Below are 144,179 nucleotides of genomic sequence, written 5' to 3'. Positions count from 1 at the left end.
GTGTCCCTTCAGTCTGAGACCATGCCCTGTGGTCCCAGACTCTCCCATGAGAGGAAACATCTTTTCAGCATTTACCTTGTCAAGCCCCTTAAGAATCCAAGATGTTTCAATGAGATCACCTCTCATTTGTCTAAACTCCAGTGAGTAGAGTCCCAAGCTGTTTAGCCTTTGCCCATAATATAATCCCTTCATACCACGGATCATCCAATGAACTGAATAAAGATCTGGAGTAGCCAAACAAGATAACCTTCTGTTCTTCTTCAAGATAGTCACATGGGGTCTTTCCCCAGTTATTTCAAAAGGAATAGGGGACCTCATCAGAAAAGCAGTCCCTCTAACAATGTAGCACTCCCACAGTACTATGCTGGAGAGTCAGATGTGAGTTCTGTGCTCAATTCTTGAATTCAGTCTTGAATCTGAAATTCTGTGACTGGTGGTAAAGTGCTACCAACTGAGCAGAATGATACCAAGGTGGTTTAGCACAAGTCACATGGGTTACTTCAAGGGACAGGAGAGAACATCCCTACCCAATTGATTTCCTATAGATTCAGAGATGTGACACTTTCACTAACTAATATTAACTTGCCAATTCCCTAATGTTCTCAGTTTTGTGGTTCTGGAGCAGCAAAATTCATGGGAAGTGCAAGGCAATAGCGAATTTAATCAAATGGAAATGACAATTTTGTAGAGCTTGAAAAGGCAAGATTGCTGCAGGGATTTGAACATTCCTGGCAAGTGGAAGGAAATGAAATTTGTTTTCATGAGATTTAGAACAGAGGAGTCAAAAACTGCACAAATACAAGCATTCATAAACCGAAATACAAATACAAGTTTTCAATAACCCAATAAGCCTAATAATATCCAGGAAGGTGACAGACACATCCAATAGCAGGCAACCATGGAGGATTATCCAGGCATAGGCCAAGGCAAATAAAGGGAAGACTGGCAAGTTTCCAGTGCTAATGGAACTCAGTCCCCTGGTATACAAACCACCCAATTTCTGCACGGTATCAAGGACAGTAGTCCATCCACAATGCCAATTGAGTCATTTTACACCATGGGACAAGGAATAGGTAAAAACAGAATGGCTTTCATTTGTGTAGCATCTTTCACAGCTTCAGGCTGTCTCAAAAGCAATTTAAAGGTAAATACAGTGCTTTTGCAGTGTAGTCACTGATGTAATGTAGGAAGTGTGGCAACTAATTTATGTACAGCAAACTTCCACAAATGGCAAATCAAATGTAATCAGGTAATCTGTTTGTCTTTTAGCAATGTTGACTGGAGCACAAATGCTGGGAAGGCAAACCTCTCCAGTTCTTCAAAATAAGGCCATTTGATCATCCTGTACTATCAGCTCGTTGCTGCACATCATAAACTGACTGTTGAAATGGGGGTAACATCTGCCAGGTTTGGTGATTTGTGCAGCCTTGGGTAAATGAGCAGGCTTATCCTGGAGGCACAGGCCTTTGAGTAGGGGGAAGAAGTGATGCCTGGGGATGGGAGATTCACAAGACGGCGTTCTGGTTTCTCTCCATTCTTCTCCACAGCTGACATAATGTGATCAGTTTCCCCACAATGTTACAGCTTAATGAGCCACCCCATGAATGGGCCAGCTCAACTGATGTCAATTTGCCCCATTTTTGTTGAGGCCTTCAATGTATCCTTAAAACACTTTCTCTTTCTGCCTTGAGTGTGGGTGCCATCCTTAAGTTGTGATAAAAGGGTCTTCTTCAGAGTCTAATGGGACAATAAAACACATATTTGCTTTTGGAGGAGCCCTTTATTAGTACCTCTAGGTCTTCCCACCAGAAGCAGTCTAGTCCAGACTCAGAAATCTACTCAACCAACAATGGAGTGGATCAGCACTAAAACCATGCCCCTACTATTCAACGTTATAGACACAGTGCAACATCTCAAAGGGCCTGAGAGCTCTTGTAACACAGTGGTAGTGTCTCCAGCTCTGGGCCAGAACAGCCATCAGCTCCAGAGGTGTGACATAACATTCCTCAGCAGGTTGATTAAAACAAATACTTCAATGGACCACTCTATAAATTTTAGGATTGAGTAAAAAATTTGGTTAAAAAAATTGGCTGCTGAGAGAAGGGGAAGTGTTTACAGTAGGTGGTGCTCTGTTTTTGTTTTGTACTGGTTACCATGCTCACCTTTCACACGACAGCTTCCTGGGTCAAAACTAAGCATTGCACAAATCTCCAGTTCAGCGTTCCCATATGAAGACCAGATGTGCAAGGTAAGTTGGAGTAAGGTGGCAGGTGGATGAGTAAGTTGGGTGTCAGATGGGCGAGGAAATATTGGTGGGTGGAAGGGTTGAAGCTAAGAGGATGCTTCCTAAGATCAACCAGTGATTTGTGAATGTTGCTGTGGGTTTTACTGGCGAGTCTATCTAGTGCAGGAGGGAACCTGTCTGTGATCTGAAGAGCTGTCTGAGTGAGGCCTGTGGCAGAGTTACAGCAGTGAATAAGGCCATGAGAGACTACCAGAAGTAAACTGAGAGTTGGGCCATGATATTGACAGAGGTTAATGTTCGTCAGGATGCTAAGTCATCCCATTAATTTTTGTTTAATTTCACTTTTTCCATAAGAAATCACCTTTTACCAAATTGCATTTAAGTCTGTCTGAAAAAAAAGACTTGGCCACTTTCATTTCAATGTGAAATCTTTGCTGGTGGAAACTTTTGGAGCTCAAAGCCTAATGCATTATTTTCTTGAAGTTAAAAAGAGCAGAGTAAGACTCTCATAGTGAGGGGGTAAGAGAGAGGAGTAATAGAGAGGGACAGGATGAGGAAGAGAGAGAGGAGTGATAGAGAAAGAGGGCAAGTGATCAGAGTGGGGAAAAGGGAAGCAGGCTGAAAGGAAGAAACCCCAAGCTGAAACTCAATTCACTTTCAAGGTAAAAAATAAGTTTTATTATTAATCTTTGCTACTTGAAACTTTTTAGTGACCAGTTTTGTTAATTATTCATTTAAGTTATCAATTCATTGCTTTTTTTTAAATGAAGCTCCTGTTTACAGCTGTGGCAACCTTTATCGCTGTGGAATCTGCTAGAAAAATTAAAACGTTGTCCCTTATGAGAATAGGTTCACTGACCCTGCTCTAATTATTTCTGGCTTTGAAAGAAAGTAAGTTTGAACCCTGTGAAGTTTCTGACTCTAACTTGAGATTTGGAATCTTTCAGAGGATTCCAGGCTCCAGATAACTGCCTATCAACAGTTTCAATTCTCCTGACAATTTCCATGAAGTAAGTGCCTTTTGGCATACATCTTCCAGGGTACAACCTGTCTCTGACCACCTGAAGACCAGAGAATGTGGGCCAATCTACCAACTGCTTCAGGTGCTGAGGTTTAGTCAACAGTGGAGGCAATGGCTTAGTGGTATTATTGCTGGACTGTTAATCCAGAGATCCAGGAATGTTCCAGTGATCTGGATTCAAATCCAGCTATGGCAGATAGTGGAATTTGAATTCAATAGCTAACAAAATCTGGAATTAAGAGCCAAATGAATCGCTTGTCGATTGTTTGGAAATACCCATTCTGTTTACTAATGCCCTCTAGGGAAGGAAACTGCCATTCTTACCTGGTCTGGCCTACATGAGACTCCAAACCCACTGCAATGTAGTTGACTCTTAAATACCCTCTGGTCAATTAGGGATGGGCAATGAAGGCCAGCGATGCCCTCATCCCATGAATAAATTCATTTTTTAAATAAAGGTATCATTTTAACAGGCCGATAACTTCACAAAAATAGCAAACAATGAAATGTCATCGAAAGTGCAAAGTACTCATATTATCAACATTAGTTTTTCGACCTGGACGGTCCAATGAGATACCAACTTAGTTCACAATCTATTTTTTACCACTTCTGAGATAATGGAGGAGTAACACCCAATACAGACACACAGCACCCATGGAGAGAACCCTAAAGATTATCCTAATTTCACTCTCTGGTTCAAGTGGAAGAAATCTATTGAGTTAGGACCAGTTTTAACTTTGAGCCAGTTGACTGATAAGTCTGGGGAGAAGGAGCAAGTGAGGCAAGTAGATGGGAAGTTTTAGCTCCAGCATTGTCTCTACAGAGGCAGACAGTGGCAACTCATTAACTAATAACGCAAATAAAGTCCAAGACCTAGATTCAAGTGATGTTCATCTTCTCATTGTCTAATTTCCACCCTCATGTATTTGTTCCTGGATGTCAAATATGTTACAGGTTGAAAAAAATCCACTTCATGCTGTTTACAATCCGTTGATTGACATGTTTGGTTGAAACTTCGCTGCAATAATTGTCAAAAGTTACTGCAGGAATCTCACTCTTATGAGTTAACTGATGCATTAATAATAGCAGACACAGGGTGTCTCAGCTCAGCTGGGGAATTCAAGTTCCATCGGAAAATGATGGTGACACTTAGTGGGATTTCTCCTTGACAATTCGGACAGGATACTGTCAGCATGCTTCTATCTTGCACAGCTTTAGGTTGACATTAACAATTACGAGGAACGAAGCCAAGTCAATTCCCTGATGAATGAATGTCTGTTGTATTTGGGCAGCTGACTGCTCCAGACAGCTGATGTAATTATACTCTCCTGTATCTTCTAAAGACCGTTCCTGTCATTTAGTTACTTAGCTGCGAATCTGAGTTGCTTGTGATGCTAAAATATCTTGGAGTGGTAACAATATACATTTATGTGGTGCCATCTTAGGTCCCACCTCTGGCAAGAGCAGATGAAAGCTGGGTTTAAGGCCACTCCAACTCAAGACTCTCTCATTTTGCTTCCAGTCCCACATCCAAACTGTATTCTGCAGGATCAGGAAAATTAGCCAACAAATTCAAATTCCATCTTGACAAAGTGGCTGAACAACAGGAAATAGGGTCTGGAGAATGGGTCTGACTTTAACCCTGTGCAAGAGGTTGAATTTTGAACGAATTAAAATCTCACCAGTACTAAGGCTGGTAATTTCATAGGCAGGATGATGTCCTGCAACAAGCTGTGTTGGAGGGCCAACTATTTACTACATTCATTAATGTCTTAGATGATGGAATGGAAATCCACTCATCCAAGTTTACTGATGTCACAAAGATAGGCCGCAATGTATTAATGTAGATGGAAGCATAAGACATATAGGCAGAAGTGTGACAAATGGATTTAAAAGGAGTGAAGCAGCACTTCCCAGAATCTAGTCTACTGCATTTGCTGCTCACAATGTGGTCTCCTCTACACTTTGGAAACAAAGCATAGACTGGGTGACTGTTTCACAGAACATCTACATTCTGCTCACAAAAAAGAATTAACAAGCTTCCAGTTGCCTGTCACTTTAATATACTACCCTGTTCCCTGGCTAACATCCCTGTCTCTGGCTTGCTGCAGTGCTCCAGTGAAGCTCAGCACAAGCTGGAAGAACAACACCTCATTTTCTACTTGGGGACCATGCAGCCTGTAGACTCAATATTGAGTTCAAGAATATTAGGGCCTAAACTCTCCCATGTCCTAGCCGCCTACCCCACACTCTAGGCCTTGTTGTCACATAGCCTGCCATTACACACCACCTGTTGTTAGTCACTAACAGACCCCATTAACAGTTATTCACACTCCCAGCCTGATCATTATCATCATTTGTCTCTCGCTCTGTCTCTGGGCTCTATTCTTTGTTCTATCATTTATTCCCTACCCTATCCTCCTCCCTATTTTGGGCATATTAACCAACATTTTCCTAGCTAGCATCAGTTCTGAGGAAGGGTCACCAGGCCCAAAACCGTTAACTCTGATTTGTTTCTTCACAGATGCTGCCAGACCTGTTGAATTTTTCCAGCAACTTCTGTTTTTGTTCCTGATTTACAGCATCCACAGATCTTTCCATTTTGTTTGGATTTAAATGGATGTGGGCAAAGTGTGAGATCATAGAGTCACAGAGTCATACTGCACAGAAACAGACCCTTGGTTCTAACATGTCCATGCTGGCTGGGTTTTCCAAACTAAACTGGTCCTGAAACTGAAGAGAATGGAACAGAATATTTTCTAAATGGTGAAAGGTAAGAAACAGTGGAGGTTTTCCATGGGTCAGGCGGTCAGATCATTAAAATATTATGAACAGCTACAGATAATAATCACAAGCTTATGTAATACTGGTCCTTATATTGAGAAAACTAGATAATAAGGTGTTTGAGGTAATGCTACTGCCAATCAAAGTCCCATTGAGAGGGACTGCATTATAAAAATCCTAATGCTCAAGTGATGCTAACATATTGTACACCTTTATCACAAAATGACGTGATTAGAGTTTGCAAGTAGTAGGAACACGAGTGGTAAACTCTACTCAAAATACTGCTGTCAGACCAAACAATGTGCTGTGTCCCACACAATGGCTTATGTACTATGAGACCTCTAGTGCTAATGTGAAACCATATGTCATTGAATCTTAGAATCATACCATACAGAAGAGGTCCTTCGGCCCATTGTGTCTGTACTGTTAAAAATATGCTACTATGTACACAACTGCCACTTACCTGCAGTAGGCCCATAACCTTGAATATTGCAACACATCTAAGTACTGTTTAAAGGTTGTGAGGTTACCTGTCTCAATTGCCCTACAGGGCAATGCATTCCAGATCCCCATTGCCCGCTTGGTAAAAAATCCTTCTTCAAGTCCCTTTTAAACTTTCTGTCTTTCACTCTAAAAGTGTTCCGCCTTGTTCTTGACCCTACCAGTAAGGGGAATAGAACATAGAACAATACAGCGCAGAACAGGCCCTTCGGCCCTCGATGTTGCGCCGACCTGTGAACTAATCTAAGTCCCTCCCCCTACACTATCCCGTCATCATCCATATGCTTATCCAAGGACTGTTTAAATGCCCCTAATGTGGCTGAGTTCACTACATTGGCAGGCAGGGCGTTCCACACCCTTACCACTCTCTGAGTAAAGAACCTGTCTCTGACATCCGTCTTAAATCTATCACCCCTCAATTTGTAGCTATGCCCCCTCGTACAAGCTGAAGTCATCATCCTCGGAAAAAGACTCTCACTGTCCACCCTATCATCTTGTATGTCTCTATTAGATCCCGTCTTAGCCTCCTTCTCTCCGATGAGAACAGGCCCAAGTCCCTCAGCCTTTCTTCATAGGGACTGCGCTCCAGACCAGGCAACATCCTGGTAAATCTCCTCTGCACCTTTTCCAATGCTTCCACATCCTTCCTGTAATGGGGCGAGCAGAACTGCACGCAATATTCCAAATGAGGCCGCACTAGCATTTTGTACAGTTGCAGCATGACATCACGGCTCCGGAACTCAATCCCTCTACCAATAAAACCTAACACACCGTAAGCCTTCTTAACAGCACTATCAACCTGGGTGACAACTTTCAGGGATCTATGTACATGGACACCAAGATCCCTCTGCACATCCAAACTACCAAGAATCTTTCCACTGACCCAATGTTCTGCCTTCCTACTATTCCTCCCAAAGTGAATCCCCTCACATTTATCCGCATTGAACTCCATTTGCCACCTTTCAGCCCAATTCTGCAGTTTATCCAAGTCTCCCTGCAACCTGCAACATTCTTCCACACTGTCAACCACTCCACCAACTTTAGTGTCATCTGCAAACTTACTAACCCATCCACCTATGCCTGCGTCCAAGTCATTTATAAAAATGACAAACAGCAGTGGTCCCAAAACAGATCCTTGAGGCACACCACTAGTGACCTAACTCCAGGCTGAATATTTTCCATCGACCATCACTCGTTGCCTTCTTACAGAAAGCCAGTTTGTAATCGAAACTGCTAAATCTCCCTCAATCCCGTGCCTATGTATTTTCTCCAATATCATCCCATGAGGAACCTTATCAAGGCTTTACTGAAGTCCATGTGCACCACGTCAACTGCCCTACCCTCATCCACATGCTTGGTCACCTTCTCAAAAAACTCAATGAGGTTTGTGAGACACGACCTGCCCTTGACGAATCTATGCTTCTCCAATCAAATTGTTGCTTGGTAGATGATTATAAATCCTATCTCTTATAATCCTTTCCAAAACTTTTCCTACAACAGACGTAAGGCTCACAGGTCTATAATTACCTGGGTCATCCCTACTACCCTTCTTGAACAAGGGCACAACATTTGCAATCCTCCAGTCCTCTGGTACTAAACCTGTAAAGAATGAGGACTCAAAGATCAAGGCTAAAGGCTCCGCCACCACCTCCCTAGCTTCCCAGACAATCCTCGGAAAAATCCCATCCGGCCCAGGGGATTTGTCTACGTTCACACCTTCGAGAATTGATAACACCTCATCCTTACCAACATTAATCCTTTCAATTCTAGTAGCCCGTAACTCAGTCTTCACCTCTACAATATTCTCCTGTTCCTCAGTGAAAACAGATGAGAAATAATCATTTAGCACCTCTCCAATCTCCACAGAGTCCACACACAACTTCCCACTTCTGTCTTTGACTGGCCCTACTCCTACCCTAGTCATCCTCTTATTCTTCACATACCTATAGAAAGCTTTAGGGTTCTCCTTTATTCTACCTGCTAATGTCTGCTCATGTCCCCTCCTTGCTCTTCTTAACTGTCTCTTTAAATCCTTCCTAGCTAATCTGTAACTCTCCATCGTCTCATTTGAACCATCTCGTCTCATCATCACATAAGCCTCCCTCTTCCGCTTAACAAGAGATACAACTTCTTTAGTAAACCACGGTTCTCTTACCTTATTGCTTGCTCTCTGCCTGACAGGGACATACCCATCAAGGACACACACTATCTGTTCCTTAAACCAGCTCCACATTTCGATTGTCCCCTTCCCCTGCATTTTGCTAACCCACTCTATGCTTCCTAAGTCTTGCCTAATCGCATTATATTGCCCTTCTCCCATCTATAACTCGTGCCCTGTGGCGTGTTCTTATCCCTTTCCATCACTAAACTAAACACAACCGAATTATGGTCACCCTCTCCAAAGTGCTCACCTGCCACTAAATCAAACACCTGGCCTGGTTCATTACCAAGTACCAGATCCAGTGTGGCCTCCCCTCTTGTCGGCCCTTCGACATACTGTGTCAGGAAATTGTTCTGCACACATTGGATAAAAACTGATCCATCCGACGTACTAGAGTTGTAGTATTTCCAGTCAATGTTAGGGAAGTTAAAGTCTCCCATCATGACCACCCTGTTCCTTTCACTCCTGCCCAGAATAGTTTTGCCAATCCTCTCCTCCACATCCCTGGAACTTTGCGGAGGCCTATAAAAAAATCTCCCAGCAATGTTACTTCTCCTCTCCTGTTTCTGACCTCAGCCCATACTACCTCAGCAGACGAGTCCTCATGAAAAGTTCTTTCAGCCACCGTTATACTGTCCTTGACTAACAAAGCCACACCTCCCCCTCTTTTACCACCTTCCCTGACCTTAATGAAAGATCTAAACCCTGGAACCTGCAACATCCATTCCTGACCCTGCTCTATCCATGTCTCCGAAATGGCCACAACATCAAAGTCCTAGGTACCTATCCAAGCTGCAAGCTCACCTACCTTATTCCGGATACTCCTGGCGTTGAAGTAGACACACTTCAATTCAGCTTGCTGTCGGCCGGCACACTCCTGTGACATGAGGTCCTGACCATGTCCTCCCTACTCTGACCCTTCAGTGTGCAAGAACTACACCTCAGTTTCCCATCCCCCTTCTGAGCTAGTTTAAATCCACCCGAATAGCACTAGCAAATTTCTCACCCAGGATATTAGAACCCCTCTGGTTCAAGTGGAGTCCATCCTGTTTGTAGAGGTCCCACCTTCTCCAGAATGAGCCCCAATTGTCCATGTACCTGAAGCCCTCCCTCCTGCACCATCCCTGCAGCCACGTATTCAGCTGAAATCTCCCCCTGTTCTTTGCCTCGCTATCACGTGGCATGGGTAACAAACCAGAGATAACCACTCTGTTTGTTCTAGCTCTCAGCTTCCACCCTAGCTCTCTGAAATCCTGCCTGACATCCCTATTCCTCTTTCTACCTATGTCGTTGGTGCCTATGTGGACCACAACTTGGGGCTGGTCACCCTCTCCCTTCAGGACCCCAAAGACACAATCGGAGACATCATGGACCCTGGCAACTGGGAGGCAGCACACCAACCATGAGTCTCTTTCGTTCCCGGCAAAGCTTCTATCAGTCCCGCTAACTATTGAGTCCCCAATGACTAACGCTCTCTTCCTATCCCCCCTTCCCTTCTGTGCAAGAGGGACAAACTCTGTGCCAGAGACCTGCACCCCAGTGCATCCTCCTGGTAAGTCGTCCCCCTCAACAGTATCCAAAACGGTATACTTGTTTTTCAGGGGACCGACCACAGGGGATCCCTGCACTGAATACTTTTTCCCCCTTCTAGCAGCCACCCAGCTTTCTTCATGCTTAGCAGTAACTACTTCCCTGTAACTCTTGTCTATCACTGACTCTGCCTCCCAAATGATCCGAAGTTCATCCAGCTCCCGCTCCAGTTCCTTAACGCAATCTTGGAGGAGCAAGAGTTGGGTGTATTTCCTGCAGTTGTATTTGGATGGGAGACAAATGGCATCCTTCACCTCATACATCATGCAGGAGGAGCATTCCTCTACGTGCACTGCCATCCCTGCTAATCCCCTTAACAGAAAGTTAAAAAGAAGAGAAGCTTACCTGATTTGTCCCTGGCGTATAAGGTTAGAGGAGGTGGATGGGTGGGAGGCCCTACAAGGGTAGGGTCTCCGGGTTTAGCCAACGATCACTTATATAGCTGAGGGATGGAAAAAAAGGTCTGCTTTCTCTCTGCTTGTCCATGTCCCTCATGATCATATATACTGATATCAGGTTCCCCCCTATTTCAATCTTCTCTGCTCCAGAGAAAGCAATCTCAGCTTATACAAACTCTCTTCAAAGCTGAAACACTGTAGCCCAGAGAACATCCTGGTGAATCTCAACTGCACCTCCTCCAGTGCTGTCATATTTTTCCATAGAATAGAATGCCTACAGTGTGGAAACAGGCTATTTGGCCCATCAATTCCACATCATCCCTCCAAAGGGCATCCAATCAAACCCATCCCCCTACCCTATCCAGTAACCCTATTTTTCCCATAACTAACCCACCTAGCCTGCACATCCCTGGACACAATGGGCAATTTAGCATGACCAATCCATCTAACCTGCACATCTTTGCACTGTGGAGGGAAACCATAGCACCCAGAGGAAACCCATGCAGACACGAGGAGAATGTCCAAACTCCACACAAAACGTCACCTGGGGCTGCAATCAAACCTGGGTCCCTGGCACTGTGAGACAACAAGGCTAACCACTAAGCCACCTGTGCCATTCATACAGTGTGATGACCAGAACTGCACATAGTACTCCAGCTGTGGCCTAAGCAGGGTTCTGTACTACTTCAACATAACTTGCCTGCTCTTATACAGCCAGCCTCGACTGATAAAGACATGCATCCCACATGCCTTCTTAACTATCTTATCAACCTGTCAAGCTATTTTCAGAAATATGTGGACAAGTATCCCAACATCCTGCAGTTCCACCAAGTTTCCTAGCATCCTAGAAGATGAGCATGGCTTGATCAAATGCAGTCAACACAGCTTTGTGAGGGGCAGGTCATGCCTCACAAACCTTATCAAGTTCTTTGAGGATGTGACTAGAAAAGTTGATGAGGGTTGAGCTGTGGATGTGGTGTATATGGACTTCAGTAAGGCATTTGATAAGGTTCCCCATGGTAGGCTCATTCAGAAGGTCAGTAAAAATGGGATACAGGGGAACTTAGCTGTCTGGATACAGAATTGGCTGGCCAACAGAAGGCAGCGAATGGTAGTAGAAGGAAAATATTCAGCCTGGAAGTCAGTGGTGAGTGGTGTTCCACAGGGCTCTGACCTTGGGCCTCTACTGTTTGTAATTTTTATTAATGACTTGGATGAGGGGATTGAAGGATGGGTCAGCAAGTTTGCAGATGACACAAAGGTTGGAGGTGTCATTGACAGTACAGAGGGCTGTTGTAGGCTGCAGCGGGACATTGACAGGATGCAGAGATGGGCTGAGAGGTGGCAGATGGAGTTCAACCTGGATAAATGCGAGGTGATGCATTTTGGAAGGTCGAATTTGAAAGCTGTGTACAGGATTAAGGATAGGATTCTTGGCAGTGTGGAGGAACAGAAGGATCTTGGTGTGCAGATACATAGATCCCTTAAAATGGCCACCCAAGTGGACAGGGTTGTTAAGAAAGCTTATGGTGTTTTGGCTTTCATTAGCAGGGGGATTGAGTTTAAGAGTCGTGAGATCTTGTTGCAGCTCTATAAAACTTTGGTTAGACCGCACTTGGAATACTGCGTCCAGTTCTGGTCGCCCTATTATAGGAAAGATGTGGATGCTTTGGAGAGGGTTCAGAGGAGGTTTACCAGGATGCTGCCTGGACTGGAGGGCTTATCTTATGAAGAGAGGTTGACTGAGCTCGGACTTTTTTCATTGGAAAAAAGGAGGAGGAGAGGGGACCTAATTGAGGTATACAAGATAATGAGAGGCATAGATAGAGTTGATAGCCACAGACTATTTCCCAGGGCAGAAATGGCTAACACGAGGGGTCATAATTTTAAGCTGGTTGGAGGAAAGTATAGAGGGGATGTCAGAGGCAGGTTCTTTACACAGAGTGTTGTGAGAGCATGGAATCGTTGCCAGCAGCAGTTGTGGAAGCAAGGTCATTGGGGTCATTTAAGAGACTGCTGGATATGCATATGGTCACAGAAATTTGAGGGTGCATACATGAGGATCAATGGTCGGCACAACATCGTGGGCTGAAGGGCCTGTTCTGTGCTGTACTGTTCTATGTTCTATGTTCTATCCTACCATTCATTGACTACTCCCCTGTCTTGTTCCAACTCATAAAGTGCTTTACCTCACTTTTCAGGGTTACATTCCATCTGCCACTGATCTGCCCAGCTAATCAACCCATTTATATCTTCCTGTAATAATGTAAAACCCTGCTCTTCACTTTGACCATCCAGCCAATCTTTGTATCATCTGCAAACGTATTTAGCATTCCCCCAACATTCTCATCTACGTCATTTAAAAACAGCACAAATAATAAGGGACCCAGCACTGATCCTTTGTCCAGTTATGCTTCTGCTTTACAGGATATTGGTGGCACTACATCTGGGGTACTGTACACCTTATTGACCTGCTTATTTATGGAAGAATATACGTGTTGGAGGCAATTAAAAAAATATTTACCAGATGAACACCTGGAATAGGTGGGTTGTCTTATGAGGAAAGGTTGGACCAACCAAGCCTATATCTGCTGGAGTTTAGAAGGGTAAAGCATATGGAATCTTGTAGGATCCTGGCAGAGTAGATGTGGAGACGATGTTGCCACTGATGGGACAATCCCAGGTAGATATCACAGTTTAAAAATCATGGGTTGTTCTTCTAAAACAGATTATGCAAAGTTAATTCTTGCCATATGACTTTGGAACTCTCTCCCTTAAAAGGCAGTGGAAGCAGAGTTCTTGAATATTTATAAGGCTGAGACAGATAGGTTCTTGTTAATGAAAGGGTGAACAGTTATCAGGAGTAGGTAAAAATTTGGATTTTACAAAAATCGGTAACTTCAGAAGGGCTTATACCAATGAAAAAGCCTGATGCCATAAAACTGGAGCTGGTGACAAGGTTCATGAAAATTGTGCGGCATGACAAAAGAATAGTCAGTAAAAATGATGTGCCCCCAGATATCACTTATATATGTGCCTTTAAAACAGCTCATTAACTTTAATAGCAATGTGGAGAATAAGGCAATCACCTTGTGCACACAGACGTGACCAAGAATGACCTGTATCTGCACATGAAGAATATGATTACTTGCTGTTGCTAATGCAAGGTAGCTGAAGTTAATAACTCCCAGTTCCCACAGCTCATTAATAGGCAGGCATATTAAAATTAAAGGAAAAATGGAAAGCTCTCTCTCGCACACAGCAAGTTGCTGTGATGATTGAACAAAGAAGTACAAGAAATCAATGGATTGAGAATCCATGGTCAGCTGAATTGATTAGTAGCCGAGAAAGTTGTCAATTGGCTACTTGCAAACGTCAACTCTTGCAAAATGGAAATGTCATTCCCGAATTAATTTACATGGGGAAGGAGCCAATTTGGCCTGGTGGCATTTATATTCATGTGGCGAATACAATTTAAATTATATGCAGTCATATAATCAATTCAAACTGCCATTACCATGCATAAATGATTGCCAACACATAATATACGTTTTTTTGAAATTATCATTAAAACTAAGCACTGATTAAATCATATAATTTCAGCTGCTGTTTCTAGCTCCAGGCCATTTCCTGGCAGCCTTAAATTTCTTAGGCCACTGCCTGCGAAATTGATGGAACTTCATTACAAGGATCTTATATTCAGAAACTGAATGAAGTTCAAATGTTTGAACATTGGGAAATGCTTTCTGAGTTATTAGCTGTTATATCTCTGAACAAGTGAAAAATACAAATTCCTGTCTGGCCCTATATCTGCCTTCTTCAAATAGAAGTTTAAAGTTTAATCCTTAGCATGACTTCAGTTAATGGCCAACTGTTCACACTCTGAAGCCAATTGCACCATCCAATACACAGGAAAGGTCATAACACAATTGACACTGTATTTAAGTACATGATCCAGCTGACACTCTGGTGATATACTGTGGGAGGGCTGCACTGTCAGGGTGCAATTTTTCAGTTGAGACATTTCCTATAAGCCCTCTCAGATGACATAATCGTTCCCATAGCTCTACTTTGAAAAGAATTAAAGTTCTGTCCAGAGTCAACCAATGCCTTTAAATAAAAACCGTCATGCTGATTATGGGAACTTGTTATGCTTGATCTGGCAAACATGTTTTCTGCATCACTTCAAAAGTACTCCATTGCCTCTGAAGCCTTTTGGGATGAGTCGAGGATGAAAAGGGTACTATGGAAATCTGAGTACTTCTTTTCATTGTGAAATGCCAAACCATTCTCCTAAGAATTCACTAGAAAGGTTTTCTGGCTTAGCAACACTTGTAATAAACTGATTTGTTAGCTTTGAATTGATATAATTATGTACCAGGTTGTTCAGGAAAATATTCCACCTGTCATATTTATTGTTTGCTTTCAGAATTAATGACGTGAATTGTCACTGTGATGCACCAGTTTTTGTTCCTCAATGAGAAGTCAGTGAATTCTTTTTAAAGTTTTGGCAAAGGCCTGTAGCATTCACTATCTGTGGATGTACTACAACAACTCACTCAGTCTTCTTCCATGTACCCCCCAGCCAAGTGACTTCTGCCACTTGAAAGGACAAGGGTACTAGATGCCTAGGGATACCATCACCTCCAGGATCTCCTCCAAGTCTCACGTCTTCCTGGTGTGGACAGCATGGACTGTATTGCATGACGGAGTTTAACTATCAGTGTCCACAGAACTCAGCTTCAGGATGTGAGCATATTCTGAGGACTGTTGAGACCCTGAAGTTATGATCTGTCATTAATGTTCCAAACCCTACTCCCACCCCATGTCCCAAACCCCTACTCTAGAACCAGCAATCATTGAAATCAGCAAGAATTTCAGTTCTCCCACATCACTACCAGAAATCCAATACAAATGGACATTTTGTTCAATCATATGGAATCTTTTTCTCAGCTGCGATGCAACTATTAAAATTTTTTTTTAATGACAGATGGGACATTAAAAACATAATTTTATAATTTTGAAGAATTGTCAATAGTAGTTTTTTTTAAAAAAGGCATTTTTAAAAGATAATTGTTTTTAAAGTAGTTTAACTTCTACCTTTGATCCAAGTTTAGATCCCAGACTTTAATTTGATCTGTATAAATATTTTATTAAGTTATTTTATTTTGGTACTTCCTGTTTGCATATCTGTGATAATCCTTGTATATGATTGGCTGCCTGATAACATTGCTTTAGCTCTGCATGCTGGGAAGTCCTCAGTGAAAAACAGTCCAATCAGTTGCACAGCAGTAGAGCTGAAAATCTCATCAAAACTAATCACTAGATCCCGTACTGAGACTTAGAATGATTGACAGTTGTTTCACCGTTGTCAGTGAAAATGGCCCCCATCGCCATTCCTCACTGTTCCTGTATCAAAATCATGGAATGTCTAATCTAATAATCTAATAGCACCAGGAGAACACTTCCACTACATGGACTATATCTGTCCAAGGAATCTGTTACTTTCTCAATAATGGTCAATAAATACTGACTCTGCCAGGATTCGACCATGCTGTTCTTCGAGCCTGCTTCACCATTCAGTGAGACAATGGCTGGTCTGATTGTGGCCTCAATTCCACTTTCCCACCTATTCCCGAAACCTGCTGACTCCCTTATTAGCCAATAATGTCAATAGGCCACCCAGTTAGGGTACAGCAATGTGTATTCTGTAGTCAGGAACTATGAGTAAAGATGGCAGAGGCTCCAATTTCTTTCCATCATACAGCTAACCCACTGCACTACAAGGCCTTTTTGGCATTTATTGCCCATCCCTAGATGACTGTGAGAAGGTGGTGATAAACTGAGCTGCTCCAGGTGGTGAGATGTAGACACACCACCTGTTCTTTTAATTCCTGGACATTGACTCCACACCTATGATAGAGTGGCAAATTAGTTCCAATCAGGATAGTGTATGTCTTGGAGGGAAATTTGTAGAGTTCCCATGCTGTTGCTGTCCTTGCCCTTCTGACATAAATTGCAGCCTTGGAAGATGCTATCAAAACAACCATGGAGTGCATTTTATAGATGATAGATACTGTTGCCACTGAGGATATTTGGTGGAGAGAGTGAGTATTTAAGACGGTAGATGAGACAATGGTTAATGTCATTAAACAGTTAATAATCAGATTGCCTTATAAACATCCAGTTTTGAGCTGTAAGGAATGTTCTGAACTCATCCCATTTAACAAGGTGGTAGAGTCACAGCACATGATGTAGCACTCCATCAAGTTTGTTTACTGAAAAATAATCTCTCACTGAGTAAAATTGTCTTCTATTTTTTAATTGTGCATGAATTTAACATGAACAGTGACAGATCATTCCCATTAACTTACATTCATCAAACATGAGATGACCGACGAGAACAATTATCGGCTATTAGGTCTGACATGACTTCAGGTTTTACTTCCTGCTCCTGGCTCTTTATTTTCATGGAAGTACATCTGGCAATGCTTCTTTAGGTGTTATGCCCTTTGATTAAATTTGGATGTACTCATCCTCTACACCTTCCTCTAATTATTACCAAGATATTTATATCACTGTTTTCTAGGCTAATATTATTTGTAATTCTCCGCAAATGCCAATGATGCACTCGTCCCTTCCTCCACAAGCGCTACCAGCTGCCACATCCTACTCTTCCAAAGGCTTCTGCACACATCACATCCACTTGTGCTGATTTCCATCATACTACACTCACCCTTTCCACAGGATGCCTTGTTGTGCCTGACAAGGCCTCAGGTATCAATGGCCCTCTCTACATCTCACTCCAGAATGCGTGGAAGTGAACACAAAGGCCCCTGCCATCCAGGACCTTGTTGTGCATTACTACATCAACAGCATGATCTATGGGTAATGTATTAAGATTAGGTCACACTCTTGTGTGTAGACATTAGCAAACTTTATTAAACGTAACTATCTACAAGTCATTACAAGAGAGGGCATCTTCTGGAACTCTACGGGCTCAGATTGTGGTTCCAGTGTAATCTGGCATCACTATGACATTCTTCCCATTGCACAAACTCTGTAGCTATTTTACAGTAAGAGCATAGTGACTCAATGGTTAGCAGTGCTGCATCAGTGTCATTTCATCCTTGGGCAACAGCCTGTGCTGTATTTGAATGCCCTCCCTATTACATGTTAATTTGCCCATTGTTTCCAGAGATTTGCGGGCTAGGTGGATTAGCCATGGGAAATGCAAGGATCCAGTGGGTTTTGGGTGGGATGCTCTTCAGAGAGTCAGTGTGGATTTGACTGCCTGCTTCCACAATGAAGGGATTCTTAATTAACCTTTCACTCTACATCTCCCCCAGATTATTTTACTAAACGCTTTTAACCATTATTTATGAGCATTTAATTCTTAACTCTCACTTCACCTAACGCTTCAACTCAACAACTTGTTTTGAATTATTAATCACCAAATGCATTTCAGCTCTCTTGGAGGATAAGTAATTCATTGAATCCCTACAGTATTGAAGCAGGCCATTTGGCTCATCAAGTCCTCACCGACCCTCCAAAGAGCATCCCATCCAGATCCATCCTCATAACTCACCTAATCTACATATGCCTGAACACTATGGGTAATTTTAGCACGGCCAATCCACCTAGCCTGCACACCTTTGGACTGTGGGAGGAAACTGGAGCAGGGGAGAATGTGCAAAGTCCACACAGTCACCTTGGGGTAGAATCGAACCAGGATCCCTGGCACTGTGAGGCAGCAGTGCTAACTACTAAGCCACCATGCCACTCAAAGTGTTGCTTAAAATGTGCTTCTTTTTAATTCTTTCACAGGACCTAGGAATCAACTGGCTGGCCATCATTTATTACCCATTCTTAATTGCCCTTGAGAAGTAGATGGTGAGCATGGCGTGATTCAGTACCTGAGGAATCATGAAAGATACAAAGCAATATGCAATTATTAGTGCATACCCTCACTTGTGACTTTGAAATGGTTAGGTCTAGAAACATCACCTGCAGTGGCATCATGGGACTTGAGATGATTGGTCTCTAAAAACCACAATCACTTCCCTTTGTGCTAGGAGTTCTATCCTGTTCGCCATGAACTTCGATTTTGCAAAGACTCCTTGATGTCACATTTGGTTAAATGTCGTTTTGATGTCAAGGGCACTCACTCTCACATCACTTCATAATAGAACTTTCTTTGCCCAAGTTTGGGCCAAAACTACAACAATATCAAAGGCAGAACACAAACCGAACATCAGTGAGGAGGTCATTGTTTGAAAGCACCGTAAATGACAGTTTCCATCACATTGTTGAAGATTGAGAGAGACAGATGGATCAGTAATGGTTGGTTTGGGCTCATCTTGTGAATTTTACAGAAGTGACAAACGAGATGATGGTGTATATTGTCAGGTGGATGCCAGCCTTGTAGCAGTTCTGTAGGTTTGGATATGGGCACAGTTGTTCTGGAATGTAAACCTTTGGTACAACAGCAGCAATGTTATCAGGGCCCATAGCCTATGCTGTATCCAGTGCCTGTAGTCATTTCTTCTTATCAGATCAGATGAATTGAATTGGCTGAAAACTGGAATCTCTCGTGCTGTTGAGTTCAGGAGGAGGCCAAGACAGATCATCCATTTAGCACTTTTGGCTTAAGTTAGTTGCCTCAGACTGATCTTTTGTACTGTTGTGCTACGTAAAGATAAGTATGTACCTGTCGGACAGGGAGGAAGCTGTACAGCGCGGGAGCCGTGGTTTACGAAGGAAGTAGAATCTCTGGTCAAGAGGAAGAAGGAGGCTTATGTTAGGATGAGATGTGAAGGCTCAGTTAGGGCACTTGAGGGCTATGAGGTAGCCAGGAAAGACCTAAAGAGAGAGCTCAGAAGAGCCAGGAGGAGACATGAGAAGTTGTTGGCGGATAGGATCAGGGTAAACCCTAATGCGCTTTATCGGTATTTAAGGAATAAAAGAATGACAAAAGTAAGATTAGAGCCAATCAAGGATAGCAGTGGGAAGTTGTGTGTGAAGTCAGAGGAGATAGGGGAAGCACTAAATGAATATTTTTCGACAGTATTCACTCTAGAAAACGACAATGTTGTCGAGGAGAATACTGAGATACAGGCTACTAGACTAGGTGGGATTAAGGTTCACAAGGAAGAGGTATTAGAAATCCTATAGAGTGTAAAGTTAGATAAGTCCCCTGGGCCGGATGGGATTTATCCTAGGATCCTCTGGGAAGCCAGGGAGGAGATTGCCGAGCCTTTGGCATTGATCTTTAACTCATCATTGTCTACAGGAATAGTGCCAGATGACTGGAAGATAGCAAATGTGGTTCCCCTGTTCAAGAAGGGGAGTAGAGACAACCCTGGTAATTATAGACCAGTGAGCCTTACCTCAGTTGTTGGTAAATTGTTGGAAAAAGTTATAAGAGATAGGATTTATAATCATCTAGAAAAGAATAAATTGATCAGGGATAGTCAGCATGGTTTTGTGAAGGGAAGGTCATGGCTGACAAACCTTATTGAGTTCTTTGACAAGATGACCAAACAGGTAGATGAGAGTAAACCGGTTGATGTGGTGTAAATGGATTTCAGCAAGGCGTTTGATAAAGTTTCCCACAGTAGGCTATTGTACAAAATGCGGAGGAATGGGATTGTGGGAGATATAGCAGTTTGGATCAGAAATTGGCTTGTTGAAAGAAGACAGGGGGTGGTAGTTGATGGGAAATGTTCATCCTGGAGACCAGTTACTAGCGGTGTACCGCAAGGATCGGTGTTGGGTCCACTGCTGTTTGTCATTTTTATAAATAACCTGGATGAGGGCGTAGAAGGATGGGTTAGTAAATTTGCAGACGACACTAAGGTCGGTGGAGTTTGGATAGTGACGAAGGATGCTGTAGGTTGCAGTGAGACATAGATAAGTGCAGAGCTGGGCTGAGAGGTGGCAAATGGAGTTTAATGCGGACATGTGTGATGTGATGCACTTAGGTAGGAGTAACCAGAAGGCAAAGTACTGGAATAATGGTAAGATTCTTGGTAGTGTAGATAAGCAGAGAGATCTCGGTATCCATGTACACAGATCCTTGAAAGTTGCCACCCAGGTTGACAGGGCTGTTAAGAAGGCATACAGTGTTTTAGCTTTTATTAATAGAGGGATCGAGTTTCGGAACCATGAGGTTATGCTGCAGCTGTACAAAACTCTGGTGCGGCTGCACTTGGAGTATTGCATACAGTTCTGGTCACCGCATTATAAGAAGGATGTGGAAGCTTTGGAAAGGGTGCAGAGGAGATTTACTAAGATGTTGCCTGGTATGGAGGGAAGGTCTTACGAGGAAAGGCTGAGGGACTTGAGGCTGTTTTCATTAGAGAGAAGAAGGTTGAGAGGTGACTTAATTGAGACATATAAAATAATCAGAGGGTTAGATAGAGTGGATAGGGAGAGCCTTTTTCCTAGGATGGTGATAGCGAGCACGAGGGGGCATAGCTTTAAATTGAGGGGTGACAGATATAGGACAGATGTCAGAGGTAGTTTCTTTACTCAGAGAGTAGTAAGGGAATGGAACAATTTGCCTGCAACGGAAGTAGATTCGCCAACTTTAAGTGCATTTAAGTCATCATTGGACAAGCATATGGACGTACATGGAATAGTGTAGGTTAGATGGGCTTCAGCTCGGTACGACAGGTCAGCACAACATCGAGGGCCGAAGGGCCTGTACTGTGCTGTAATGTTCTATGTTCTATGTAAAGTTCTCAAGACAGAAAATACCATAGGTACCCAAAACTTGCAAGGCTTCATTTTATTAAACATTTGTCTCACAAATTCCTCCTGCTGGTTAAAAATACATATGGTAGCCTCAAATAGGCAAAATGTGCAGTCTAATTTTCAATGCACAACATCCTGGGCTACACTATTGTTGGGCGTAGAGATGTTTGCTCAGCTTCTTCACTGAGTTAATTATTTAAATGTTCATCACTACTCATGAGTTATGGGTAGGACTGCAGATCATTGACCTGATTAGCTGGGGACATTCAGCTTCTTTACCACATGCCACTTCTGCTGTTTAATATTTACATACTTTAAAGGGTGTGGATTTACAAGGATGGTGCTGGGTCTGGAGGGTTCGAGCTATATGGAAACGCTGAATAGGTTAGAGCTTTTTGCCCCGGAGCGTCAGAGACTGGCAGGTGACCTTACAGAGGTGTGTAAAATCATGAGGGACATGGATAGTTTGAATTGCCAAGGTGTTTTTTCCTAGTTTTCCAAAACTAGGTAGCATGGGTTCACGGTGAGAGGAGAAAGGTTTGAAAAGGACCTGAGGGGTAACTTTCTCACATAGAGGCTGCTGCACATGTGAAAGGAGCTGGCTATGAGTTGGACCGAAGGGTCTATTTCGATGTTTTATGATTTAGTTCCATGTTGTAATTTCACCAGGTTGACAACTCATTTTTAAGTACACCTAGTTCTACTCAGGCATGTTGTCTTGCATTCCTCATAGAACTTCAGTTAATTCCTTATCGTGATGATAATAGTACAGAGGCTATTGTGTAGGGTTATATGCTGCATGAGGATTATGAGATTATAGATAATATTTGAATAAATTGCTGCTGCTTTGGTGACCCATCGCCCCTTATGAATCATATTTTGTGGCACTGGGTCTGTCCTGAATCTCTTCCGTTTACCATTCTGGTAGTGCTACACAACTCAATGAACGGAACTCTCTACCTCAAGTTCATTCTGTGTCCTTGTCACCTTTACTTCTTCTTCCAAATTATGTTCAACATGGAGGAGTACAGAGGTAGGTAATTGGTACTCAGCAGGAAGTTTCCTTGCCCATAATTGGCCTGATGCCATGAGGCACCATGGGATTAGAGTAAATTCTGTGCATTACCAGGAATTTCTGCTTCTAATACGGCCAGTATGGTGGCTCAGTGGTTAGCCTTGCTGCCTCACGTCAGGGTGACAGGTTCAATTCCGCCCTCACTCAACTGTCTGTGTGAAGTCTGCACATTCTCCCCATGTCTGCGTGAGTTTTATCTGGGTGCTCCAGTTTCCTCCCGCAATGTAAAGATTTGCAAATTAGGTGGATTAGCCATGGTAAAGGTGCAATTACTCGGATAGGGTGAGGTCTAGATCTGTGTGGGATGCTCTTCAAAGGGTCAGTGCGGAACCAATGGACTTAATGGCCTCTTTTCACACTGTAAGGATTTTATGCCACTGTGCTGCCATTTGTTGTGGGTCTGTCCCACTGGTGGGACAGGACATGTCCAGGAATGGTGATGGTGGTGTTGGGACATTGTCTGTATGCCATGATTATGGTATGGCTGTTGCTTGACTCGTCTGTGAGACAGCTCTCGCAATTTTGGCACTAGTCATTAGTAAGGGGGACTTTGTATCGTTGGCTGGACAGGTTGCACCTTTGATGCATCTGACTCCATGTCATTGCCAGGTAGTCCATTTGGTTTCATTCTTATTTTGACATCTCTGTTGTTGCTTGATACTGCAGTACAGTTTGCTACGCCATTTTGGAGGGCAGTTAAGAGTCAGTCTCATTGCTGTGGGTCTGGGCTCACATGTAGGATAGACTAGGTCTCCACCTTTAAGCTCCCCTTCAAAACTAATGTTTGGTGAAGCTTTTGGGAACTTTTTCTCTTAACTCCTTTAGTATAATGTTGTGATGTGTCTGGAGACATTTTACTACAATAAAGATATCAGAGCCCAGACAGCTCAGGGAAATTCTTTCCCTTTGTGCTCATATTTTGTTCTGTTTACACATTGTAGATCTATGTGATTGGCAACAATTGTTCATAGTTTTATTGCCTAATTGGTAGATATGGCCTGAATTAGAACATCAGGATTTCTAACGATCTCTGCACCCTCAGGTATAAAAAAATTAATGAGGATGCTCGTTTCGTCCTTGTACATGACCACAAGACTCCAAGGCATCCATTTGATGACTATGAGAAAAAAGCTTGTACATCAATGAGGCTTTCAGATGTTCAGGACATCCCAAAACACCTTAATGTCCTAATATAATAAACAAAGCAGCTAATTTGTGAATGACAAGATCCCACAAACAACAATATGTTAATGACAAGATTATCTCTTTTAGTGATGCTATTTAAGGATAAATTTTGATGAGGTTATATATTGACCTAGTACAGGTTTCCTGATCTTCTGCAAACTAGTGTTGTTGTATTTTTGATATTCATCTGAGAAGGCTAGTGGACCTTGGAAAACATGTTAATAAAGTGTGAGGCTGGATGAACACAGCAGGCCAAGCAGCATCTCAGGAGCACAAAAGCTGACATTTCGGGCCTAGACCCGTCATCCTGAGATGCTCCTTGGAAAACATGTTTCTGCTTTACCTAGTCACTTGATATTATGTCTGAGCAAACTTGTATCTTGCTGCAAAGCCACTTTGGAGAGAAAGTGTTTCAGCTACAAGTCAATAATTTCAAAAAGGCCTGATCCCTGTTTTAGTAATAAGAGATAATGGGAACTACAGATGCTGGAGAATCTGAGATAACAAAGTGTGGAGCTAGATGAACACAGCAGGCCAAGCAGCATCTTAGGAGCTTTTGCGCAGTTTTGAATCAAACATGGTTACATATAAAAGAAATCTTCAGGTCTTGATGCAAATTAGCATTCAAATAAAATCATTAAGGCATTGAGTCATGTCTGTGATGGCTATTAGATTTTTGAGGCATTGGATATTTAAATAATAATTCACTGTTGTGGTCTAATACAGTTTATGACCTAATTGTCCAGAAAGAGTCACATTTCACAAACATTGGATATTGCTTTATATTGTGTGTCCATCAATGCTGATTGAACAGAAGCACAATCTAGCAATTCATTGCAATATTAGAAGCAATGGACCTTGAGTAAGTGCATACGGTATTAAGGAGAAACTGGTCTTCCATTCAACAGCAATGCTTTACAGTTTTACAGAGTAATGAGGGTTATTTATTGCACGTGGTGAAGCTACATGACTGCAAATAATCAACTCATAGGATATGTAAGCTATGGCGGTGTTTTACATACCATTCAACATTTATGTCTTGGAAGCCAGCCCAGCACATACTACAAAATTATAAAAGATGCACATTATGTTTACAATGATTTATATTTTTAAATGATGTCTGTTGAGTATTCCAGGGCAGTATTTGACAACAAAATTTATTCATTAATTTCTGTTTGTAAAATCTGAGGCATAACCTGAGGTCTGAGAAAGTGTACTCATGTATCTCAAATATAACATAACTGGGTCTTAAGTAATTTATAGTAAACCTATTCTGTTTAGCAAGACTGAGCCTGTCTTCTACAGAGAATTCTGCGTGGGCAGCTTTCCTCATTTAATACTTAAACTTATAACAGTAAGAACAACTGGAGAAAATGAAACCACTCAAAGCAAATCAGATGGTTCAGGTGGACACCACTACATCATTTAACATGCCGGTGGTGCTAGTATCTGAAAATACAGCAATTGTGAGAATGGAAACCCATCCCTCCTTGTGTTTTTTGCCCTATCTAGTGTCTTTGACATATTTGACCATACCATTCTCCTCAAATGCCTGTCCACTGTCATCCAGCTGGGTGGGACTGTCTTGCCTGGTTCCATTCTTGTCTATTTCATTGTAGCCAGAATATAATCTGCAATGGCTTCTCTTCCTGATACTGCAATGTCACATCAAGTGTCCCCCAATGATTTATCTTTAATCCCTTGTCAACAGTGTCTGAAAACACATCAGTTTTAACCCATGTATTGGTTTCACATGGTTCTATCTCCCTTGAGTCCCTTTGTTGTCACTGAGTTGTCAGAATGCTTGGCTGGTATCCAGTCCTCTGCTGTCCAATTCGTCATCCAGACCAATTCTCATTCATCCGTCACTTGCTTGCTGAGCTGCACCAGTTCTTAGATAAACCACTCCTTCATTTTAAAATTCTCATTTTTGTATCAAGTCCCTCCATTGCCTCACCTTCTCCCACTCTTGGAACACCTCCAGCCCGATAACCCTGCAAGATCTTTGAGCTTCTACTATTCTGGCCTATTAAGCATCCCAAATTTTAATTGTTGCATCATTCATGGCTGTGCCTTAGTCTTAAATTCTGGAATTCCTTTCCTATACATCTTCACTTCTTGACCTTTCCTCCCTCCATGAAGACTTTCCGTAAAATCTATCAGTTTGACCAAGGTTTTGGTCTTCTTGCTAACATCTCCTTATGTAGTCTGAGGTCAAGTTTTGCTCAATATCCCTGTGAGGAATCTCTTTTTTACATTAACAATGCTTTGTAAGTTCAGTTTGTTGCTGTTGAGAACTAATTGGTGAACAAAGAAAGTGGCACAGATTTGTCCAACACTACAGAGTATAGACCAGCAGCAACATATATTTATGGTGAAAACTTCAGTTTTGCTTTTTATCCTCAATGCAGGTAAGTAGCTGTGTCACAACAGACAGTGATTGCCAGATTTCATCCCCAAACTGTGGCGAGTTTATATTTAATTCTCTCCTGGAATGTGGGCATCACTGGCCCTGCCAACATCTATTACCTATCCATTGCTCCCCTTGAAAAGGTGGCAGTCAGCTGCCTTTTTGAACTGCTGCTCTCCATGGGCTGATTTGTTTCTGACTATGTGGCAATGGTAGGGATGTTACAAGTGGCCTTGAGGCTTTTCAGGCAGAGAGAAACTCCTCCCAGAATCTATAGAAGGAGAAGGGAACAAATGAGCAAGGCAATGAAAAGCAGCTCCCTTTTATAAACACTGTAACGTCTCATCAGTAATTTCCATCCAAGCTTTGCTTGGTGTGTCAAATTATCAGATGTAATAGATAGAGCAAATATAAAAAAGATTTTTAAAATCTTGTTATGGCCTGAGATTTTCCTTTGTGTAATCAGCAAAGAGAGCAAGCACTTGTGACCAGAATTCTGACTGAACAACTGGGACAGAATCAGTGTTTGCAGCCTTCAAAATCAAATGAGCCACAGCAAAAGAATAGGGGAAAATGCTGTAAACCATTCCTTCTGAATCCATGTCGCTCCTTCATTTTAACTCCTTCTGTCCTTGTTAAGGATGTTTATAGATCTATCTAACAGGTTCATTAATATCAATAAATCCTGACCATAGGCACTGAGACATGGATGATGCATCACTCATCTCTCTGCAATGAAGTACTAATGGAAATTAATGTAACCTTCCGGAGTTTAGAGTCTTTAGACAATACAGAATCAACAAAAAAGGAGTTAGTGCAGCATTAAATGTCAAGGACACATGGGAGATAAACAAAGTTGATCCAATGGGAAGTAGATAGCTTCAAAATTAACCGCTCTGTTCAGAAATCTCTAAAACCAGTACATCCAAAACTAAAGAGTATGTAATAGATCATCGCCCAAAATAAGATGAAGGAAATGATCTAGGGAAGGTACCAAACTTATCATGCACTGTTAGATTCCTGACTTCTGATTCAGGTTCAAGTCCTACTTTCCCCAATGGTGTGCCTGAACAGGTTGGTTAGAAATAATGTGAATATGCCTATCTAATGCAGAGTAGCAATTAACAAAATCAGTACAATACTGGACTATATAGTGTTAACTGCAGAAGTAGACTACAAATTATAAGAACCTGTGAGTTTCTGCATGGCATTCTTGTCAGTTCTTGAATGACGTGTCTAATTCTGCTTTGCGAGAAAAGAAAGAAAACATTCAACACTGCTGTCGAGTGGAGAGACGTGGGACTTTACAGTCCAGAAACTAGTTGTAATTTCATAAAGAGATGTGAAATTGTCAAGGTTTCAAGGTAAGTTAACTCAATGCATTAAACAAGTTCAAACTAGTTCAATGTAACTTTACCACAATAGCAATTTGTATTGTATAAAACCCACAACACAGAAAAAATGTAAGGGTGAAAAATTACACTTTTTGTAATCAATGTTGTAATTTGGGATCCACCAACACCAGGTCCATTGACACAACCAGCACCAAAACTTAGTGTTACATCTCATTTCCATCTTTATTGCACTCAATCAAGAGTGGTCCACATGGTAAACAAGCTGAATGTTCAACGGGGACACACCAGCTTGCAAGGCTGGCACAGTTTCCAGTCAGTTTGCATGTCTTAAAGGCAACCTGACCCACTTAAATGTGAATGGAAGCAAGCTGCTGCTGACTGCCTCAGCAGGAGATGCTGGGAATCATAGAATCATAGAGTACAGAAGGTACCCTTCGGCCCATCATATCTGTATCTCCAAAAAGCTACATTAAATCTACAGTAGCTCCACATTCCAAAACTTGGCCCATAGCTCTGAAGGTTTTGACATTTCAAGTGTTCAACCAAGTATGTTTTATAGGTTGTGAGGTTACTTGTCTCAACTACTCTCCCAGGTAGTGCATTCCAGACCCCACCATCCAATGGGTGAGAACCTTTACCTCAAATACCTTCTAAACCTTCTGCCTTTCACTTTAAAATTATGTTCTCTTGTTATTGACCCTCTGACTTGGGGGAACAGGTGCTTTCTATTCACTTGGTCCATGCCCCTCATAATCTAACACACCTCTTAAGCTGTTTTATGTCTACAATGTGGAAACAGGCCATTTAGCTCATCAAGTCCACTCCAACACTCCAAAGAGCATCCCAGCCAGACAGAGCCCCCTAACCCTGTCCTTGTCACATTACATTTTCCTATGGCCAATTCACCTAACCTGCACATCTTTGGACTGTGGGAGGAAACCGGAGCACCTGGAGGGAACCCACACAGACAAGGGGAAACCAAGCAAACTCCACATAGTCGCCCGAGGCTGGAATTGATCCCAGGTTCCTGGCACTGCGAAACAGCAGCGCTAACCACCGAGCCACTGAGCTGCCCAGAAAGTAAAAAGCTAGACCTTAGAGAATTATGAGCAGGTTGGATAAGGCAATCATAGAAAAATGCCTCCACTTGTAGGAGTCCTAACATGGGGTGTAAATGAAAAAGAGTTGCAAATAAAATCTGATAGAGAATTCTGGAGAAACATCTTTAGACCTTGGAACTTGCTACCACAGGGAGTAGCTGAGGTGAGTAGAGTTGATGCATTCAAAGGGAAACTGGATAATTAATGAGGAAGAACAGAACAGATAGATTGGCAGATAGGGCAAGACGAAGAAGGGTATAAACATTGGCATTGAGTGGAATAGCCTATTACCATGTATCAATTTCTATGTAATTCTATTTCAACTGTTTTACCACTTTATAACCTGAACCTTGCATGTTAGACGTTTAGTAATTGATTGTTTTTTGATTTTCTTTCTTGGTAGGTATTTTCTCCATTTGGTTTTGCCTCCTGAAGGTCAAGAGCAGGTGCCTGCTTTGAAGAGAAAAAGAGAAGGTGCTTCGTGCATTAGGACAGACACCTCAGACCATCACAATCAGCATCCATCATTCCACTTGGAGTGAACGCAAGTGTTTGCAATGAGCTCTTCAGGCTGTGATGAAGACATGCCAGAGCTTTGCAAGCAGAAAGGCATTGATCGTCATGACATTGGAGGTGCAACATCAACAACAACAGCAACTTGCATTTATATAGTACCTTAGATGTAATTAAACATCCCATGGGAGCATGATATCAAGCTACACTTGGCACTAGGAGGCCGAGTCAACAACAGCTTGGTCAAAGTTTTAAAGAGTATCTTAAAGGAGGCCAGTGAAGTAGATAGGTAGCAAAATTTAAGGAGGACATTTCAAAGACTAGGGTCTAAGCACTTGAAAACATGACCACCACAGTTCAAGGGAAATAAATTCCAGATAGCACAAGATGCCTGAATGAGAGAATGGAAGGAGGCTGCAGAGATGGGGGAGGTGTGAATCCATGAAGAGATGTGAATAAACATTGGGGTGAATTAGAAAGTGAGAGGCAGGTTTGGATGCTTCATTGAAGTTGTGGCAGCCTGAGTAGATGTAAGAGTTTTGCGTAAGTATCACATGAAAAAGAACACATGGTCCTTCAAGACTACCCCACATACATGATGACCATAACCAGAAACCCCCAGAGGGTCTAGGCCCGAAAAGTCAGCATTCCTGCTCCTCTGATGCTGCTTGGCCTGCTGTGTTCATCCAGCTCTATACCTTGTTATCTCAGATTCTCCAGCATCTGCAGTTCCTACTATCTCTGAAACAGCTTCAACTTCTACTTTCTTTTCAGCAATGTTTAATTTCAGTATGACCAACCATTTACTTATTCCAACTTTATGTGCGGTTAGCATATTTACCGTGTTCCTCCTTGACCTGTCAAACTGAATTCATCTATCAACGGGCATGCAATGTGGAGCTTTCAGTATTTCATGAGTCTACTAATCCTTGTTGTTAGACAAATGGTTCAAAGTCACGTCTCCGATTCTGTATAGACATAATACTTGATCGATTTGAGCCAAATGTCTACAAGGGATTTTGTTTAAAAAATCCTTCCCTTGCTTCCATATTTTGACTTCTGTCCTTTTATTTGAAATAGGAATTTGGCTAACAGTTTCTTGTAAGATATATGTGATACCCTGACATTGTGTAGAGATACAAAATATTTCTTGCCAAAATGTCTATTGTTCCCTTGATAGCTACTCATTAAACCACAGGCAAACATTGTGACCCAATCTATAGATACAATCAAACACAAGAGGATTTCTCTTAATTGCTTTTTACCCCTTTCAGATTTTAATTCAGCATGTTCTCTGTGTCTCTCAATTTTATGAATAACTCTACTTTGGCCTATGGCTATGACAAACCATTTGTGGATGAATTAATGGATCAGATAAGCAATAAAAGGGAGAAATGTTGGCAATATGTGATTACAGATTAAAGTGATGCCGTTCAAGGGTCAATGTTATATGAAACACTTGGGTAGAGAATGACAAATAAAGACAAACGCTCAAGAAATCAAGGTACTAAAGTTGTTCTTTCAACAAGTTGCAGACAATACTGCCACCTGCTGGTCATTTGTGTGATAACTTGTTACAGTGACCAGCAAAATGTTTCTTCACGGACAGCATTAGATCATGGACTTTGTAGTAGGAATAGTGAGCCTATCAGTAATCACAGATATTGACAAGTAAGCTGGATAGCAACTTCTGACACTGCACATGCGGAGTCAAGTATTAAATTCTGGAATAAAAACCGAAAGAACTGCGGATGCTGTAAATCAGGAACAAAAACAAAGTTGCTGGAAAAGCACAGCAAGTCTGGCAGCATCTGTGAAGGAAAAAACAGAATTAACATTTCGGGTCTAATGGCCCTTCCTCGGAACATGTTTTTCCTTCAAAGATGCTGCCAGATCTGCTGAGCTTTTCCAGCAACTTTGTTTCTGTTCATGTAATTCTGGATGTTACTATTCATGATGCCTTCACAAATGGATTCAGCATTAGCAGGTGAAGATGTGTTTTTTTAAATCTACTGCTTATTAAATAAACACGCCAGAAAGCATTAGATCTTATCCATTCACACGTAACTGAATATTAATCAGGTCAATAAGTCTTAATTATCACAAAAGCTGGAGGTGAGAAGTTATTTTTACGGGAGTCTCAATCCTACATATTTTAATCTCTATTGGAGTTTTAAAAAAGTATCATTCTTTCCTTGTCTTTTATCCGCGGAATTCCGATCTCATGCCTTTTTTGTATCGTGTTTTCCGTAAATGAAATTACATTGAATCGCATATCCTGTTCAGGCCCTAGCAGCCCTGTGAGGATTCTACAATCCGATTAGAGAAGTAATAACTGAGTTAGTGAAATAGACGTTTAAAAGCAACATACTGTGGATGCTGGAATTCTGAAACACACGGCATGCTGGAGAATTTCAGTAGATCTGGTAGCATCTGTGGAGAGAGAGAAATCGAGTAATGCTTTGAGTCCAGTATGACACTTTCTCAGAGCTTCTTTGTGCCAAATTCGAAACAGTAGCTCTGTTTTTCTGTCACCACAGATGCTGCCAAACCTGCTGAGTTTCTCCAGCTTTCTACGTGCATAGTCATTTGTCATGTACATATAGCTCCCAGATCCTTTCTACAGGACACCATGTTGAAGTAGATCTCTAACTCTGGAAATTTATCATTCACAAAACATGTGGCCACACATAGACTAGTGAATATTGTTTGTTTGCCACTGACTGAAAAATTTAGGCCAATGTACAGAGAATATATCCTCATATTCTTTTATTTCCAAAACTACCACATTTAATATTAACATTCAATGAGAAACTTCATGAAAGTACTCACTGAAGTAAAAGTTAAAACAATATAAAGAGAAAAATTTGGTTCCCATGTAAATACTTTTGACTTCCAATCTTTCATACCTTATAGAAATCTTATAAAGATTACTTTTACTTATTTTTAACACTATGGACTAAAAATGGGAGAGGATAATGTTTTAAACCAAGGAAACAGTCTAAGAAGATGTTTGCTGTTCTAAAAACAAGTTACTGGAGCACAATGTGAGGGTGAAGGAGTTCCAAGACCTCATTATGGTTGAAACAGAATTCTGATGAAGAAGTGGACAGGGATTCTTTATCTGCTTCAAATTTTTATGCTTCAAAAAATATACACATAAAAAAAGCGAAGAAAGAGAGATTGCCTTACATCATGAAGAAGAGGAGTTTTGCTTTTCAGACTTCATGTATGAGAGGCTTTCACGTATTTGTCAAGCTTCAATCTGGAGAATTTTTTTTATGTTTGAAATTTCATACTTCAAAAGTTACATGAAAGGAAAAAATATATGCGATGAAGGAGAGATTGTTTTGCAAACCGAGCTTGTGGCGAGGCCGTCATGCGGGCGGCTCTGGAAAGAAATTGTTTTTTTCTCTGGAGATTAAAAGCTGATGGTGGACTTGAAGAAGAGGCATTTTTTATTGTTCAGATAAGTGTTTGTTGTTTTTAAGGTTTATTTTCATTGATCTTTTGCGCATTGAGACTAAAATCTGTGGGTAAGGAAGGGTAGTTTACTTTTATATCTTAGGTGCTATTGAGAGCTTCATTTTAGGCTTAATGCCTTTGAGAGCATTCAAGAGTGAGTGAGTGTGATTACTAGTAGATTTAGAAAAGTGTTTACACAGCAGAGTTGGTCAGATAAATAGGTGACTGTCAGGAAAGGTGAAAAGTTAGATCAGAAGTCTCCTGCGGCTATTCCTCTTTCAAACTGATACTCTGTTTTGGGTACTGTTAAAGGGGACAGTCTCTCAGATGAAAACAGAAGAGGCAGTCTGATCTTGAACACTAAGAACGATAGCAATAAACAGGATTTGCCAAGATTTAATAGAATAATTGTTACAGGGGACTGTCCTGTCAGGGGCAGACTGGAGATCTGTGGCAGTGAGCGTGAATCTAGGATAGAAAGTCATTTTCCTCATGCCAGGGTTAAGGATGTCTCAAAATGTTAGACACATATTGTCAAAGGAGACAGTGAGAAGCTGGAGGTTGTTGTTCACGTTGGTAGGAATGATGTAGTCAGAGAAAGGGTTTAGGCTTTGCAGAGTGAATATGAGGTTAGGTGGAAGGTGAAAAAAACAAAACCTCAAAAGTAGTAATCTCTGGTTTACACCTGGTGCCAAGTTCTAATGAGGGAAGGATCAAAATGATAGCAGAGATAAATCATTGGCTGAAGAGCTGGTGCAATGTGCTGGGACTCAGTTCCTTGGATCCTTGGGATCTCCTCTGATACTGAAAAGACTTGTTCGAAGTGGGTGGGTTTCACTTCAACTAGAAAGCGACCAATACCCTGGCAGGGAGATTTGCTGATTCTATTTCAGGAGGCTGTAAATTATTAGAGAGGAGGGTTGGGGGCATTTCTAAGTAGCAGTGAAAATAGAAAAAAAAGTTGAAGATGGCACTGAATCAGAAAACAGCAAGTTAATTAGAAAAGATAGACAACAGCAAGTCTGAAAACAAGGTAAATCTGAAGAATTATATTGTATTTATTTCAATGCAAGGGGTCTTACAAGTAAGGCTTATGAACTCAGGACATGTATCAGAAAATGGGACTGGCATATCATAGATATTACAGAAGCCTGGGTGACAGAAGGACAGGACTGACAGCTCAGTGTTCAGGGTTTTAGATGCTACATGAAGATAGAAAGGGAGGTAAAGGTGGGGGAGGGGAATGGTGTGGCGGGGATGGCATTTTTGACTCAGGACAACATTACTGCTGTTATTGAAGAGGATATTTCTGAGGGATCATCCGGTGAAAATATACAGGTTGAAATTAGAAATAAGAAAAAAATGATTGCCTTGATCATTTGTACTGAGACCACCCAACCGTCAGAGGGGGATTGAAGGACAAATATGTAGAGAAATCTCAAATATGTGTAAGAATAATAAGGTTGTAATATTAGGGAATTTTAATATTCCAGACATTGACTAAGGCTGCTATAGTGTAAAAGGTTTAGACATGGAGAATTTGTTAAATATGTTCAAGAAAATTTTCTTTATCAATGTGCTAAATGTTCCTACTAGAGAAGAGCAAAACTTGACCTTCTCTTGGAAAATAAGGCAGGGCAAGTGACTGCAGTGTTAGTAAGGGAACCCTTTGGGATTAGTGATCGTAATACTATTAGTTTTAAAATTGTTATGGAAAAAGATAACCCTTTCATGAAAGTTAAAGTTCTTAACTGGAGTTCGGCAAATTTTATTGGAATGAGACAAGAACTTTCAAAAGTTGATTGGAATAGACTGTTCACAGGTAAGTGGACAAGGTGGAGGCCTTCAAAATTGAGGTACTGAGAGTTCAGAGGCATTACGTTCCTATTAGATCAAAAGGTAAAGCTGGAAAGTTAATTTAAACAAAGATATTGAAGTTCTAGTCAAGAATTTAAAAAATCATATAGCGTGTAGGGCATTCCTAAGACAGAAACAGGAAGGCATAAAGGTGATAAGAGATAGCTTTGGCAGATAAGGTTAAACATAATCCAAAGAAATTTTGAAAGTACATTAAGAGCAAAGGAGCAACTAGAGAGAGAATAAGGCCCATTAAAGATAAACGAAGTTGTCTTTGTGTTGAACCTCAGGAGATGAGAGAGATATTAAAGGAATATTTTGCATCAGTTTTAACTGAGGAGAAAGAAATTGACACTAGAGAACTCAGAGAAATGAATATTGATGTTTTGAAAATAGTCCACATTACAGAACAGGAAGTGCTGGCGATCTTAGAAAACAGAAAGGTGGATAAATTTCCAGGACCTGATAAAATATGTTCCAGGACATTGTGGGAAGTTAAGGAGAAAATTCTGGGGTCCCAAGCAGAAATATTTGTATCATCTATAACAACGGGTGAGGTGCTAGAACACTGGAGGGTGGCTAATGTTGTGCCTTTACTACAGGAAGGCTATAAGGAGAAATCTGGAAACAACAGACCTGTGAGCCTGACACTTGCAGTGGGTAAGTTGTTGGAAGTGTTTCTGGAAGATAGGATTTACATGTGTTTGGAGAGGCAGGGACTGATTAGGGATAGTGAGCATGGCTTTGTGTACGGGAAATCAAGTCTCACAAACTTGATTGAGTTTTTTGAAGAACTACCCAAAAAGATTTTTGAGGGCAGAGTGATAGATTTTGTTTACTTGGACTTTAGTAAAACCTTTGATGAGGTTCCGTATGGTAGACTAATTAGCAAATTAGATCACATGGGATTCAGGGTGAGTTTGCCAATTGGATGCCACATTGGCTTAATAGCAGGAGACAGAGGGTGACAACGCAAGGTTGTTTTTTAGACTGGAGGCCTATGACCAGCAGTGTTCTACAGGGGTGGGGACGGGTCCACTTTTATTTTCATTTATATAAATGACTTCGGTGAGAAAATAGGAGACATGTTTAATGGCTTTGCAGATAACACCAAAATTAATGGTAGGGCCCTGGGTAGAGTTGTAGAACAGAGAGACCTGGGGTTCAGGTATATAATTCTTTGAAATTTGTGTCACATAGATAGACAGGGTGGTTAAGAAGGTGTTTAGCATGTTTGCCTTCTTTTCCCAGGACTTTGAGTATAGGATTGGGATGTCATGTTGAGGTTGTACAGGATGATTGTGAGGCCTCTTCTGGAGAACTGTGTGCAGTTCTGATTGTCCTGCTATAGGAAGGAAATTACTAAACAGGAGAGAGTCCAGAATAGATTTACCGAGATGTTGCTGGGAATGGAGGGTTTGGATAGGCTGGGATTTTTACATTGGCGCATAAGAGGTTGAGGGGTGATATTACGGAGGTTTATAAAATCATGAGGAGTAAAGACAAGGTGAATAGCAAAGGTCCTTTCCCTAGGATGGAGGAGTGCAGAACTGCGGGGCATACATTTAAGGTAAGAGGGGAAAGATTTAAAAGGGACATTAGTAGGAACTTTTTTTCACTGTGGTTAGTGTGTGGAATGAACTGCCAGAGGAAGTGGATAATGCAGGCACAGTTACAATGTTTAAAAGACATTTGGATAAGTTCATGAATAGGAAAGGTTGGAGGGATAAGGGCCAAACGCAGGCAGGTGGGACTAGTTTCGTTTGGGAAAATGGTCAGACTAGTTGGACGATAAGGTCTGTTTCCATTCTGTATGACTCTATGACCATCACAGATCTGCAGATGTCAAATTGATGGTTGTTCATCAGATAGTGGTATTGCCTGGAGATTATAAGGAAATATTTCAATGACAGGGAATGTAGGCATAAGAAAATCTCAAGAATTGATAAATAGGCATTTTACCTGACCAAGGCTTCATGAGGGTGCAGTTAAATTTTGTAAAAATGCTTTTCAAGTTCCAGACAAACTTCAACATGTAATCAAACTGGCACCATTAATGTCCATTCTAGTCTTTGAAGAGCATCCAGTTGAGTGTTAATAAACTGTCTCAGGCCATTATCTCAAAAAAGACCAGGGTATCAGTCTACCCTTACAACTTTGGACATGGCAACTGATTTCTAGAAGCTGTTCCTTTGAGGATGATTAAGCTAAAGTTTCCCTGGAAAAATTAACTTAACCTTTTAACTGTTACGGACTATAAATTGAAATAAAATCAGTCAATATTGAAACTTCATGTTTAAAATTTTCAGGCTATTATCAGCAGTTTTGGTATAAAAGTGCTGAAGTCAACCACATATCACTATCACAGTGAGCTTTGGAGAGATGCCATCAGATTTTCAAAACAATGCTTAAAACATATTGTCAGAATTACCCACAGGATTGGAACAAAGGATTAGAGTTCTTAATATTTGCTACCAGAAATTCCCCAACTGAATATCTTGGTTTTAATCCATTCAAATTGCTCTGGCCATGAGATAAGGGGCCAATTGAAGCTGATTAAGATAAAGTTCTTAAGACAAGTAGATGAACTCTCAATAAAAACCAAAAGAATTGTGAACTGCTCCACCGGACCCGAAACGTTAACTCTCATTTTACTTCATAGATACTGCCAGACCTGCTGAGCTTTTCCACCAACTTCTGTTTTTGTTGGGCGCAAATCCTCAATATTTCATTAAATATCTGTGTTTGTAGGAAGACTCAGAGAAACATGTAAAGTTGCAAAGATCCATTTAAGAACTTCACGATCGAAGTTGAATGGGTAGGAAAATATTCTTCAGCTAGAACATTTCAGTATTGAGACAAATTCTTGGGCATTATCGCCTTAACAAAGTGAATGTCTGAAAGCAAAATTCAGATGTCGGTACAAGAAAGTTAGTAACATGAGTTAGCAGATAGATAAATCTATGAAAAATCAGTTGTGTAACATAAACATGTTGAAGAGATACTATCGCAGGTAAGAAGACAAGAAAGATCAAATGTGTTAAGTGGTGGGCTCAGTGGAAGATGACAAAGACAGTAAAAGTAAGTTAAAAGGAGAGGGAGACAGGTCATAAAAGTGCAGCTCCTACAACTTGACTAGCCAATACGGAAATACTGGGACAGTCAGACGCTGCGTTCTCATAATTTAGAGGAAGGACAATGGGTAAATCTAGTAAGGTTACTTTGGAAATATAAGGATACTACTGGATCTCTGATGTTAACTTGACACCATGTGGATGCAGGAGATTCAGTACGGATTAAAATACAACCCAGAGCCCAGACAAACATGTTCAGGAGCAAACAGAGATTTAATATAGTTGGAGAATCACTTGATTTAACCTAGCCAAAGCAGCTGGACTTCACCAGTGGTGTTGCTTCCTTAGGTGAATGGATCAACCAGGTTTTGTAGAGAAGTAAATGTAGTAATGAAAACAGGCAAAACTGATGTCAGAAGAGTGCCAAGCAGCCTTTGAGAAGCTGAAGGCAGTCCGAATAAATGAAATTCTAGTGACTGCTCCTGACCTCTAGGCTTTCTCAAACCTTTTGAATTGATAACTGATGCTGGAGACTTGGGAGTAGAGTGAGTCGAAGTGCACAGTAGTGAGTCAAGAATATACCATCCTTATATGTGACAATGCACAGCTGAGCAAATGTGTGATCTCCATTGTTATAGGGTGCAACATGCAGCAGGGCAAAAGGGCAGCCACCGTCCTTGTAGTCTGCAATGTTTTACAAAGACAATATGTGACACCCATTGATATAGGGGCAATATGCAACAAAGGTCATGTGTGGCCATCCTGGGCAACAATGCTACACAAAAGTGTCTTTAATAAGTCTTATATCACTGGGAAATATGGAGACCTTGGCTGAAAACTTCATCATAAGTTTTTTACCACATTCTTCAAAGAAAAGTCATATAGATCATTGCAACAGCACCCTCTTACGGCCATCTTGGTACATAGCTATACAGGCAAACTGAATATAAATCTGTTTCGGGAGCAAAAACAAAGTTGCTGGAAAAGCTCAGCAGGTCTGGCAGAATCTGTGAAAGAAGAAACAGAGTTAACATGTGGGATCCGGTGATCCTTTCTCAAAACGGACCTGAAACGTTAACTCTGTTTTTTTCTTCACAGATGCTGACAGTCCTGTTGAGCTTTTCCAGCAACTTTGTTTTTGTTCCTGATTTACAGCATCCAGAGTTCTTTTGGCTTTTATAAAACTGTTTCAGTCAGGTGCTTTCATTCTAAGCTATTTTCTCTCTCATGGGGTTCAGAGTCTGGCTACAGTCTGCCTTTAGTCAAACAAATTTGATTAGGGAAGATTCCAGCAATTCAGAGAGGAATTGGTTTTTTGCTTTGTTGAGGAATAGGCCTAAAAACATTCCGTCTCAGAGAAAATGCTGCAGATTCACTTGGATTGAGTAATCTTTGAAGATTAAGATCAGGTATTATTGGGCAAGTGGGAGAGGATGGTCACAACAGAATTTTGATGAATAAGAGGTGATCTCATTGAAACATCCAGGGTTCTTAAGTGGCTTAACAGGGTAAATGCTGAGAGGATGTTTCCCTTCATGGAAGAGTCTAGGACCAGACAGCATGGTCTCAAAATAAAGTGGCGCCAATTTAGAACTTGAGATGAGAAGGAGTTCCTTCTCTCAGAAAGTTTTGAGTCTTTGGAGCATCATCCCACAGAGCTGAGAGGACAGAATCCTTATGTACATTTAACGCTGAGAGAGATAGATTCTTGATCAGTAGGGGAACTGAGAGTGATGGGGAAATGGCAGGAAAGTGGGCGTGAGGAATATTGGATCAGCCATGATCATATTAAAAGGCACAGCAGGCTCAAGGAGCTGTATGGCCCACTCCTTATGGCCTTACAGACTTAACTGAGAGTTTCCCAGCATGTTATGTGGAGTGGCTTAAGATGACTAATAATATCCTCAAAGATAACCTAGCAGTTAATCAGTCAGTGGGATAAAGGAAAAGGGTGTTTTATGGAAACAGGCCCAGAAGTGTATACAGTGCCGAGGAACTTGCTCAACCAACTGAGTGAAATGACTCAAGACTGTCAGGTGTATTGTGTCAGCTTGAGGAACACTGCTGTTCCAAACCATGGGAGATCGCTGAGAGTTATCAGTTTGGAACAGTTGCCTGAGAGGATTTGTTGTGGCTTTGAAAAAATAGCTTCCCATTCATTGCAATTTTGGAACATTTCCAGGGACAGCTTTGCGGGACTAATTTGTGTACAGTTTGATATGTGATCATATTTGCAAAAAGTTGCTGACTGCCAAAGTGAATTTTCAACACAGCTTCCTGAACAATATTGCCCATGAACATGTTGGAATGTGACTCAAGGGAAGCCAGAGTGAAGATTCAGTCATGTGCTGAAATAAAGCTGAACACAACATCTGCAGTTAGTTGTAGCAAAGGCACAACAAAGTCCTGTTGCCAACGTTGAGGACAACATTGGGCACAGAATTGTACATTTGTGAAGACAGAATGCTGCAGATGCAAGGAAGAGAGTCATCTTGCTGAGGCATTTGAAAGAATGTGAATAGACAAAATGCCAGCTGGAAGAAAAGGTGGCTGCCATCCTTTATTCATTCATGGGATAGGGGCATCACTGGCAGCATGTATTTCCCTTCCTTAATTGCCCAGAGGCCACTTAAGAGTCAGCCGCAATGCTGTGGGTCTGGAGTCATATGTAGGCCAGACCACGTAAGGATGGCAGTTTCCTTCCATTAAGGACGTTAGTGAACCAGATGGGTTTTTCCAACAAGTGACAATGGACTCATGGTCATGTACAGTTTTAAACAGCAAATCGAGACCCTTATGATCCCAAGGTCAAAGATGTCCAGTCGATAGTTGCAGGACACCTTTCTCTAAGCGGCATTGAAGGAGCTCTGGTAAACATGGAGGTTGAGGATTTCAGTCAGTGTGATTTCACAAGTGGTATAGACAGACAATAGACAATAGATGCTAGAGTAGGCCATTCGGCCCTTTGAGCCAGCACCACCATTCATTATGATCATGGCTGATCATCCACAATCAGTATCCTGTTCCTGCCTTATCCCCATAACCCTTGATTCCACTGTCTGTAAGAACTCTATCCATTTCTTTCTTGAAAGTATCCAGAGATGTGGCCTCCACTGCCTTCTGGGGCAGAGCATTCCATATATCCACCACTCTCTGGGTGAAGAAGTTTTTCTTCAACTCTGTTCTAAATGGCCTACCCCTTATTTTTAAACTGTGTCCTCTGGTTCTAGATCACCCATCAGCGGAAACATGCTTCCTGCCTCCAGAGTGACCAATCCCTTAATAATCTTATACGCCTCAATCAGATCCCCTCTCATCCTTCTAAACTCAAGTGTATACAAGATCAGTCGCTCCAATCTTTCAACATATGATAGTCCCGCCATTCCGGGAATTAACCTTGTAAACCTACGCTGCATTCCCTCAATAGCAACAATGTCCTTCCTCAAATATGGAGACCAAAACTGCACACAATACTCCAGGTGCGGTCTCACCAGGGCCCTGTACAGCTGCAGAAGGACCTCTTTGCTCCTATACTCAATTCCTCTTGTTATGAAGGCCAGCATGCCATTAGCTTTCTTCACTGCCTGCATGCTTGCTTGCTTTCATTGACAGATGTACAAGAACACCTAGATCTCATTGTACTTCCCCTTTACCTAACTTGACTCCATTGAGATAGTAATCTGCCTCCCTGTTCTTGCCACCAAAGTGGATAACCTCACATTTATCCAGAATAAACTGCATCTGCCATGCATCCGTCCACTCACCTAGCTTGTCCAAGTCACCCTGTATTCTCATAACATCCTCCTCACATTTCACACTGCCACCCAGCAACGGTATACCAGCATGAGCTGGAGATCACTTACAAGATTAGCCCTGTGGCCTTACATCTGACCTTGGTCAGATTACAAATATCCACTTACTGTTAGATAACCTCTGCACTGGAGATTCCTGGACAGGAGTCTCCAGCACAAACCTACCCAGGAAACCTCAAATCCAGCAATGTAGAACATTCTCATCAAAAACCACATCCTTTTTAACAGCACTGTATTTTTAAGTTTAAATGTACAGCAGATGCTTTGATAGGCCAAGTATGTAGGTAGCTGAGGGGTTAGGATGCCAGATAGATAAAGTGGATAAAATGCCAGTTGGCTAGCAAGAGTAGAATGTCAGGCATTTGAGGTGGCAAGAGTGCCAGGTGGGTGAAGTCAATTAGGATGCCAAGTAGGTGGCTGAATGCTTAGGGGTGTTAGGTGGTGGGGGAGGTGTTGAATTGTTTGAGGGATTGTATTGGTTCAGATCAGCAGATAGTTAGGTCGGATGGTATCACATTATGGAAAGGGTGTCGGGGTGAATAAGATTGGGGGAGGTGTCAGCTTGATGGTGGAGTGGGGGCCGGGGAAAGGTCGGGCTGCATTGGGTCCAGGACAAGCCATTGGAATATCATATGTATATTTCTCCTTTCTCCCAATAACCAGATTTATACTTTACTCAGAGAAACCCACTATCAAATAATCATGCCAAAATTTCCTAGAGTACAATTTCCTAGGCGATGGAGTCACAGAATCCTTACAATGTAAAAGCAGGCCATTTGGCTCATTGAGTCCACACCGACTTTTCGAAGAGTGGTGTGTAGTTTTTGAGTTTTCCTAAACTCCTCAGTAAGACTGTCTATTTCACTCCTGATGTTGCATTTTTCAAACATCAGTATTGGACGTTGTACAGTCAGGTTGCTTAATTAAAATTGTTCTGGTTAACTTTGTCAAGAAAAACTTTGCTGGTGGCTGGTAAAACATTTAGCTTCTAGGTGCTGGCCTCTATGAATTAGAATCCAAGGAGGGATCCTCTAAACGTAAGTATTAAATTTTCATTAGGATTTCCAATGTTTGAAACAGACTCTGTGCAGTTTTTAACTCCTAATCTCCAATCTCTTCCATACGCATATTTTTAATTGTTCAATTCTTGGAAAAATGCTACAAGTAATGAAATGTCTGAGCTGTGCTTCATAATCAGTGAATTCATCTCATCCTGCTAAACTTGTGGATCTTTCAAAACCTTGAGTTCTTCTCCATAATCAAATTCTTCAATTGTCCTTCCCAAGCGATATAGGTGTAACAAGATGTCAGTTTGTGCAAATAGTTCATGGTTTCTGATGAGTAAAATCTCCTTTAATTGTTTTAAGAACTTTGTTATGGTTATACTGATGTTCAGCTAAGAAAGCCTAATATTCTCATTTATTCAGTTCGGAAATATCCCAGGCAGCATTTAACCAAGAGTGGTACCAAGGTACCTAATAAAATTGCAAGCAATAAGAATTTGAAAAATAAAAGATCTCCACTGATTGGAGTCATATCTAACACATAGGAAGGTGGATGTGATTGTCACAGACTGATCATCCTAGTCCTAAGACATCGCTGCAGGAGGTGCTCAGGCTAATGCCCTAAGCCTACAAATCTTCCGTGCACTTTCCTCCATCATAAGATCAGACGTAGAGGCATTCACTAATGATTGCAGTCTTCAGTTCCACGCCCAGCTCTTCAAACAATGAAGCATTCTACAGTTGCATGTAGCAAGACATGGACAATATTTGATCTTTGACAAGTAGCAAGCAACATTCACTTCACATAATTATGGGACAATGATTATCTCAAGTGAAAAAGAATCAAACCATCTCCCCTTTACATTTAATAGTATTAACTTTGCTGAAGCCCCTACCATCAACAGCCTAGGATTGTCATCGAACAGAAATTCAGCTGGACCAGCCCCAAAAACAGGTGGCTACAAAAGCAGATCAGAGATTGTCATTTCTGTCGACAAGTCACAGCCTGACACCTCAAAGCCTTTCTACAATTATTACAAGTCACAGAATCACAGAACTGTTACAGTGCAGAGGAGGCCATTCAGCCCATTGGGTCTACTCTGGTTCTATTACAAAATGCCAATTGCTAATGACACCACTGTAAGTGGGATGGATATCCAACAATGACGAGTCAAAAGAAGGGAGATAGAGGACTTGGTGACATGGTGCAACAAAAACAATCTGTCTCTCAATGTCAGCAAAATCAAACAACCGATCATCGACTCAGAAAGAAAGGAAGAGAACACGTCCCCACCTACACCACAGAACTGAGGTTGAGACAGTGAAGAGCATCAAGTCCCTCAGAGTGATGATAACTGATGAACTGCCCTGGACTTCCCACATAAATGTAACAGTCAAGAAGCCCAAACAACAGCTCTTCTTCCCCAGGCAACTCAGGAAATTTTGCATGTCTCTAAGGTCCCTCACCAACTTCTACAGATGCACCATTGAAAGCATACTTTTCTGGTGCATATCGGCCTGGTATGGCAACTGCTCTGCCCAGGACAATAAGAAACTACAGAAAGTGGTGTGCACAGCCCAGTCCATCATGGAAGCCAACCTTCCATCCATGGACACCATTTACATGGCTCAGTGCCATGGAAATTCTGCAAACATCATCAAAGCCCCATCACACCCCGGTAATGATCTCCTGCAACCTCTTCCATCAGGCAGAAGACACAGAAACCTGAACACACACACGAGCAGGTTCAGGAACATCTTCTTTCCAGCTGTTATCAGACTATTGAATGGCCTCTCACCTCAAATAATGTAATCTGCAATGTAACCTGTATGCCTCTAAATTTGTTGATCTGTACATCCTTGCTGTGCTGTGCCTGCACCACTCATAAACAAAGATTTTCACTGTATTTCGGTACACATGGCAATAAATCAATCAATGAACAAACTACATTTTTCCCATATCCATGCACATCATTCCTGGGCAAATAATCATCCAAAGGTCATTTGAATGCCTCAATTGAACCTGCCTCCACCATTTCTCCAGGCAGTACGTTCCATACTCTAACTACTCGCTGTGTAAAACCTGTCATTGACTGATGAAGGGTCTAGGCCCGAAACGTCAGCTTTTGTGCTCCTGAGATGCTGCTTGACCTGCTGTGTTATTCCAGCTCCACACTTTGTTATTCAGGTCAAATCAGGCACCTCGTCCAACAGTTTACATTTTCACTCCAACTCCTAATGGTGTGTTAAGATCCATAAGATCCCTGGCATATTCCCCTGGTTTCTCTCTTGTCTCAACTCATTCCCTCTGAAGATTCATCCGTTGTGACTAAGCCTCCTTGCCCCTATTTTCACAAAACTGACAGCTTTATGTATGCTGAATAAAGGCAAAAATACCTCAAATAATATCAATCTGAAACAAACACAGAGAATGCTGGAGAAGCCCAGAGGTCTGACAGCATCTGTGAAGGGAAAAACAGAGTTAACACTTCGAGTTTTGTAGAGTCAAACCTGAGTTAACTCTTGCTTCCCTCGCTCGACAGATGCTGCCAAGCCTGTTGAGTTTCTCCAGCATTCTCTGCGTTTGTTTCTCAGATAGACTGATATGCTAAGCTGAAATCTGAGATTCTCGGTATTGCTAACAATTCTCTTTCCCAAGTGCTATCCCTTTTGTCTTCAAACCTACCAATTCTCTCCTTGAAATTAAAACTCCTTACACTCCTCTGCCCTTTCACACTACACCAGCGTCTTTCTTACCAAGGCCCCTGAAGGTGTTTTCCATGTCCCAAATTCATGCCCATCTTTCTAAGGGCTCCATATTTGAATCCCTCCAATCTTGTTTCTGTCCCTGTCACAGGACTGCAAGTGCTGTTATTGTGGTAACACATGACATCCTGTGCGACTGTGACATGGATAAATTATGCCTTCACATTTTTCATGGCCTGTTTGCAGACTGTGATATAGTTGAAAAATCACATCCTCCGTCATCTAGTCAAGAGGCTCAGCACTTTATCTTTCTATTTTTGTCTGTCCAGTCAGAGCCACAGAATCACTTGCGGTGACTTATTTTCTAGTTCCCCAAGGACTGCAGTGGTTCAAGAAGGCAGCTCACAACCACTTGCTCCAGGGCAATTAGGGATAGGTTATTAATGCCATCCAGCCAGCAATGCCCACATCCCATGAACGAATAAAACAAATTGTTTATTCTTAAGCATAATCCATTATAAGCACATTTTTGCTTCAGGATATTTCAATTAATTGTTAATGGGGGAGCCTTAACCTGCGATACATGTGCTTTAAACAAAGGTTCAGCCACAAGAGACAGTTGTCACTATGGATGTTCATTTAAAGCTTGTCAGGCTCTTATCTCTAGAGAGAACTACGGAGAGTCATTGAAATGCATAAGACTCTTCCAATTATGTCCATTCAACTTTCGAAAAGTTGTGAAGAATCCTTGGCTTCGGAGAGAGCAGGAGACAGGAAGATACTTAAAAGGGATGACAGCACTCTTTGAAGCAATACCTCATTTGAAATACCAAAGCAACCATTTTTCTTTGGTTGTGATAAAGACAGGTTGCAAAGCCATTTCAGGAAGAATCCTGAGGAAGAACGCTGAGAGGTATCAACAGGGAGAGTTCTCAGCTAAGAGAGTATGCGGAGGAAGGCATTCAGAAATCAATTGCTGTTCTAAGAATCCAGACAAACCCCAAGCAGTGTTACCATAGAACGAGGGATGAAATAGTAACTCTATTTTTCTTTCAAAATCTGCTAACATGCTGAGTGCACCTATGTAGACAAACACTGACTACTTGACCACAGAAGTCATCACAGTGACTAATGTAATTGCAAGGATCAAACCTCGTTCCCCGCCCCTCCCCGCACTTTACAAAGAGAAATGTGAGAAGGTAACAGGCCTACAATGATCTTTAGAGCCTAATTTAACTTTCATCTTTCCAAGCATATTTGATCCTTGCCTACTTTTAATGTTTGTATCTGCATTTTTAGTTAATAACTTCGTCATTTTTACTTGAATAACTACAACTATAGTCTTCTAATGAGCTAACTTTTATATCCTGTTTGATGATGTGGCTATGCTGTTTTTAAAACGCTGGCAAACTAAGTCAGAGCCACATACAACCGTAGATAACTGTTTTGTTCATAGACCACTCTGCAGACACACATGATACATGGTTATGAGAGCCCCATTACCTTTGGAATTTTGAAAACTATGTCCTCTTCTTTTTATTTCACATGTCAGCGCAAGGCAACATCATTCAAAGATGATGAGTCCTAGACACACACTGACAACCCATTGTTTTATCTCCTGACCCTTCCATTGTCTCTAGATTGTCTGACTGCTTGTTCAAAATCCAGTATCAGCTCAGCAGTAATCTGCTCCAACTAACTAGTTAGACTCTAACTGTTTAGAATACTGAACCATTGACTTTAGCTCCACTGCACAGTTTGTTCCATAGTTATGAGCATTCCCTCTTCCTTGCAAAAGTCCAAAGTTTCATAAGACTTTGATGTGGGTCATGGTCCCATGACGTGTTTCTGTCCATTTATCTGCTTCATCACTAAGACCTCCTATATATGTCTCTGCAACATTACCTGTCTGCACCTCATCCCAGCTCACCCGCTACCAAAAATCTATACCTTTGCTCCCTCTGGACTTCACTGATCCAAAGCACTCCTGACCAACGCCCCATCTTCCTTCTTCCGGAACCTCTGCTCATCCAACATTGTGTCCAGTTCTGGTGTCCCTGCTTTAGGAAGGATATTATTAAGCTGGAGAGAGTTCAGAAAAGATTCAGCAAGATATTACCGGGAATGGAGTGTTCGAGGTATCAGGAGAGGCTGGAACATCTTCACTGGAGCGTAGGAAGTTGAGCAGTGACCTTATGCGGGTTTATAAAATAATGAGTGGTATAGATAAAGTGAGTGGCAGGTGTCTTTTCACCAGGGTGGGGGATTTCAAGGCGAGGGGGCATAATTTTAAGGTGAAAGGATAAAAATTTACAGATGAGGGGCAATTTTTTTTTTTTACACAGAATGTAGTTTGTGTACGGAATGAACTTCCAGAGGAAGTGGTGGATGCATGTACAGTTACAATGTTTAAAAGGCATTTAGATAAGTACATCAATAAGAAATGTTTGGAGGGATATGGGTCAAGTACAGGCAGATGGGACTAGTTTAGTTTTGGATTATGGTTGGCATGAGCTGGTTGGACCAAACGGTGTGTTTCCTTTATGTATGATCCTATGGCTCTGTGACTCTGTCGTGTTCATCTATCACACACCAACTCACATTGGCATCCAGTTCAGTAACACCCTAATGTCAAGATTCTTATCTTTATTTTCAAGTTCCTCCATAGCCTCGCAACTCCTTATTTCCATTAACCTCCAACAGCTCTACTGCTATTAGTGTAGAGAAGGTTAAGGAGGACCTTACAGTGAGGCATAGTCAGGATGAATTCAAAGCAGCTGCAGTCCTTAGCTGAAGGGTCAGTTATGAGGGGATATAATTTTCAAGTGAAGGGCAGGAAGTTCAGAGGGATTGAAGGGAAATTTTTTCACCCATATTGTCGTGAGGTTCTGGAATGCACTGTATAAAAAACAAAAGAACTGTGATTACTGTAAATCAGGAACCAAAACAGAAGTTTCCGGGGACGCTCAGCAGATCCGGCAGCATCTCTGAAGAAAAAATCAGAGTTAAACATTTCAGGTCCAGTGGCCCTTCCTCACTTCTGATATCTTCTCACCTCATTTTGGCTTCGTATGCACCCCCTATTTTAATTGGCACCTGTGTTGACCGTGCTTACACCTGCCATGGTTCTAACCAGTAGAATTCCTTTTCTAATTATCCCAGAAAGAATACAAAGAGGTTTTCGCCAAATTAATTCCTGGAAAGCGTGGATTTGTCCTCTGAGGAAAGATTAACTGGATTGGTCATAAATTGTTTGAAGTGTTGAAAAACGAAAGATTATGTCATTTAAACATACAACACACTGATAGGGATTGACAGGATAGATGCAGAAGGATGGTTCCTCTGGGTGGGGATATCTAGAACCAGGGCACACACTTGGAACATAAGAGCAAAGCCGTTTCAGACTGACACAACAAGGAATTTCTTCACTCATAGGGTGGTGAATCTTTCAACTCCCTACCCTAAATGATTGTGGAGGGTCTATCATTGAGTATGTCCCTGACTGAGATCAACAGAGTTCTACATATTAGAAACATCAAGGGTTCATACGGGAAAACAGCATTGAAGTGGAAAATAGCCATGATCTAATTGAATATTGGAGAATACTCAAAGGAGATTGCCTACTTCTGCTTCTATTTGTTAGATATTTCTGTCAGTCACCACTGTTTCCCCACTTCTAAGTGGTCCTTAAAACCTATCTGTGTCTGCCCTATCGTCATTTCATGTGGCTGTCAATTTTTCTTTGATGCTGCTTCTATGTTGTATTTTGCTACATAAATGCAAGTTGTAGTTGTTCATCCCATTATTTAGATGAACACCCTTGCCTTTTTAAAGACATTAATTAGCAGAGCAGTCATTTTTATTGTAGGGTTCATCTGCTAAGACTGAGAATTAATTTCTTTCAGCTTGAAAAATAAATCTAAGTGAAGGTTCAGCGTATCTAATAAATAGTCTCTAGTACCTTATACAAATAGTGTTCTATTATATTATTTATTTTCAGGATCCCTTATCCACTCTGCTGCCATGTACAGGTGAAAGCGCACATAAATCTCATTCACCTTGAGATTTCTGTACTTAAATTGATGAACAGTCATTATCGAAATGGATAGGAGCTCAGTGGACTCTGCAGAAATGTAATTAAATTAATTAAACTGATGGTCTCTGCACTTAGCTTCCAGTTTGTTCAATGGGGGAGGGGAAAATTAAAGAGATTTTATCTTGTGAAAATGTAGTTTGTCGAAAAACACTCAAAACACAGTGACATTGTGTATTCACTGTAGGTCATTTGGCAATATTTTTATCACTGAGTTGGAAGGTCACAGTTTCAAAGTGCACAGACTTAAACTTAAGCCTTGAGACCGCTGAGGGAAGTGCTTTTCTTTCAGATCAAGTGTTAACTCAAGACCTTTAATTTCCAAGTGGATATATTAAAGGTGACTAGGGGAATTCTTCAGGGTTATAAAAAATGCCGAAAGAACTGCGGAAGTCAGAAACAAAATCAGAAATTACTGGAAAACTCAGCAGGTCTGGCAGCATCTGTAGAGACAAATCAGGCTTAACATTTCAGGTCCAGTGACCCTTCTTCAGAACAGATAGTAGCTAGGAAAAGGTTGGCATATAAACAGAACATGGGGTAAAGGGTTGGGGGTAGAATAAATGATCAGTGGAGATAGAGCCCAAAGAGAGAGAAACACAGTTAGACAAACAAAAGATTGGTTAAAGGTCAGTCTGGGAGAATGAATAGCCGCTAATAAAGACTATTAGTAGCTGACAATAGGTTTTGTGTGGTAACGGCCAATGCAATAATAATATGGTCTGGTAGGGTTGGGGTAAGGATATGGGAGAAGGTGCCTCAAGCCCTAAAACTGTTGAATTCGATATTGAGTCCAGAAGGCTGCAGAATATGAGACATTTCCTTGCTGCCTGCGCTGAGCTTTGCTGGAGAACTGCAACAAACCTGAGACAAAGATAGCAAGAACCGCAGAGTCAATATAGTGTGGAGCTGGAGGAACACAGCAGGTCAGGCAGCAGCAGAGCAGGAAAGTTGACATTTTCGGTTTACACTCTTCATCAGGACTGGTTAAGTGTGTAAAGCTGAAACAACTTTCCTGAGACAGAGATGTTAGCCTGAGGACATGGTGGTGTGTTGAAGTGGCAGTATTGTATTAGCTGTTCACAATGTGATCTCCTGTACATCGGGGAAATGAGGTGCAGACTGGGTGAGTGCTTTGCAGAACACTTACATTCTGTTGCAAAAATGACCCTGAGCTCCCAGTGGCCTGCCACTTCAGCCCACCACCATGTTCTCTCTCCAATATGTCTATCTCAGGTTTGCTGCAAGGCAATTTCTGTTTTTGATTCTTCAGGGTAGTCTGGGCAATATTTGTCCCTCAACCAGCATCACTAGAACAAATTCTTTGGTCACTATCACGTTCTGATTTAAGATTTTACTGTGCACAATTTGGCCATGTTTCCCACATTACAACAGTGACTACAACGCACTTTGGGGTCTTCTGAGGTTGTGGGAGATGGTATATAAATGCAAGACTATTTTTATGTAAATAATGCTCACCAATTTTGTCAGGTCAATACAAACTTTGCGTCAAAAATGTGAAAAAAATGCACGCTCATTGTCCTAAACAAATCACATGACAACCCTTCACTCAGTGACATCCATTTAATAGCTTTCAACCAAACATATTCTTTCACTCATTTCAACTCTTTGCTGTTGAAAATACCTTAATGTTGTGAAGTGACAGCCATTGTCACTGAATGATACAAGTACCTTGTCCAAGTTACTGAATACCAGTGACTTTGAATTAAATCTGTCAGCTCTTGATGTTTAAAATGTTAATTGTTAGAATTAGTCAGAAGCCACTGCTAAAAGTCTGTCAGCCACCATGGTCTTTTAACTTTTGCACTTAAATCTTGCAAACTGCTATCCATGTTGAACCCTGTTTTTAAATATCTTAATGTCAAGTTCATGTTCCTTTGCAAATAGATGTAAAAGTCAAAAACATCACAATTACGCACCCAAAACCTACACTCCTGAAAATAAGCAAAGAGCTTTCAACTTATTAGTCAATAGCCTGCAATAGTGCCACATCTTCTGACAGGGAACGAATGGTATGAAAGCTTGCCTCTAAAGTTCACTTAGTCTTCCAGGATTGATCCCATGAAGAATATGATCACCAGTAACATGTGGGCATATACTCCTGATCTCCCAGTTGTAACTCTGTGCGACATTATAATCGGAATAAACATCTGAAAAGAAATATTTAGGTAAATCTCTGGATTACAATTGTACAGGTGTTACTAAAAAGGAACATTTTAGCGTTAGGCCATAATTTGGTCCTAACCACAGCAGAATGAAAATCAAATTTAACGTAACGCTCCCAAAATCCCAACCATGAATTAATTGTTCAGAATAATGTTGTGCATCTGTTAAAACTTTGTAGAGCAGTCGATATTGGAACCAGCTCACATAAAAACTTCTGAGGGACAGTCAAATGAAAATTTCATAATGAAGGCTGATGAGGTGGATCGTTAAGAGACCCTGGAGGACAGGAACAGAGGAAGAGGAAAGGAGTTAAAAAAGTGGGCAGCTGTGTTGTGAGGTATCCCTCATCGCTTTCTATCATTCTCTCACCATCCCACCTTTTTATTCGCTCATGATTTGTTACATTTCCATCTTTCCTCAGTTCTGATGAAATGGGGAAGGACTTGCCATTTGCATGCCCCTAACCCCACGTTTCCACTCCTCTGCTATTCTGTTGACCCTACTATGGCTACTGCTGGGGTCTGCCAGCCTAATCCAACTGAGAACTTGTCTCCATCATAAGGTCAGAAATGGGGATGTTCAACAATGATTGCACAATTTCAGCACCATTCACAATTCCATGTCCAAATGCAGTAAGACCCGGACAACATTCAGGTTTGTTCTAGTAACTAGCAAGTAACATTCACACTAGGCAGCGACCATCTCTAATCTAACCATTTCCCCTTGACATTCAATAACATTACCATTCCTGAATTCCCCACTATCAACATACCAGATATTGATTGCTAAAAAGAAATTGATTAATAACAACTGGACCAGCCACAATAGCTGATCAGAGGCTAGGAATCCTGCACTGAGTAACTTACTCATTGATTCCCCGAAGCCTGTCCATAATCTATAATGGACAAGTCAGGAGTGTGATCGAATACTCCCCACTTGCCCGGATGGTACAGCTCCAACAACACTCAAGAAACTTGACACCACCCAGGACAAAGCAGCCCACTTGATTGGCACTCCAAACATCAACTTCATCGCTCATCCCCTTCTCCATTGATGCACAATCACAACAAGAGTGTTCCAACTACAAATGGACAAGAGAATTTCAGCGAGGCTTCTTCAGCAATATATTCAAAACCCACAACCTCTTCCACCTAGAAGGACAAGTGCAGCTAATGCGTTGAAATGCTACCATCTTAAACTTCCCCTCCAGTTCACACACCATCCTGAATTGGAAATATATCACCATTTCTTCACTGTTGCTGGGTAAAAATCTTCACACTTTCTCCAAATAGCGCTGTGCATGGTAGCAACTGCAAATCAATTATAGTAATTCAAGATGATGGCTTGCTATGACCGTCTCTAGGGTAGTTAGAGATGGGCAACAAATACTGTTCTTGTCAGCAATACTCATGTCCTAAACTGCATTCAAAAAGATTCTAAACATATCTGAAAGTCTAGGCTCCATTGCATCCCATTCCCCCGGGGATTGACTAGTGGTTTTTAAATAACAGCCAACCAAGATGGTAAAGTCTGTCCCTCACATTTAAACTGGAAACAGGTCCCAGTCATCACACCAAATGGAGGATGATAACTCAGTCTGCCCCGAACACATACTGAGCATTTCCAGCACATTTCCTTTTATTTTAGATTTTCAGCATCTGCAGCATTTTGTTCTTGTACAGTTTGATGGTCTGGCTTCTGTTTCATTCCCTAAAGGAGATCATAAGCAGAATTAATTTTTTGACACAATTTTGGGATGTTGCTGACAGTAATGGCACTTATTGCCAATCTCCAGTAGACTTTGACAAGGTGATGGTGTATCTTCTTCTTGAAGCACTGCACTGGATACAATGAAAGTCTTCCCATAATGTTCTTTACTCAAGAGTTTCAGACTATTCAAGGAATGTGATAGCTGTCTATCAGAATGATGTATGTCTGAGAGGGGATCTAGGAGCCAACAATGTTCCCTTCCTCATATAAGTAAAGACAATCAGCTTCACTCCAACTTTATCCCTCATCTCTGGTCTTCAGTATGACCACTTCTGTGGGAGGACTTTTGCAATGTCACCTAAATTTTTGTACGTTACCAACTTTTCACGAGATCTTTTACAGCTTTTTTAAGGTCTACTTCTGTTTTGAGCCACTTCTCCTAACTCTTGCAATTAATCTTTGAAGTGAAACCCAAATTTGCAGAAAGTGGTGGGATCTCCTCATAAGACAGCCCTTGCTATAGGTATGATTACCGGTGAGCTGGTGCTGTTTGTGGGATTGGAAACCTTAATGGAATGACTTAGATTGATGCCACAGAAGGAAGCCATTTGGCCCACCCTACACTTGCTGGAAATGGAAAAGCTATCCAACCTCATTGAAATTTCCAGCTCTTTGTTCATATGCCTGCAAGGTACAGCACTTCAAATGCTTTTTTTTTATAATTGTAAGACTTTTTTTAATAAATGCAGCTTCCTATCTTTTATCACACTTTCAAGCAGTGAGTTCTAGATCTCCTTGACCCATTAGATGAAAAAGATCCCTCAACTCCCCGTTAATCCTTCTACCAACTAATTTTAATCTACGACACTCATTCCCGATATCTCTAATCAAACGAGATGCTTCCTATCCATTCTATATAGGCCCTTCTTAAATCTAAACTTTCTTCAGCATGGTCTTTACCAAAGAAAATCAATTCTATTCTATCTTTCCTCATAGCTAAGCTTCCCTGTTCTTGTTAATGTCCATGTAAACCTCCTCTGTACTGTCTCTAGTATGATCACATCCCTCTTGTATTGCAATAACCAAAACTATAGTGCTGTAGCTGTGGCCTAACTAGTGTTTTACAGAGTTCCAGTATAACCTTCCTGCTCTTTAACTCTGAATCTTGGCCAATGAAGAAAGGTATTCAAGGAAGGTATCTGGCATCTTGACCACCTTCAGTAATCTGGAATAAAATCAGCAACACTGGGGACACTCAGCAGGTCTGGCAACATCTGTGGAGAGAAAACAGAGTCTGGTACAACTCTATGAGAGACAGATCTGTGAACATGCATTCCAGCATCTCACTGATCCCTCTAAACTTATCAGAATCCTCTTACCTACTTGACCAGTCCATTGGGATTTTCCTGCAATTTCTTCCTCACTAACAATCAAATGTTAAATTTTTGTATCACCTGCAAACCGTTGCAATCCCTAACGGAAATCAATACATTTTTAAGGAATCCCTCTCAGTTAAACAGTAAGAAAACCAATGGACAATATTTCACTATTTAAAATTTTTACTGTAAACAATCATTAAAATTAACATAACTCAAACATTAATTAACAGATGAGAGGTATTTCAAATTAAATGGAAATATTGCTTTAAATACTATATAGAAGGAAGATACGTTTCACAGAGTTACAACACTCATATTAATTATCACAGAAACATGGGATTATGTCATATTACAGTCTTTCTGATTCTGTAGGATTTCTCACTTCCCATCCAGTCATTTCAGCTCTTGAGTTACATTCACCAGGAGCGAAGTTCTTTCCAAAATCCCTGGACAGGGTCACTGTTGCCAAGGAGGATGTCTATAAACCCTCTCCCACTCGAGTCATGGCAGTCCTTCTGCCAGAAACTCCCTTTCCGGAGCCCTTTAATTGGCCTGATGGGCTTTGACATCACTTTAACAACAGCAATCACATCACTGAATTCACAGTATTGCACTCATGTCTTCAATGTCCTGTCCTTTACAACAGTACACTTAGTAACACAAAGCTGAATCTTAAATACTTTTGGTGTCAAGATATTTTTTGGACCATTTCTCACTGTAAGGCTACGTGAGATTTCTTGCCTTACCTCACCAAACATCCGTCAATAATATCTTTCCTATTCCCATGGCATTTCTTACATCTGATTCTAGCTGTAGCTAACCAAGTACTGTCCCCAGGACAGCTCACCACTCACTGAATATCCACCAAAAGGCTATCATCCCTGCGCCATATTTGAAAGACCTCTGCGCACTCGGGTGAACACTGGCATTCTGAAGCTGCCCTGCTCAGTCAAGGGTGGAATTGGAACACGTCAGTGAAGGGAACGATGGAGACTCAATTCTCCAACAGGGACCTGGGAGATCCTGAAGAACAAGACAGAGTGATGCCCTCTTTCCAGAGGACTGGCAGAGGACAGAAGTGCCACATTCTTCTCTCTGCTACCTCACGTGCTCTCTATCTCTGCTACTGCACTCACCTCCCGCTAAGGCTCATGCTTTACCACTGTCACTATTGCCTGCAACATCTTCCCTAATCCATCCTTATCCCCCAACCCACCATTAACTCTCATGTTTTTATCAATGTCATTGTTGTCTCTCTACATCCATGTGTTTGAGTCTCTCTGTAGGCCTGAATATAACAGTGCCAGCATGATGTCTAACTTCATAATCATGGAGGATGTACATTGGATCGATGTCTGTATTGACAGCCTGTTACAACATGTGGAAGCAAGTTGAAACAAGGCATACACAGGGCAAAGGCCCTGCAGACACCATTGCCCCTTGTTCTCTTGGTGTCTTTGGATAGACCCAAAGGACTGACCATGGCCCACCCCTTAAGTGGACAGAGGGAAGTGAGCAGACTCCTAGCCAGTGGTTGTAAATTTCCCCAACTACATTAGCTCTACCCCTGGATTGGCTGCCATGGAGCCTCATGACTGACCATGACCCATTCCCAAATTGCAGCAGCAAAGTCCCTTGAGTGGGATTACTGACGGCACCCTTGACTGTGACCAAACCATTAGATTGATATCAGAGGGTGCCCATGACTAATTGTGCAAGGAGCCCCTGAGTGAGCCATTGGTCTTTGAGACATGGCTGCTTGCTTGCTGCATGAGCAGTGTGTATGCAGCGTGAGCTGCTGGCACACAGTGCCTGTGTGGGATTGGCATACGCACTGCCTCCCCCTAGCCTGAGGACTGCTGAGCAGCAAGGCAAGCTGCCTGATCGTGTGACTGCACCAAGTGGCACAGCAGGGCAAGGTCTGGAGCTGGCGAGCACGCAAGTTGGTGCCAAGTGAGCAAGCACTAAGAGAGTAAGTGAGAAGCCCTGACATACAGCCTGGTCCAGTCTGTGAGCTGGGTCCTTGTCCCTGTGGGCAAAGTGTCCTTACAACACGCTTTCATGGCTGTTGCCAGTGTACCCTGCAATGTAATCAGTGCTTCCTAAGCAGCCTGCAAGTGGATCAGAGAGTTATCACTGGTTATGAGGGATTGGTAAATGTCAGATGTCAATTCCATGGACGAAAAGTGCATGTAAATGATGTCCATAGTGCTTACTCTGAGATTCTGTTTGACTCTGTGCAACATTGAGATTGGACAACAGTGAGCTGACATCACTAACTCTGATTTCCAGGTTAAGAATTGCCAATGACCAATATGTTCAGTACAGATGCGAACTAAACATTAATGAGGCAAGGTATGGTATTAATAAGGCATTTAACAATTGCCAAATCCCCTTAATTAGCAACTGACTGCTGCCTAGTGAGATACCTGTCTGGTCACTTGGCAAAAACATAGATGAGTCGCTCCTAACATTGAGATGGGCTTAACCACAATTGTTATCTGATTCTGCGACACATCTCACCAAATACCTATGTCGCTCAGAACCCTACAAGGTTCAACCTAAGGTCTCTGCTCTGTTGTTGGAGCCTTGCTTCAAAATAAGGATCTATTCAAACACTGTTAATCTTGTTCAGTTTGTTAAGAGCCTCATTTATTTTTCTTTGCATAAATATGCAGAGTTCTGAACTGTCAAGCAGATCAAAAAAGGAAGACCACAATCCCATTACAATTAGCCTTCAATCTAACTTTTGCTTCCTAGTTGCTCATCCCTATGAGATTCCCCAAGTCACATGGACATTTCCTGGGAACCAAGGATATTACAATCAGGAAACCGATCAATCATCTTTCAAATTACTCCCCAGCCCATTGTGTTCACTCAAAAGGAAATATCAGCTTTTCCCAGCATATAGGTCATCGCACAACTATTTAGTCTCGCCACCTACGTTTAACTCTAAATCAATAATACAAATACTAATCATGATTCCTTAGGGAACAAATAATAATCCCTGGAAACAATCTTCTGGTGACAAGATCATAATAGGCCTTCGCTTCCTGACACTAGGCCACTTTTGGATTCAATTGCTAATTTCTCTTGGCTCCAGTGAGCTTTTATTTTTCTAAACTGCCTGCAATGTGGGAAGTTCTTAAACACCTTAGATAAATCCACACAGATTAGACCAAATGCTGTATCCTCGATAATCCTCCTTTGCTACCTCCTGAAACAAATTCAATCTAGTTAGTCAACTACAGCTATCCTTTACAAACGCATGCTAACCACCTTTCATTAATTCATGCCTTTCCAAATGGCTGTTAATACTATCATGGAATTGTTTCTATCTCAGATTGTTGCACTGATTAGTCCATAATTACAAAAGGTTGTTTCATTTTCCACTTTTAACCAATGGTGCAACAGTTGTAGTCATTCAATGCCTGTTGCCCAGAGAGGATTTGAACATGCTGGTCAGAGCTTCTGTTATTTCTTTGCTTGCTTCTCTTACTAGCATGGGGTTTATTTCATCTGAACCTTGTGATTTATCCACTGTCACAGAAGCTAAATACCTTAATATTACCTCCATTGTTTTGCTTTAATTATCCAATATTTCATACTTCCTTGATAAGAATGTCTGCACTATCCCCCTCCTTTATGAAAAGAATTGCAAAGTATCCATTAAGAACCATACCCATATCTTCTGCCCCAACACACGTTACTTTTTTTGTCTCTAAATACACCTATTCTTTCCATAGTAATTCTCTTGCTCCTAATATATTCATTAATTATTTCTTTTTTGTTTCCCTTAACACTAATTTTCAATATCTTTTTCATGCCTTCTTCTTACTTTCCTCATTTCATATTTAATTTCACCCTTGGACTTTCTATTCTTGTCCATGACTTTCACAGGAACTCATGTCAGCCTTCTCTTTTATTGTGGCTTCCGACTGTATACGCGGTTTGACCTCCAAGAGGGTCCAGAGTTGGCGTCCACTCCTTTTCTTTATGTGAATGCATCTGTTCTGAACACTCTTTATCTCCTTTATGAATGCTCTGTGCTGCTCTAACACTGATTTGCCTTCAAGTAGTCGTTTTCATTACAAATTGCAAAATTACATTTTACCTTAAATGCTCTCCCACTGATAACCCTTCCATATGTCCAGAATAATTCACAGAAGTTTACTTTTAAAAACAAACAGCACATAATGCTGACAATATTTATACAAGTGAACATCCATCAGAACACAAATCTTGAAGTAAACCATCTCAATCTAATTTAGATTCACTCAAGGCATCATTTCAAGTCAAAATCTGTTGCAAATTATAACTTGTGACATAAAGATGTACTCTATAAAATAGAATTTAGATGAAATACAAAATGACACCAACATAATGAAAGCTCAGTCCCATCTTGTGTTCCTGCATGTCAGCTATAAGCAAAGTATTTTTATAATTGAGAAAGACATTGTTGAGGCACGTGGCTGTATGTGGCAATGTTGAGGGGAAATCAGATGAGAAAGGAAAATTGATATTTTAATTTTTAAGCATTGATTGTTCTGTGCCAGTTACTATAGACCATAGGCTTCTATTCTGCACTAATACTGTTAAAGTATCTATTCAGGAGGTACATATAAGCCACTTGTCCCAAACGTCCTTGGCAATAAATGGCTCTTATGCTGATTAAGTGCTGAGGCTGCAGGTTGAAGCATTTAATCAAAGTGTCGGAAGTGTTTATTGCCAAGGACACCCAGGACTAATGCAGTTATCATTATTAATCCATAGAGTACAAAGAAAGAAGGGAAACAAAAGCTGCAGCAAATAACATTCATAAACATTACACTTTCTTACAGCATAAAGAACTTCCCTTTATGTTGTATCTCCCAAGTGAGTGTGTCATTACTGGTGCTTGAAAATCACTTCCTTCAAATTAAATTCCTAGCAGATTTTTTCTTTGTGTTGCCGTTATGTAAGTTTGTTTCTAAATTATTTTCAGACAGGGCTTAAAAAGTAATTTATATTTAAGCATTAAAAACATAAGGAGAGATAAATCTAACTTGTTAAGACAAATCTTTTTTAGAAAATTAATATGCAGCCAAACATACACAACGCATTATCATTTACCATAAAAACAGCTCAAATAGTTCACAGTCAAAACAATATTTTGAAATTCAGATGTTTGTAGTGGATTTGCATATCAGAATGTCTTGATGAAACTTAGAGCCAGTTACTTAATTAATTATTTTTTAACTGCAACAATATCGAAAACATGGCAGTGAATTTTAAGGGAGCTAAGACCCACAATCTGATAATGATTAGATGGGCAAATGTTAATAGGGAAATAATGTTTACATGTTTATCCCATGTTTACAATGGGATTAAGGGATAGGGCATCAATTCTGCGTTTCAAGCATTTGTTCATCAATTTATGCCACTCTGCCATTTGCTTCACACAAGCATGATCTCATTCGTACCATCCTTATTATTTTACGAACTAGATGATTTGCATATTAATTGGCCATTGAACTTGCCGCATATATGTAGGATTCAGCTTTAACTATACAAGTACATTTTAACAACATAAATTCAATAGGAGTCCATCTCTCCTGTTGATCACCACTTAACATGCACCATCTCCTGACAAATCAGCACGTCCTCGATGATGAGCAGCATTTGGAAGAAGCACTGAGTGCAAGTGCACAGAATGTATTCTGGGTGAGGAACCCCAATGCCAATCAACAAGAGTGGCTTAGTGGCACCTTTATTGACTGAGCTGGCCATTTTTGGAAAGGGATGTATTCCAAACATATGCTGAAGAAACCAGCAAAAGAGAAATAGCCTTCCAGATGTCAGCCTCATCAATGTCCACGAGAGTCTTGTGAGGAGCTACCATGGCAGTGTCCTTGTAGAGATTAAATCTTCGTACTGAGGATCAATCCATTGTTTTGTGTGGCACACCAACTCTGCTAAATGGGATTGATTCAGAACAGATACAACATGCACAAAACTGGGCTTCCATAAAGTGCTGTGCACTATTTGTAGCAGCAAAATAGTAGTCAACCACAATCTATTACCTCATAGTCTTACATATCCCTCACTCTATGATTACCATCGAGCCAAGGCATCAACCTTAATACAGTGAGGAGTTCTGGGGAGCATCTGGTACCAGGCATACCTAAAAACATGTCCTCTTGATGAACGTACAGTGTAGGATGATATGCATGATACACAGTGGCAGCAGCATGCAAGAGACAGTAGTTAAGCCAATTTGCGTTCCACAAATCAGATCTAAGTTCTGCAGTCCTGCTTACATCCTTTTGTGAATAGTGATGGACAATTAAACAACTGGCTAGAGGAGAAGACTCAACAAGTAACCCCATCCACAATGATGGACGAACCCAGCAAATCAATACAAAATACAAGGCTTAAGCATTTGCATCCATCTGCAGCCAGAAGTGCCAAGTGGATGATCCATCTCAGTCTCATCCTGAGGTCCCCAGCCTCGCAAATGCCAGTCTTAAGGCGATTCAATTCACACCATGTAAAATCAGGAAATTGCAGAGGGTACCCTGGGTAGAGCAAAGGTAATATCCTTGCAGTGGCACTGAAGACCTGTTTTCTAGAATTAACCATTTCCTTGGTCAAGCTGCTCTGGTATAGGGTACACACTAGCATCTATCCAACAATGTAGAAGATTATCAAGGTAAGTCTTGTACACAAAAAAAAGGCAAATTCAATCCAGCCAATTACCTTTTTGGCCAGGGATGAGCATAATGCATCTCTGTGAACTGTCTCTGGTGTCAGAGTAACCTTTCTTAAATACTGGGACCAAAATAGTACACAATATCCAGTTGCAAACACACCCAGAACCTGCACAGTTGGAACAAGACTTTCCTATTTTTAAAATCCAATCCCTTCACAATCAAAGCCAAAATTCTATTTTCTTTCTTAATGACTTCCTGCACCAGTGAGTGCTACTGTTTCCCTGATGTCCAGCATAATATCTTATCGTTCAATGTGAGAGCATCACATGATGGTAGCCTTCAAACAGGTGAAAGTATTAACTTCTATTGGACGACAGCAAAATTAAAGAACAAACAAACACATCCGCTTTTGCTCATGGGAACGGACAGAGATCATCTACCTTTCAATGAACAACAAATTTATAGTTAATAAATGATCACTTCTTCCTAACTTACACCTATCAGGAAGGGGGCTCAATTAAGTTCTGTCTGACTTGTTGTACATGATGTTGCTGCCATCCTTTTTTCCTGCTCAATTTTCTTACCTTCCTCTTCAGAAGACTGGTACTGCTCTCCCAGCTCTTCAATGTCCATCACATCCCCCTTTTCTCTGCTTCAATTTTGCACAGCACAACACGCAAGGATAATGCAGCACTCTCTGTTTGGAATGAACTGCAACGCCACCCTAAACCGATCCAAGCATCAGAACCTCTTCATCAGGAGGCCATATGTCACAATGGCCCTGATCGAAGAATGGGCTGCATTCAGTCTCATTCAGGGGTTCACATAACAGGGTCATCAGCCTTGGTTGCAGAGGGTAGCTCTTGCTTTCCAGTAACCATCCAAGTAAGGCATGCAGCCCTTGAAACAAAGTGGGTCTATGAGTGTTCCCGAGGATATGGGTATCATGGCAGTTTCCAGGCTACCCGGCTCAGAATGCGTAGACATGTTACTGAGGATCACTGATGACTTGTACATTGATAGGGTGGAACCCTTTTCTATCAATGAACTCAGCTGTATTATATGTTGCTCTCAATGGGAATCTGTAGCACCCTGCACCTTGGGGATACTAGCCATGTTGACAAAGCCTACTGCTCAGGCTACAGCACAAATTGCATTAGTAATACCTAATACACTTGTGAGTTGAAGACAGGGGTGATCCCACACAGGCCCCAGTGGATCAGTGGAGCCAGTCGGACGAAAGTACATCTCAGTTGCTACCTTGATAGCCACCAGGATAAAATGGCTGGCCAGCCCTTCAGCTAGCAAATCCCAGTGCAGCTGATAAGTTTTATGCCAATGTCCTAGCCCTGTGATGGCAATGAGTTCCACTTTTCTGAAAGAAATGGCATGGAGGACAAGAAACTGTGGCTCTCCTGCACCTACTCTGCATCCCGCGGTGACCTGCAGCCACAATGTTTTCCTCTGGTGACTGTTTGGCAACCACTGGAGTTTAGTGCTGGTCCTGGGCTTGCTGGAACATCTGTTTCTCCTCAATTTCTCTGTGAGCATCATAAGGCCAACCACTGTTGATGCTAGATCATGGTTCTCAAGAAACAGTGTTGAAAATATAAGAAATAGGACAAACTCTTATTAATGTGAGCAGTAAGTATTCACACCACACAAAAATGATGGTTTAGCATAGTCCTCCATAGAGTGTGACATGGAGGACTCTGAGAAGGAGGGCCATGGAATGCCTCAACATGGAGACCTCATTTTAATGCAGACAGCACAAGCCAGCTGAACAAATACAGCAGGAGGTTATCAGTGCTGTAGAATTATTAAACCCTTGCTAAATCCCACACACAACCCCTGAGAAAGGTGGTGGCGTAAGAGCATGTTGGCGAATATGCGCAGCTCAAGGTGTAAGGAAATCGGCTCTGTGCCCTTATGCCACTGATAAAATCTTGGATTGCTTTTGTGAACACTGGTCCCCAACTTTGAAGGTTGGTCTGTGTTAACACAGACCTGACCGTGAACAGTCTGCAATGACCAATGGCATGGTCAGGATTGCTAGTGACCAAGATCTGTATCCCACGCAGTTGGACACTGCAGACGTTTCACATGCAGGGTACTATGATTACAGATATCTTTAACCTGTTGCTGTGTTAGATTATTGCAATTGTCTCTTTAAGAGCCTCACATCACTCAGAAGTGCAACCATATGTTCAGGCTGAAGAAAAACCACTAACTTTGCTCATACCGGGTACGGTGGCAAGCACATTCCATTTCCATCGCACACTTGTCGCTTGCATGAGGATGGAAGGCAACACAGGTTGCGTTTCACAGAGTGAGTCCCAGGCTCAGTCTGGTAATCTAACCAAACTTTCATGTTCCTTTTTCCCTCACACTTCTTGCCAACACCATCAGTGTTGAACTTCCATTTATTCCCTCCAAATCCTTTAACTCTTCATCTCCCAACAGTAACCCCTGTAACCCAGCCCTAAAGTATAGTGGTATCAACTTGCATGCTGCATTGGTCTGCTGTCAAAGCTACAGTTGGATGACTGTCTAAGGCCTCTTGCTCCTGCAGTAACCCATGTTGTCCAATGCACAACTCCCCCACATTTATGTTGAATCCCCTCCTTTCACAATGATTGTCCTTTCTGCAATCCAACGTACTGCCCACATTCCCCACAACTGACTTCCCTAACTTCCCTACCATGGCAATAGTCCCCTTGACTTTCAGTGGACCAACTTGCAGGTCTACCCATGGCCTATACACCTGACCAACATGAAAGGACTGCCCCAACTACAGAATGACTGAACCCCTCAGTGGTATCTGAGCAGGCCTGACTTACCTTTAATCCTCTGACTGGTTACACTGGACTGACAGGACAGAATCTGTTTCTTTTTCATTTAAATAAGGGTAATTATGAGGACGTGAGTGCAGAACTGGCTAAATCAAATTGGCAAAGTAGATTAAAGTATAGATCAATAGAGAAGTCATGGCAGACCTTTAATATTACACAGATTAGATGTATTCCAAAAAGTAAGAAAACATCCAAGGGGTGGACACACCATCTATGACTAACTAACAATATCAAAGATAGCAGCAAACTTAAAGAAAAAGCATATAATTGTGCAAAGATTCGTAGCAAGTGAGATGATGGGAAAGAATATAAAAATAAACAAAGAATGACTAACACATTAATAAGGAAGCTAAAGTTGGAGTATGAGCAAAAGCTAGCCAACAATATAAGAACAGACAGTAAAAGTTTCTGTAAAAAATTTAAAAACAGAAAAGAATTAACAGTGAATTTTGGCACCATAGAAAGTGGGACTGCAGAATTAAAAAAAGAAAATAAAGATATGGCAATCGAATTGAACAGGTATTTTACTTCAGTCTTCACTATACAGGATACAAGTAACATCCTGAAGCAGCTACAGATCAGGAAATTGAAGGGAAACAGGAACTCAGGAAAAGTACAATCATCAGAGAAGTAGTACCAAGTAGCTAATTAGAGTTTTGAACAGAGAAGTGTCTCGGTCCTGATGGACTTCATTTAAATCAGAGATGAGATCAATGTTCTTCTGTCAGAGGGTTGTGAGTTTTTGGAACTCTCTTCCTGAAAAGATTGTTGAAGAAGAATCCTTGAATGTTGTAAAGACACAAATTGACTGATTCTTGTTAAGCAAGAGGGTGAAAGACCACCAGGGATAGGTGGGAACATGAAATTGATGCTACAATCAAGTCAGTTATGATCTTATTAAATGGTGGACCAAGCTTGAGAGATTGAAGGTCTTTTTCCACTCCTTTGTGTATATGCTGGACAAATAAAAGGAGGCGTGAAGGACTGAATCCAATATGTAAATGCCTTTAAGACACTGTCCATGGGTGGTTACCTAGCACAGAATCACAGAACATTTCAGTGCTAAAGGAAGCCATTTGGCCCACAGTTTCTGAACTGGCTGTCTGAGCATTCTGACTTAGTGCTAATCTTCTGTTTTCCTGCAAGAGAAATATCCACATCTATATCCTGACCAAGACTTGTGGAGTCACTGTATGCAGTCCACATTGCAAAGATTAATGGAGTTGAATTTGAGCCCAGGTAATATCTACCTGTCAAAGAAGATGATATCACGTCTTCACTTTTTGATCCTTCGATGTCAGCTCTTCCTACTCATTGTGAAGCAGAATTCAGCAAGTACTGGATTCTTCACCCACTAATAGGGAGCGTGAGCTGGGATGAGGCCGTCTTAGGATCTGGAATGCACTGCTTACGAGTACAGTGGAGATAGATTCAATAAAGGTCTTCAAAAGAAAATCAGATAATTATCTGAAAATAAATTATTGCTGAGACACAATGAAACACAGACAGGAGGGGCTGTGCGAATTGTTCTTGGGGAGGGCCAGCACAGATACGATAGGCTGAAAAACTCTACAATTTAAAGGGCCAAGCACCCAACTTGAGAACAAAAGAACTTTAAACAACTTATTGCAAAATGTTCGGAAGTATTCAGGAGTATATTGGGAGTATAGGTAGGCTTTATTCAATATTGCCCTGTTTTCATTATTTTACTTTAATGTTTACTTAAAGGAATCTGTAACCTCATTGACCCTACTGAACTTCATTTTCTTATCACTGTCTGAATAACCACGCAGCCCCTCCCACTCTCTATCTGACTTACAGCCCCTCACCATACTTGACTCTCTGACCTGCTGTTTCCAGCCAATAGTAAACTGAGGTACTCCTCATCCACCAGCAAAACCTACCTCTACTGGTCTATCCATGTATCCCGGGGGTGCTCTGAGATATTACCGAAAGAGATAGGGCAAAGGAAAGGGAGATAAGTTGCTGGATGTCCCTGACTGGTTTTCTACTGACTTGGATAAACACAAGAAAACAGTTCCACTAGTAGCTGGAGTTCTTTCTCCAGATCTTCCATGTATTAGAACATAGAACATAGAACATAAAACAGTACAGCATAGTACAGGCCCATCGGCCCACGATGTTGTGCCGTGGAATAATCCTAATCCAAAAATAAAATAACCTAACCTACATTCCCCTCAATTCACTGCTGTCCATGTGCATGTTTAGCAGTCGTTTAAATGTCACTAATGACTCCGCTTCCACGACTACCACTGGTAAACTATTCATGCACTCTCAACTCTCTAATTACTGTGAAGCTGAACCCCACACTTTTATAGAGTTGCAGACTGTCTCTACAAAAACCAGCAAAAGACGCCCGTCTTGAATTAGTCTTGGAACCTGGATTATTAACTGGTGATAGAACTGAAATCGAACTGAAGACTGCGTTCCAAACCAAACAATTAATATACCACAATGACAATGGTAGAGAGAACATTTCCAACATACACGGATCCACTGTCATAATGGATATTCTCCAAGTTATCAAATAGTTGGACTAGTATCAATGGGAGAACTACATCAGGTAAACTTATGAGCAAAAACAAAGCCTAATGTCATAATGGTATTCCAGCCAAGATCTTCAGAGTTGGACAGTTTTTGACTGATATTAAGACTCCGTGCAATAGAACATAGAACATAGAACATTACAGCACAGTACAGGACATTCGGCCCTCAATGTTGTGCCGACCTGTCATACCGATCTCAAGCCCATCTAACCTACACTATTCCATGTACGTCCATATGCTTATCCAATGACACCTTAAATGTACAGAAAGTTGGCGAATCTACTACTGTTGCAGGCAAAGCGTTCCATTGCCTTACTACTCTCTGAGTAAAGAAACTACCTCTGACATCTGTCCTATATCTGTCACCCCTCAATTTAAAGCCATGCTCTCTCGTGCTCGCCGTCACCATCCTAGGAGAAAGGCTCTCCCTATCCACTCTATCTAACCCTCTGATTATTTTGTATGTTTCAATTAAGTCACCTCTCAACCTTCTTCTCTCTAACGAAAACAGCCTCAAGTCCCTCAGCCTATCCTCGTAAGACCTTCCCTCCATACCAGGCAACATCTTAGTAAATCTCCTCTGCACCCTTTCCAAAGCTTCCACATCCTTCTTATAAAGCGGTGACCAGAACTGTACGCAATACTCCAGTGCGGCCGCACCAGAGTTTTGTACAGCTGCAGCATAACCTCTTGGTTCCGGAACTCGATCCCTCTATTAATAAAAGCTAAAACACTGTATGCCTTCTTAACAGCTCTGTCAACCTGGGTGGCAACTTTCAAGGATCTGTGTACATGGACACCAAGATCTCTCTGCTCATCTACACTGCTAAGAATCTTACCATTAGCCCTGTACTTTGCCTTCCGGTTACTCCTTACCAAAGTGCATCAACTCACACTTGTCTGCATTAAACTCCATTTGCCACCTCTCAGCCCAGCTCTGCAGCTTATCTATGTCTCTCTGCAACCCATAGCATCCTTCGTCACTATCCACAACTCCACCAAACTTTGTGTCGTCTGCAAATTTACTAACCCATCCTTCTACGCCCTCATCCAGGTCATTTATAAAAATGACAAACAGCAGTGGACCCAACACCAACCCTCGCGGTACACCACTAGTAACTGCTCTCCAGGATGAATATTTCCCATCAACTACCACCCTCTGTCTTCTTTCAGCAAGCCAATTTCCGATCCAAACTGCTATATCTCCCACAATTCCATTCCTCCGCAATCATCCAGGTGATTTGGAAGAAAAAGAATACCAATCCCTTGTTTTCTGGAACATGACAAATTGTAGCTACCTTCAAGAATGGAGATAAATTGTGATGTAGAAACTATTGAGGTGTTTCACTTTTGTCCATGGCAGAAAAAATCTGGGTACACATTGTCCTAAATCACCAACCTCCTGTAATGAAGAAAACCAAAGACACAGTACGGCTTTAGACCTAACTAAGAAACCTCTGATGGTCTTTGTTGCTAGACAAATCCTAAAAAGATGTTGAGAACAACAACAGGAACTCTTCCCCTGACCAAATCATTTGAACCAGTAAATCACAAAGCTCTGTGATTATTCTTCAGAGATCTGGATGTCTAAAAACTTCCTCACAATTCTACAACTTGTCCCTGATGATATAACTGCAACTGTCTTGAGTGGGAGACATGAAAGAAACACCTTCAAATTCTGGCCAGTACCAATCAAAGCAGTGTGATATCCCCAGTGTTATTTACATTCTACCTGATGATCATTATTCACTTCATCAAAGACTGACTGTCCTCTACTGTTAGTGTTAAGTACTGACTGGAAGAAAAATTCTAACCTCAGTCACTTCCATCTCAAAAGTAAACTGACCACCAAAGACATACGTGACCTGCAGTATTTGAATGACTGCCATTTTGGTGGCCATTCTGCACCCAATTTGCAAGTCTCTCTCAACATCTTCAATTCTCTGCACAAGAGACTCAGCATCTTTGATAGCTGTCAATGCAAAATTCTGATATCAACCCACACATTTTCAGTGAAATGTTCTACTTCGCATCACTGTCGAAGGAAGGACCCTGGAATATGTTTAGCATGTCCCATACCTAGACACTTCTCTTGAAATTGACCATTGAGGAGAAGGCTCAATGCTGAATCAGCAGGACCAGCTCCATCATCTAGAAACTAGAGCAACAAGTGGGACAATAAACACCTCCATAAGTCCACAAAAGTCCCAGTATGTAGAAGAGTTTTTGTTGCTACTGTGTCGTTTTGGAGTGAGACCTGGGCTGTGTGTGGGCAACACATAAAAGCATTAGAAAAATTCCACCAGTAATACATCCACTGTCTTCGCCGAATCTAATGATTCAAATCATTGAACAAACACTAATGTACTTTTTGAAACCAACTCTATACACATTCATGCAAAACTCCTGCAAAATCAACTACAATGGTTGACTTTTGAGTGGTCAAGGCACCAGCCTGGCCTATACTTTGTTGAAAGCTGGCTGGGAGATGGCAGACAGCAAACGAGGGCTCATGGTAGCAGTCACAAGCAGAAGGTATATCAATACAGATTACATTTCTATCCCAAACTTCCCCCTTTCGTAGCAATAAAACAAAAATAAATTGCTTGCATTATCACATACATTTTAAATCACCCATGCTAAACAATTGAAACATAAGTATTTTCATTCATTGGCAGTTCATTATTCTCGTCAATTTTTGCATATGCTTTAAAGTTATACGTATGTGTTATCATTGACTGCTCATCTGGGTGAGGTTCCTCGCAGGGGGAATGTCATTCTCATGTGAGCTGTTGTTGCCATTGTACTTGTTGCTGTTCCATTTCTGTCAGGATGTTTCTGGGGCTGATGGTTGATCTATGGAGTGTGCAGTTAATCAGCTCACATCTCCTAATTGGCTCTCACAGCTGAGTAACAGCTTTGCCAGAATCTGGCTGCAGTTGGGATGGTACCTCTAGCTTTAAACTTGCAACATACATGATCAAAGTAACAACTGCTCCATGCAACTGTCCCTCATTGCTACTTGGGCTGACTCCTGCAGGGAGTTTTGGACTACAGTAATTCTCTAAATCTTGACTCCAAAGCTGGCGATGGTGTGGCAGTCTTACGAAAACAAAATTTGGCTTTCTGAGGTTTCACCTTGATTTTGCCATTCACATCTATTATTACTTCTAGCTTCTGTAGCTTTTTTGTTATTTAAAGAGTTGGTTGGTTGTGATTCCACATTAGTCTTTGTACTGCACTACTTTCCATGCCCCCTAAAAGTGTGCTTCTCCACTCAAGAGTTGCCTTCTACAATCTGTGGTGGATTTACTCAATTTCTTGATTTCTTCAGAGATTTTTCCTGCAGTCTCAGCCTTTCCAATGGACTGGTGACAGTGTGAGGGTTGTACGGTGTTGAGTTTCCCACTACTTCCAGATGCAGCCAAATTCTTCAAATCATGATGTGTAGGCCATTATAACTTCTGAGTATAATTTTTGAGAATACAACAATAGCTAAAGTGTGCTTTCAGGCACATTACAATCTTAGCAGTAATAACTGAAATGCCTGGGTAATCACTTCCTGTAATGGTGAAGAAATCTCCTCCCAGCTTCCCCCATGCTCTGTTTTGAATGTCATGTGTAATTATGACTCTCTAGCTTGCTTGACTTGGTACTCATTAGAAATACTGCACTGGCTGAATTGGTCTTTGATTTCATTGCTCATGTTTGACCAGTCGAGTAAGTCCCTTATTTTCTTCAGACATGAATCAATACCTTGGCATCTTGTATGAAAGATGTCTAGTATCTCCCCTCTCGACTCCTTAGGGATAATGACTTTATTTCCTTTGTACAATATGCAACCATGGGCTGTTAATTAACCTCTTATGTCAAGTGCTGCCCACACTCTGTGGGAAACAAATGTGCCCCTGAAGCTGTTCTGTTGGTATTAATATGCTAGATGCAAATACAATGGTTGTCTTCGCTGCACCAGCTTTCTCCAAGGCCCATCTCACTGGTATCACAGTATTTCAGCACTGTCATTGCCATCACTAGTTGCTTTATTTTAGCAAATGCTGCTTCACATCCTATGCTCCAATACCATTGGATATCCTTGGCCCTGAGTTGGTTCAACGCTTCACACTCTGTTGACAACTTGGACAACTCAAGAGTTGAGCAAAATAGTTAATGCCTTCGACAAATTGTTGCAGTTCTTTTACATATGTTGGTTACTGCATTGCTGCTACAAATCTCACCATTTGGAAACCAAATAAAGACCTTTTATCTGTCAGTACATGGCCTATGTACTTGACTTTAGGCATCTTTAATTACAATATTTCCCTTGTTCAGTTTCAGTTTCATCTGGCAAGATTTGTCCAGAAGTGGAGATTGTGATCATCCATTATAGCTTCCACTCCAGGAAGATCATTAACTGCATGGGTACTCCTCTGGAGTCATGGAAATGCAAAACAACTTGAGCAACTATCGTTATTTACAGACAGAATATGGCTAGAAAGTTGTTGCTTTCACCCAGCTTCTCTTGTCAGTAACTGTCCTTCACAACCAGGATAGTGAAGGTTTTGCAAATTGTGGCAAAATTCCTTTGATGATTGGCCTGAGCTAATGAGATCTCTTCAGAGCTTTACTTCGCTCCTTTGGGTCAATGTATATTCTCAATTTGGACTGAAAATTGGCTGGCTGACAGGAAGCAAAGAGTAGTGATAAACGGGTCCCTTTCGGAATGGCAGGCAGTGACCAGTGGGGTGCCACAAGGTTCGGTGCTGGGACTGCAGCTGTTTACGATATATATTAATGATATAGACCAAGGCATTAGAAGTAATATTAGCAAATTTGCTGATGACACAAAGTTGGGTGGCAGTGTGAAACGTGAGGAGGATGTTATGAGAATACAGGGTGACTTGGACAAGCTAGGTGAGTGGACGGATGCATGGCAGATGCAGTTTAATGTGGATAAATGTGCAGTTATCCACTTTGGTGACAAGAACAGGAAGGCAGATTACTATCTCAATGGAGTCAAGTTAGGTAAAGGGGAAGTACAACAAAATCTAGGTGTTCTTGTACATCTGTCAATGAAAGCAAGCATGCAGGCACAGCAGGCAGTGAAGAAAGCTAATAGCATGCTGGCCTTCATAACAAGAGGAATTGAGTATAGGAGCAAAGAGGTCCTTCTGCAGCTGTACAGGGCCCTGGTGAGACCACACCTGGAGTATTGTGTGCAGTTTTGGTCTCCAAATTTGAGGAAGGACATTCTTGCTATTGAGGGAGTGCAGCGTAGGTTCACGAGGTCAATTCCCAGAATGGCGGGACTATTATATGTTGAAAGATTGGAGCGACTGATCTTGTATACACTTGAGTTTAGAAGGATGAGAGGGGATCTGATTGAGACGTATAAGATTATTAAGGGATTGGTCACTCTGGAGGCAGGAAGCATGTTTCCGCTGATGGGTGAGTCCAGAACCAGAGGACACAGTTTAAAAATAAGGGGTAGGCCATTTAGAACAGAGTTGAGGAAAAACGTCTACACCCAGCGAGTGGAGGATATATGGAATGCTCTGCCCCAGAAGGCAGTGGAGGCCAAGTCTCTGGATACTTTCAAGAAAGAGATAGATAGTGCTCTTAAAGATAGTGGAATCAAGGGTTATGGGGATAAGGCAGGAACAGGATACTGATTGTGAATGATCAGCCATGATCATAATGAATGGTGGTGCTGGCTCAAAGGGCCGAATGGCCTACTCCAGCACCTATTGTCTATTGTCAATTTTCCCAGTCGTTTCATTGCATGGCTGCTGATCTATTCTGTAGGAGTTGTCATTTTCTTGATTACTCCTTTGTTTTCCAACTTCTCCGTCTCTGTTTTTCAGGCTGACCTAAATGGCAGCTGGAACATTTCCTTTTCAGATGCTGAAGTGGTCTTACACTCTCATCTAATTCAAAATGGTAATCTCCATGAAACAAACTAAACTTGTGAACACACTGTTGTAACCTTCCCGAATACAGTCCATGGTCAATAATTTGTTACACATTAACATATTACAATCTCTTTTGGTGAACTGAGGGGTATCAATCTAAGTTTGCTTAGAATAGTGTTTTTTTTCATGCCATTTATGATCTAGAATGCCAGGGCTTCATTCTTGCCATTACATTGAGCTTGCATAGTCATCTGTCCACTCAACAGGACTTGGTGCCATCATATTGTTTTCTATTCATCAACGGGATGTGGGCATTACTAGCTAGGCCAGCATTTATTGCCTATCCCTAGGTACTCGAGAAAGTGGTGGTGCACTGCATTCATGAACCACTGCAGTCTCAGTTTTACTTTCGAGCGCTTCATTTTGGATTATCGTGTTGAGCCACTTTGTGCAGGACTGTGAAGGGCATGACATTATGTTCTGCATCAGTTCTCCTTATGCAGTCCTTATTCCATGAGTTACAAACCTGTCAACCTGACTGAATCAGTCTGTGCATGGTGAGGAATGATTCCTCAGAATTGTTGGCTGACATCTCTCAAACTTGCTTGTGCTTCCTTCCACCCATACAGTTTTGTGCTAAAATAAATCAACTTCTTACAGGGAGAACACTTCTTTCCTCAGACTAGACATGCCTTTACTTCCCTTTGCATGATATGATCCTGCTCCTGCTCCTGCCCTTTGACCACTATTATTTTTTGGGCTCTTTGGGCCTGTAATACCTATTAGCATCATGTAAGGCCTGGTCTATTCTGCCACAAATATGCTATAACTGCTGACTTACAACCATAACATTTCTGTACATATAAATTCATTTTTTGAGAGTAGGTCCCTCCTCTGTCAACAGAGGTGCTCTCATTGTAGGATCACTAAAGCTGTCTTTAATTAGATCATCTTTCAACTGAGGAAATGAACAGGATTCTGAGTAAATTTAGCCATACTTTGATCAATGGACTCTTTTTCACTTTGGGCCCGAATGCTAAACACATACCATTCATACGTTGTATTCTCTAAGGTTTAAATTGTGCACTCAAGGTTTTCAAAATTTCTGCAACCTTTTCAATTCTTCAACAAAATCTAGAGTCGAGTGTAAGTTGAAACAATCCCTTGCCTGCGGTGATCAGAATCTATCTGTAGCTGAGATAATGGGAACTGCAGATGCTGGAGAATCCGAGGTAACAAAGTGTGAAACTGGATGAACACAGCAGGCCAAGCAGCATCTTAGGAGCATAAAAGCTGACGTTTCGGGCCTAAAAGCACATTGGTGCAATTTGCATTTCTATCCAGATAACTGAAAAACATTTCGTTTCCACAACTTTCAAACAGTGATATTTCTAGGGAGAACATGAAACAAACCACAAGGGCACTTTTGAAGTCCTTAATGCAGTGCAACAGCATTGACATCAATGACAGGGACAAACTTGCTGCGAGTCATTCAAAATGATGACAATTTATCCATCAGGCTGCCTCATAGTTTAAGTCGATGCACCTTAACAATGAGGGACAGCAGAGGCAAGGAAGGACAAAAATGGTAGGAAATCCTGCACTTTGGATCCTACTACCTAATAGGATGTCCCACCTCATGGTGCCCAAAGCTCTGAATCAAAAATTAGCCAATTTACTCCCCAACCTGCCCATTTAACTACATACCGAAGGAGTCAGGTCACGACTGGGAGCCAAGTGGTAGGAGCTGAACGTGTGGACCGTGTCCTGCAGCAACAGCTGATTGAGTGTGGGCCAGAGTGCTGGCGGCGGATCAAGAGTGGGCCAGTTCAGCGGCAAGAACGGGCCCGTGAGCCAACAGCGGTGAAAATAAACCAATGAGGCAGCAAGAGTGCGCCAGTGAGTGGCAACGGCAGTAAGACTGGGCCTTTTGCGTGGCGACGGCGGCGGCCTCCCGGGTGACCTAGCGGTTGAAGCGATATCTGACCTGGGACTCCGAGATCTGGACTTCACTTTTTTCTCTTGCTTACCTTTAAGGCTCTGCTAAAATCTTTTAATTCTGGTTTTTGTAACCAAGTGGGTACCAGTAAACAGTAACTTTGTGCACTTCTCGCTGTATTTATGTATTCCTGTACTTAGTACATGTGACAAATAAATATTTAAATGTACATTGAAGCCTTTGGAAGAAATCTGTGGCCACCAGGCTGCTCCCTTTGTCATTGCACCGAACTTGCACTGAAGGTTTCCATCTAGTGGCAGATACGGGTCAGTGCACTGGGATTCATATGCCCCTGCACCAGCTAACATCGGCCCCTGGACGGAGATTTCTCACCAGAGATGCACAATATATATCTATTGCATTTCTAAAAATATTACATAGAGAGCATTCTGTATTTTATTTCCTGTGTATGTAGCAACATACCTTATTTTACAAATTTATTCTGCTCCATCGTAGAATGACATAAAATTTAAAAAATCAAATAAAAATAAGTATTTCAACTTTTGCTTTAGCTTCTCTGAAAAAGAGGCAAGAAAATGTCCAAAATAAACTAACTTTGGGTTTCACACTAATTACAATGTGAAGTGTTTTTTTTTGATACTGGGATATTGTTTTCCTGTTCCCAGTGCATCCCAAGGTTACAGCTGAATGTGTAAAAATTCAACAGAGCCTTTCTGTTTGGTGCCAGTGGTCACAGGTCATCCTGCAGCATTGCAGACTGATCAGTCACTGTATCCATTGCTTTGTGTAGCATTGTTAACTCAGGATCAGACAACTGCTGCCATAATGTGTCGCAAAGTTCCTAGCAATGGGCTTTCAAAACAGTTCCTCCCGCGTGATTCCCTACCTCTGGACCAAGGCTTGTGGGTTCAAGTCCCACACCAGGAACTAATAGCAACAGACAGTGGATCATAATTTGGCTAAACAGGCTGGCTAACAAGGGTAAATCCTTCTGATTATATGTATGGAAGGCCATAACACCGGGGGATTTGCTAGTTAGCTGTAACCATCTAGAAGCTGCAGTGCAGCATCATCCCTATGTTAAAAAAGATTTTATGTTCATGTTCTCAACATGAGCAACTTGGCAACCTTGGTCTGAGGGACTACCACACAAATATGACAACTACACTTATCAATACATCAGTCTCTGCTACATTCTGCCTGAGGTGGGCGTGTTAAGTTTACCTACTTTACACCTCCAATGGAACAGCTGCAGGCACATCGCAACTTCCACACCCTGAAATCAGGAATCATCCAAAGCAGACTTGTTCTATTTATTCTTTTAATAGTTTGCTATGGCTTATATTGTATCAATATTGGTCATCAAAAACAGCATATGAACAGGAGTAAGCAATGTAGCCACACAGGAATTAATGTTGGCTATTTAGCCTCTTGAACCTTTAGCATCATTGAATATAGTCACAAACAATGATTTTCGGTTTAAAACCTTTCGCCATCCAGACAGATTAACATGGGAGATGATCACAGTGATCTTACCCTGGCTTATACCAAGAATACTTTACTGTAACGTTTCATACTGCGCAGTAAACATATTCTGTGGCAATGCAGAGATCATTAATTGTGAGTTACATGGGCACTTTATTTTCAAACAAACATACAAAATCTAAAGGACAGTATGGTGCAGTGGTAGAATCCCTACCATTGGCTAGAAAGTCTGGGTTCAAGTCCCAGATATGTGCCATAACTTCTCTGCACAGGTTGATCAAGACACTTCTTTTAAAAAAAATCTAATTTTCAACCCACCAGATGGGGCTGTTGTTTTGTTGTATTATCCAACATTCACGACTGATAGTTGTTTAAAAATGACAAGGATCATGAAGAGTTTTGCTGGAATAAATAAAGAGAAACTGTTTACATTCGCAGCAGGGCCAAGAACCAGAAGTTTTATATAATTGACTAAAGATGGAGAAAGGAAATAAGATTTTGATTTATGCACTAGATGTTGTGATCTGAAATACTGTGCTGGAAAGGTGGTGGATGCAAAATGAATTGCAACATTAAGAAAAAGTTGGACATAAAAGTTAAAAGAGAGAAAGATGCAGAGCTATCAGGAAGGAGTAGGGAAATTGGGTGAATTAGTTTTATACTTCTAAAGAGCACAATCGGCCTCCATCTGTGGTGCATGATTCTATGAATTAATAAAAATTAAATAAATGTTAATGGACATTATTCCTCCCTCCAGCATTTTTAAGTCTCACCATTGTAACTTCATACGAACTAGCGAGTTTTGAGAAGATTTGTAGCTCAGTTTGAGGTTCTGGGTGTGAGTTTGCTCGCTGAGCTGGAAGGTTAGTTTTCAGACGTTTCGTCACCATTCTAGGTAGCATCATCAGTGAGCCTCTGACGAAGCGCTGGTGTTATGTCCCGCTTTCTATTTATCTGGTTAGGTTTCCTTGGGTGGGTGATGTCATTTCCATTAATACGTACTCCTAAATGCTGAGAGTCAACAAATACTTTCAAACATAGATGTTACCTGCTCAATTAGGGGAGCTCAGACTCCAGGTTGCAGTCCCATCAGTGGCCACTGCACCAGAGGCACCACTGAGACAAGCCAGATTCCAGCCATTTGATTCACTGGTACCTTCCTTGTAGGGGCAGATTGTCTCACTGTAGAGTGAGTGCCCTGACTTTTATAAAGAGGGGAAGAGGAGGGAGTTTATAAATTGTAAATATGAATTGTAGGAACAGAATTGTTGATCTGTACTTCATCTCCTTTAAATCCTTCCCTTGCAACTGCAGGAAGTGCTACACTTGCCCCACACCTCCTCCCTCACCCCCATCCCAGGCCCCAAGATGACTTTCCATATTAAGCCGATGTTCACCTGCACATCTGCCAATGTGGTATACTGCATCCATTGTACCCAGTGTGGCTTCCTCTACATTGGGGAAACTAAGCAGAGGCTTGGGGACCGCTTTGCGGAACACCTACACTCGGTTCGCAATAAACAACTGCACCTCCCAGTCGCAAACCATTTTAACTCCCCCTCCCATTCCTGAGACAACATGTCCATTCTGGACCTCCTGCAGTGCCACAATGATGCCACCCGAAGGTTGCAGAAACAGCAACTCATATTCTGCTTCGGAACTCTACAGCCCAATGGTATCAATGTGGACTTCACAAGCTTCAAAATCTCCCCTTCCCCCGCTTCCTCTCACCTATCGCCTCCTCCCACCGCAAGCCACACCTCCATTTCCTACCTACTAACCTCATCCCGCTTCCTTGACCTGTATGTCCTCCCTGGACTAACCTATGCCCTCCCTACCTCCCCACGTATACTCTCCTCTCCACCTATCTTCTCCTCTATCCATCTGCGGTCCGCCTCCCCCCTCTCCCTATTTATTTCAGAAGCCTCTCCCCATCACGCTCTCTGATGAAGGGTCTCGGCCCAAAACATCAGCTTTTGTGCTCCGAAGATGCTGCTTGGCCTGCTGTGTTTATCCAGCTTCACACTTTGTTATCTCGTATTCTCCAGCATCTGCAGTTCCCATTATCTCTGAGTTTTTACAATTGAGTTGGTTTGAGGGTGCGGTAGGAGGAGGGGAGATTTTGAAGCTTATGAAATCAACATTGATACCATTGTCGTGAACCATTTCAACTCCCCTGCCCATTCCTCAGACGACATGTCGATCCTGGGCCTCCTGCAGTGCCACAACGTTGCCACTCGAAGGTTGCAGGAACAGCAACTCATATTCCGCTTGGGAACCCTACAGCGCAATGGTATCAATGTGGATTTCAGAAGCTAGAAAATCTCCCCTCCCCCTACCACATCCCAAATCCAGCCCAGCTCATCCCCGCCTCCCTAACTTGTTCTTCGTCTCATCTATCCCCTCCTCCCACCTCAAGCCACACCCCCATTGCCTATCTACTGGCCTCATCCCGCCTCCTGGACCTGGTCCGTCCTCTCTGGACCGATCTATCCCCTCCCTAACTCCCCACCTACATTCATCTTTACTGGCTCCAACCCCGCCTCCATGACCTATCTGTCTCCTCTCCACAGTTCTTCCTGCTGCTGGAATTCGTTGACAATCTGTTTTTGTGATTTTGCCTTTTTGAAGGGTATGTTTTTCGGTATGTTATTGGAACAGCTGTTGTTTAGTAGTTAAATAATCTATTATTCTGTTAAGTTTTTCAAGAGTTAAGTTATTGTAATTTCTTCTTTCTTTTGTTCTATTTTAACTATAGTGTATGAATAAAGTGTGTTTTGCTTCAAATCCAGTGGGTTGGCCAGAAAATTGTCCCTGGAAAGCAACACCTTACACTTACCTTTAAAATAAGAAAAAGTTAGTGTCTAGACTGTCTTCTGAATATATTTTGAGAGGGGGGGGGGTTTGGTCTGGTCCTTAACTGTTGGTTGCGGTCCTAAATTCAAACTGCTAATGAAAGACCCTTAGTTAGCCGGGTCATCTTGTGGATGGTACACACATCTGCATATCAGTGGTGGAGACTGTAAATTGTTGTGGATGGTTTGTTGATCAAGTGGGATGCTTTGTTCTGAATGGTGTTAAGCTTCTTGAGTGCAAATAGAGCTGCCCTTGGCTAGACAAATGACAGAAATCCATCATACTTCTAACTTGTGGCTTCAAAGTGGTGGACAGGCTGTAGGAAGTCAGATGTGATTTAATCACGACAGAAATCCCAGCCTCTAGCCTGCTCTTGTAGCCACAATATTTATATGGTTGGTCCAGTTTGGTTTCTGGTAAATAGTAACTCGTGAGATATTGGTAACCAGTGATGGTAATTCCAACGAATGTCAAATTGTGATTGTTAGATTCTCTCTGTTGGAGATGGTCATTGCCTGGCACTTGTATGGTACGAATATTACTTGCCACTTGTCAGCCCAAGCCTGAATGCTATGCAGCTCCTGTTCCATATGGACATGGGCTGTTTCGCTAGTTGATGAGTCATGAATGTTGTTGAACATTCAACAACCAGCAGCCAACATCCCATTTCTGACCTTATAATAGATGGGTGGTCATTGATGACGCAGCGGCAAAAAAAAAATGTTTGGACATGGAATGCTGAACAACTGCAGAGATGTCCTGGAACTGAATTGATTGACTTTAACAAGCACAATATTCTTCTCTTGTGCTAGGTACAATTCCATCCAACAGAGATTTGTCCAAAATTCCATCACCATAGTTTTACTAGGGGTTCTTGATGACAAGGGCAGCCATTCTTATCTCATATATCAAATTCAATCTGTTATCCAAGTGAGGACCAAGACAATAATGAACTCAGTAGTTGATTGGCCTTGGTAGAACCTAAATCAAGCAGCAAGAAGCAGTTTATTTTTATGTAAGTACCACTTGATAGCACCAGCAATGACACCTTCCATCATTTTGCCAATAATCAAGAGCAGATTGGTGAAATAGTAATTGGTTGGATTGGATTTGTCCTGATTTTTGTTCACAGGACATACCTCACAATTTTCCACATTAGCAGGTAGATGCCAGCATTGCAGCTCTACTGAAATAATTCTGCTGCTGCTGATTGCCTGAAGGATCCTATGTACACCCAGATTTGTTCAAAATCTATCCCATTTAGCACAGCGGCAATGCCACACAATATAATAACACAAGGTTCCTTAATATGGAATCATTTTGTTGGCCAAACCAGGAAAGGACAGCAGATTTCCTTCCCTAAAGGAAATATGTAAACTAGCTTCTTTTTTTACAATGATAATTCACATTACTGAGAAACCATTACTGAAACAACTGCTTGTAAATTTCAGTTTTTATTAAATAAATTTAAAGCCTTCCAACTACAACGCTGAAATTATCCTCAGAGAACTAGCCTTAGCCTCTGGATTACTGGTTTAATTTTCTTTAGGTCACCACCTATACAAATGATTTCACGATCAAGAAAAGCATACCTGAAATTTTCACTCTTACTTGTCTCAGCATCCTCAAATGCACCCCTACCGTTCTTGTGAAATTATTAGCTTTATGCTCAGCAAGCCTTTCTAATACTTCCTCTGAGTTATTGTTTAACCCAATTAGTTTTTCAATTACCTTTTCTTTCAATAGGATTTTGCTGCATCTGTAGTTGTGAAAGATGTTGCAGAAAAACACATTTTCTTTCTACTACCTTGTACATTCCCGGCTTCCATCATTGGTTGCGTGTTCAGGTATCCAAGCTCTAAGTTATGGAATTCCCAATGTAAACCACTTTACTATCACTCTACTACTACTAACAGATTCCTTAACATCTATCTTTTTGACGAAACGTTTGATTAATATGTCATGATGTGAATTGGTATCAAATTTTGTTTTAAAACTGTTCTGTGAAGTGCTTCAAACTATTTGGCTACATAGGTGTTGGTAGTAGTTATTATTGGAAAAGCTCTCAGCATTATACAGTAGATAGAAGATCTCATTTTGAAGTCAGGTGATGATACATACAAATGAACAAAATTTTTTAACCGATTTCTGACGGAATGATTTTTCTCTAAATTTGGGGCTCTCATTGCAAACATATTTAAATGAACAGATGTTTGTGAGAATTCCTATATTAGGAAGCTCACTTGAATTGGCAAGCTGACAAACCCATTCCTCAGAGATACTGGCTTTTTTTAACTTCAGTAGATTCCACAATGTCTTTGAGCATATACCAGAAGTTCCTGGAAAGAGAGGAATGCTTGGATTAGAAAAAAAAACGAATATAAAATCCTGCTCTAATAAATTTTTGGCTTGTTTTCACTAACGCTAAAATGGTATTAGTGTTCTCTACATCTCCAAAGCCTTGAAGAATTTAAGAAGTTTTTATTTTAAAATTTTTATTTAGTCCAGTATTATTTTCACAGCAGTTAGTGAGACCAATATCACAGGAAAGACATGTAAGTAAGGGTGTGTGATCACTGCCTCCATCTCACTGCCTTCAAGCGTAGCTGATTGTAAATTTGAGTTTTGCTAAAAAGAAGACATTTTTAAAACATGCTGACCATATACAGTTAAACATGCTTGCTGAAAGGGAGTGATCCCGTAGTTAATTGTCAAGGCCCATGATTATGGTTAAAATGCTTTTTTCTGGTTGAAAACTGGTAACCGACACAGGTTACTTTGCAGTGAGTAGTTCAGAATTGACATTAAAATTGCAATTTTAATGGCTCATGATAAAATAGTTTAAATCACATTTATAACTATAAACATAGTAGGGTACAATTTTGGAATCACACTAATGTACTTCTTCCACTTAGCTGATAAAACAGAAAAGCTTTAATATCATCTACAATTAAAGCTAGTTCTATGACTGACTATCAAATTAATTGATGGTAAAAATTAGAGAGTTAATTTCAGTGTAGAAGCATAAGAAAAATGTAATGAGATGTAGGTACTCACGCTCTATATTCTTTTGTCATTTTATAATTAATAAGAGTTCTTTCTATATAATTTTCAAGAGCCTGAAACAACATTCAAAAATGTAATCAATTTTATTTCACACTGATGAATAAAACACATTAAATAAAAAGTAAATTACATAAACATACTACAGAAAATAACATGCATTTGCGTACAGCCTTTCATGAACACAGGAGATCCTGAAATACTTTCCAGCTAATCAAATACTTTTGAAGTACAATCATTGTTGCAAATCAGTCATCAACTTGCACACAGCAAGTAATAACAAACAGCATTGTGAAAGAAAAACTAGGTCATCTGTTTTGGTGATGTTGAGGAAAAATACTGACCAAGAGAGAGGAAAACTCCGCTGCCTTTCTTTTCTAACCATTGCAACAGGATCTTCTTTACAACTTGAGAGAGCAGGTGGAGTCTCAGTTTAACATTTCATCCATAAGATGACACCTCTGGCACTATTGAGTTTCCTCTGTACCGCATTGGAATATCTGCCTGGTATTCGTAATGGCAGAATTTTTGATGATTTAAAATTTCTTTCATATCTTTTTGTTTTCAACAGAAGGAATTTGTTCCCAGCATCAAGCAGGCCAATAAACACAAGCCACGATGTTCCCTCTACTCAGGAAACATGTTACAATCCCAACCTCCCTACCTGCACCAATATGACACTTCCCTACTCGTACAGCAGCCATTTTTAAAGGTAAAGTTGCCATAATTCCAGCATGGCATAAGGCTGCAGTCTCATTAAAGGGAGATAGTTGGCAGTGAGTTTAACCTGAGTATCACCATGCCTCAGGCAAGGGGCAAGATTGAGAAGGCGGACCTTCATGGTAACCTTACGGCACAGGAATTGAACCACTCTGAATCACAAACCAACTATCCAGCCAAATGAACAAGCTAATAAAGTGTGAAGCTGGATGAACACAACAGGCCAAGCAGCATCTCAGGAGCACAAAAGCTGACGTTTCGGGCCTAGACCCTTCATCAGAGAGCTTTATTTATCTTGGATTCTCCAGCATCTGCAGTTCCCATTATCTCTGAGCCACATGAACAATGTCATTTTTATAGTGTGAATGTTAGACATTATTATATATCCCATCTTTGTCCTGCTGTTTTACTTCTTCACTTCACCTTATCTGTTTTTGCTCTGCTTCACTAAAAAGAAACCTACTACTCACTGTCTTCCTCTGTCTCTTTCTTGGGGACAGACCACTCCTATCCTTCCCTGGAGTACCTATGTAAACTAATGCAGCGAGCAGTACCTCGCCTGCAATTGCTTTTGGTCACAAGGCTCCATCCTCGATGTTCTTCTTTTCATAGGTGGACTCAATTCATAGGTATGATGTCAGGTTCCACGTGTATGATGATGGCACCCAATTTTCTCATGCTACACCACTGCTGATTCACCATCCAATGATGTCTTGTCTGACAGCTGAGTAAATGCAAGATATTGTCGTTGGAAGATCAAGAATGGTCTTCAATTCAGCACCGATAGCAGTAAATTATTAAATTATTAGTTTGCAATTAAATCTCTGCTCTTTTTCATTTTTCATCCTCTGATTTACCAGACCAATTCCTGGGATGGAAGGACTAACATTTGAAGGACACTGGATCAGTTGATATGTTCACTTGAGTTTAGAAAAATGAGAGAGGAATATTATAGAAACTAACAAAATTGAAACAGGACTTGAAAGATGTCCCAAATGACTGCAGAATCCAGAACCTGGGGTCACATTTTAAGGATATGAAGTAGGCCATTTCAGTACTGAGATGAGGGGACATTTCTACACCCAGAGAGTGGTGAGTCTGTGGAATTTTGTGACTCAAGAAGCAGTTGCGTTCAAAACATTGAATGCTTTCAAGGAGGAGTTAAATATATTTCTTAGGGCTAAATGGAGCAAAGCATACAAGGACAAAGCAGGAGCACGATACTGAGTTAGATGATCAACCGAGGTCATAATGAATGGTGCAGCTTGAAAGGCTGAAAGACCCATTCTTGCTCCTATTTTCCATAAAACCATAGAACATAGCCTTATCTGCTAATTCTCAACCACACCTTATTGTCTTTTCCAAATGACATCTCATTCCCTTACAGATTAAATATCTGTCTACAACAGGCTTAAATATACTTGTTCACCCAACATAGACAGCTTTCTCCAGTAAAGAATTCTACAGATCCACTACCCACTGAGGAAAGAAATTCCTTTTCATCTCTGCCTTAAGTGTGTGATCCCTTATTCTGAGCCTATGCCCTCTGGTGCCAAACTGTTCCACTAGGGGAAGCAACCTTTCTGCATCTACCTTGTCAAGTCCTCTTAGAATCCTTTATGATTCATGAAAGTCATCTCTCATCCTTCTATTTCCAATCAGTAGGAGTCCAATCTACTCAACCAGTCCTCATAATGCAATCTGCCCACTGCTGGTATTAACCTAGTGAGTGTTCTCTGGACTGCCTCCAATGCCGTATATTCTTATTTAGCTAAGAGGCCCAAAACTGTCCATATGTTTCAGTTGTGGCCTGACTACTATCTTGTATAGTTTTAACGAAACCTCCCTACTTTAATACTCCATTCCCTTTGAAATAAAGGTCAACATTCTAGTTGCCTTCCCTATTACATCTAGATGCTAGCTTTTTCTGATTCATGGATGAGGACTTCCAAATCTCTCTATTCCATAGCTTTCTATGTTTTCACGTTAATGTGTTTCACCACTTTAGTGGTGGAATGTGAGTCAACCTAATAACCTGTCCACATAAAAATTGCCTTTCATTATAGAAACAATCCAGAGATGGGATTAGTCTGTGATAGATTTGTAACTATGAATATCAACAAATTATTTGCGGCGGCACATTTAACATTATGAAACTTTTCAAGGCGCTTCGCAGAAGCATTGTAAAATTAAGTCTGACACCAAACCAGAACAGGAGGTATTAGACAAGACAATCAAAAATTTGATATGTTTTAAGAAACATTTAAAGGGAGGAACATGAGGTAGAAAAGTACTGGTACATTAGGAGCAAATACTAGAGCTTGGGCCCAGGCAACTAAACACATGTAGGCCTTTATTGGTCAGAACGTTGAGTATAGGAGTTGGGAGGTCATGTTGTGGCTGTACAGGACACGGTGAGGCCACTTTTAGAATACTGCGTAGAATTCTGGTCGCCCTTCTATGGGAAAGATGTTATTAAACCTGAGAGGGTGCAGAAAAGATTAATGAGGATGTAGCTGGGGCTGGAGGGTTTGAGTCAAAGGCAGAGGCTGAGTAGCCTGGGGATTTTTCCCTAGAGCATCGGAGGCTGAGGGGTGACCTTATAGAAATTTGTAAAATTATGAGGGAAATGAATAGGGTGAATAGTGAAGGTCCTTTCTCTGGGGTGGGGCAGCCCATATGAGGGCATAGGTTTAAAGTGACAGGGGAACGAGTTAGAAAGGACCCAAGGGTAATTCTTTTCACGCAGAGGATGGTGCGCATAAGGAACGAGGTGTCAGAGGAAGTGTTGAAGGTGGGTACAATTACAACATTTAGAAGGCATCTTGATGGGTATAAGAATAAAAAGGGTTTAGAGGAATATGAGCCAAATGCTGACAAACGGCACTAGGTCTGATTGGGATGTCTGATCGGGATGTCTGATCAGCACAGATGAGTTGGACAGAAGGGTCTGTTTCCATACTGTATGCCTCAATGACATGGCCTCTAACGGTGGAGTAAATATGATTGTGAATACAAAGAAGCCAGAATTAGAGTGTAGATATCTCAAAGATTAAGGAGTTGGAGGAGATCAGAGATAGAGTGGAATAAGACTATGCAGGGCTTTGAAAACTAAAATGAAAATTTTAAAACCAATCGTGAAGAACAGCAAAATAAACCAAAGAACTGCAGATGCTGGAAATCAGAAACAAAAATAGAAATTGCTGGGAAAACTCAGCATCCTTGGAGAGAAATTAGAGTTAATGTTTTGGTCCAGCCAATTTTCTTCACAACTGATTTTAGCTAGGAAAAGTTTGGTATATATGCTAAAGATAGGGAACATTAGTAGTTGACACTTGGTTGGTTGTGGTAGTAGTCCAGGCGATGACACGGCCGTTGTGTGGGAGTTGGTGTAAGGACATGGGAGAAGGTGATCAGCCCATAAAAGTAGTGAACTCGAGTCCTGAAGGCTGGAGGGTCCCCAGGCGGAAATCAAGATGCTGCTCTTCCAGCTTGCGCTGAACTTCACTGGAGCACTGCAGCAAGCCTGAGAGAGATATATTGGCCAGGGAACGTGGCAGTGTGTTGAAGTGGCAGGCAACAGGAAGCTCAGGATCACAACATAGGTGTGCAAGGCGGATGTCCAGTCTGCATTTCATTTCCCAAATGTAGAGGGGACCACATTGTGAGCAGTAAATGCACTAGACTAGATTGTGTGAATTGCAAGTAAAGAATTGTTTCACCTGGAAGGTATATCCACACCCTTGGATAGTGAGGAAGAAGGAAGCAAACAGACAGGTGTTACACCTTATGAAATAGCAGAGGAAGGTACCTTGGGGGTATGGAGAGATGGTGAGAGTAGAGGAGGACTGGACCAAGGTAACCCAAAGGGAATGATCCCTGCAGAAGGCTGACAAGGAAGGTGAGAGAGAGGGAAATGTGTGTCTGGTGTTGGCATTCCTTTGGAGGTGGCAGAAATGGCCACTAATGATCCTTTGGATGTGGATGATGGGAGAATGTTAAGTGAGGACCGGGGGACCTTATCACTGTTGTGGTAAAGAAGAGAAAGGGTGCTGGCCATAGTGCGGGAGATGATTCAGACATGGCTCAGGGCCCTGTCAACCATGGTGGGAGGGAATCAGGGGTTGAAGTGGGTGGGCATTTGAGAGGACCCTTTGTAAAAGCTGGCATCATTGGAAAAGATGTGACGGAGACAAAGAAACTGGAAGAATGGAATTGCATCTTCACGGGAAGCATGGTGTGAGATGGATAATCAAGGTACACTGTGGGAATCAGTGGATTTGTGATGGATATTAGTGGCCAGCCTGTTGCCGCAAACAGAAACAGATATATTGAAAAAGGGAAGGGAGTAGTCAAAGAGGACTAGGTGAAGATGGAACAGGGTGAAGGTGGAAAGGGGGTGGAGATTGGAAGCGAAATTGATAAACCTTTCCAATTCTGGACAAGAGAGGGTAGCAGGACCGATGATGTCATCGATGTACCAGAGAAACAGCTGTGGGTGAGGGCCCAAGTAGGACTGGAACAAGGAATGCTCAATTTCCCCAAAAAGATATAGACATAACTAAGGCCCATGCAGGAACCCATGGCCAGCCCTTTGATCTGAAGAAAGTGAGAGGCATTAAAGTAGGAGTTGTTAAAGTGAGTATGAGCTCAGTCAGGCAGAGGAGGGCGATGGTGGATGGGTTGGTTCAGGCTTTTTATCCAGAAAGAAGCAGAGAACCCTGAAAACATTACAGGATTGGACGTCCATGGTGAAGAGGAGATAACTGGAACCCCCAAACTGGAAATTCAGAAACTGACACAAAACGTCAGAAGAACTGCAGTTGTAAGTAGGAAGGGACTGGACAAGGGGAGAAAAAAAAATTGAGTTGAGATTGGAAGAGATGAGCTTGTTGGGGCAGGAGCAGGCAGAATCAATGCGTATGCCCAGGCAATCCTGTTTGTAGATTTTGGGAAAGAGGTAGAAGCGGGCTGGTTGGGATTGGACTTGAAGACAACGGTGGATGGAGATCACCAGATGAAATGAGATTAGTGACCACTGTAGATACAGTAGCCTTCATTCTCCACCGTTTTCTCTCCAATTCTTTTCCAGCTGTATGAAGCACCTTGGAATTTCATAAAGGCACCCTAAATGTAGAGGCTCGGCATTGTTGGAGTGCAATTGCTAATTGAATGGCAATTATCTGCTGCCTAGGGTTGTGTTGAGATTGTTCCCTTTAGGAGCCAGGCTGAGATAACTCAAACTCTTGTCATAGAACACCTGTGGCCAATATCAGGAACAGATGTTCAGTTGTATTCGAGCACAAGACCTAAAAGTGCAAGAGTGCTTAATTCACTGCATCAGCCATTCCTTCAGGGCAATTATCGATGTTTGCCAGGAAAATTAAACTGAACTCAGAGTACATTCAAGGAATCAGGAAATCATTGAGAAATGCAGCAGTCAGGTTAACCAAAACTGACAACAGAAGTATACTTACTTTTATTTTACTGCGAAGAAAGTCACTGGATTTCTGCAAATATGCAACTTCACCCTGTTGATACATTAGAATGTTATCTACAATACAATAACTCCGTTTAACAAACTTTCCAACATAGTCATTTAACTCTTAGCAATGTTAATATTGCAAACCGAACAAGAGGCATCAGAATTAGACTGTGCCAAATTCCATGAAATAGGGATTTCTCCTATAACTTGTTATTTTTTAAAGCCCGTAGTTCATATCCTAGAAATTGGGAGCAATGGAGTATGACCAGTTGTATTTCTTCAAAGTACACAATTAGAAGTGAGGCAGGGAAAGTGGGAGGGAGAGCTCTAACAGACTAGCCAACTGTCAAGACAAACACACAAATAAAATTACACTGTGAGCTGAGATGAAATTTGCCTTATGCCCACACACCACATTTGCAGGATGTGCAATTTAGTGAAATGGCATCATTATAATAATGAAGCCTGGAATTTGCCAAGGTCTGTGCTGCATTCCTTCATCTCTTCTAGTTAGATGGTTGCGGGATAAATAACAGCCTCACAGTCAACAAGAATTAATTTGGGTTTCTGCTCATGATTTTTTATTGATGGTTCTTCTAGGAGTGGAAATGTTTTGGAGCATTGGGCAGGAATCAGCTATGATCCCCCCCATGAACCAAGAGTCTAGTAACATTCACTGCTCAGATTCACACAGGTTTACTACAGGTCTAATTCCAGAAATCTTTATGGAGCTAGTGGCTCTGCATCAACAGCTGAGAAGCTTGGGTGACCAGTTCCAGAATAAACCCTTCTGTTGTGTATTCAGGTTGAAACCTATTTGTCATTCTAGAAAAGGGACTAGAAAAAGGAATTTCCCAATGTTGCATTTTCCAAGATAATTGCATCTGACAAGATTTCAGAGATATCTGCACACTGAGTATTATCAGGTACACATCTAATACACATCTAAGTGTATCAGACTGCTGGACCAGAAGATGATGTGAACAGTCCATATCTGACCTTTGTTTACTTAATAGGCTAAAACCAATTGGCCATGTCTTTTTTTCAGAAAGCCAAACGCTACAGCGAAATCTGTTATTTTTTAATCCTTTACCTAGTGTAGGTCAGCATGTGTGTTTATTTTGGGGTATTTAGAGGGATAAACATTTATACTTGCATATTACAGAGTGAATCCGTTTGCCAGTTTTGTATTCTTCATTGAATTAAATTGGTTGTAAGGTAAACCAAAAGAAGCTTGATTTATAGATATTTTTATTCAAAACCTGATATAGCAAAGATTTGTAGCTCAGGTTGTGGGTGAGGTTGCTGATTTGCTCACCAAGCTGGCTTTTCTCACTCAGAAGTTTCATCACCATACTAGATGACATCATCAGTGAAATTGCTGATGAAGCGATGTTATTCTACTCCACTTGGAATTTATGTTGTCTGGTCTGTTATGGTGAGTTGTGTCATTTCCAGTTTTGATTTGTATGGGTTTGTGTATGGGGACCAATACTACATGTTTGTAGATTGCATCGCAGGTGGAGAACCATGTCTCTAGGAACTCCTGTGCCTGCCTATGTTTGGCTTGGTCTGTTGTGGTTACCTTGCCCCAGTTAAACAAATGGCCTTCATTGTCTGATTGTACTGAAGAGACTAGAGGATGCAAGGCAGATAACCAAGGCAAACTACATGAGAATGCAATCAGAAAGCACAAAAACCCTCTGCTTCTTTGGACCTCCTAAAGTACACAAACCAGACATCCCCCTCAGACCCATTGTTTCCATACCAGGCACACCTTCACACAAACTGGCCAAGGACCTAAAACATAGATTGAAACACTAGTTGACAGATCACCACATTCTATCCACTCAACCCAAGAATTCATCAATACCCTCAAGAGCAAAGATCAGCGACCACAAAATTATAGTACCCTTTGATGTCACAGCTTTATTCAAACCAATTGACATCCTGCTAGCCAAAGAAACAGTGGCCACATTACAAGAGGAAGCAGCATTCAGATCAGCAGCTCCATCAGCAATGACAACATATTTAAACTATTAGACTTATGCCTCACCACACACTTCATCTTTGCCGGTCAAGGATTCAAGCAAATCAACAGTACACCAACGGGATCACCCATCTCAGGGCTCATTGCAGAAGCAGTCATGCAAAGACTAGAACACACTACCCTTCCCCAAATTCAATCTAAACCGTGGATCCGGTACATAGATAACATATTTGTCATTATTAAATGCAACAGATTAGAAGAGATCCACCACCTCAACGACAATGTATTTGCAGGGATTAAATTCACAAGAAAAAACAGTAAACAACAATAAATTTCCATTTCCGGACGTTACAGTTGAGCGTATGACCTACGGCAAGTTCCAAACCTCAGCATACAGAAAAGCAACCTACACTGATCAAATCCTCAACTTCCACAGCAACCACCCTAACGTCCACAAACAAAGCTGTATTAAGGCACTATTTAAACGAGCCAGGGCGCACTGCAACACTCCGGAACTGCGCAGGAAAGGGGAAGGGCACCTATACAAAATCTTCGCTATAAATGGATATTCCTGCAACATCATCCACAGATGCCTTCTCAACAGGCAACAAGAGGACACAGTACGCCCTAACACACTGGCCAAACTGCCCTACATCAAGAACATATCAGAACTTACAACAAGCCTCCCAAGACCACCAGGAATCATGGTAGCACACAAGCCCACAGCCACTCTACGACAAACACTTAGAACAATTAAAGACTCCATTCCCACAACATGCAGACCCGATGTGGTTTCCAAAATGCCATGCAACGACTGCCACAAACTTTACATCGGACAGACAGGAAGGAAACTAGCCATCAGAATACATGAACATCAGCCAGCTGCAAAACGACATGATGAACTTTCCTTAATATCAGTACACTCAGACAATGAAGGTCATCAGTTTAACTGGGACAAGGTAACCACAGTAGGCCAAGCCAAACATAGACACGCACAGGAATTCCTAGAGGCATGGATCTCCATCTGTGATGCAATCAACAAACGCATAGAATTGGGCCCCATGTACAAATCCATACAGATTAAAACCAGAAATGATTCAACTCACGATAGCAGACCAGACAATAAAAACACTAAGTGGAGTATAACAACATCACTTCATTGGAGGCCTCACTGATGATGTCACCTAGCATGGTGATGAATCGTCTGAATGAGAACAAGCCAGCTCGGCGAGCACGCCAACCACCTCACCTGATACAGATACTTAATTTGCCACCTCTGCATCTGGAAAAATGATTTTTATTTTTATGTCATGGCCCTTGGAGTATTGGCATTACTGTGTCCAGTTCTGGTCTCCCTGTTATCAGAAGGATATTATTAAGCTGGAGAGGGCTCAGAAGAGATTTACCAGGATATTACCAGGAATGGAGGGTTTGAGTTATAAGGTGAGACCAAATAGGCTGGGACATTTTTCACTGGATCATAGGAGATTGAAGGGTGACCTTATAGAGGTTTATAAAATAATGATGGGAATAAATAAGGTGGACAGCAGATGGCTTTTCCCTATGGTGGAGGATTTCAAGACCAGGGAGCACATTTTTAAGTTGACAGGAGAAAGGATGAGCAGCAATTTTTTGTTTTTTTTTACAGAGAGCGGTTCATGTGGAGAATGAACTTCCAGATGAATTGGTGGATGGGGTACAGTTACAATATTTAAAAGACATTCAGGTATGTACATGAATAAGAAAAGTTTGGTGGGATATGTGCCAGGTGCAGGCAGGTAGGACTAGTTTAGTTTGGGCTTATGGTCAGCATGGACTGGTTGGCCCAAAGAATCTGCTTCTGTGTTGTTTGACTAATACAGTAGCAGCACACTCCTTCAAACTCAATAATAACAGCCACTGAAGTATTTTTAAAGTATAGCCACAATTTTGATTCAAAAAATCGAGCTGCCAAATAAGCGCACAGCATCCTCCCACATACTGAAACACAATAACATCAGATCATCTTCTTGAGGGATAAATGTTAGCCAGAAACAAAAGATAACTCCCCCACACTTTTCAAAATAATGCAATGGGATTTTTTTCACATCTACCTGAGAGGGCAGATGGGTTCTCACTTTAAAATCTCATTCAAACGATGGCACCTCAACAGTGCAGTGCACCCCCAGTACTAAACTGGTGGTCAGATTATTGCACTCAAGTCCTGAAGCAGAACTTGAACTGCACAATCTTTTGATTCAGGAGATTATTACCTACTGGACCTTGTCTGGCATACATAGGGTTAAAAAAAAGGGAGAAAAATATTGTGTAGATTAATTTTTAAAAGTATTGTTTTGTGAAAATTAATTCTATTTGCAATCGCTACACTGAAAGAACATAATTATAATGATTCTAAAACAATTTAACTAAGGAAGGTCCACTTATTCATTAAAATAAACTTATGATGGCATGTTTTCTTCTTTGGACACTTGTTTATTAGTTCTTGAAACAGTGGAGATAGAAAAAAGGCTTTTTGAAAGAACAATCTCATCCTGTAGTCACTTACTGTAGAGATTTGCAGGAATTGTTCTTAACAGCTTAGAAATAGGAAATTCACCGCAACAGGTGTGTATGTTCCATATAAGGTTCTGCCACCTGAGTTCATTTCACCAAAACATTTAGCCCAGCATCTAATTATCCATCTTCCTCTTAAATGCATCTATGAAAACCATATTAATCTTTGCATGTGTGTTAGAACATACTGTCAATTTCGAAGACCTTTTTCCTGAATTCCTAATTGAAATCATTATCAGCCCTCTTATATTCATGGCTTCAAGGTTTGCACTCCCCCACAGATGGAATCACCTTCACTGTGTCTATTTGATCAAACACACACATAATTTTGAAGATTTTCCATCAGGTCACCACCTCAGTTCTCTCATTGCTAAAGAAAAGACCCCCAAGTTGATCAGTCTCTGCCGATCATTATACTAACACATTTTTTGTGTTGAATCCTGTATGAATACCTCAAACTATTAATAGATGGCAACGTTACAACAACTGGAAAAATTACAGCAATCATAAGTACCAGAGTATCCTTGAAAGAACTCTGCAGAGCATCGGTGATTATACAGGGCACCATGGAATGCTTCAGCTCATTCTCCAGCTCTTGAATCATTGCTGTTGTTTTACAAATACGGTCTCTCAGTGACAACACCTGCTCCATGCCATGTGGCAGCTGTTTTCTAGTTTTCATGTACTTCAAATTGGACTGTTCCTCTATAATTTAAGAGAAATAAACAGAGACTCATATTAAAATAACACTTTCACAACCTTGGGATGCCCTGAAATACTTTTTAGGAAAATACATTAGGCAATTTTGAAACACAGGGAAACAAGGTAGCCAATTTGCACATATAACAAGGTGTAGAGCTGGATGAACACAGCAGGCCAAGCAACATCAGAGGAGCAGGAAAGCTGACGTTTCAGGCCTAGGCCCTTTTTCATTTTTGAAGAAGAAGACGTTAAAGTGAAGCCATAACTGACCCCATGACATAATTTTGAAGGAAAGCAGGAGCATTTTCCCTGGTGTTATAGTTAATGTGTATCGAACAACCAGTAAGCAACAGAATCTGACCATTATCCCATTGTCATTTTGGCAACTCAGTATGAGAAAATTGGCTTGGAGATAGTAGAAACTGTGGACGCTGGAGAATCTGAGATAACGCGGTGTAGAGCTGGGTGAACATAGCAGGCCAAGTAGCATCAGAGGAGCAGGAAAGCTAACATTTCAGGTCTAGACCCTTCTTCATTTTCTGAACAATACTATTACTTTGGTCACAATTCTCATTCAGACAGCTTTTCAGATAAAATGTACTAAGAAAGTAATGAAACTAAGCACCTAACTTAGGTTAAATTAATATCCATAATTTTGAACACAAGTGATACAAAATGACTCAATTGGGCATACATAAACTAAATCCTCCGATGGGAGAATATAGAACAAAGGTACACAACTTTAAAATTAGAGCAAGATCAATCAGGGTGAAAATCTGGAATATTTTTTTCCACACAAAGGATAATAGAAATCTGGTACACACCCGTGAAAAAGACTGTGAATGTTGGGTCGAATTAAATTTTCAACAATGAGATTGATAGATTTTTATACGGAAGGTGAACTAATAAGTCAAGGAGGGTAAATGGAGTTTAGGTACAGATGATCTGCCATTTAATAGAACAGGCTGAAGAGTCTGAATTATCTCTTCATCGTGCAGTGATTGCAAACGCAAGTACCTCCTAAACTAGTATCAGAGGTAATGGGAACTGCAAATGCTGGAGAATCCAAGATAATAAAGTGTGAAGCTGGATGAACACAGCAGGCCAAGCAGCATCTCAGGAGCACAAAAGCTCCTGAGATGCTGCTTGGCCTGCTGTGTTCATCCAGCTTCACACTTTATTACCTCCTAAACTATTAACTCAAACATCACATGGAATTATATACAAGGTGAGATGAAAGGCATATTATTATTTTTGGAGCCTGGATTTTAAAATATGACTTCAGCCAACTACTTAGCAGATCCTTTGGTGTTAATAGATAAGAGGTTTACACTGTTGGGTTAATGGCAAGCAGAATAAATATAGTAATTTAGTTTTGACTTCAGGGCAAAAGAATCAACTTTTTCTGGTTAGTTCCGCTGGGTCCTGTATTAGGTGCTGAAGAGAACTACGCTCTGCATGAAAATGTTATCCCACTGGTCCTTTTGAAATCTTCCCACTCTCACTTTAAACCTAGTTTTGGACTTCCACATCTTGGGAAAAGGACTTTGGCTATTCACCCTATCCATGACCCTCATGGTTTTATAAACCTTTATAAGGTCATCCTTCAGTCTCGAATGCTCCAAGGGAAAAAAATTCCAGCCTATTCAGCCTCTCCCTATAACTCCATCCATCTAGGCCTGGCAACATCCATGTAAATCTTTGCTGCACTCTCTCAAGTTTAACAACAACCTTGCTATGGAAGGGTGACCAGAATTGTATGTAGTGTTCCAAAAATGGCCTAACCAATGTCCTGTACAGCTGCAACATGACATCCCAACTCCTGCAGTCAATGTAATGACTAATGAAAATAAGTGTGTCAAATGCCTCCTTCACCAGCCTGTCTATCTGCGACTCCACTTTAAAGGAAATAGGCACCTCCACGGCGAGGGCTCTTTGTTTGGCAACACTCAACGGGGCTCTATCATTAACTGTATAAGTCCTTGTGGCCAAGCTAGAAGGGTAGGACAGTTTGTTTACCAGCTTGCCATAAAATGAAGTTACAATTGAAATCTGCTGCAGAGACTAAAGATTCAATGGGGCAACCAACAGAAGAATGCCACAGAGCTCTTACACCGAGATGTTTGGTACATTGACAGATTTGCTGAGCAGCTCCTAGCTATTTCAAGGAGTTTGGAGGAATCCGGTTTCAACAATGACATATTGATCACAGAGAACTTGAAATCCATACTTTGTGAGAATGATGGCCAGGTCCAGGACAGCACTTGTGGAACATGTTACAATTTAGCATCTGGGCATTGTTTTCTCAGCTTCATTACAGCAGAGATGGAAGCTACCCAACTTCTATTGCCTGGCTAGGCGCAGGGTTCAACCCTCAAATGAGGAATGCAGTTCTCGCAAGAATGTTACAAACTGTCCTCGAATATATTACGAGGATTAGCTCCATGGAGTACAATACCGCTGTTCTATAATGGGATGACAGCACTCATACTCTCAATGCTGGCAATCCGCCAGTTCCCTTGCTGTTGGATCTATAAGCCAGTCCAGATTGCTGCCACTATACTATTCCTAAATTGGGCCTTCAAGGTCCAAAGTTGTTCATCCTCTCCTGTTAAGAAAATCCCTCCATACACGGGATCAGCTTAATGTACCTGCTCTGGATTACCTTCAAAGCCGATATATCTTTCCTCAGAAAAGGAGACAAAAACTGTTCACCACTGTTCTGGTGTGGTCTAAATAAAGTCAGGTATAGTTTCTGCAACACTTCTCCTTTTGATATTCTATTCCCTTTGAAACAGAGACCAACATTCTATTTGTTCTCCCTCTTTTCTGAAATTGTATGCCTGTCATTCGTGCTTGAGGATGTTCAAATTCCTCTACGTTGCAACTTTTTACAGTCTTTCTTCATTCAAGCAATAGTCAGCTCTTTCCATCTTCTTGTTAAAAGGGAATAACCTCACATTTTCCACATTATATCACTTGTCTCTTGACTATAGCAAAAGGCACAGCAAAGAGAACACTTACACGAAAATAAACGCAGATCTTTATGAAATTTAACTGAAGAAAATCAATGTTTTCAGGCCATGTAGCAACTTATGCTTATTCCAAATAAATAGCAGGCTAAAATTACAAGGGAGAAACTGCAGTAAGCAAAGAGTTATAGCACAAAGTTCTCACCCCCACTTCATTAGTATTTCATTTTGATACCCCTCCTGAAGGGGCTTGCCAATCCTTCTTAAATTGATAACACTGAACCAAAGCTTAACTCACCTTGCTGTTCAGACAAGGGCTCCAGTTTGGAAAGTTCAGCCTCAAGTTCATTTCTAAGCCTAAACAAGAAAGATGTTGATTGAATATGTTAAAAGCAAGCATCAGGACTATATTGAAAACTATATGGGTAGCTCCATGAGATGTGATTCTGCCCTTTTACAAACTCAAATTGTTGCCCATCATGTGCCCTCCCAACCGTTTCCACAGAAAGGGACACTAGACTTTCCATCAACCGAAAAGACCTCAGCTGATTTTTGGTGAATACCTGTTAACTCATTGTTGGTGCACCATTAGCTGCTGTGAATCAGTGACACCATTTGACACCAACCTTTCAACCTAACAGTTAGCAGCTCATGAAATCCCATGACACTCACTTTGCCTTTCATTGGTTGTGGGCTTCATTGCTGTCTCCTTGAACAGCTGCATGCCACTTGGTCTCAGATGCCCACAGTGCTGTTAGAATGGAAACCCCTCATCTTTGAGGTTGTAGTTATATAGTTCCAAGTCAGGATAGTGTGTCATATATCTGGTGTTCTTATACATCTACTGTACTTGAACTTCTAGCTGGTACAGGGTGAGAGTTTGGAAGGTGCTGTTGAAGGAATCTGAGCAGGTGTTTGCATTATGGCGCATTCTGCTGCTACTATGCATTGATGGTGAAAGGGGTGAATGTGAAGGTGGTGGATATGGTGACAGTCACCTGGCGATGCTTTGTCCTGAATGGTGTTGAGCTTTTCGAGTGTTGTTACAGCTGCATCCATCTGCAAGAGGATAATATTCCATCACACTCTTTACTTGTGTCTTGTAGGTGATGGATAGACATTTGGAAAACTGGAGATGAGTATCTCACTGCAGAATTCTAGTCTCTGGCCTGGTCTTGTAACCACAGTATTTATCTGACTGGCTCAGTTTCCGATTAATAGTAAAGATCATCATGTTTAAAGTAGAGTATTCAATTATGGTAACATCACGGAACATCAATAGGGAGATTCTTAGATTCTCCCTTGTTGGTGCTGATTACTTGTCTGCCACTTGTATGACATAAATGGTTTTTGCCATCTATCAGTCCAAGCTTGAATATTGTCCAGGTCTTGCTGCATTTAGACATGCGTTCTCTCAGTATCTGTGGAATCATGTATCATGCTGAACACTGTGCAATCATTAGTAAAGATCCCCACTTCTGACCTTCTGATGGAGCAAAGGTTATTAATGTAGCAGCTGGCGATATTTGGGCAAGGGAATTACACTGAGGAAACCATTGCCTCTTGTGGCGCAATGTGGATGCCTGGGTTCAAGTCCCACCTGTTCCAGAGGTATGTAACACCATTTCTGAACAAGCTGATTAGAAAATATCCCTTCTGAGGAAACTCTGAGGTACAATTAATAAAATGCACTACATTTGTTTCTCTGGGCTGTTTTGACGGTCTGTTTAAAGGGTGTACCTGTTGATGGCAGTAAGTGAGATAAACAGAAATGCTGGGTACATAGAGAATGTTACTGTATGATATACATGCAGCTACCCATGATTGGTGAAGGCAGCCTGGTGGCAGGGTTGGTGTAGAATAAAAACACCACACAAGTGCCCAATAAAGTTACTCTGACTGGAGGGAATGTTTCTGTAAGGAATGGGAAAAATGGAGGGGAAATTATTTGATTCAACTTATTATTCAATATTTGTCCTAAAGATGAAGATTCACTGGATTTGAATGACAGCATTTCTGAAAAGTTGCCAAGTGAATTAAATGAATATATTGGCAATGATTCTATAGATAAATGATGATGATGATGACAGTCTATACTGTCCAGAGTTTCTAAGCAGTCAGATTTCAATAGGCATGCACCACCATACTAGATTGATCTTAAGGTAGGAGTAGTTTTAATACTTCTACAAAACTTAAAAGCGAGATTAGTACTTGGTCATAGATCAAGATTGGTAGTTAAAATTTATTTTTTTTAAATGGTAGATGCAGAAATAATAATATTGATTTCAAGAAATAGACAGCCAAATCTTCCTCCGAGTTTGGGCTAACCTGATTTGTGCACTCTAGAAGCTGACAAGCTGCACACATGACATATGTGGGACTTGAACGTTATTTTCGTCTTTTCATATTTGGGCTGAGTTTGCACACACTGTGTGAGGAATGTGGGTACAGAGAAAGGGTCAGGTAGAAAGCCCTCTTTGGTTCTCCAACACAGGATTCTAGCAAAGTATTAAAAGTTTTCAGGCACTCTAGCCCTTCCCATCCCATCTTCAGGCCCTCCATTCATAATTAAAACAAACTCAAATCAAATCCATTGCCAATCCATCCCTGCCCATCCAGTTCTACTGAAAAATTTCCTACACCAGTCCTCATTATGCATGTGTGGTTGAGGACACAGACTCACAAAATAATTTTATCAGAGGGATCATGTTTTCACAGCTGGAGAGAAATGTTGCTGGCTTTCCTTAATTGACATCTTGATTTGGTAAGAATAAATTGTTTCTTCACTGATCTCAGTGTTTATTTGCACAATCAAGAGGTATGAAGCTTTTGTTTTTGGTACTATAATGCCTGTCTGATGACACTTTTATAGGGTTATAGGAACTGCAGTGTTATCTCATATCAAACTTGTGATCTTTTTCTGAGTGGTTATTACTACATGTCATTATTACTATACGGTTAATTGTTTCTGTACATTGTGTATACAGGACAATTGGGCATGAACGTGCAATGTGTTGGTTTGTAAGATAGAAGGGGTCATGGAGAATAAATAGAAGTCATGAGTTGACATGGGGGCCACATGGGATGACAGGGGTGCAGCCATCAGCCACTGAGTATGATGATGCTCAAGAGGGTGCAGCCTCTTGTGACCCAGTCATAGTAGCTGGTCTCCCATGGCAACTACAATAAAGTTGTTGGCTTGCCTCACACGGGTCTCCTGTTTAGGTTCCCCACTTCATTAACTGGTCCAATTCCCCAGTTTGACAGTGAATGGGGAAACTGTAAATGGATCGTCTCTACTAAGATCACACTGGAATGTGACAAGAACAGGGACAGGACTCAGAAATAATATCAATGTTTTTATTTTCATTAAGTGGAGTTAATTGTGGCCAACATCTTTATGATAATAGTGATAATGGGAACTGCAGATGCTGGAGAATCCAAGATAATAAAATGTGAGGCTGGATGAACACAGCAGGCCCAGCAGCATTTCAGGAGCACAAAAGCTGACGTTTCGGGCCTAGACCCTTCATCAGAGAGGGGGATGGGGTGAGGGTTCTGGAATAAATAGGGAGAGGGGGGGAGGCGGACTGAAGATGGAGATAAAAGAAGATAGGTGGGGAGGAGAGTATAGGTGGGGAGGTAGGGAGGGGATAGGTCAGTTCAGGGAAGATGGACAGGTCAAGGAGGTGGGATGAGGTTAGTAGGTAGGAGATGGAGGTCCAGCTTGGGGTGGGAGGAAGGGATGGGTGAGAGGAAGAACAGGTTAGGGAGGCAGAGACTGGTTGGACGGGTTTTGGGATGCAGTGGGTGGGGGGGAAGAGCTGGGCTGGTTGTGTGGTGCAGTGGGGGGAGGGGACGAACTGGGCTGGTTTTGGGATGTGGTGGGGGAAGGGGAGATTTTGAAGCTGGTGAAGTCCACATTGATACCATTGGGCTGCAGGGTTCCCAAGCGGAATATGAGTTGCTGTTCCTGCAACCTTCGGGTGGCATCATTGTGGCACTGCAGGAGGCCCATGATGGACATGTCATCTAAAGAATGGGAGGTGGAGTGGAAATGGTTTGCGACTGGGAGGTGCAGTTGTTTATTGCGAACCGAGCGGAGGTGTTCTGCAAAGCGGTCCCCAAGCCTCCGCTTGGTTTCCCCAATGTAGAGGAAGCCACACCGGGTACAGTGGATGCAGTATACCACATTGGCAGATGTGCAGGTGAACCTCTGCTTAACGTGGAATGTCATCTTGGAGTCTGGGATAGGGGTGAGGGAGGAGGTGTGGGGGCAAGTGTAGCATTTCCTGCGGTTGCAGGGGAAGGCCGTGCGGGGTTGGGGAACAATGAGGTTTGAGGCTGTGGGTGGGAGGTCCCCTGAGGTGATGAGGTCATGAATGGTGTTGGAGATCCCATCCCATCACCATTCATGACCTCTTCACCTCAGGGGACCTCCCACCCACAGCCTCCAACCTCATTGTTCCCCAACCCCGCATGGCCCGTTTCTATCTCCTTCCCAAAATCCACAAACCTGCCTGCCCTGGTCGACCCATCATCTCAGCCTGCTCCTGCCCCACCGAACTTATCTCCACCTATCTGGACTCCATTTTCTCCCCTTTGGTCCAGGAACTCCCCACCTACGTCTGTGACACCACCCATGCCCTCCACCTCCTCCAGGACTTCCAATTCCCTGGCCCCCAACACCTCATTTTCACCATGGACGTCCAGTCCCTATACACCTGCATTCCTCATGCAGATGGCCTCAAGGCCCTCCGCTTCTTCCTGTCCCGCTGGCCGACCAGACCCCCTCCACCGACACACTCATCCGCCTAGCCGAACTCGTCCTCACCCTCAACAACTTCTCTTTCGATTCCTCCCACTTCCTACAGACTAAGGGGGTGGCCATGGGCACCCGCATGGGCCCCAGCTATGCCTGCCTCTTTGTAGGTTACGTGGAACAGTCCCTCTTCCGCACCTACACAGGCCCCAAACCCCACCTCTTCCTCCGTTACATTGGTGACTGTATCGGCGCCGCCTCTTGCTCCCCAGAGGAGCTCGAACAGTTCATCGACTTCACAAACACCTTCCACCCCAACCTTCAGTTCACCTGGGCCATCTCCAGCACATCCCTCACCTTCCTGGATCTCTCAGTCTCCATCTCAGGCAACCAGCTTGTTACTGATGTCCATTTCAAGCCCACTGACTCCCACAGCTACCTAGAATACACCTCCTCCCACCCACCCTCCTGCAAAAATTCCATCCCCTATTCCCAATTCCTCCGCCTCCGCCGCATCTGCTCCCACGATGAGGCATTCCACTCCCGCACATCCCAGATGTCCAAGTTCTTCAAGGACCGCCACTTTCCCCCCACAGTGGTCGAGAATGCTCTTGACCGCGTCTCCCGCATTTCCCACAACACGTCCCTCACAACCCGCCCCCGCCACAACCGCCCAAAGAGGATCCCCCTCATTCTCACACACCACCCCACCAACCTTCGGATACAACGCATCATCCTCCGACACTTCCGCCATCTACAATCCGACCCCACCACCCAAGACATTTTCCCATCCCCACCCCTGTCTGCTTTCCGGAGAGACCACTCTCTCCATGACTCCCTTGTTCGCTCCACACTGCCCTCCAACCCCACCACACCCGGCACCTTCCCCTGCAACCGCAGGAAATGCTACACTTGCCCCCACACCTCCTCCCTCACCCATATCCCAGGCCCCAAGATGACTTTCCACATTAAGCAGAGGTTCACCTGCACTTCTGCCAATGTGGTATACTGCATCCACTGTACCCGGTGTGGCTTCCTCTACATTTGGGAAACCAAGCGGAGGCTTGGGGACCGCTTTGCAGAACACCTCCACTCAGTTCGCAATAAACAACTGCACCTCCCAGTCGCAAATCATTTCCACTCCCCCTCCCATTCTTCAGATGACATGTCCATCATGGGCCTCATGCAGTGCCACAATGATGCCACCCGAAGGTTGCAGGAACAGCAACTCATATTCCGCTTGGGAACCCTGCAGCCCAATGGTATCAATGTGGACTTCACCAGCTTCAAAATCTCCCCTTCCCCCACCGCATCCCAAAACCAGCCCAGTTCATCCCCTCCCCCCACTGCACCACACAACCAGCCCAGCTCTTCCCCTCCACCCACTGCATCCCAAAACCAGTTTAACCAGTCTCTGCCTCCCTAACCTGTTCTTCCTCTCACCCATCCCTTCCTCCCACCCCAAGCCGCACCTCCATCTCCTACCTACTAACCTCATCCCACCTCCTTGACCTGTCCGTCTTCTCTGGACTGACCTATTCCCTCCCTACCTCCCCACCTATCTTCTTTTCTCTCCATCATCGGTCCGCCTCCCCCTCTCTCCCTATTTATTCCAGAACCCTCACCCCATCCCCCTCTCTGACGAAGGGTCTAGGCCCAAAACGTCAGCTTTTGTGCTCCTGAGATGCTGCTGTGTTCATCCAGCCTCACATTTTATTATCTTTATGATAATATCAAAGTTAAAACAATATTCTCATTGTTGAGGCATACACATACTTATCATTCCTCTGCAATGCAAGTCTTGCTTCCTGCTCCAAACTTAAAACTTTCTGCTGCACCTCCTCTACGTGGTGAGTTTTCACTGTTCTGGTAGTCATACCTTGGAGTTCAGCCAGCAAGACCTGTTGTATTTAGAGGAAGAAAATTAATTTAATATCATTAACCCACCTGAAAAACCAATCTTTAAATTTTTATCATCAACAGTGATCAACAAAATACGGCCACCATCCTGGCAAATCAGTGGTCATTGTATCTTTGCCCCATTATAGTGATATAGCACCAAAATTCTTCATTGTCTTTTAGCATTTCCAGCTTCTTAGTGCAGAAGATGCAATATATAATAGTAATGAATTAATCAAAGAAAGAAATGCATTTAAGTAGCACTTTTCATGACTCAGGCACATCAAAGCATTTTACTCACAATTAAGTATATATTACACTGTGTCTTGTTGTGGTGCAAAAATGTGACAGCCAATGTGCATACAGCAAGCAGGCAGACACAGCAAAGGAACAGAAATCAGATCATCAATACAATGTGTTGGTTAAGAACTAAATATTGGCTAGGATGCCAGAGTTCCACTGCTTGTCTTCAAATGGTGCCACAGGGCCTTTTAATGCCAAATGAGAGAACGGCAAGGTATTTGAAAAAGAAAGTGTGACACTCTCTCATAACTGCACCCTTGAAAGTGTGCACATATGTCTTTGTAGTGGTCTATGAACCCACAATTCTCTAGACTCAGAGGTGATAATGCTATCAATTGAGTCAAGGTTGATACTCAAGAGACTCACTTCTTCATAAGCATTATGGGAATTATGAGCACAATTTGATTAACAGGTTTCCTGAATGAAAGCATTCTGTCGATACTCGCTCAAGATATGAATGATCAGGTTTCTTTCAGACTTGCCCAAATTTAGCAGCAAAGGAGCTCTGCTGAACAGCTTTCGTAAACAATTTTTGTTGACAGTCTACAGATTAACAAGTTTATTGATAGCATTTTAAAAAATAATTCTTGGGATGTAGGCATCATTGTCAAAGGTTAGCACTTATCACCTAACAAGAGTTGCCCTAATCTGTTCATTTTGACCTCCTTATTGCTGCATGTGTGAAGGTGACCCTCTAGTGCTGTTATTGAATTCCTGGATTTTGACTAAAATTTGAACTCAGCTTCTGAGCTGCTTAGTAGTATAACTATTCAGAGCTGATAAAAGTTAAGGGAGCAAAAATTGCAAGTTGGCAAATAAGTTTGAAGAGAATGATTGCTTAAGGTGGGTCAAGTTCATAAACGTGAGAATCTGTAATAAAGATCTTGATGTCGACTTGCTGAAACACAATGAAAAAATCTTGCAACGGAAAATAATATAAGCAGCAGTATTTTGAACTGTTTCTATATTAACAGATCTCTATCATTTTGGAGAATGTGGCATTCAGATAAATTCAAATTCTTTTAACCATATTGAAAACTACATAGGAGGTTAACATTTCTTACCTGTATATGATGTCATTTACACAGTGAGTGTTTCTGAATTGTTTAAACACTGGGTCAAGCCCAGTTATAATAGTTTTTGCTTTCTAAAGTAGAATGGGGTCATAGATCAAATATTAAGAAAAGCAAAAAATGAAACAAAATTGAAAAGGAAATTTTATTAGTAAGGGGAGACAGAATACTCCGATGGAGGAAACGAGGGTTGAAGCAAGTTTAAAAATAAATGCAATGTAACTTTTTCCTTCATTTTTCTGTTGCATCTGAGACAATATGTTTTACTGACTTTGCATTTTCCAAGGGTCTGTTCATGCGATGTTACTATATTGGAACAGTTGCTGTTGCTGTGTAGTAGTTAAATAATCTATTATTCTATTAAGATTTCCAATAGAATTAAAATTATATCAATTCTTCTTCCTTTTGTTTGTATTTAACTAAGAAAAAAGTGTGTTTTGCTTAAGCCATTAAGTATAACCAATCAAATTACATATGGTACACAGCACCTTACACTTGCCTTTAGTAAGATAAAAAGTAGGGTATAGGCTATTTCTTTGATATATTTGAAGGAGGTTAACTGGTCCATAACAACACATAGGCTTGTACGAAGAGGTGTAATTTCAACATACATTACCTTGTGTTGATCCGTTGGTTGGGATTCCAAGAGTGACATCAGGTACAAATCATATTCGGTCTGAAAGATGCAGATTCAAAAGAGAGGTAAAATGGAAAAGGTGACAATAAACAATAGACAGCATTTTATGTAACAAAGATAATTTTTTGTAAAAAAGAGAAAGCAAACTACAATGCAGAATGAGATTTCCATTTCTTGCTATCCATCTATCTCTATGTCACTTTCTCCTGGCTCACATAGGTAAGCATGCACGATTGCTCTCTTCTGACAAAATGACATCCATCAGCTTCAAACTTGAACTAGATACTTTTAATTGAAGAAACCTTGAATAAATAATCACAAACACACTTTCCATTTCTACACCTCGCCAGTGGTGGCCTTAATTTGGAAACTGAAACAATATTAAATGAAGCCATGCAACTTTCAGTTTAATACATTGTCTGAAATTTCTACACTGCAAGCGTAATGAGTTCTATATCATTCTTCTGTTAAGCACACCTTTCCTAAATTTTAACAGAATTTGCGATATAGATTTTACTTCATCAAAAGAACTTTTGAAATTTTCTTCCTGTATAAAATTATCTGAAGAAAAGCCACTGAGCTAAAAGAGGTAGCAAGACGGCAGATGCTGGAGTCAGAGATAACACATCCTCATTTCTGAAGAAGGGTCCCGACCTGAAATGTCAACTTTCCGGCTCATTTGATGCTGCCTGGTCTGCAGCGTTCTCCAGCTCGACACTATGTTATCTACTGAGCAAAAAGCTAGAAGAAAAATATTCCATTGGTGTGATTCACTGGTGCTGATAAATCCTGCAAAGTTACTCAGAATGCATAACCCAAATTCAGCTTATATTCAGAACTTTAAGCAGAATTTGCTATATTGTCAATTTTAAGATATTAGCAATTTCAATTCTAAGAAATGAAATGACAATTTTAAAAAAAGAAAATGTGTTTTTAGGTATTTAGTGAATGAGATTAGAAATTCCATAATCAATGCAAGTGTTTAACATAAAATACAAACATTTAAATGATGGCAATAGATAAATGATGGCACAGAAAATTAGATTTAGGAAAATATTGACAGAGAAAGTGTGACAAATATAAGTGCAGAAAGTGATTAACATAAACAGAAGATTTTTCTTGAAAATCATACTTCCCTTGTTCTTTGTAAATAATTTATGGAAATAGACAATTAATTAAATAGGACAGAGTCCTCCTTTCCTGGAGTTGCAGATCCACCTCAGGTAGTCAGGTGACAGCGTTTCTGTCCCATATCTACAGATCATGAGGGAGAATAAGTTTGGGCACAAGTATAAAATCCCATAAGTCTGAAACAATTTGTCTCTATGTGGAACAGTCATCCATTCAAAGCAATCCCCAATATTGACAGAGAAAAGAGCGTGAAACAATAATATTGATGCAATGCCACAAACAGTTTGATTCTTAATGGATTTCACTTACTTATGAGATCGTGCCCAAAAACATTTCCATTGTAGACATGGCATTAAAAGCAACATTTAGTTACTTAATATCTACAATTTTTTAAATTTTAAAGAACATATTCTATAAATCTTTAACGGTAGCTTTACACACAACTATTCTAGCTACAGAAACAAAAACTGGAATTGCTGGAAAAAGAAGTTCTCAGGAGAAGTCACTCGAACAGAAACATTAACATTGATTTCTCTCCAGAGATGCTGCCAGACCTGCTGAACTTTCCAGCAATTTCTGTTGGATGTGGATAAAATTACGACATTTAAAAAACATTTGGATGGATAAATGAATAGAAGTTTCAAGGGGTATGGGCCAGGTGCAGGCAGGTGAGACTAGTTTAGTTGGGGATAATGTTCGGCATGGACTGGATAGACCAAAGGGTCTGTTTCGGTGCTGTATGACTCTATAGCATCTGCAGTTCATGCGGTTTTTATAATAATTAAAGGCTGTCCTTCAGAAAGCCGCTTCTTGACTAGGATAAATTAGATACTTCCAAAACAGACTAGATTCCATCCACAGGGACTGTATGCAGGTTTAATTATGATGAATGAAGCTACTATGGGCCTTTTTCAGTAATATTGCAAAAATCCATTTATAAACATCATTATAAGGGTTATTCGAAAAGGAAGAAGTGAATCCATGAAAATGAAAAAGGATCACCATGCCTCAAATGGCAACATCACATCGTATCCATTACCTTCATTCACAAACCCTTGAAGGACAGTGCAGATTCTCAATAGTTATTGATAGAGACATTATGAAGAATTTTGACAAAATATCAAAGATTTTTAAGTCTTTGTACTTATGGCGAAGAACACGTGGAATAACAAAATTCATTCAACTCATCTAAATTCACTTCTTCCAATAGACAATCCGCATTTTGCCATAGTGGACCTGTGCACATCATTTTATCACAGGACAGAAGTGAACAATTATAGCTCAAGACAACGTGATGGTGTGGACACTTAAAGCAGAGACAATAGTATAAATGGGAAACATTTGGACCAACAGTGTGATTTAGAAGTAAATGATCTAAGGAGAAAATATTTTTGTGACATGTACTTGCGCACACATTTTACTGCTGTAATATAACCGCAAACATGGTACATTTATGGCTGGTGTGATGTAAGTTATTGTTTTCAATTTTGTGCCAGTTTTAAAGACAGAAAAGATTACTATTGAAAGGAACCTTGTACCCAGAAATAGTTTTACAAGACTAGGTGGATCTGTTGGCATGAAGAATTTAATGTGAACAAAAGCAAGACATTTTAGCAGAAAGAATAGCTGGTAGGGTGATCTAGGTGGGCTAACATTGTAAGAAGAAGAGAGAGCTAGAGGTTCAGATGAGGAAATTTTTTAACATCTCATGTTCACAGTCATATTTTTTTTTGAGTGCGAGCAGCAGCGGAGGTAAGACGGACCCGGAAGACTGCAGCTAAGGTAAAGCAGTTTATTTTTAAAATTACTTACCGGTAGCGGGCAGCGGTGTTTTTCCTCTTTCAGAGAAGGAGCGGGAGCAGCAGAGGAAGTGACGAGGACCAGAGGGGCAGCCGGGAAGGAAAGCAGTGACCATATATATCAGCAAGGTGGGTGTTCAGATAAGTAGGGTATGGATGCTAGGGCAGTCGCTTGCTCCTCCTGCAGAATGTGGCAGGTGGGAGACATGGCACACGTCTCCGCTGGCTACATCTGCGGGAAGTGCACCCAACTACAGCTCCTTGAAAACCGTGTTAGGGAAATGGAGCTGGAGCTGGATGAACTACGGATCATTCGGGAGGCAGAGGGGGTAATTGAGAGGAGTTATCGGGAGTTGGTCACTCCTAAGGCTCAGGACGAGGATAGATGGGTTACAGTTAGGGGGAGGAAACGGGACAGACAGACAGTGCAGAGATCCCCTGTGGGCATTCCCCTCAGCAATAAGTATACTGTTTTGGATACTGCTGGGGGGGATGACCTACCAGAGGAAAGCCATAGTAGTCAGTTCTCTGGCACTGAGCCTGACACTGTGGCAAAGAAGGGAAGGGGGCAGAATAGAAAAGTACTCGTGGTAGGGGACTCGATAGTTAGGGGAATAGACAGGAGATTTTGTGGTCAAGATCGGGATTCCCGGAAGGTATGTTGCCTCCCTGGTGCCAGGGTCCAGGACGTCTCCGATCGGGTGTATAACGTTCTAAAAGGGGAGGGCGAACAGCCAGAAATCGTGTTACATATTGGCACAAATGACATAGCCCGAAATAGGATTGAGGATATAAAAAGTGATTTCAGGGAGTTAGGATGGAAGCTGCAGAGCAGGACAAACAGAGTAGTGTTCTCTGGCTTACTACCGGTGCCACGAGATAGCGAGGTGAGGAACAGGGAGCAGGCGCAGCTGAACACGTGGCTACGCAGCTGGTGTAGGAGGGAGGGCTTCAGATATGTAGATAATTGGGATGCCTTCTGGGGAAGGTGGGGCCTGTACAAGAAGGACGGGTTGCATCTGAACTGGAAGGGGACCAATGTCCTGGGTGGAAGGTTTGCTCGAGTAGTTCGAGAGGGTTTAAACTAGTATGGCAGGGGGGTGGGAACCTGAGCTGTATACCAGAGGTGAGCATCGATGCAGGTGAGGCAGTAGCAAGAGGTAGACCAGCTAGTGGGAAGGATTTTCCTGGGAAGGAACCGAGGGATCGGTTAAAGTGTGTTTGCTTTAATGCAAGGAGTATCAGGAATAAGAGTGAGGAACTTAGAGCATGGATCAGTACCTGGTGCTATGATGTTGTGGCCATAACAGAGACATGGGTTTCTCATGGGCAGGAATGGTTGCTGGATCTTCCAGGGTTTAGAACATTTAAATAAAATAGGGAGGGGGGAAAAAAGAGGAGGGGGTGTAGCACTACTAATCAGAGAGGGTATCACAGCTACAGAAGCTTCCATTGTCGAGGAAGATCTGCCTACCGAGTCAGTACGGGTGGAAATTAGGAACAGCAAGGGAGTAGTCACCTCGTTAGGGGTTTACTACAGGCCCCCCAATAGCAGCAGGGAGATTGAAGAAATCATAGGTCGACAGATTTTGGAAAAGTGTGGACGCAGTAGGGTTGTTGTAATGGGTGACTTTAACTTTCCTAATATTGATTGGAACCTCCTTCGAGCAGAAGATTTGAATGGAGCTGTTTTTGTAAGGTGTGTTCAGGAGGGTTTCCTAACGCAGTACGTTGACAGGCCGACGAGGGGAGAGGCCATTCTAGACTTGGTGCTCGGAAACGAGCCGGGGCAGGTATCAGATCTTGTGGTGGGAGAGCATTTTGGTGATAGTGACCATAACTGCCTCACATTCTACATAGCTATGGAGAAGGAGAGGATTAGGCAAAATGGGAGGATATTTAATTGGGGAAGTGGAAACTATGATGCGATTAGACATGAGCTAGGAAGCATGGACTGGGAGCAGTTGTTCCATGGTAAGGGAACTATAGACATGTGGAGACTGTTTAAGGAACAGTTGTTGGGAGTGATGAGTAAATATGTCCCTCTGAGACAGGCAAGAAGGGGTAAGATAAAGGAACCTTGGATGACGAGAGCGGTGGAGCTTCTTGTGAAAAGGAAGAAGGTAGCTTACATAAGGTGGAGGAAGCTAGGGTCAAGTTCAGCTAGTGAGGATTACATGCAGGCAAGGAAGGAGCTCAAAAATGGTCTGAGGAGAGCCAGGAGGGGGCACGAGAAAGGCTTGGTAGAAGGAATCCGGGAAAACACAAAGGCATTTTACACTTATGTGAGGAATAAGAGAATGGTCAAAGAAAGAGTAGGGCCGATCAGGGATAGCAGAGGGAACTTGTGTGTGGAGCCTGAGGAGGTAAGGGAAGCCCTAAATGAGTTTTTTGCTTCTGTCTTTACGAAAGAAACGAACTTTGTAGTGAATGAAACCTTTGAAGAGCAGGTGTGCATGCTGGAATGGATAGAGATAGAGGAAGCTGATGTGCTGAAAATTTTGTCAAACATTAAGATTGACAAGTCGCCAGGCCCGGACCAGATTTGTCCTCGGCTGCTTTGGGAAGCGAGAAATGCAATTGCTTCGCCACTTGTGAAGATCTTTGCATCCTCGCTGTCCACTGGAGTTGTACCTGAGGACTGGAGAGAGGCAAATGTAATTCCTCTCTTCAAGAAAGGAAATAGGAAATCCCCGGCAATTATAGACCAGTAAGTCTCACGTCTGTCGTCTGCAAGGTGTTAGAAAGGATTCTGAGGGATAAGATTTATGACCATCTGGAAGAGCATGGCTTGATCAAATACAGTCAACACGGCTTTGTGAGGGGTAGGTCAAGCCTCACAAACCTTATCGAGTTTTTTGAGGATGTGACTAGAAAAGTTGATGAGGGTCGAGCTGTGGATGTGGTGTATATGGACTTCAGTAAGGCATTTGATAAGGTTCCCCATGGTAGGCTCATTCAGAAGGTCACGAGGAATGGGATACAGGGGAACTTAGCTGTCTGGATACAGAATTGGCTGGCCAACAGAAGACAGCTAGTGGTAGTAGAAGGAAAATATTCTGCCTGGAAGTCAGTGGTGAGTGGGGTTCCACAGGGCTCTGTCCTTGGGCCTCTACTGTTTGTAATTTTTATTAATGACTTGGATGAGGGGATTGAAGGATGGGTCAGCAAGTTTGCAGACGACACAAAGGTTGGAGGTGTCGTTGACAGTGTAGAGGGCTGTTGTAGACTGCGGCGGGACATTGACAGGATGCAGAGATGGGCTGAGAGGTGGCAGATGGAGTTCAACCTGGATAAATGCGAGGTGATGCATTTTGGAAGGTCGAATTTGAAAGCTGAGTACAGGATTAAGGATAGGATTCTTGGCAGCGTGGAGGAACAGAGGGATCTTGGTGTGCAGATACATAGATCCCTTAAAATGGCCGCCCAAGTGGACAGGGTTGTTAAGAAAGCATAGGTGTTTTGGCTTTCATTAACAGGGGGATTGAGTTTAAGAGTCGTGAGATCTTGTTGCAGCTCTATAAAACTTTGGTTAGACCGCACTTGGAATACTGCGTCCAGTTATGGTCGCCATATTATAGGAAAGATGTGGATGCTTTGGAGAGGGTTCAGAGGAGGTTTACCAGGATGCTGCCTGGACTGGAGGGCTTATCTTATGAAGAGAGGTTGACTGAGCTCGGTCTCTTTTCATTGGAGAAAAGGAGGAGGAGAGGGGACCTAATTGAGGTATACAAGATAATGAGAGGCATAGATAGAGTCGATAGCCAGAGACTATTTCCCAGGGCAGAAATGGCTAGCACGAGGGGTCATAGTTTTAAGCTGGTTGGTGGAAAGTATAGAGGGGATGTCAGAGGCAGGTTCTTTACGCAGAGAGTTGTGAGAGCATGGAATGCGTTGCCAGCAGCAGTTGTGGAAGCAAGGTCATTGGGGTCATTTAAGAGACTGCTGGACATGTATATGGTCACAGAAATTTGAGGGTGCATACATGAGGATCAATGGTCGGCACAACATTGTGGGCTGAAGGGCCTGTTCTGTGCTGTACTGTTCTATGTTCTATATTTCCTAGAACTCAATTTCTGAAACCCAATCAAATTTCTGACCCTATCACTGAGCCAAATGCTTATCAAAGTAATGAATGACATCTCCTTTGGCCATGAAAAGTCTTAAATATTCATCCATATCTGCTAGACCTGTCTGCACACTTTGACACACAATTCTCCTCTGATGCTGTTCTACTGACATCCAGTTGGGTGGAACTACACTTATTGGGTCCATTCAATTTATCGATTTACAGCCAGAGAATCACATACAGTGGCTTTTCTTCCCCCCACTGCAACATTATCTCTGGTGTCACCCAAGGATCTATATTTGCCATTTTCCCTTTTCTAACTACATGCTGTCCCTCAGTAATATCATTCAAAAATATATTTCCCATGTGTCATGCTGACATTTAGCTCTACCTCATCACCAGTTTTCTCATGAATTTTCTTTCCAGATGCCTGGGTCTCCAAGTTCAATGCGCAGCAGTGATTTCTGAAAGTTATTGCTGCAATTGTCTGCCAACACTGATTGCTGTGTGCGGATCCTGGGACAATTTAAGAGGAAACGTTGATCACTGCCACTTCACTCGATGCCTGTAATGTCTTAAAGTTGCTGGTCTGACATCTGGTCAGACTGGATGAACAGAAATTAGCACAGTTTAGTATTGTGAAGACTGAAGTCATAGTCTTCAACCCTTCCATAAACTGTATTTCCCGCAACCAAATCTAACCACCTCCTTTCCCCAGATAACTGTCTGGTTCAGCTACAGACAGTTTGCAATTTTGGTGTCATACTTAACTCAGAAATAAGACTCTGACCATGTATCCACGCCACATTGACTGCTTGCTCCAATGCCTTAACATCTTCAGGCACTGCTATTGTCTCAGCTTATCTGCGGACGAAGCACTCAATCACACTTGCGCTATTTCAAAATGTGCCTATTCCAATGTATTCCTGGCTTGTCTCCCATGTTCTACCCTGTTTAACGTGAGTTTGTCAAATACTTTGCTGTCCTTGAAGCAAGTCATACTCATACACTATATCTGAGTTACACTGGTTTCCATTTAAGATATTCTTCAATTTTAAAATTCTCAACTTTGTTTAGAGGGCTTGGTCTTGCCCGTCTCTCTCTCTATAATCCCCTCCAGCCTTACAACTTTATAAAATAGCTGTACTCTTATTCTGGCCTCGCAAGTTCTCTGAATTTTTATCACACCATAGCTGCCACAAGCTTAAGGTTTGAATTTCCCTCCGTAAGCTTCTTACTTCTCCCTCCTTTAAAACATGTTTACAAGGTACCTTGTGATGAAAACATTGGTCATCATCACTAATTTTTCCTGACATGAAGGAAAGTCAAATTCTGTTGTATATCACTCACATGAACAACTTTAGGATGTTTTACTCTGTTACAGGCATTTGATGAAATCAAATTATTATTGCGTAATCATGAAGATGATACATCGAAACTGAACATTTGTCAATTTAGAAAAGTTGGTTACAAGACAAAAAACTACACTACTGCAGTAACTATCTAATGTGGTCTGAAAGGATGACTAAGATTTCATGGAATGATGGATATAATAGACTTAAATATTGGTCACAAATTCAACTGGGACAACACATCCATAATAGCACAAGCCAAAGAGGCATGTGAGGGAATTCCTGGAGGCCTGGCATTCCAACCGGAACTCCATCAACAAACTCACTGGGCCCAATATACAAACCATTGAAAAACAGAACCGGAAGTGATGCCAACCACAACAGCAAACCAAGGCATATAATTAACAAGTGGGACAGAACACCAGTGCTTCACTGGAGGCGGACAGACTATGGTACCTCGCAGGGTGACAAAATGTCTGCAATCAAACTCACTGGCCCGGCGAGCAAGTCTGCAACCTCATCCACAACCCAAGCTACAAATCTTCTCAGAAACTTTAGATGGATATCATAACTAAAGATTAATTGGTTGTTTGGATTAGGAGAACAAGTAGACGGTTGGGTATGTGATTTATAGAATGCTGTGAACTGAAATAAACTCTTCTGATGAAGGGTCTAGGCCTGAAACGTCAGCTTTTGTGCTCCTAAGATGCTGCTTGGCCTGCTGTATTCATCCAGCCCCACACTTTGTTATCTCTGAAGTAAAGACTGGACTTGGACTCTATTCATGAACAGTAACTTTTTCGTGTATAACATTGATAACAGAGAATACTTGAGTCAAAATGCAAAGTTTTGGTAAGTGATTACACATCCCTCTTTTCTGAAAGTCAGCCTTCTCATCAGCGGAAGAATGAAGAACCATGTAGATCTAAGTTAACAAGGTGCAGAGCTGGATGAACACAGCAGGCCAAGCAGCATCATAGGAGCAGGAAAGCTTGATATTTCGGGCCTAGACATTTCTTCAGAAATGGGGGAGGGTAAGGGGGTTCTGAAATAAACAGGAAGCTTGTGGACTTCACGAGCTTCAAAATCTCCCATTCCCCTACTGCATCCCAAAACCACCCGAGCTCGTCCCCGCCTCCCTAACCTGTCCTTCCTCCCACCTATCCCCTCCTCCCGCCTCAAGCCTCACTCTCATCTCCTACCTACTAACTTTATCCGACCCCCTTGACCTGTCCGTCCTCCCTGGACTGACCTATCTCCTCCCTACCTCCCCACCTACACTCACTTTTACTGGCTTCATCCCTGCCTCCTTGATCGGTCTGTCTCCTCTCCATCCATCTTCTCCTTTATCCATCTTCAATCAGCCTCCCACTGTCACCCTATTTATTTCAGAACCCCCTTCCCCTCCCCCAGTTCCGAAGAAGGGTCTAGGCCCAAAACGTCAAGCTTTCCTGCTCCTATGATGCTGCTTGGCCTGCTGTGTTCATCCAGCTCTACACCTTGTTATCTCAGATTCCCCAGCACCTGCAGTCCTTACTATCTCTAGATCTAAGTTACTTCTTTAGCAAAGAGGAAAGAAGGTTGTACCCTATGGAAGCAGGATCAAAAAAGTTATTTTTTGAAATTAGAGCGGAATGATTCAAACGCAGATGAAGGTTTAGACAGATTGTCAACTTGCATGGATGAAATTTAACAATAAGATTGATTGCTTATGAGGCCATCAGATTTTGATAAATTTAGAAAAAGTGAGGATAGTACAATGGGAGAGTACATAATGCAAAATGTGGAATTTTCATGTGATATTTCAGTAATCTGATTTGGCATTTACAAGATTCTAACAAAATATCATATGCGGGCAGACTTCTTGTCCAAACAGTTTTGATGGGAGGTAAATTTGTAGATAAACTGCTAAATCAAATATCAGGAGCACTAACAAGTTCCTAGGAAAGCACTCCATTCTTCCAAAATTCATTGCGCGAAAGGAACAATTGGCAATACCATAAGATCATAAGACGGAGGAGCAGAAATTAGGCGGCCCATTGAGTCTGCTCCGCCATTCAATCATGGCTGATAAGTTCCTCAACCCCATTCTCCTGCCTTCTCCCTGTAATCCTTGATCCCCTTGATAATCAAGAACCTTTCTATCTCAGTCTTAAATGTACTCAGTGACCTGGCCTCCACAGCCTTCTGTGGCAGTGAATTCCATAGATTCATCACTCTCTGGCTGAAAACATTTCTCCTTATCTCCGTTCTAAAAGGTCTTCCCTTTACTCTAAGGCTGTGCCCTCAGGTCCTATTCTCTCCTACCAATGGAAGCATCTTCCCAACATCCACTTTGTCCAGGCTATTCAGTATTCTGTAAGTTTTAATTAGATCCCGCCTCATCCTTCTAAATTCCAATGAGTATAGTCCCAGAGTCCTCAAATGCCCCTCATATGTTAAGTTTTCCATTCCTGGGACCATTCTCGTGAACCTACTCTGAACCTGCTCCAGGGCCACTACATCCTTCCCGAGATATGGGGCCCAAAATTGCATGTAATACTCCAAATGTGGCCTGACCAGAGCCTTATAAGGCCTCAGTTGTACATCCCTGCTTTTATATTCAAGTCCTCTCAAAACAAACGCCAACATTGCATTGGCTTACCTGACCACTGACTCAACCTACAACTCTATCTTGAGAGAATTCTGGACTACAACTCCCAAGTCTCTTTGCACTTCAGCCTTCTGAATTTTCTCCCCATTTAGAAAATAGTCCGTACTAGCAAGTTTTGAGAAGATTTGTAGCTCAGGCTGAGGTTCTGGATGTAAGTTTGCTCGCTGAGCTGGAAGGTTCGTTTTCAGAAGTTTCATCACCATTCTAGGTTACATCATCAGTGAGCCTCCGGTGAAGCGCTGGTGTTATGTCCCGCTTTCTATTTATGAGTTTAGGTTTCCTTGGGTTGGTGATGTCATTTCCTGTATTGATATCATTTCCTGTTCTTTTTCTCAGAGGGTGGTAGATTGGCTCCAAATCAATGTGTTTGTTGATGGAGTTCCGGTTGGAATGCCATGCTTCTAGGAATTCCCGTGTGTGTCTCTGTTTGGCTTGTCCTAGGATGGATGTGTTGTCCGAATCAAAGTGGTGTCCTTCCTCATCTGTATTTAAGGAGACTAGTGATAGTGGGTCATGTCTTTTTGTGGCTAGTTGATGTTCATGTATCCTGGTGGCTAGCTTTCTGCCCGTTTGTCCAATGTAGTGTTTGTCACAGTTCTTGCAAGGTATTTTATGAATGACATTCGTTTTGCTTGCATCTACCACCCTCTAAGAAAAAGAACAGGAAATGACATCACCAACCCAAGGAAACCTAAACACATAAATAGAAAGCGGGACATAACACCAGCGCTTCACTGGAGGCTCATTGATGATGTTACCTAGAATGGCGACGAAACATCTGAAAACGAACCTTCCAGCTCAGCGAGCAAACTTAATTCCATAGTCCATGCTTTTAATCTTCTTACCAAAGTGCATGACCTCACACACTTTTCCACCTTGTACTCCATCTGCCACTTCATTGCCCACTCTCCTAACCTGTCCAAATCGTTCTGCAGCCTCCCCAACTCCTCAATACTACCCGTCCCTGTACCTATCTTTGTATCATATGCAAACCTAGCCAGAGTGACCACAGTTCTTTCATCTAGATCATTAATGTATAAAGTGAAATGTTGTAGTCCCAACACGGACTCTTATCACTGGCTGCCATCCTGAGAAAGACCCTTTTATCCCCACTCTCTGCTTTCTGTCAGACAGCCAATCTTCTATCACCATGGGCCTTTTTCTTACTCAGCAGCCTCCTGTGCGGCACCTTGTCAAAGACCTCCTTGAAGTCCAGGTAGATAACATCCATTGACTCTCCTTGGTCTACCCTGCTTGTTACTTCCTCAAAGAATTCTAGCACATTTGTCAGACATGACCTCCCCTTGATGAAACCATGCTAACTTTCCCCGACTTTACCATACACTTCCAAATATTAAAAAATCTCATCCTTTATAATGGACTCCAAAATCTTACCCTCAACCGAGGTTAGGCTAATCAGCCTGTAATTTTCCATCTTTTGCCTTACTCTCTTTTTAAACAGGGGTGTCGCATTAGCAAATTTTCCCAGTTCTCTGGGACCCTCCCTGACTGTAGTAATTCCTGAAAGATCGCCACTAATGCTTCCAATATCTCTTCAGCTATCCCCTTTAGAACCTGGGGTGTAGTCCATCTGGTCCAGGTTATTTGTCCTCCTTCAGGCCAATCAGTTTTATTAGCACCTTTTCCTTTGTGATGGCCACCATACTAAGCCCTGCCCCCGACTCTCTTGAATTTTTGGGAGATTACTCATGTCTTCTACTGTGAAGACTGATGCAAATTCAGTTCCTCAGCCATTTCCTTGTTCCACATTACGATCTCTCCACCGTCGTTTTCCAGTGGTCCAATGTCCACTTAAGCCTCTCTTTTGCCCTTTATATATCTAAAGAGACTCTTACAGTCTTCATATATATGACTGGCTAGCTTATCCTCATATTTGATCTTCTCCCTCCTTTTTTTTGTTGCCTTCTGTTGGTCTTTCCCAGTCCTCTGGTTTCCCAATGTCCTTTGCCACTTTGTATGCTTTCCCTTTTGCTTTTATGCCATTCTTGACTTCCTTAGTCAGCCATGGTTGCCTCAGCCGCCCTGTACCATGTTTCTTTTTTCCTTCTTTTTCTTAACTACTGACAATGGAGGACAGAATGCTACCAATTTGGTGAGACCACTCATGCACAGGTCGCAGTCAACAGTATGAAAGGAAAACTGTAACTAAGAGATATGAGAACAAAATTGCTATCGATAATTTTCAGGAGTGATTTGGGAGAGAACAAACCCCAGAAATGCTGAGAGTGTTTTAGATGCGATTCAAAATATCATTACCCCAGGAACTGCCCTAAACTGTACATAGAACATAGAGCAATACAGCGCAGAACAGGTCCTTCGGCCCTCGGTCTTGCGCTGATCTGTGAACTAATCTAAGTCCCTTCCCCTACACTATCCCATCATTATCCATATGCTTATCCAAGGACTGTTTAAATGCCCCTGATGTGACTGAGTTAACTACATTGGCAGGGAGGGCGTTCTACGCCCTTACCACTGTCTGAGTAAAGAACCTGCCTCTGACATCTGTCTTAAATCTATCACCCCTCAATTTGTAGCTATGCCCCCTTGTACAAGCTGAAGTCACCATCCGTGGAAAAAGACCTCACTGTCCACCCTATCTAATCCTCTGATCATATATAATGGAGGAATTTAAACTAAATAAGAAATGTAAGATCTGGAGGGAGAAATTGGATATGCAGATCAAAGAAAGGACATTGTAATCGTCACAGAAGGCTTCAGCCCATTGATAAATGTGGTGGTGGAAAAGTCTTCTATCTGTGCAGTATTAAATACTGGATACATGCCTACAGCACCAAAAGTGCTGCTTAGATTCTTGGTATAATAAGAATCCTGACAAAGCTAAAGAATTTGAGAGTTTCATCAGTTTCAGATCAGGGGATGATGATACGCTGAAGTCTTTGAAAAGAGTGGTCATTCTTTGTAAAATAGCCAAAATCAACAATTTTATTAGTATAAATGCAGTATCCAGTGAAACACTGCTGCCATTAAGTAGGTCATCGATGAAGAAAGAACAGATAAAACCAGATAAGAAAATGACAAAGCTTTTGTATTTGAAAAATCTGAATTTGTAATTTCCATAACTGGGATATTATTGTACTCCTTTACTGGAACAGAACCTCTCCACTATAGAAATTGAAGAAGCGTCATTAATGTCAGTTGTAGAAATTTACAAGACAAAAGTCAATTGTGTTAAAATTATATTGGCGATCTGCCATCAGTCCTCCAAAAAGGTTAAAAATTTTCACAACGGATGCAAGAATAAGGGCTAGGAAGCATGATGAGGTCACAGAAGAGATATGAAATTAGTATGAAATACTGAAAGACATAGTCACAGCCTATGCTGAGTTTAACCAGGTCAAGAGATTTTATTGAGGTAGTGTTTGAGGAATAAAGGTTAAAAAATATTCATTTTATATTTTGCAACCAGATCTTGTCAATCAACCAGAATACATCATAAAGATGAGAAAATAATCGTAGTTAAGGTAATGGAAAAGTGAATAGGAACAAGACATGGACCACCAGCAAAATTTCTCACTGATAATGCAAGGAAGTTGCTAACATTGAATTTTGTGTGTGTGAATGTGAACACAACAAGTATGAATGCTGCAGCAGAAATCTTTTTAACAGTGCTGTAGTTGAAAGGAACCATGCAATACAAAACAAAACAGCTTATAAAATGTTGGCAAATCAATCAAGCGATAAATTATCATCTACACTAATATGGGCCGTCCGTGCTAAGAATTCATTGCAAATGTTTGGAGGATATAGTCTATATCAGTTTGCTTTTAGGCAGAAATTCTCAAATTCCATCGGTAATAGGTAAGGGGCTACAATTAGTTCTATTTTTTTTCAGAGAATGGAGACAGAAAGGCTTTCACTGAAGATAAAGTTTCAGGAATAATTTGGCAAAGCTTAAGAAAGAAGTTAAGGTTATCAGAAGCCAGGTTCACTCAGGAAGATGCGAGATATTGCATGACAGTGGAGCTTGAAAAATGGAGACCTGAAGAAGGTTATTGATAAAGACAAGCAAATAATAATTGTACAGCATGGGAGCCTGATTATTCAGATATATTCTTTAGATTGCTTGGTATGAATTGCAACTTTGCAAATATTGAAGGAGCTACAGAAAATAACTGGGAACCAGATCCCTCTCATAACCAAATGCTGTGCAGCTGTGAGAATTAAATTGTGCAATGACAGTTTGTCTGATGATGGACAGATCAGTACCATTGGGGCCATTTGAGGCCACTGGTCAAAAAGGACAATGGCCAGAACGGGTACTAAATCAAACATTTAGCACAAGGAAGGAAGCCAATGAAGAACATGACTATTATATGTATAGCAGGGAAGGCCAATGGAAAATATAAAAACTGGATAAATGTGCTGGATAAGATGGAGGCAGTTAGGTCCATGTATTAGGAACAAGACTTACAAAATGGAAGGCAATAAAACATTTTTATAAGCTGAAATACTGGAAGTGAACATAGCCCTAAAAAGAGATCATAGTCCATTGAAAAGAATCCTATTAATTCAGGGTGGGGGGGCGGGGCTGGGGTGGCAATCAAATAGTTGCAATCTGGAAAGAGATAGAAGGCAAAATAGAGGGTGTAAGTAGGTCAAAAAGTATAGTACAAACCAAGAACACCATCAGGTGCAGAAGCCCATGTGATTGGAGAGTCTTAATGACCACACAGAAAAGAAATAGAAGATGACAGAAAATGCCAAACAACAAGAATTACAAAGCTAGATAGAATTTGAAGTGTTCAAGGAGGTGGCAAATAGAGAACAATCACAGAAAATAAAAATTGAAAGAACTGCAGATGCTGTAAACCAAAAACAAAAATAGAAATTGCTGGAAAAGCTCAGCAGGTCTAGCAGCATCTGTGGAGAGACTGAGTTAATGTATCAGGTTGAGTGACCCTTCCTCGGAACCCTAACACAGCAATGATTATATACAGAAATTATAAGGCTTGCAAAGTTAAAGCAAGGTTAGGGGCACAAGGGTTTGAAGAAAAACTGAAGGTCCAGGGTATAACAGTAGTTTCACCAAAGGCAGATAGAACAAAGATAATGGGAACTGCAGATGCGGGAGAATCCAAGATAATAAAGTGTGAAGCTGGATGAACACAGCAGGCCAAGCAGCATCTTAGGAGCACAAAAGCTGATGTTTCGGGCCTAGAGCCTTCATCAGAGAGGGGGATGGGGTGAGGGTTCTGGAATAAATAGGGAGGGGGGGGGGGGGAGGCGGACTGAAGATGGAGAGAAAAGAAGATAGGTGGAGAGGACCGCTTTGCAGAACACCTCCGCTCCGTTCACAATAAACAACTGCACCTCCCAGTTGCAAACCATTTCAACTCCCCCCTCCCATTCTTTAGATGACATGTCCATCATGGGCCTCCTGCAGTGCCACAATGATGCCACCCGAAGGTTGCAGGAACAGCAACTCATATTCCGCTTGGGAACCCTGCAGCCCAATGGTATCAACGTGGACTTCACCAGCTTCAAAATCTCCCCTTCCCCCAACGCATCCCAAAACCAGCCCAGTTCGTCCTCTCCCCCCACTGCATCACACAACCAGCCCAGCTCATCCCCCTCCCCCCGTTGCATCCCAAAACCAGTCCAGCCTGTCTCTGCCTCCCTAACCTGTTCTTCCTCTCACCCATCCCTTCCTCCCACCTCAAGCCGCACCTCCATTTCCTACCTACTAACCTCATCCCACCTCCTTGACCTGTCCATCTTCCCTGGACTGATCTATCCCTTCCCTACCTCCCCACCTATACTCTCCTCTCCACCTATCTTCTTTTCTCTCCATCTTCGGTCCACCTCCCCCTCTCTCCCTATTTATTCCAGAACCCTCACCGCATCCCCCTCTCTGATGAAGGGTCTAGGCCCGAAATGTCAGCTTTTGTGCTCCTGAGATGCTGCTTGGCCTGCTGTGTTCATCCAGCTTCACACTTTATTATCGCAGATAGAACAAGTAAGTTTTAGTGATTGTCAGTCAATTGTTATATAATCTGCATTTTTAAGGGAAGATCAATTCAAGAAGAAAGCACTTCTTTATCCTCCAAAATAGTATCAAATTTAGTACAGACATTCTGCAAGTTAAATAAATATATATAGATAAATGGATATAGATATATAGCTTAAATGATGCCTCTCGGGTTTGCTACTTCTCAGTAAGATCGGTCTTATTAAAATTGGGCTGTCATCAATAAAATACAGACAAGGGGTAGTTTACAGATGTTTTAATGATGCATTTAGATAATTTGTTTTTGTGACGTGGGGGCAATAAATTATAAATCATTGTCATAAATGGCATTGAAGCAGAATTCAAAATTGGAAGGAAGGTTTCTGAGACTTTTAAGTACACTGGATTTGGAATCAGGTAGAGTGGATCAAGTATCACTTTTCATCAGCAACCTTACTTGGTAATTATAGAACCATTGCATTTAGTCAAAGTAGAACCTCTCAAAAATATGAAATGGCTTCCAAACCTGATTTAGCTAAATAACAAGGTCTACTTGGACAGCTGAACTGGCTGGGCACCTAAACAAGGCTGGGTGCCAGAGTTGAATTGAATACAACTATGAAAAAACCGAAGGTGGAACATAGTATTTAGGGGAGTAAAATTGAAAAAATTAAATTTGGAGCATTGTGTGTTGAAATTTCCATAGCTAGGAGATGCTGGGAACATGAAACTTGCTTTTATCGATGCTCCCTATGCAAACTTCTGTCATGGGTTCTCAAGTGCAGGAGGAGCATTAATTCTCTTGTGGGAATGTTGTCTCTTTGATTAGGAATCAAAAGAGATCAGATGACTACTACAAAGTACATTAGCAGCAGAAAGCCTCGCTTTTAGCGAGGCAGTAGATAGAACATTTTTCTTAACTTTGAAAGAATTTTTTAAAAAAAATTCAGCAGCAATATCCAATGAGTATAAGTCACTTTAATGTACATGTAACAGATGTGAATGTAAATAGACTAAGATCGACATTGTAGTTTTAAAACAGAATCTGGAAAATGGAGAAATCTCCCAAGTGAAGTGGGTGCTTAGCAGCAGTCATTGATTGCTTTACAAAGGATTGAGCTAGCTGTAAGACACTTTTGGACCTACTAGAAGGAGGAGACATGGAACTTAAATGAACAAAGGAAAAAAAAGTTAGGAATATAACATGTTGTCATTTCATATTTATTTATTTATATATAGATTTCAGAAGGAAAAAGGAAATCTGTCTGTGTTTCTCTCTCCACAGATGCTGCCAGGCCTGCTGACTTTCTCCAGTATTGACTGTGTGTGTCGATTGCATTGCTATTCTAACTTTATATAGTGAAGTCTATTGCTGTGATTTCTTGTGGCTTCATTCTCCAAGAACCTGGGCTCTCACACTTTCTCTACTTGGATGTAAAAGTTACCATTCCCTGGATGCTTTACATTTTGATCTGTTCCAGGGTCTTAACATTTAAAAGAGGATGCAGATAAAATTTTGAAATGAGCATTTAACCAATACTGGCAGAGCAGCCAAGGAGATAGCTCCTTTTGTGTGAATTGTCCCCCTTTTGCCGTAAAATTATTTGTTTCAATGCACCCATTTTTAATTTACACATTGTACAAACAACAAATATTACACATTTTGTAGTTGTAAATTACCTTGATTTCTCTCAAGATTTCACAAAGTACTGGTGAGTCCTGACAGATGTCCTCAAACACATCACTAAAAACCTGAAGACGTCTCAAATTTGGTCTAGGGAGATGTTCTATCTTCAACAGCTCCTACATTTGTAGTGTAATAAATGAAATCATTGATTAAAATTGAAGTTAGTCATAAGGGATACAAGAACTGAAAGAACTGCGTATGTTGTTAATCAGAAACAAAAACAGAAGTTGCTGAAAAAGCTCAGAAGATCTGGCAGCATACGTGAAGAGAAATCAGAAGTAATGTTTTGGGTCCAGTTTTGAGGAAGGGTCACCGGTTAACTCTAATTTCTCTTCACAGATGCTGCCAGATCTGCTGAGCTTTTCCGGCAAAGTCTGTTTTTATAAGGGAAACAAGGGTACTTTGCTGGCACAAGAATTTGAACAATTAAGTCATTGAGATAAATTTTGACAAATAAGGCAAAAACACTTGAACAATTAGAAATGACTGCATAAATAAGCTAAAATGTGGGGAGCCCTGCGCTATGTCGTCAGGTCCTTTCCATTGTTTTAGGCACATTCTTTGCTCTTCCTTGAAACATAAAAAATAGGAGTAGGTCATTCAGTCCCTCAGCCTGTTCTTCCATTCTTATGATCATGACTGATATTCCAACTTTTCTTTATTCATTACAGGATGTGGGCATCATTGGCTAGACCAGCATTTCCCATCCCTAACTGCCTGGAGAGTAGTTGACAGTCAACCACAAACTCAATAGCCTGTTCCTGCTTTACCCCCATATTCTTTGATCCCTTTAGCAAGTGCTATATCCAACCCCTTCTTGAAATCTTACAATGTTTTGGCCGTGATTGGGTAAAGAAATTTCTCCTCATCTCAGTCCTAAATGATATACCCTGTATCCTCAGACTGTGATCCCTAGATTTGGACTTTCCCATCACTGGGAATATCCTTCTTGCATCTACCCTTTCTAGTCCTGTTAGAATATTATAGATTTCTGAGAGATTCTCCCCTCCCCCAACTTATTCTTCTGAACTCCATTGCATATAATACTAACTGATTCAAAACTCTCCTCGCACATTAGTCCCACCATTCCACGAATCAGATTGAGAAACCTTAGTTTCACTCCCTCTATTGCGAGAGCATCCTTCCTCGGATAAGGAGACCAAAACTGCACCTGATATTTTAGGTGTGGTCTTACCAAGGGCCTGAACATTTGCAGCAAGACATCCCAAGAATCAAAGAATTCCTATACTGGTCATAGGAGACCATTTGGCCCATTGAATGTGCACCCTCTGAAGAGAATCTCATACCTCCACCCTATCCCTGTAATCCTGTAATTCCTCATTTACCATAACTAATCCGCCTAGCCTGAACAACCCTACTAATAGCTGCACTATGGGGCAATTTACCATGGTCAATCCACCTAATCTGCACGTTTGGACTGTGGGGAGAAACTACAGCACCCAGAGGAAACCCACGTTGACACAGGGAGAATGTGCAAACTCCACACAGATAATCACCCAAGGCTGGAATTGAACCTGAGTTCCTTGTGCTGTGAAGCACCATGCCATCCTGCTCCTGTATTTGAATCCTCTCGTTAAAAAGTTAATTATTTGCCACCTTTACCACCTGCTGTACCTTCAGCAACTATTATGTGAGGCCATTCAGGTCTCATTGCACATTCCACCCTCTCAATTTATAGACATTCAGATAATAATCTGCCTTCCTGTTTTGGCTATGGAAGTGGATAACTTTATTTTATCCATATTATATTGCATCTGCCCACATGCAGAGCTTGTCAAATCACACTGAAATATCTTGCCAACGTCCTCACAGCTCACTCTCCCATCCAACTTTGAGTCAACTGCAAATTCGTAGTTATTACATTTAGCTCTCTCACCCAATCATTAATATAATCCACAATCTGCTTTAAATTATAGCCCCTTGTAACAAATCTGTTACACCAGCTGCAATCATTCTTGTTCAAACTGTTTTAAAGTCATCCAGATGTGTGCCCAGTTCCAGGTGATAATTCCAAATGTAAAAAAACCCTCATACAACTGTTTCCTGCGCTTGGTAGAAATTAATTTTTGGAAAATTTGTACAATGCATGAACTACCTTTTATAAAGCACAGACCATATTTCTTTTGACTAAAGTCAAAGTTAGTGTATTTCTATAGAATCTAAAGAGGACCACTGTAATACCATTCATTTTATGTGCAGAAAGTGTCCATTCAGCCCACCAAGTCTACACCAACCCTTCAAAGAACATCCCACCCAAACCCACCATATCCTCCCATATGTGTGGCTAACCCACACATCCCTGAGCACTGTGGGGCAATTTAGCATAGCCAATCCACTTAACCTGCACATCTTTGCACTGTGGAAGGAAACTGCAGCACCCATACAAAACCTACACAGATATTGGGAAAATGTGAAAACTCCACATAGATAGTCATCCGAGGCTGGAATTAAACCCTCATTCCTGGCACATTGAGGCAGCAGCACTATCCACTTTGCCTTAACTGGTGACTGACCACATCCTATTTCTGTCCCATCGTGCCAAAACACAAAAGCTTCAAAATGTCTGATGTATTGCCAGGAACGTTTTCCAGTCCAGTAAAATTAATTTCCCATAGCACCAAGCAACCCTTTCCAAGGTTGATTGCTAATATCATTAAATAGAATTATTTTGTCAACTGATGCCTTATTAGAATTGTGTTAGTATGGATTTGCCAGTGAGATGCGTTGTTATCTTGACAAGCTTGACCTGCCATGAATCATGGATAACTTTGCCTAGAGTTCAAAACTGTTATTTACCCTCCTGTGCCTAGTGGGTTGACAGTGACAGATCAACCTAAGATGTCCTATTTTATTCATGCCATTAGGAATTTACATGCAACCTTTATTTTAACATACTTCAGTATGTCCCTCATTAAAGGACTCAGAATATGTTTTGGAGCAAATGAATACTGAGTTTACAGGTTATTAAAAATTTCAGTCTTGTTTATTCATAGCACAGATCGTTGAGTACATTCTTATGTTCCTATCTGTACATGTGGATATTGAAGTAATAAGGAGGAACACTAAATTAAGTATCTCTGCTGCTCATGTCCTAAGTCATCCCAATAGTTGAATTGCTATCATGCTTACGCTCTCTGAACTACGTTAGCTCCTTGTGGCAAAATCCAGATTTGACCCTCCCTGTCTCGGTAACCCTTACATACTCTAAATCCCTCTCAGAGTATAAAGGATATAGGATGCACAAATAGACTTTTTGGCTCGACCAGCTCACAATTGCTTATTGTTCCACTTACTCACAGGGTAAAGGTGTTACAGGCTAGGCTAGCATTTCTTGCCCACCCCCAAGGGCAGTTAACAATTAACCACATTGCTGTGGGTCTGGAGTCACACGTAGGTCAGATGAGATAAGGATGGTGAATTTTCTTCCCAACAGGATATTGGTGAACCAGAAGGGTTTTTTCCTGGCAATTGACAACGGATTCATAATCATCATTAGATTCTTAATTCCAGGTTTTTATTGAATTCAAATTCTATCATCTGCCTTGGCAGGATTTGAATGTGGGTCTCCAGAAAATTACTGGGGTCTCCAGATTAACAATCCAGCGATAATACCACTAGGCCATCACCTCCCCTAACTTGGGCCTACTAGCATCTTTTCATGTAAATTTGTGATTTTAACCACCTATTGCCTTCTTTTTCCCCTGTATGGCAATCTAATTTCTTCTTAAATACATTTACAGAATTTCATCAACCTGTGGTGGCAAGTTCCAAGTTTTTACTATACTTTTGGTGAAGTGGTTTCTTTGAGATCCATGTTGGATTTCTCAATGACTATCTTACATTGACAGCTTCCAATTATCATCTTCCTCAGAAGGGGAAGCATTCTCTCTGTATATACTGTACCAAAACCTTTAAGAATTTTGAACAAAGTCAGAGATTGATGGAAAAACTCAGCAAGTCTGGCAGTACCTGGGGAGAGAAAGCAGAGTTATGTTTCAGGTCCAGTAACCCTTCTTCAGACCTGATAACTCTGATTTCTCCTCACAGATGCTGCCAGACCTGCTGAGCTTTTCCAGCAATTTCTGTTTTCGTTTCTGAGGTGTTAAATTTTGTTTGGTAATAGCCCTGTGAAGAACTTTAGAAATGTTTACTTTGTCAAAAGCACACACATTGTTAGTGAAGAAGCACATTTCCTGCTTTGTAATTATTTGAGCATCCATGTTCTAAATTCTGAGTTAATTCTTATTTATTGCCTTACAATTGTATTGTTTGGAGGGAGAAGGCCTGTCACTTCTTTTTCCAAATTATGCTTCAGCGTTTTAAATATAGTGGCCCTGAACCAAATCACAAAGTAAATGAAAGAAAAACAGAGAATGCAAAGTATTTAGCAGGCCAAACAGTAGCCACAGGGAGAGAAAAGCAGATAACATTTCAGGTTGATGACTCTTCCTCTGAACCTAGATAAAGGGCATCAATGCATCAGCAAAAACATCAGCTGCAAAATACTTGAGAGGAAAATAAACCCAAGTTTATTTTTCACCTCTTTGGATGATGCAATGCCCTCTGTATACATGATGGCTTGGTTCTTTTTTTCCCCCCAAAGTCAGAACAGCCGGCCAAAAATCTAATATTCTAAAAGCAGCCACTAAAAAGATGAAGCAGTATCCCTCATGTGAGAATGGAAACATAGCATGCATTGATAACTGGAACCTGTCTGATTTTCCATGGGGTTCAAAGTAAACACCTTATACTGGAGTAAAGTCACTTCTAACAAAACAAATATTTAATTTAATTATGGGACTGTGGAATTCCAAAGGTTGTCTGACATACTTAACCTATGGAATTGCCACAGTCCTTATGCTATTTTCCTCCCCATTTTGATCTTCAAGTATGGTTTTAGATATCATATCACAGCCACAAAATATTACCATCCCTTACACGAGTTAGCTTCCATTCATGTTTTTCTACTGCTTTGTAACCTGTCGGTGCCTTTCTATCTAGAAGGTCTCGCTTCATTACGATATTTTCCTCGAATTCGAGCAGCTTACTGAATTGGTCTTTCCTCGTCAGTCCGGCAAAGTAAGATTCAACAAAATGGTTCTGGTCATGGGCACTATGTAATCTTATACACTTCTGTGGTCGAGGCTTTATGAGCATGAGGTTTGATAGTTCCAATTCCTCTTTGGCTAGGCGATCTGGTATAGTTTGAATCTCAATGTGTGGGGATCCTGAACATGGCTTGGTTTGTGGGATTGTTGAACCATTGCAGATATTCTGAGAAGCTCTGGCACTACTCTGGTTGAGGTTATTGCAGACAGGGCTGAGACGTGTAGGTAATATTGGCACGGTACTACTCATCAGATGACAGTCTACAAAAGCAGCTGTCATTTTCTTAACATTGGCATCACTTAACTGCTGGAAAGACCTGCATTTTTTCTCTTTCTTAAGAGGAGCAGGTTTTTTTGCACTCTTCCATGACACTGAGGTATCCAGATGCCTTGGTATTTTATTTAGGTTCCTTTGGTTTAAATGTCCAAAGCTGTAGGCATGAATGTCAGCTTTCTGAGACTTCTCCAACTGATGTAGAAGCTGTCGGAGTGTTTTTTTCTGTGGATCAGAATACTCCTTTGAATTATTCTTCATTGGTATCATTGTTTCTGTGAAGTAAAACCTGAAAAATTTAGAAAATAAAGTAAAATATTAATCTGATCTGGAAATTGTACTTTAAGTGCTCATCCTGTAAATTGTCAAATCAAGGCAATTGTCTTATTATATCTTTTTGTTATGACAGAATTTGTCTTTGTTCTGCTATCCATATTTACATCTGTAACAATGGCAGTTAGTAGATTAGATTACCTACAGTGTGGAAACAGGCCCTTCGGCCCATCAAGTCCACACCGCCCCTTGAAGCATCCCACCCAGACCAATCCCCCTATAATCCACACACCCCGAACACTATGGGAAATTTAGCATGGCCGAGCCACCTAGCCTGCACATCTTTGGACTGTGGGAAGAAGCCGGAGCACATGGAGGAAACCCATGCAGACACAGGGAGAACGTGCAAACTCCGCACAGACAGTTGCTCGAGGCTGGAATTGAACCCAGGTCCCTGGCGCTGTGAGGCTGCAGTGCTAACCACTGAGCCACCGTGCCACCTAAAGTAGAAACAAGTTCCAAGAAACACATTCCCAGTTATTCATTTGCTTCTAATGGATAATGTTAAGTTTATTTTTAAGCAACTATAATCAATAAAAAGTGAGCAGTTTTAAGCATAAATCAAGAATTTAATACCTAACTACTTCAAGTTATTTCAAGTTAACTATTTCAAGTTATATTTTTGTATCAGGCATTGTGCCTACTGAACAGTCAAACCCAAACCTTCAGAAGTTTAACATTTTGATAGGCATTAGACAAGCTTTAAGCAGGTATCTCATAACCTGTTTAAGATAGAATGAACAGAAAGGTCCTGAGAACAAGTATTAAAAGTATAGATCTGCCAAGTCCAGTTAAATGTGTTCCTGGAAATTTTGGTATATGACCTCCTGCCTCCAATTATCCAGCACTCATATCCCACCACTAAGTTCTTGGAACATAGGCTCTGGGAAGGTTGTTGACTTGCTTGCCAAGTTGGCTTGTTTTTGTTCAAATGTTTTGTCACCAAGCTAGGTAACATCATCAGTGGGGCCACCATTAAAGCAATGTTGTTCCACTCTGTTTGGAATTTATACAGTCTGGTCCATTATGGTGAGTAGTGTCATTTCCAGTTTTGATCTGTATGGGTTTGTATATGGGGTCCAGTCCTATATGTTTGTTGATTGCATTGAGTTGAGAACCGTGCCTCTAGAAATTCCTGTGTATCTCTATGTTCTGACCTTGGATTAGGTCTGCATTTTACAATGTGTCTCAGCACCAAACAGTAACAGCTGTTACTGCAATACTCATTTCCCAATGCTCTATCGTCAAAATTTGTTTCATACTTCCACTGACTCATCTTGTTCATGCATATTAGGGCCACAAAATACAGGGCAGGCCATTGAACCACTCAAAACTGGTCTGCTATTCAGTTAGATCATGGAGGAGCTGAACTCCACTCAATTTTCGTATCTTTGTTCTGCATCCATTGATGCCATAACCTAACAAAAACCTACATCTTGTAGTCTTGACAGCTCCGAATGTCTACACATCCACAACCTTTTGGTTGAGATTTCCAGATTTCCACTACCTCCTGTATCGAAAGAAGCTGCCTTTCTTCTTAATGATCACCTTTTAACTAGCCATTAGTGACTTCCCCAGAGGACATTGTCTCTGCCAACTCTACCACGTCAAGTCCTGTAACATCTTAAACACCTCAAATAACTATACCCACATTCCACTAAATCAAGGAAATCTAAGCCACAGTTATGAAACTGCTGTCATCCTCTAAACCTCTGCATCATCCTGGTTAGTCTGTGTTGCATCACGTCCAAGGCTGATCTGGCCTTATTAAGAGTTGATGTCCAACTCTGAACACAGTCAATTCATATTCAATTTAACCAAAACAAGAAAAACAAATCATTGCCCAATTAAGGAAACATAGGAGCAGAAGTAGACCATTCAGCCTCTCAAACCTGTTCTGCCATTCAACGAGAACATGGCTGATCTCTGGCTGAACTTTGTTTACCTGCCTTTGGCCCATATCCCTTAATACCTTTGCTAAAAAAAAAATAAAATTGATGTATCTCAGATTCAAAATTAACAAGTGATCTAGCATCAAGAGCTATTTGTAGATCTAACCTCTACCACCCTTTGTGTGTAAGACTTCTATAACTTTGACAAAGATGACCCAACTTACAATCTAGATAACTGAAACAGGCATCTAGCTGAAGAATGTACTTTTGTTTACTTAGTACACTGCTCAGTTGTGCCCGTGAAAATCTTTACAAATATTATAAAATAGTTTGTAGGTGCGTTACCTATATTTTCCAATGAGGTGAGCAATTTTATAATTAAGAAAGACAGCACTGTTTGCAATTGGTAAGTATTTTTGTAAAGGAACGTTCTTATGCAGGGATCATTTTGGCATTTAAAAAGGTAGGTCTAGCCACTTCTTTGTGGTCCTTTCAGTAGCAGGAAGAACAAAAATATCTTCTACTGAATTAATACCTTGCATGACAATTGTCCCAAGATACCTGACAGCCAGTTAATTACTTCTGAAATGCAATGGCTGTTGTAATGCAGGAAACACAGAAGCCAATTTGTGCAGGACAATTTCCCACAAACTGCAATGTAATATTATTCCTAGAATCATTAAATGATACAACACACAAAGAGACATTTTGGCCCACTGTGCCTAGGATGGCCACTGAAAGTACTCTCCAATTAGTTGCATTTCCTGCCCTTCAGAATAGTCCTACAAATGTTTTTCCTCAGTATTACTGAAAATTGGGACATGTCAGGCATTACATTTCACAAAATTATGGGAAATTTTTCCTAATTGACCTTCCACAATTAGGTTTTTTAAAAAAAAGCACATTCAGAAAGCACCAGGCCATCTTTGCTACTTTTAAGGGACAATTTCTTTTTAATATCACAAGGTGATGATCTGATATCATATCCTGACTTCCCCATGTCCGGATCCATTTGCAACCTGGGAATATGCTTATCCGAAGTTGGATAAATATTTTATATAACAAGATGTATTTCTGGATGAACACAGCAGGCCAAGCAGCATAGAGGAGCAGGAAAGCTGACGTTTCGGGTCTAGACCCTTCTTCAGAAAAATCCCTTTCCTGCTCCTCTGATGTGTTTGACCTGCTGTGTTCATCCAGCTCTACACTTTGTTATATCAGATTCTCCAGCATCGTCAGTTCCTACTATCTCTGGATAAATATTTTTGTATGTTATGGAGTGCCATACTCATGCCATACACAAATAGCCTCTAATGTCAGGATGACCTATCGTCAGTGCCTACCAGGCCTTTTCCCTTCTGATATCCCACTTCAAGTTTTGAACATTTTCATGACCCCTCAACAAGAACCAGTAGAGCGGAATTACTGTACAACTCGGTCAACATTCAACAATAACCATCGTTGCCTCAGAATTCGTGAGCACACTTGGACATCCTAAGCCCTAACTTGAGGAGCACTGATTTAAGTTCAGTTGGCATTTTGTCCATTAAATGGAATACATAACTGGACTTCACATGCCAGGCATATTTTTAGCAAGACATATAAAATTCTCAACCTAACGTCTTTCTACATATCCCCAAGATGACCGTAATATGTTAGGCAGATCAAGACCAGCCTAAGTAAAAAAATTATAGTCAATTAGCTTATTGACCAGGATAATGCACTGCCCATTCCACAATACAAATGGTGTGCTTCAAGCTGTATTCTATGGTCTAAATGAAAAAGTGCAGGACAGGAGGGGAGGAAACTCTTCATTCCAAAGATGTCAGACACTTGCTTCCTTCCATACTTCCTACCCGCCAAAACTCAGTCTACCCCTAACCATCCCACCCAGAAACTTTAAGATCCCTGACCATCCTAAAGCCTGGGAATTCCCTTTCTGGAGCAGGCACAATTCTTTTTGTGCTCCTTCCAGCAATTCTGAGCTCAAGCAGCCACAATCCAATTGTCCATCTCCTCCTTTCAGTTTGGGCAAAAAACCCACTCAGACAATGTCGGCCACATTCAGCACATTACAGATGTGGGAAAAGCTTCGTTAAAGCGAATCAGATTCCAACTGACTTCACTTCAGCAGACCTGGCTGGGGAAAGTCCACTATTCCAAACCACAACTCATCCCCTCCCCGTTTGTTTCCATAAAGGATTGAATGTATTTTGATAGCTCTAAGAGTTCCAACAGATGTGAACAACAGCTGAAACTAATCAAAATTTCCATCTGCAATTTTGTACAAAAGAGATGTGTTGTCTTTCCCTGTACAGTACAGAAACCTAACACCGAAAGAAAGTCAGTTTATTTTTCCTCATCAGTTGCTATAACCTGTTGCTCTTAACCAATAAGTCAGAGGCTTTATAATTCATATATCAGTCGCTCTGTGCCTCCTGCAAGCAAGTGAAAGTATTTGAAGAGAGATGAAGGAACTGCAAGTCCTGGCAACCCAAAAGCATTATTTCAGCGAGCCCTGGAAACAGGGGCCATTGAACTGCATTCTCAACTTATCCCTCCAGCCAAAGCAACACCTTTTTTTTTGAGTCTACATGTATATGTAGTGGGAGCTTTTTAGGGGATAAGAGTTCCAATAGGTAAAGTTACATGTCAACAGTTCATAGCTGTTTATCTGTAACCAGAACATTTTTTTTCTGCCATTAACCTGGTCTGTGCTTTCTGCTACCTTCTGCTAGATAAAACACAAATTGGGAATTTTGCATACTTTGATAAAATCTTTAACATTTGTAAAGACTGGCATAGTGGAGCTTGATTTCCATTGAACAGTTCCAGTGATGTGCACAAACACAATTATTGGTTATTCAAAACAAATTTATTCAATGAAGATGCACAAGTGGTTAACATACAGTAACATTGAAGCATAAACATTCCTGTGAATATCCCAAAACAACAGAGAAAGAGATTAAAAATAGATTTCTCTGCATATGATGACTTTCTGAATAAAGCATTTGGCCCAAAGGGCTAGTCTTGAAGGCAAAATGATAAAGCATACAGTGACTCAAACTGTTGTGCTAATATTCTGGCTTTTGTGACCAAATCACTAACAATGCATGATTGTCTGTAGAATTTTGCAGACACAACTTGTTTAGGAAATACAATATTGAGCTGTTCCTCCATTCAGTTCCTGTAAAAGCCCAAACCCCAATCCCATGTGGAGAAACATGGTGGGCACAGAGGCAGAGGTCATCCATCCCCATACACTACCACAGGAAGAGGCAGAGCTCAGCCTCAAAGTGACACCAGACAACAGTAGGTGTGGTGCTACAATTGTGGGTATACTGGCCACTTTGCAAGGGATTGCAGAGTACCCAGGCAGTTAGCACTGCCACAAGGGAAATGCTACAATTTTGGGCACTTGGCCGCTTCACAAGGGACTGCAAGGTACCCAAGTAGTTAGTGCAGCTACAGGAGCCAGGTCCAAGATTCCAGTCCATGCTGCTGGAAGGACTGGAGAGACTAGTGTCAGTCAATTTAGTGGCAGCGATCGCGTAGCCAAATTTAGTGGAGGAAATCTCCCGATCTAACTCCTCGTAGCACCTATTGGATACACTCCCCAAAGTGAGATGGAGCCGCACCTCTCCTGGGTGGGTGTGCAACGCAAGGTAGAACTGTGTATCAAGGTCCCTAGTGGGCTGACAATCGATTATAGGGAACTAAATATAATGACCCCATTAACAGCACCAATGGTAGCAACCATCCTGAGACAACGATGAAGCAAACCCCACAACAGAAATATTTTACCGTTCTAGATATTAGTATGGATTTTGGTCCATCCTTTAATTTAGCAGTGCCAGTACAAACTCGTCTTTATGTTCCAAAGGCAACAAGAAACATGGACAATTTGGGCCAAAGCAAAAATGGGGAGGACCCAAGGAAGTTAGAGAATTTATTTTGACACACAGAAAACCTTTACTTTCCCCACCTCCCAGGCTGCCCAAGGATGTGAGTACGGCATTTTTAAAGTTTGGGCTCACCATTGAACTTCAGCAGCCAGAAACATTAGGGCAGACGAATTGGCCAAGTAGGGTGCCAAGAAGGAGAACAATGGCAACTCCCACAACCCGGAACAGGTAGACACCATCACTGTCAGTCAGGCCAAGATTAAGAATTTTGTGGAAGCACTCAGCAATGATGGGAAATTAAAACAGATACTAAAGGGGAATACACCCCATCTCCAAAGATAGGTGGAAGAACAAATTACAATTAAAAAGGACAGATCTGCCCTTCAGGAGGGACAATATGTGGTGCCACCACTGGACTGTAACACGATAATTTATCAATGTCACAATGTCCAGAGCCATTGGGGAATAGAAACCACCATACAGAAAATTAACAGATTGTGTTGGTGGCTAGAAATGAGTAGATATAAAACATTATGTTGAAAATTCTATCATCTATGTACTAAAAAGCCAAAACAGGTATGCACACAAGGGAGAGTGAATATACATTCAACCAGCAGAGGGTCTTTGGACAAATTTGCAGACTACTTATATCAGTCCTTTATCAACTTGCAATGGGGATTGCAAGTATATCCTGGTCATTGTCATCACATTTAGTAAATGGGGCAAAGCATCCCCACCCGGACCAACACAGCTAAAACCATAGCAGATATTCTATTCTGACAGGTGTTCACTAGATGGTGGCTCCTGTATAGCATAGAATCAGATCAGAGGGCCCATTTCACTAGTCAGATAATGTAAAAGGTGGAATAAAATTCCACATTTCATACCACCTCCAATCAAATGGGATAGTGGAGAGAATAAACCCCATATCCTAAAAGGTATAATTAGAAAGACCATTCGCAAAAAATTCCACTTAAAATATGTTATCATATTCCATACCTGCATCAGGACAGAGGTTGATACGATATTCTATCCAACTCAAGCCCCACAGACCTTAATGACTGGACAACCCATGAAAGGGATTGAACCACTGTTAGGGCTAGATCTGCCTGAGCCTGAAGTCACAGCCCTCAGCCAGGAACAGGCAGTAAAAACACTGCTAGAAAAAGTACAAGCTGCAGTGATGGCAGTTGCTGTCAAGTTATGGGAGAAAAGGCCTATTTTGACAGCAAAACAAACCTGATAGAGTATGAGGAAGAAAAAAAGATTACCAATCAGGCACATTGTTGTCCCCCAAATACTCTGTTGCTGCTCTGTGGTGAATATGGCTAGCCCATTAGTTTACTAGATCTTAGTTGAATCCGGGAAGACCAAGTGAAATTACAAAAACCAGATGAAGGCGTATGGCCCCTAAAATAGCTATCAGTTTCACAAATGTTTCAACGAGGTGGTTGAGGCTGAACAAACTTCTCCATGGCCAAGTCCTTCTATTCTAAGCAACATTTCACATTGTCTTCCTATCTTAGGAAGCACTCTCAATTCTAAAACTGTGATCAACGTCAAAGCCCTCAGGCCATTGTTTATGCCTGGCACAAATGACGTACCAAAAAAAAGGGGAAATTTAAAAAAGAAGCAGTTAAAAACAAACAGTTTTGAGGAAAATTCAGCAATTCAAGCATGAGGTAGCCCTAAAATATGGACAATAGAGATGTCCATCAGTGGAACAGGGTTAGGGGAATATATGTAAAACCATACAGATCTTATCCAAGGACAAGAACAAATGCCGCCTTTATTTCCCCTCAGGCTAACCATCAACTTAGGAGACTCTTCAAAGACCTATATAATCAAATTCATCTTTGGGATCAATTCACTGAAGACAAACAAACAAAGGCATTTATCAAGGGTACCTGTAATTCATTTCACTGACAAATACTGACAATGAAAATATATTTGGTGGAAGAAAGAACTACCAGAAGCCAAGTTTGGAGACAATGCTCAACCAACAGTCTCCATGCATATAGTAAATATTTTATTGTACATATCTGTAAATATTCATTTTGCATTTGGATTCATGAAAAGGGTGGTACAAACTAGTTTGTATTTTTAATTTTACAATGTTTGAGATTAGAGCACTTTTGTCTTGACCTTTCAAATGTTTAAATTTTGTGTGTACAAAGTTTAAAGTCAATGCTTTTACAACACTTAATTAAGCATCTTTGTATAGTGAAAAGGTTAGCAATTTTGGGCTGACTGTATGAGACTCAGTTGCTTGCCTTTGAAGGGAATTTGACTCGGATTAAGAGACACTATTTGCTGATGTTCCCAGGATCAAGAGAAGGGGTTTTGGCCACATGGTCAATGACCTAAATAATTAGGCCTAACATGAAATTGTCTCAACAGTTTCTGCAAGCAAGGCCGGATGGAATGTAAAGAGGTCAGTGTTACCACAGGTCAAAAGCCAACAATAACCAGCCCAGATCCGTCTTGCGCATTGAACAGAGTTGTTTGCAACTCATTACATCTCAATGCACTGCGCAGAACAGTAACCAGAGACATCATGTTTATGCATTTCCCCAGTTTCAGCCAGATCCCTTCAGTAAACGGATGGGTACACCTCAGATGACCTCGCCTAATCTCACTGGCTGCTGTGACCCATGCCTTGTGGCCCAAATGGCAGAAGTCAGAAAATATTCTGGAACAACTCAGAAAGGAGGGATAAGAAGGGACATCTGTTGGCCATTCCTTCAGTGATGTTTCTGTGCAAGACCCACCTTTGTACCAAGAAGACCCTGAGAGCAACTGTGGATGGAGTTCAGTGAGTTGAATTCAGAAACCCAATCAAGTTCAGAGAGGATAATATATACATTTTTCAGGCAGTCAGCCTAGTTTAGGGAAAAGTTAACTTAATTTGTCATGTAAGTGTTGCTTCTTTAACTTGTGTGTGCTTTAATTTCAAGCCACAGTACATTGTTTGTCTCATAGTAATAGCACCTGGATAAATGTGTTTTTTGCATAATAGACTGGTTTAAGGGTCTGTATTAAATATTTCGCAAACAACAATTGATCACAGGGGATTCAGGGTGAGCTTGCCAATTGGAAACAAAATTGGCTTGACAGTAGGGTGATGGTGGAGGGTTGTTTTTTGGGCTGGAAGACAATGTGCTGGAATTGATACTGGGTCCGCTTTTCTTTGTCATTTATATAAATGATTTAGATGAAAATATAGGCTAGTAAGTTTGCTGATAGTGGGGAGTCAAGGAAGTTATCTAGGATTACAAAGAGATCCTGATCAATTGGGTCAGTGAGCTTAGGAGTGGCAAATGGAATTTAATTTGGATAAATGCAAGGTATTGCATTTTGATAAAGGAAAGTAGCAGGTCTCTAAATTACTGATGGTACCTGGGAAGCGTTTTAGAACAGAAAGACCAAGGGATTCAGGTCCATAATTCTATGAAATTTGCACCACCACATGTGGACAGGATGGCAAAGAAGGCATTTAGCATGCTTGCCTTCATTGCACAGACCTTTGCGTACATGAATTAAAACATCGTGCTGAGGTTGTACAGGATATAAGTGAGGCCTCTTCTGGAACACTGTGTGCAGTTCTAGTAGCCCTGCTAAGGGAAGGATATTATTAAATTGGACAAGGTTCAGAAATAATTGACAGGTACTGGAGTTTTGAATTATGAGGAGATTTTGGATTGGCTGGGACTTTTTCACTGGAGCGTAGAAGATTCAGGCGTCACCTTATAGAGGTTTATAAAATTATGAGGGGCATAGATCAGGTGAATAGCAAGGGTCTTTTCCCAAGGGTGGGGGAGTTCAAAACTAGGGGCATATTTTTATGGTGAGAGGAGAAGTTTTCAAATGAGGCATGAGGGGGAACATTTTTACACAGAGTGGTTTGTGCGTGGAATGAACTGCCAGAGGAAGTGGTGGATGCAGGTACAGTTACAACATTTAAAAAGACATTTGGATAAGTACATGAATAGAAAAGGTTTAGAAGGATATGGGCCAAATGCAGGCAAGTGGGACTAGTTTAGTTTGGGAACGTGGTCGGTGTGGACTGATTAGACGGAAGGGTAATTGTAGAGAGGTATTTTTCTAACCGGAGGTCTGTGACCAGTGGAGTAATAAAAATAGACGGCTGATTAGTAGATTTGCAGGTGACATGAAAATTGGAGTTGTCAATAACGAAGAAAGTTATCAAAGGATACAGCAAGATATTGATCAAATAGAAAGTTGAGTGGAGAAATGGCAGATGATTTAATACAAACAAATGTGGGGTGATGCATTTTGGGAGGTCAAATGCAAGAGGAAAGTATATATAAATGGCAAATCCCTTAGAAACACTGTTGCATAGAGCGATCTTGGGGTCCAGGTGAACAACTCTCTGAATGTAGGCAAGGTGGTGAAGGAGGCTTATAGCATGCTTGCCTTTATAGGTTGTGGAACTAAACAAAATGATGGCAAGTCATATTACAGCTGTATTAAAAACTTTAGTTAGGTGATATTTGGTAACTATGTGTAGTTCTGGAGCCACATAAAGCTGGATGTAAAGGCTTTGGACAGGATGCAAAAGGAGTTCACCAGGATGCTACCCGGATTGGAGTGTATTAGTTATGAGGTGGTCGTGGACAAACTTGGATTGTTTCCATTACATCGCCAGACTCTGAGAGATGATCTGATAGAAGAATATAAGATTATGAGAGGGATAGATATGGTGGATGGTTAGAGTCTTTTTCCCACAAGGTAGAAATCTCAAATACTAGGTTTAAGATAAAGGGGAAAAGTTTAAAGGAGATGTGTGAGGAATTTTTTTTGCACAGACAGAGTAGGCGCTTTGAATGCGCTGCAAGAAGAGGTGGTAGAAGCAGCTACATTAGCAAAGTTTAACAGGCATTTAGACAGACATGAACAAGCAGGGAGTAGAGCAATATGGATCAGGCACAGGCAGATGGGATTAGTTTAGAAATGACATCAAGGTTAAAACAGCCATGGTGGGCTGATGGGTTTATTCCTGTGCTGTAATGTGTTCACCTGTAGAGCTCAGGAAGAAGACAAGAACAGAGGAAAAAGAGGGGCTGGAGAAGGTCATTCAGCCCATTGAGACTGCTTTGCCATTATTCCCACTACCTCCATATCTCTTGATGTCATTTATATCTTAAAAATCTGTGGAATTCTGTCTTGAATATGCTGAATCATGGAGTTATCACAGTCCTGTGGCATAACGAGTATTGAGAATAAAGAGAAGGAAGACAGAATATTGATCAGTGTATAACTGTGCTGAGAAATCTAGGCGAATCTTGAGAGTTGAACAAGTGATGATCTCAGGAATTGTATTATCTTAGGAACAAGGAATCTTGAGAAAATATTTGCAGAGAAAAAAGGATACATTCAAGAAAACTACTGGCATGTGCAGAAGCTCTGAGATGGTTAATAATCAGCTGAAGAATATTCGATGGGAGAACAAAGGAGGTTGAACACCTTGCTAAGAGACAGAGCCAAAACCTGACAAGCACAAGTCAATGAACAAAATAAGGAAATTGTACAGAAAGACAAACATAAAAACAAAGGACAAAACTATAATGAAATGAACTCTTCAAATTCCACTGCAACACCTAGAGAAAAGACCTGGAGCCAAAATAAGAGACTACTGGGCATACAAAGATGAAATGATTGTACTGTACAAAGATTTTTAAAATTAATTCATGGGATGGGGACATCACTGGTTTGGCCAGCATTTAATGCCCATCCCAAATTCCCCAGGCAGCAGTTAAGAGTCAACCACATTGCTGAGAGTCTGGAGTCACAGTAATTCAGACAAGCAGATGTCCTTCCTTGAAGGACATTAGTGAACCAGATGAGTTTTTCCGTGAATCCATTGCCAATAGTCGGTCATTATTATACAATCATAGAGCTGTACAGCATGAAAATAGGCCCTTCAGTCCAACTCATCCATGCCAATCAGATATCCTAAATTAATCTAGTTCCATTCACCAACATTTGGCCCTTATCCCTCTAAACCCTTCCTATTCATACACCTATCCAGATGCCCTTGAAATGTTGTACCAGCCTTCACTTCCTCTGGAAGCTCATTCTATACATACACCAGCCTCTGCACAAATAAATTGCCATTTGGTCCCTTTTAAATCTTTTCATTCTCACCTTAAATCTATGGCCTCTAATTTTTGACTCCCCCCACCCTGGGGAAAAGACCTTGACTATTCACCCTATATATGCCCCTAAGTCTCCGAAGCTCCAGGGAAAATAGCACCAGTCTGGGGCCTGGGATAGGGGTGAGGGTGGTGGTGTGGGGGCAAGTGTAGCATTTCCTGCGGTTGCAGGGGAAGGTGCCGGGTGTGGTGGGGTTGGAGGGCAGTGTGGAGCGAACAAGGGAGTCACAGAGAGAGTGGTCTCTACGGAAAGCAGACAAGGGTGGGGATGAAACTGCCCAAAGAGGATCCCCCTCGTTCTCACACACCACCCCACCAACCTCCGGATACAACGCATCATCCTCCGACACTTCCACCATCTACAATCCAACCCCACCACTCAAGACATTTTTCCATCCCCACCCTTGTCTGCTTTCCGGAGAGACCACTCTCTCTGTGACTCCCTTGTTCGCTCCACATTGCCCTCAAACCCCACCACACCAGGCACCTTCCCCTGCAACCGCAGGAAATGCCACACTTGGCCCCACACCTCCTCCTTCACCCCTATCCCAGGCCCCAAGATGACTTTCCATATTAAGCAGAGGTTCACCTGTACATCTGCCAATGTGGTATACTGTATCCATTGTACCCGGTGCGGCTTCCTCTACATTGGGGAAACCAAGCGGAAGCTTGGGGACCGCTTTGCAGAACACCTCCGCTCCGGTCGCAATAAACAACTGCACCTCCCAGTCGCGAACCATTTCAACTACCCCTCCCATTCTTTAGATGACATGTCCATCATGGGCCTCCTGCAGTGCCACAATGATGCCACCAGCTTCAAAATCTCCCCTTCTGCCACCGCATCCCAAAACCAGCCCAGTTCGTCCCCTCCCCCCACTGCACCACACAACCAGCCCAGCTCTTCCCCTCATCCCACTGCATCCCAAAACCAGCCCAGCCTGTCTCTGCCTCCCTAACTTGTTCTTCCTCTCACCCATCCCTTCCTCCCATCCCAAGCCGCACCTCCATTTCCTACCTACTAACGTCATCCCACCTTCTTGACCTATCCCCTCCCTCCTCCCCACCTATACTCTCCTCTCCACCTATCTTCTTTTCTCTCCATCTTCAGTCCGCCTCCCGCTCTCTCCCTATTTATTCCAGAACCCTCACCCCATCCCCCTCTCTGATGAAGGGTCTAGGCCCGAAACGTCAGCTTTTGTGCTCCCGAGATGCTGCTTGGCCTGCTGTGTTCATCCAGCTTCACACTTTATTATCTCAACTATAGAGAAGGTTGACTGGAAGGAGCAAAAAACAACTCTACACAGTAGATTTGATTCTGCTGATAGAACAAGGAACTGAACAACCTTCAATACCAGATATCAACTTTTCCCCAACAAATGCAACTGAACAGCAGCGACATTTACCATGGGAATGACGTTCCCCAGAAAAGGAACCAGATGAACAGTTGAAAACTCCATAATTCAACCTGATTGCACTTTTTTTTGAAGCAACACATAAATGGGGATACTACACTGGACTGAATAAAAAGATCAATTTTATACATTTAAGTTGAAATGATACTACACATTTTTTCGTTAAAGGGAAATGTTTGGCTAGATACCCGTGTACACTGTATAAAAACCAAAAGAACTGGGGATGCTGTAAATCAGGAACAAAAACAAAAAGTTGCTGGAAATGCTCAGCAGGTCTGGCAGCATCTGTGAAGGGAAAAACGTTTCGGGTCCGGCGACCCTTCCTCAGAACTCAAGGTTGTTGTAAGTTGCCTTCCACGTTTCGGGAACCTGTGGGCGCTGTGTTGTGTATTGTTATTTCCATGTGACTTTTTTGCCATGATTCTAAAGTTCCAGTGTTACTGTTTTCCTTATCAGTGGAACTCTCAGATTGGGATGTGAATCCAGTACAGGCCTCTACTGACGACGGGAAAACTCGGTAGGCTCATAATAATCGGTGCACATCTGCACATCTCATTCAATGTGTTACATCGGTAGCGAATGGGTTTAACCACTAAAATCCTCCAGCTGCATTCCAATTCACCAATTTGCACGTGAACTGAAACGTGTCTCTCGTATTTAAACAAAAACAGTAAATCTCAATGTTCTCTCCCAACTGGCACACACAAAGGCGAATTAAACAAACCTGCGGACGGAAATGAAAATGAAGCTTCATTTGTATAAACATGCTATGTTTAAAACAAACCTCCTCGTCACATTGAGTTGTAAAAGTAAATTAAAACCACATCCTCCTCCAGGTCGGTGACTTAGTGAGTGAATGAATGAATAAATAAATAAATAAATGTTTGACGTCTCAGCCTAACCTCGAACCCATAACGCCTGACTGGCAAGCTCTTTTGTCAACTCGTCCCTCTGGATTTCGGATGATAGTCCCCTAAATATTAAACATGTTGAACCTGGGCACAGACAAACCCGTCTTCTCGGTGTCTCCGGTCTCTCGGTGAGGACGGCGTTCCCTAGTTACCAGGCAACCGCCCCATCCGATACTGGGAACTTCCGTTGATGTCACACGCCAGCATGTGATGGAGCACCTTCCGAAGGAGGGGCTGGGATAAGATCTGGGCCCGTATTATCAAGGTTGGTGTACGGGTGTCCTACTTCTAAAGAACTGCGGTGGAAGGCAGCTTACCATAACTTTACGTTAATTCGGTTTTCTTCACAGATGCTGAGCTTTTCCAGCAAGTTTGTTTTTGTTCCTGATTTGCAGGGGTAAACTAGGAATGTGTGGGCCAGCTATGCCCAAAACCACCTTCAGGCCACTAAGGAATGACTTGGTCAGCAATGCCCACAGCCCCTGAATAAATAGAAAAAAAATGTCCAAACACCAACCTGAAAATGAGCTATTTACCCTATTAAATCAACTATTGTTTATGCTAATATATTACTGACAACACCATGCCTCTTTCCCTTGCACAG

At 41.6% G+C, this 144,179-nt stretch overlaps 1 protein-coding gene across 1 annotated transcript; it reads right to left on the bottom strand.

Moving 5' to 3' along the window:
* Positions 1 to 80,232: 80,232 nt before the first annotated feature.
* LOC125455017 (uncharacterized protein C6orf118-like) lies at positions 80,233 to 143,729 on the bottom strand. The gene is made up of 10 exons (XM_048536485.2): positions 143,567 to 143,729; positions 128,503 to 129,235; positions 123,537 to 123,659; positions 104,843 to 104,902; positions 102,728 to 102,852; positions 96,488 to 96,546; positions 93,030 to 93,220; positions 87,965 to 88,018; positions 81,762 to 81,823; positions 80,233 to 81,043 (listed from the first exon to the last, which is right to left on the bottom strand). Exons 1-10 carry the CDS (start codon positions 143,575 to 143,577, stop codon positions 80,977 to 80,979), a joined length of 1,485 nt encoding a protein of 494 aa, XP_048392442.1. The 5' UTR covers positions 143,578 to 143,729; the 3' UTR covers positions 80,233 to 80,976.
* Between the last annotated feature and the right edge of the window lie 450 nt (positions 143,730 to 144,179).

This window comes from Stegostoma tigrinum, chromosome 9 (genome assembly GCF_030684315.1).
Source record: "Stegostoma tigrinum isolate sSteTig4 chromosome 9, sSteTig4.hap1, whole genome shotgun sequence".
Classification (NCBI taxonomy): domain Eukaryota; kingdom Metazoa; phylum Chordata; class Chondrichthyes; order Orectolobiformes; family Stegostomatidae; genus Stegostoma; species Stegostoma tigrinum.
This window is presented reverse-complemented; position numbering and strand designations above follow the sequence as displayed.

Excerpts from the sequence above, each read along its gene's own strand:
- LOC125455017 (XM_048536485.2), bottom strand. Across the intron at positions 96,547-102,727 it reads GCATTGCAGAGGAATGATAA|GCTTAGAAATGAACTTGAGG; the intron begins GTATGTGTATGC and ends TTTCTTGTTTAG. Across the intron at positions 81,044-81,761 it reads ATGACAAAAGAATATAGAGC|GAACTTCTGGTATATGCTCA; the intron begins GTGAGTACCTAC and ends CTCTCTTTCCAG.